Source organism: Emys orbicularis, chromosome 8 (assembly GCF_028017835.1).
Source record: "Emys orbicularis isolate rEmyOrb1 chromosome 8, rEmyOrb1.hap1, whole genome shotgun sequence".
Taxonomy (NCBI): domain Eukaryota; kingdom Metazoa; phylum Chordata; order Testudines; family Emydidae; genus Emys; species Emys orbicularis.
The window spans coordinates 89,171,765-89,293,660 of record NC_088690.1 but is presented as its reverse complement, the minus strand read 5'-3'; the positions used below and the strand labels follow the sequence as shown (position 1 = coordinate 89,293,660).

The following is a 121,896-nucleotide window of genomic DNA, read 5'->3' as shown; positions in this document are numbered from 1 at the left end:
TAAATTATCCATTGAAAATTATTTAACTCAAGTGCCTCTGGCTTAAACCTTTATGAATTACAATAAAATTCACATTTTGACAGGTGCTTCCTCTGCTTTCTAGATACCTCATCCTGCTGGACTATTACCTACAAGTGACCTCCTTAAAAACCTTCCTTCTCCTACTCTTTTTCCTCCTTCTTCATCTGGGAAAGAAGCCCAAGACTAAGCACTCTAATGTTACTGTCTGTCAAAGTCATAACATTATAATGTAGTCAGTGTTTCAAATCTTGTCACTTTATGTGCTAATGTGTTATATTTGCATGGACATACTGGATTGCTAGCCCATGCATTATAATTTGCATCAATCTTGTCTTAATGACATCCTGCATTATGTGTCTATTTTGGCATCCAAAGCAAAGCACGGTTGTTTGATATATTTCAGACACCATAGCAAGTCACTGTCTTTAATCCATGTATGTAACATCAATCATGAAGTCTTATGGCCATTGGCATCACCCATAACACAGGAGAAAATCATGAAACCATAATTCTCTATAATGTGATTAAGCATTTAGTTGCTTACTACTGATTGAACAAAATGTGTCATATGCCTGTTGCTTTATCACACAGGCTTAACCATGTCATCATATAGTCATTCTTAGAAAGGTGCTTGAATTACAGCTGTATGTAATTCTAGTGAATAAAGATATATTCAGTCTGCACTTGAGAAACTGTATGTGTGCATTATAGACAAATGAGCTCATATTCCCAAATTAAATTTCTTTGAAAAATGGGTTGTCTTCATAAACCCCATCTCTGTGTCAGAATATTGTTGTGTTGCAGATCATTCCTTATTGTGCCCAGAACACTCAGTAAATAGGGTGGATTCTGAGCTACCATACAAGTAAATCAAATCATAATAACCATAAGTTACTACAAGTCTTGTACTTGCCCTAGGAGAAATGTTCTATAGTCCTGAATCTGTAATCTTTATACATGGAGTACTTGGGACTAGTTGTGTGAGTAAATGCTAGGCACCATCATCTAGGGATGCAGAATCAAATACTGCATATCTACCTTATTTAAAAAAAATTGTAAGAGCCATATATTTGGACAGCTCAAGACACTTTGAGTTTTAAATATAGTTACACACCAGTTATTAGGAATTTGTGTACAACGCTCTGTTTATTTCATTTTTTACAAAGTATTTTTACAGAAGTGGGGAAGTATGGGGAGGTGTAATGTATAACACAATGGGAAACAGTTCTTATTCTAAATGACTGCCTTTTAAAGATTCTAACTAGTATTGTTCATTGTCTGCATGTGATCATTCAGATTGAAATCTTAGCCCCCTAGATGTTCACGGAAATTTTGCTATTGATGTCTATGAAGCCAGGATTTCACTCTTAGGCCTTGTCTACACTACAGGGGAAATTCAATCTAAGCTACGCAATTTGAGTTATGTGAATAGTGTAACTCAAATCGACGTAGCGTAGACCTACTTACCGCGGGGTTCACACTACGTGATGTTGACAGGAGATGCTCTCCCGTCGACTTCCCCTACTCTTCTCGATCTGGTGGAGTACAGGAGTCGACGTGAGAGCGATCTGCGGTCAGTTTAGTAGGTCTTCACTAGACCCGCTAAATCGACTGCTGATGCATCGATTGCCACTTGTCGATCTCCCGGTAAGTGTAGACAAGCCCTTAGTCTTTTATCTTCCCTTAAAGTATGAATCTCATCTGAAAAGAAGCATAGTGTGGTTCCATATTGTCACTCAATGACTTCCAGAGCAAAGATTCACAGTTTATTAGTAAAAACGTAATTTTACTACCTTCAACCTCGCCATTTAATCTGAAAGTCAGGCTGAATTCTTTGTGGCTTATGCATCTTTTCTAGTAATAAAGATTCTGTAGGCCAAAATCTGTCCCCAGTTAAACGTATGCAAACACAATGTCTTCATGTTCTGCCCTTAGATGCAATGCTTTTGCCTTCAGAATTTGGTCCTGCAACCAGATTTATCATCAATCCGCTTAATTCCTGAGCCAAAATAATCTAGCTCCCTCTCCCACAGCAGTGCTAACAATTCTACATAGTGGTGCTAAGTATATTCTACTCTCATTTACACTAATATTAATCCAAATATCTGCACTGATTTTAGTAGTTACTCTGGAATTACACCAGTATAGAGGAGAACAGAATTTGCCTCTAATTTTTGTTTAGACATAATTTAAAATAGAACTAGGGAGCAAAATGGTTGACTAAGAAGGTAACATTTTTGCAAAGTCGTTTTTCAAAATACATTTACACTTTATGTAGTAGACTGGCAAATATAGATCTTAATAGTCATGCAGAAAGAACTTAATGGGCAAAAGTGCACAACAATATACAGGATACCAAGGAATATGTTAAACAATGAAAGAAGGGAGTAAAGAATGGAAATGCTAAATATGTATTCACATTAAATTAATTGACTGTTCTTGAAAGACCCTAAGCATCTATAGCACTTGCTTTCTTCATTTCAATAGGGTAGCATGCATGGACTAAACCTTCAACTGATGCAAGTCAATGGAGGTACATTGAGTTTAGTAGGGCTATGCTGATTTATATCAGCTGAAAATCTTGCCCTTGACCTACAAAATTGCTTAGGCTAATGAACATTTAAAGTACTGTCTCCAAAAGGCCAGTACTTATTAAAATATAAAGTATAGCATGTTCAGTTATCAAAAGTTTTAGAATTAAATATTTTCTGCAAACATGGGATTCTCATAGCATCCATTTGGCAGTGAACAGTGTAGCATTATCTTGCAAAAAAGAGTTTCAGTTATAACCTGTATTTTCATTCTTTGATAATCCAAATCAGAATTTTTCAGAAAGTTGAGATTTTGCATGCTTGGTCCCTATCCAAAGATATTTTCTCCTTTTAATATATATTATATATATTTCAGTTGCCTTTGAATTAAGTGAGTCTTTTTTTTTTTTTCCCAATGTTAAAAAAAAATTATGGCACTATAGATGAATTACAATAAACCTGAATGTACCAATGTGCAATATAATCAATGATTTTTTGGATGAGGAACTTCAAAACATTTAAGGAAATGCGATAGTTAAGTATTCAACTATAACATTTCATTGACATCATAGCTTTTTTAATATGATCAAGAGTTAGAGCAGTATAAGCACCCACACATTTACCACACTTGACTGCACCAACATTTTATCACAAAAGGTCACTTTGAAATAAAATATCCTGGAGATCTACAGATTCATATTACTCAAGTGTTTTCTCTATTGTTTATATAGTAGATGGGCTATGTACATTCAAAACCATAGACACAAACAAATGTGATGACCATGCACAGTATGTGCAAAATTGTCTTGGGATTAACACCCCCATTTAGCAGCTTGATCCACACCTAACTGCTTCAGCAGTCATACAGCACATGTTGTGTCATGTTGGTAGATACATATATCAAATATAAAACACAAAACATTCAATTTATTCCAAGGATCTCAAAATGTTTTACATACTTTTATGTAATTACTGAATAACACCCTTATGAAAACCCTAGTCATGCAGTCTTTACTCAGTCAAAATTGCCACTGAAGTCTAAGGGAGTTTTGGCTGAGTACAGATCGCAGGTTGTATTATATCCATTTACACATGAGCATACTGAGGCACAGAGAATTTAAATGACGTGCACCTAGCAAGCCAGTAGGAAAGCTAGGGTTCCAATTCAGCAAACCATCCCTATTGAGCAATGCTCCTAAATCTTGTACTTCAAGAGCATTATTAAATTCAATTCGAATTAATGGGATTTCATCATGTGCTTAAATACTTTTCTGAATAGGGATCTATTTAAACACGTTTCAATGTTTTGCTGAAGTGAGGCCCAAGAATCTTGACTCAACTCATCTGGCAAAGCCAGAGATAATGCTGATAACAGGGAAAGGGAACAAGAATTGTCAACATAAAACTAAAAATGAAGCTAAAAAACAAAACCACACACAACAGAATGATACTAACAGTTGAGGCCATTCACATTTTCTGGATAATCTGGTATTTAGCATGTATAACATGTACACAAGTACACTGACAGATTTTCATCAGATTTGTTTTCTGTTTCCCTATTCCAGTCACCACTCACTTTCCATCATATTTTCATACTCCGTTATTTCATTTATAACTGAAGTGGCAAGCAATGGACGCTTACTAATGCACTAACCATGCTGCTGCAAGATAATTTTTTTTAAAGGAAAAAACTCAGCAGATTTGGAACCCTCTAGCTTAGCTCCCATTCAAATTGGTTTCATCCTGTCAGATTCTAGGAAGGTTATAATCAAAGATAGATGTAAATGTGAATGCACATGATGCTCGTGAAGATCAGTAGGAAAGAGTACAATTTGTATGAGCTCACAGGTTGGTACACTCAACTGCCAATCACAATATCAAGGTTTGAATCCCAAAATGGATCTCTCAGTTCATGAGCAGGGCAGGGTGTCTGGAGTGCTGTGGAAACCACGGTGCCATTTCCTGAGTGTGGATGAATGACACCCACTTGTCATTAAAGACCGGCATTAACAGAGTGCTGAAGGTAATTCAGTTCAGCTATTCTGCATGGAGAATAGTTGTGGAAGTGAAGCCTGGGTGCAGAAAGGTGAGTTTATATAAAGGGATTATAAAGGCTTTGGAAAGGTCTAGGCTTCAGATGTCAAGTTTTCACCTCATCAGCAGGGTTGGGTGGAGCACAGAGCATATTGCTATATGGTGGAGATATGGCATTCAGGAAAATCCAGTTATTGCCAAAAATAGAGAAAATGAGAAAAACATTTGAAATAGACCTGCCTCATGTTTCATCAATGGCCACCATCACAAAAGCTTACAGAAAGTTGGGCTACATAGTTACAAGGGTTTTTTTTGGTTTTTTTTTTTAATACTCCTTTCTTGTCTTTTAAAGCCTCACATGCCCTTGGTCAAGAAATTGATATTTTTTCTGGTATTGCTATACAGAGAGTCTAAAATTTCTTTAAAAATGGATTCTAATACCTTTCTGCCATTATGATATCAGTCATGAAGTGTTGTTAGCACCTATGATAGCAACCTACATTTTCAGTTTCACAAACTTCATTTGGTGGTGGTATTTGAAAATAGCAATCTTCACCTTCAAGCCAAGGTATAAACACATTTCACTGTATTTTAAGATGCTTGGATAAATTCACAAGTGAAAGTTTACAGTAGGCTGGCAAACTGTATCAGGGCATTTTAGCATTCAGTAATCAATTATCTTTTTCAAGGTTCTTGGCATCAGTTGGTTCTTTGTCCCAGTGTCAATTTCAGTCTTTCAACATGTACCCAGAAAGAACATCCATTTTTCTTTAATGGTACATAGTATCTCAAATCCAAATGACTCTTTGAGAACAGTGAAACTTATTTTCAAAGATCCTCATTGGGATTTTCCAACCAAGTCTTCTTCCATTTCTACTCATTTACTTTAAAAAGAAAAAAAAGAAAAAGAAAAAGCGGCATCATTTATGTGTACACCTGGTTGATATCACCATGAGTCACCTGCAAAAATGTTAGGTGTCAAGAAATACTCACTCATGCCTTTTCTGCAGTTGTAAATTGAAGTAAAAAAGCAATCTAATTAATTGAATTTCCCTAAGTCTACGAAGGGAGAATAGACACACTTCTATATATTTATGGAGCACATTAAATTTAAAAAAAAAATCAAATCTTAGTTATATATCTACAAAGCATTTGTTTAATCACATAAGCAAAACTTGTAGCTAACAGAGATCAAAGCTTTGGAACAGATGGATATTTGTTTTAATTCTTTATCTGATCTGCTGTTTGGGGTAAATTGTACTAGAGCATTTCTCCTAGAGCATTTCAGTCATTTTACATACATATGTGTATACTATACACCACACACACACAGATATATATATATGTAATTGTGTGATGGGAAATTTACTATATTAATAAGGTGAACACACACACTATTGAAAAACGTTTTTTGACAGTCTGACCTGTCAATGTATATAACATATATTTTGTATGTAGAGATCATTGGCCAGATTTAGGCAGCTAAATAAGTGGCCAGATTATGAAAAATGTTCCACACCCAGGAATTCACTTTGAAAACAATATGAGATGATGTGTGTGGAGCAATTTTGAAAATCTGGCTCTGTGTTAATTTTAATATATTCTTTTAGTTATTTGTTTTTGAACATTCCATTGAAAGTAAGATGTCACTGGTCTAACTTTACTACTACTGCCATTTTGCACTAATATGCAACTTTCCATACGCAAAGCACAAACATTATCTAATCAATCCTTCAGCAAGATGTTACAGTTGATCTTTTTAGATTTTTTTAAAAAGCATTTAACTACAGCAATAGCTCATCATCTGAATGACTGAACCATTTTTTGAAAATTTGCCCAATTCATAAGCTGGCTAGAAAATAACGAATCACATAGGTCTTCTTGACATCTTCATTTTCCAAATGTGAACTGCAGATCTATGCAGTGAGATGCATAGCTAATAGTTAACAACTTGGAGACATTAAGAGCCAAATCCAATTCTCCTTATTCACGTGAGAAACCCACTGAAGATCAAAATCAGCTGGACCTAAATGGTATTAGTTATACATTTAGGCTAAGATTTTCAAAGACACTTAAGAGAGTTAGGCATTCAACTTCAATGAGAGTTGAGTAACTAACTCTCAGACTCCTTTGAAAATCCTAGCCACAGGATCTGATCCAAAACCTGCTGAAGTCAATGGAAAACTCCCATTAGCCTCACTGGGCTTTGGAACAGGCTCTTCAGACCAGAGCATGCTGAGAATAGTAAGTGATCTGTCTCTCTCACTCGTCCCTCCATCTTTGAAAATGCATCCCTTTTGGTAAGAAGAACCTAACAAGGAGCCAATTCCTGTGCAAAATATTCTTTAAAAAATAGAAATCTCAGTTTAAAATTTTTCTCAAAAGCACGTAATAAACCAGTCTCTTGCACTAAACCCAAATATTTTCCAGCACTTCCTATTGACTGAAATGAGGTCTGTGCTAACAGGCTTTGAAAGGAAATAGGAAAATCTGGGCTACATGTCTCACTGATGGGCTGGAATCTCAGCCACACAGGAAAAATTAATGGTTTTGTCCTACATTTTTAAGAGAAAGAATTAAAGAGATAATGTGCTGCTTCCTATTTTAGGTCAATATCTTCACCCAGAGAGAACCCCAAAACCTTGTCATCCTTTGCTGTACAGCAATTATACCAGTGGAGGAATGGACCATTCCCTATAACTCTGGGTGCTCAACTAAAATAAAAACAAAACACTTTTCTTTTATATCCCAATGCAAGTAAACTGAGAAAAGAGTAAAAGCAGCAAAGAGTCCTGTGGCACCTTATAGACTAACAGACGTATTGGAGCATGAGCTTTCGTGGGTGAATACCCACTTCGTCGGATGCATGCATGAAGCTCATGCTCCAATACATCTGTTAGTCTATAAGGTGCCACAGGACTCTTTGCTGCTTTTATAGATCCAGACAAACACAGCTACCCATCTGATACTTGAGAAAAGAGTTTTAGCAGTTGCTCTTCCAGTGTTGCCAGTGGAGCTCTACCCATTTGCAGTAGATTATAACTCAAATATACTACAGATGAAATTTTGGCATGCTATATATTCCCTCTGGGTGTAATACTATAGTCACCAAATTTCTTCAAAATTGATTCAGTCATTTATTTGAATGAGGAAAAGAAATTAAATAGTGAAGCAATGTAGAACGTCTGTTTATTTCTGCAATTTTGCAATGATCAACTGGGAAAAAAAAGAAGGGCTAGTGTTAAAAATATATTTCTATTTGCCATACTGTCTTCAATTAGACGGCTTTTTTGTTATTGTACAAATTTAACTCTTTACGCACAGGGCTGGGATTTTCAGTTCAGTGCAAGGGATTCAGAGCCATAAATCTTCTTCAGATTTTAATGGAATGTGTGGGACTAAAGCCCCTGCACTGTTTCAGAGTTTCAACTAAGGGTCCTCGTAACGGGGACCAGACTCACCACCACTGGCACCTCCTGCTGGTTGCTCCGGGAATTAGCTCTTATTAGCTGTGGAGCACCCTCTGCGCGTGGTGTCTCACCCATTGTCTGCTCGGCTGATTTGGGAACCGCCTTGCTCCCCGCTCGGCGGTGTCCGCTTCAAGACACTGCCCGCCGGCAGCGCCCACTACTCCATTCTCACCCCCTTCCAGGGAGGGGAGGGGGTTAACGGTAGTCCTTCAGCTTGCACCTGCCTCAGTGGCCAACCACAACCCCAAAGTTTAGCCCCTCACCTCAGGGCAAGTTGCAGTCTGTTTCGGCCACACTCCTCCATGACCAGGTGCAGTGCAAGGGGAGGGGGGAAGGGGAGGACCCAGGCCCACCTACTACTCTAGGTCCCAACCAAGGGACCCTCTAGCAGCAGCCTCTCTCTGCCCTTCTTCTCTCCCCTCTTGTCCACCTATCTTCCCTGGGCCACTTCCCTTTTGGCCCCATGCACCTTCTCAACGCTTTTTAGCATGGGCCACAGCCTGGCAGGTAACTGGGGCCTGAGCTCTCCTCTGCTCCCCCAAGTCTGCCCAGCACTGCTCTGTCCAAGGTGCTACCTCCTTATCTCAGGAGCCAGTCCTCCTCCCTTGTTCTTCAGGAAGAGACTGCCCTCCCCTTTGCTAGGCAGCCTTTATATAGGGCCCAGCCCGGCCCTGATTGGCTGCCTCTTTCTTTGCCCTGATTGGCTCTCCACAGGCCTTTGCTGATTGACTGCTGGTCTACGCAGCCTCTCTGGCCTGTTCCAGCCCTTTTTCTCATAGAGTGGGGCAGCCGCCCCACTACAGTCCTATTTTAAATACTACTCAGCCAAAACTCTCCAACCCTTCACTGCAAAAGTAAGGATTGCAGAATTAGGCCATAAATGCACAGGTGATTATATCAATCAATAGCAGGAAAAGTTTGAAATTTAATGCATTTGGAAACTATATCTTGCCATGAAATAAAATGTGAGTGGTTCCATACCAGCCATTGATATAATATCTCTGGTTAGTGCTGACTGTGAACCAGTGTGTCTCTCCATTTAACAATTCCTTGAATTTCTTTAGATAGTTTATGCACTGTGGCCAACCTTGAACCAAAATGAGATGAACTGAAATGGAAACATGGAGAAACAAAGCCAACAATGCAACAATGAATGCTGATCTTTACAAATTTTCTGTATCTAGATATCTTTTGGCTATTTCATGCAGATAATAATAAATGGGAGAGCCCCTGGGCTAAACTAAATAGACTTTCTCAAACAAAAGTCCTAATTCTGTTGGGTTTACGTCAAGCATTGATGCACTTAAGCTATAATAATTTCTTCTCCAACATTTTTACAGCACCTTAACACCTTGAAAGTCATTGCCAGCATCAGCTATGAATAGCATTGTCCTGAAATCCTTTATATTCTGTTGCAGAAACAAACAAATAATGCAATATATAGTGGGGGATATGTATTGTGTGAAGAATGTTATAGAATGTGAGGCTTGAAAAAGTAGCTATACAGAAAGATTGGGGTTGATCCAGGGACTACTGTCAGCAATCGGCATTTTAATTTCAGTGGGAGCAGGATCATGTTCCATGATGAAGTGCAAAAATACCCTTGGTGATCACATGAGAAAAGAGCATGAGCAAAAATTGTCTTACATACAAGGTGTGACTGTGACATAATATTGCATAATATGTTCTTTGCATCTCCCTCCCCTCTAATTTAAAACTAAGGGGTCATTTAACCCTTACACTAAATATGGGTAACCCTAGAGAAAGCCCATGGTAATTAAGTGTGGTTGGCATACACATGCAATATTACAGTAGGCTGGACCTATTGAGATATGTAAAAAGCATGGTAGACAACTTCTACAGCAGATGTGATTGGGTCACAATCTCTGAAAGTGTATTGAAATCTCATCAACTCTGGTGTGTCCAACTTCCCCTCTTGGCTTCTCCACACAAGCAGCGCACACCCACTGGTCTGCCCCAGTCTACTGATGTAGGAAGGGAAAGTTAATTATTTTAGATTTAAAGTGATGCTAACCTTTGCGATTACCCACAAAACAGATGGGCCACCGTGGGTTGTGGTAATTTTTTTAATCTCTAAAAAACTTCAGGTCCGAGGAGTTCTCTTTGCCTTCAGATGTCAGTTCTGATGAAAAGTACTCCAGGACTTCTGGTGGCCAGCAATGCATTCATGCCCTACCAAAGCCCCTGTAGTGTCCAGAAAACCTGCAGCCACTGCTATGAGACTACCATGCTCCAAGACTGGAAACCTCATTGATTTAAAAAAGGACCAAAAAGGTAGCTTTTTAGGTGACCCCATTTCCCAGGCGTGCAGCAGGTTGATCTAAGAAGATGGTAATGGTAGTTATTGAGCAGGGCACTCATCAGCCTTAGGACTTCTCCACACAGTTTACTGTATCGATGCTAAACACAGTGTTCAGTGAGGTCCTCGGCAGGACCACGGAGAGCTCCCAGTGCTTTGGCACTGAATAGACAGCTCCTACCACCTATTGAGACAGGTCCCCTGTAAGCCTTCTCCTGCATCACACAGCGACTGTACCTTGCTCCTAAGCAAACCCATTCCATTCATAAAATCTAAAGATGAGCCCCACACTCCGTTCTGGGAGCAGGGGGATGTATATATAGACTCAGGCGCGCAATCTTTCCTGGGGTATTATTGTGCCTTATTGGTCGCCTGATTTTGTTGTTATTTTGCTGGGCTGTAAGAGATGCATCCTAAAACAGTGACATTGAAGAGAGTGGGGTGGGGCTTGGTAGGCAGGAGATATTTGTTATAATTGATATAAAATAATCTCATCTCAGCAGAGTTTATGGGAAATGGCACAGTCTGGAAACAGAACGGGATCCAGATCTCCCCCCCCCCCCATCTATCTACACACACACACTAGAGTTTCCATACACGGCGACTCCCCCACCCCCAGAAACAGCCCTTAAATATGTTTCCCTCCATGTCGTCAACAGCAAAGACCACTCTAGACAAACATGTCACCTACCATTAAATGTGCATAAAGGGCTGGAACCCCCCCCCCCCCCCAAGGCTTTAAACTGATTTCCTACGGGCTTCATCTACAATGCATATTACTTTGGTTTAATTGGCAACGCAATGCATTTCTTTGTACGTATCTGTATCTACATCTACCTATGCCTGTATACATATATATGGACACACAAACACATTATGCTGCCTCCTCGATATTTCCTAGCTCGCCTTCATTCATATTTATGCAGCTATTAAATATTTGATCAAAGGTGGAATGCTAACGCAGATCGGTTGTATTTTTAATGTAAGCGCCTTAAAATAGGGTGTTTTGTAAATTGCAAGTGTCAAAAGATTCCAAGTGTAATCTCCCAGCCCCCAACCGTACACCCTCCCCCCGAAAATAATAATAATGCTGCAGATTGTAGAAGGATTTGAGTCTGCAGCCAGAGAGAAAGGGATTAGGGCGAGAGCACTGGAAGTTAAATTGTGCTGCATATAAAAAAAAATGGGCGGATTGGTCTCTAGATGAGAGCTTGGTACCACCTTCCTTTCTAAAATAAAATCTCTCTGGCATGAAGTCACAGCCTATTTCACATCCGGTTTACCCTGGGACGTATTACTACTGTCTTGGTAAAGAGAAAGCTTTTGTTGTGTAGCTGCGGTCTGAATATTGGGAAAAGAAATTTGGGTGTTAAATCTCTAACACCGAAGCACCGGCAGAATCCATGATGGCTGAGACCGAATGACTGAGAAGCAGAGCCGGGGAAAGCAGCACAGCCTCCGCCGCTCTAACGGCTCCTTACCTTCAAGCAGCCCTGATTTCTTGAGCGATTTTCTCTGGCGGACTTTTTCAGTAATTCTGCGAACCTGTGCCCAGAGGGGCTCTAGGTAAGAGCTGCTTATTTATCGCTAACAGACCTTTGATCGCTCGGGTTTTTCTAGAATCATATCTATGTATATAGATGACCAATTTTTCCCCCCCTAGCAGGTGCATTTCAATCCTTTCCCCCCCATCTCCGCCCCCCCCCGCCAGGTTGAGAATCCGCAGCGATCGGTGGGCATTTTTACACGAATAGATCTGAAAATAGTCCCTTAAAAATATTTTTCGGGGGTTGGGGGGGGGGGCTGACTTTCTCAGGGAGAGGTGGGGAAAATACAAAAGTTGAAATGCAGGAAGGAAAACATGTCTAGATCTGAGCCTCAGAACAAGGCAAATCTCTCATCATGGATCAAGGAAGGCATTAAAATGCATTTTTTCCAATGGACGCTACTAAAATGATCAGAGATGTGTGAGTCTTTCTCCCATTTTGAATAGGAAAACTGAAGAATATTTAAAATAATGTCTGGGGTGGGGGTGGGCAGGTGAGGTTGGGGGAACTGGAATCACCTAATGCTCCTTTTATCTGTATGTTTGCATTTGCTTTTTTAGGCTGATAGAAACTTTACTTCTCCAGCAATTATAATGTCTCTATGGTTTTATTTAAGGGGGGTGGTTGGGAGAGCCCATCTGATCAAGGAAGACAGTTGAGATTGATTCATTTTTGTTACACTGAGGAACCTTTTGCAAAAACAAAAGTTAACAGTAATAGGAGATAGTGGTTTTGAGACTACAGATGTTACCTTTATCATTATAGGGGACATGATAATAGTGCAATTTAAAATGATGATCTCTATGGTTGTTTTCCTGTTACGTCCAACTCACCTGTATCACATCCATCTAGATTAGCTCAAACCCACTGAATTTTTACCTTCTGATCATTTCATTATAAACACATTAATTGTATTTCATTGCTCATCTGATGCTCTGTAATGGTATTTTATTGATTTAAATTGTCCCTGAGAGTGTGCAATGAATTGGGGTAGATTTATTTAAAGATACAACAACAGGAAAATGTAGAATGCTTCATTTTCTCAGACATTTTAAATATTCCAATTTATTCCTCATTTTGACTCTTAGGGGAAAATAGAGGTTTTAGATTTTTGCTTTTTTAAAATTCATGAACGCTGGAAAGTTACTGGATTCCAGCACACAAAAATATAGAGAGAGACCTGCAGCAGCATCTAGCCAGCCATTTGAATGTTGAACATTGATTCCACCAATACCAGCAAAGTTTGTTTTCAGGCTTACTGGAAAAAAATATGTAGGGTCTGCTCACTTTTTACTTTAATTACAATCTGTTTGGATTAAATCCTGGGATAATAAATAAATAAATCAGGAGCCATTTGGAGAGGCAGGAAAAAGACTGTTTACGCAAAAACATTTCCTAGCGTCAGCCAGTGAGAATGGCTAGAGATTTAGAAGACAGTATGTGGGCAATCAGCACATGGTTTGATTAATAAAGTGTGTCCTTTAGCCTGACGGAAGTATTAGTGTGCATACTTAGCAGCAGATCGCACAATGAGACTCCAAACATTACACTAGTTACAAAATGATGCTTCAATAAACAAGAGACTAGAAACAGGAATGTCTCTGAAGAAAGTTTCCATAATATCCAGGTAAAGCACTTATAACCAGGGACACTCTGCTCCACTCAGTCACTAGCAGAGATCCTAAATGGCACATCTGCACTCAAGTAGGTAAAAAGAAAAAAAGAGCAAGAAACAAGCAATTGTATTTGGTTATTCGCAATATCATGAAAAACCTCAACATTAACACAAGAGGATACTGAACAGTGGCTTTTAAACTTATTCTGGGGCTAAGCACTTTAATTCAGTAATCCATATTGTTGTTTTTTTTAAAGCTGAAAAGTAATATAAACAAGATTAAAAACTGATTGCAATGTGTGTGTAAATAAATAGTAATATTTCCAAGTCCAGAAAAGGAAGGCAAAGAGATGAATGGATGGGACACCATTTTTGTTTTTACTCTGGATGACGTGCCATAGCACTGTGAGGTCATTGACTGGCATCAAATTATTTAGCTAAAGTTACTTGAGTCCCGTTGTGTTTTCCAAAAGGACTGTTGTAATGCAAGGGTTGTTGATTGTTATTTATTTTCCTTTCCAGCGTTCAGAGCCCACCATGAAGAGCATTCTAGCACTTTGTGACTGTCTTTGGGCCTGGACCCTGCTTTTGAATACACTGACTGGAAGAAGGTGGGGGGAAATATTTTAAACATGTTTGTTTGTTTGTTTTATTAAAAAAAACATTTGGAACCTTTACTTTGTTATAAGGGCATAAGAAACAACTATCACATGGACTGGGCTCTACTAAGTGTATTGGGGGAAGTTAATCCTTGTTCAAATCCCAGCTAAATCTAAATAATGAAGAGTGAAAGTAAACTACAATTTGTTTGCTTAACATCTTTATGCTAAAATTAAGAAATTCTTCAGCAGAAACTATTTGAACCATATTAAAGCTAAATTATCAATTAAATACATAGAAAATAATATGTTGTCCCTTCTACTCAAAGATAAAGAGTATGAGAGTTTATTCTATATTTCAGTTGTGACTGTGAATCAAATAGAAAGGAAAGTGTAATGAAGGCATTTTATTTCAGTATTCTGGGCCAAATCCTGCGTTCACTGGAATCAGTGTCAAAACTCCCACTGGATTGTGGATTGGGTCCTAATTTGTTTAAAATAAAGTGTTGGTTCCTGCAAATCCTTACTCATGAAACTAGCCCTTGCTAAGTGACAAAGAAGGTTTACATGCCTAAGAATTTGCAGGATCAGGCCCCATCATGGAACCTTGGGTTTGAAAGTCCATGCTGTTTAATCCATATGTTAAAAAAAACTTTGTGTAGAGTTAGCATTAGTACTAGTACCATTCATGATCATACAATTATCTTATTTGGTTATTAAACCTATGGGCTAAACTTGAGTATACTTGAAAAGGAAAGTACAATCCAAACTTCACTGGAGGGGGGAACTCAAAGATATATTTTATTGTATTTTAAAACATTAAAATCCAATCTATTATCCTACCTAATGAATGACCGTCATTAAAGGTATATTTTTCCCACTGTCAATGATAAGCCTTAGAAAATATTTTGTACACAGATTTCTATAATATCTTCTTTTACGTCTTTTATTCAGCAGCTCTAGAGAAATTTATCTCATGACCAACCAGAAAAGCTTAGATAGATGCAAGAGGATAAAAAAGTCTATTTTGCATGAGTGTTTCTTCTAAAAAATAGAGATGTAAACAGCATACGTATACAGTTTAATATATGTGTTGAACAAACAAGAAATATTGTAAAAAAAACCCTTGTTTAAAAATTTGTCTAAAAGGTGAGAATTTAAAGTATTCTTTGGGTATTTCATTTTGTTTTTTCATTTGCTGGAGTATTTTGTGAAATTATGTTTCACTGGAAATATATTAATTGTGTATATTCTAAAGTAAGAATTAAAATTCATTTGACTGCTTTTGAAAAATTATATGAAGTGTCACTATTATCATGACCTGTAGATGGAGTTAGTGTACAGTGTTTTATTGTGCAGTGGTTTAATATGAAACCACAGTCACATACAGTAACTTTGATATTTTTCTTCGAAATATACACACCCCACATTAAATATATCTGTTTATGAAGTCATTTTATCCAAAGCAACTTCACTTGCCTTTAATTCTAGATTTTTGTTAATTTCTTGGCAAGTATAGTATTCTAATTAAATACATTTTCTCTTATGTGGAAAGGTTACAGGTTTTCAATCAGATGGTTCTGTTCACAGAAAATAAAAATCAATGTTGGAGCTATTTTACCAAGAATGGTTTCCTGAGTTTAGATAATCTACATTGGAAAAAATCACTGTTGCTTGGAATTTATAATGTATTATCTGTTACACTTGTGCAAACTGCTCATATTATATTGATATGTCAGTTAATTAAAACCAAAACACCACCCAACCCATTTGCTTTTGGAAAAATAATGTGAAGAATAGATAAATGTACTTAAATTTCCACACCCAGAAACACAATAATGACATAATTATGTTTTATCACATCCTTTCAGATTACATTGCCATTTGTCCATCACTCTTTCCCCTCCTTTACCCCAGGGGTACACATTTATTTATTCTCATCAGCCTTACAAAAGTGAACTTTCTTCTACCTTAATCATGATGACCTTCTGCTCTCCTTGAGATATGTATGCACAACAGTTTGTTTACTGACAATGAATGTTTATATAGAATTTAATCCAGAGAAGAGTCCTGTACCACAGCTCTATGTAATGCATTTGGGAATGGATCCTTTAAAATATAATGCATATGGGGAAAAAGTGTAATACACCAGCGTAATTTGTTAATTAACATATAAGTAACATCTGAAAAGATGTCTGAAAATATTTACATCTATCACTTATAGTTTAAATTATCAGTTTAAAAAGGAACCCCATCATACTAGAAATATTTTATGTTTATGGTAGCTGAAAGGAAACGTCTTAGAATCTATTAATAATTTTTCATTGGGAAAGGTATTTGTCATTTTATTCTATTCATTAAAAACAGAACTGTAGATATCTTTGTTTACACATTCCTAGTAATAAAAGGAATTATATGGCCTTCCAAACAACACATGAAATAAAATGGTGGTTAAAACCCTGTGAATATAGGTTTTGTTAGTTGCTTGAATCTGTAGTTTCCTTTATTCAAAACCTCTTTGGAAATTAACATAACAGTGATTTTTCTGTCCCATGGAACAGGTCATGCAAACAGATTCTCCGTCTCCCCCCCCCCGCCATTTTTATGCATGTGGGATCTACAAACAAGATTAAATTGATGAGGTTAAAGGAAATAATAGCATTTTTTATAATTTGATCTTTTACATAACCATTACTTCCTTATAAAACAATCCAGGCTGGTTAGAACAACTAGGGCTGGGAGAATGCTGATCCCCTTTATTAATGTCCATATAGGAAACATGCTGAACAAGAGTGTAATAGTTTTCAGCAAGATGATATCACCCTACAAAAGGTGTTCTGCATCTGCATCATATTGGTTACCTGATTCAGTAATAATGTATGTGACAAAATTGTGTACTGGAAAGCAATTTGGGTTCAAGGGCCAAATCCCTCTGGCTGGACACATGCTTAATGTAAATTTCCCATGGTAATGGATGGAGTAAGGATTACAAGATTTGGCTTCAAGGCAACCATAATTGATGATTAAGGAGAATTAGCCATGGCCTGTATTTGGCAAGGACTTCAGGTAGTTAAGAGACTGATTCTGATCTTATTTACACTTGTTTAACACCACAGTAACTCCATTGACTACAATAGACTTCATCCTGATGTACACCAGTTTAAGTGAGAATACAATAATCAAGTTCAAAGACTTTGATTCTGCCATCCTTATTCAGACAAAACTTTCCACTGACTTCAGTGGGACTTCTGTCAGAATTAGGACTGCAGCACTAGGAACCTGGGAGGGAAAGTTTACAGAAAAAGGTTTCCTTGTCGACACATAGCTTGATTATGCACTTGCACGGAATAATTGTAGGTATTCTTCTTATATAAATCTGCTAATGGAAAAAGGAAATCAAAATTGTACCAGCACAAGAAAGTGATAAATATGTATGTCTGTTAACAACGATTTCATCATATTAGTAAATGTTTTGTTCTGGCTCTGATCCAATAATAAGCTCCGCACAGATGTCGGTTGTGCTGCACGCATGTTTATGAAGGACGCATCTCTGTATTTTTTATTTTCTTTTTATTTTAGTAAATATTATCAGTTTTGAAATTCCATTCAGTCTTTATTATGTATTTCTTTTAATCTGAGCCCTTGATAACCATTATAAATCTAACACATTATCATTTGCTGATAAATACATATGTCATTGTGGAATATAAACTGAAAAATTATAGCCATTAATGAATAACGAAGTAAGCAATAAAGGACCCAAGTTTCACGTGCTTTCTATTTGTAGAAATGAACTGGTGTTGACATAAGCTTTTATTGCAAATGTGTTCTTTAAAAAGAAAATGTTTAAGAGAAAGGACCACGTAATGCACTACAATCTGGTATTATGGAAGAGATTTTGTCTCCATAAATCAGTATAAGCAAGATTAAGCAGATTAATTATTGTTTTGTAGGGTTACTGGTAAATTGATGATTTATAATGTTAACTGCTCTCTGATTTCAGCTATGGACAAACTTCATTACAAGATGAAATTAAAGACAATACTACAGTGTTTACCAGAATACTGGATCGTCTGCTGGATGGTTATGATAACCGCCTGAGACCAGGATTGGGAGGTGTGTGATATTGTCATTTTGAAGGTTGCCCCTTAGAGCAAAATTAAGTTTAAAGTGATTGTTTTTATATTCATATTTGTTTTGCATGTTTATACAACAATTTTGTTATACAAGACATTTTAGTAACACATCCATCTGTATACACTCACACATACACACCTTTTAAATTATGACAAACTATGTCGTTCTCAGTTCAACAAAACATTCACTGAATTTTGCATGAATGAGAAACAAAAAGTTTGGCCCAGGACTTGACTAACTTCAATGGGCTATAGATCAGGCCATAAAAGCCTGATCTCTTAAATCAAACAAACAAACAAACTCCCATCGATTTCAGTCATAACAGAATATGACTCTAAGGGCTAGATTCTGCCACCCGTATTCATACAAATGTCTCAGTAAAGTTTATAGGGTTTTGGCTAGGTAAGGGTATCAAGATTTGGCCCACCAGTCTTTGTCTCTGTAGTTCCACAATGCCTATTACTTTTTCAGTTTAATGATCCAAATCTATAGAAAGGGAGAAGAGTTAAACTGCCATCTTTTCATGTATAACAGTGTTGTTAAGATTCTACATGTTTCTTTAGCAGGAAATACACTGTACTTAGAATTCACAAACAGAATAGGAAATCTGCATTCAAATTGATACTTGGTCCTGTTCTGATTACCTTTGAGATGGCACAATTTGTTTTCCTTTCCACTCTCCGGGGGGAAAATAAAATTGAATATATCATTTAACTTGTTTTCTGTCATCTATTAGTTTTCAATAGAGTTCCAAACAGAAGTATTTATTGTAAAGAACATTTTTCTATAAAAAAGAATGAATAGATTATCCCCTAACCATGCAAAAAGAATCAGATATAAATAAGTATGTGCATTCAGTTTGTGTCTGTTAATTCTTCCGTTTTACCACAGTCCTTGAACACTGGGTCAAATTCATGCCTGGCCTAACTTCATTGACTTCAGGGATGATTATCTTTAAACTTCAAGAACCACAGAAAGCAATGGATTGTTCTATATTAAGGATTTCAAATGTAATTTTGAAGCTAACAGGCAACAAAACAAGTAATCACTTTGTACACTTGATGTACTAATATTTTGCCTGCTTTCATGTAAATCCTTGGATTAGTCTGGAAATAAATATTCCTTTATCCTTGACTAATACCAGTTTAGATTTCAGTCAACTGCTATAGTAAGTGCATATACCATAAAAGGCAATGAGAAAGGGAATATATTATAAAACCTGATATCATATGACCCCCCCGCTCAATACAAATATTTATGCAAATTCTTACTTGATTTTTGCACCTACCATGAGTTACTTTAAAATTTTCTAGAAGTATGAACAGAAATTGATAAAGGGAAAGAAAAAGGAAATACACTCTTTTTCTTTGTTGAAATTGTTAATGTGATAAGATAATCTTATAATACTTTATTTAAAATGCAATTTGTCATAGGGTGAAACAACCAGATACTGCTAGTGGGTGAACCCTAGTTTGTTTGTGTGCATAGGTCTTATATCCTCCAGGCCTGTTTGGAAACAATGCCAGTGACTACTGGGCCTAATGGTATGAACAGCTAGGGATGATCATTCCAGTGTAACTGGAGTCTTCCATTGGTGTAGAATCAGTATAGTATCTCCTACACCAGCTGCCTACCAACTGCTGGTCCCCAGCTACTATATTAGCTCCTCTGAGTCATTGACAGCTGGGTTGAGTTTGAACAGCCCTGAGTTTGCTCCAGCTTACACTGAGAGATCAGCCTGGCACAGAGCTGGCCGGAGCTGGCCTAGGATTCAGGTAGCACAAAACTAGCATAAAGTCTTCTTTGTTCACACTTCCCTCCCATCTTCTGAGTGGTGTTGTGTGTTTCTTATCTATAGCCAAGGATTTGGGCTATAGTATTTATTTATTTTAATGATGTAATATTTTTTAGTTGCGTGAATATCTTAACTTCTCTACTCAAATGTATCTAAGAATGACTGAAGAATCCTGAAGACTATGACAAAGAAAAAACATAAGAACATAAGAATGGCCATACTGGGTCAGACCAAAGGTCCATCTAGCCCAGTATCCTGTCTTCCGACAGTGGCCAATGCCAGTGCTCCAGAGGGAATGAACAGAACAGGTAATCATCAAGTGGTCCATCCCCTGTCACCCATTCCCAGCTTCTGGCAAACAGAAGCTAGGGGCACCATCCCTGCCCATCTTGGCTAATAGCCATTGATGGACCTATCCTCCATGAATTTATCTAGTTCTTTTTTGAAACCTGTTAAAGTCTTGGCCTTCACAACATCCTCTGGCAAGGAGTTCCACAGGTTGACTGTGCATCGTTTGAAAACATCTTTAGTCCAATAAGTCCAAAATATACTCTAATTGTGGGCAATAAGTTGTATGTTTTAAGCAAAAAGTAATACAGTAATATCTTCCACTGCACCACATTTTCATTGGGGAGCTAGGATAAAGACTGGAGCACTAGCAGGACATGAGCGGTAGAGCTGCTGGATTTTGTACCAGTTAGAGTTTTTTTCAGTATGTGTGGCTTCATTCCTAAGTTCCACCTTGTGTTGGGAACTTTCCTTTATTAGATCTTCTTCCAGGATCTCCCTTTAATGAAAAACCTAAACAGCATATATGTTGATTTAATGTAGGATATGGAGATTATAGTGACAACCTTGGTAAGGCCACACATAAAGTAGAGTGTACAGCTTTGAGCACTTTGACATTTAAAAAAGGTTGATAAGTTAGAAAGTATTAAAAATATTGGAGCAGATGACCCATGAAGTTAAATCATGGTAACTGAAAATGCACATAATAGAAAAAAAATGGAAGTGTCGATATGATTTCTAAAAAGCAGCTCTATATTTTGCACCTGCAATTTCCAGGGTGTAAATAATTGTGGTACAAAATGAAGAGAGAGAAGATGGGTGAGTTAATATCTTTTATTGGACCTATTTCTGTTGGTGAGAGAGACAAGCTTTCAAGCCACATAGTCATTTAGATGTCTGCCTCTCTGACATCTACAGTAAATAGCAGCAGTTGTGTCCATCCATAAATGTGGACATAAAACTACATTTGCAGTTATTTGTGCCTGGAAAAAAACTGCAAACACAAAAGGAAGGTCAGGGGGAGACTATGTTCAAGATCAGCCTAGTGAATGTCTATAAGTATATGAGGGGTAATAATTTATTGGAAGTAATGGGGCAAGGAATTGCATGGAGGAGTAACAGACTGGAAAAGGGAAAATCAACTTAGACATTAGGAAAAAATGTAAGAGGGAAATCAATAAGATAATAGAATCATTTACTAAGGGAACTAGCTGAGCCCCATCACTAAACATGTGCCAATAGTGGAAAGGGGAGACTAGGTTGGTATGCAGAGGGCCAGGCACTCTTCACAGATGCCCTGATATCTATAGGGTGACACCACATTCACCTATAGGGTTTTAGGCTGCTCCTTCCACGCATGAGTGCATTCCTCCCCTGCCACTTGAGGGATTCACTAGGATCTGTGACCTTTCAGCCTAGCACAATTGTAAAAGTAACATGTCCCCTTCATAAGGTCTTCCATGGAAGAAGTAAGGGGAAGAAGAAGAGTGGGTTTGACTGGAAGATCTAGCCTGATATCCCTTATGGATTCTGATCTTTGTAGTTATTGTTCAGACATATATTAGAGTTCCCATGTGGGTTACTGTTACTCGAGTTCTATTCTATCATGACTTTAGTCTACACTTCATCATGTAGCAAAATTATTTTGTGTTTGTTTCATTCAACGGATAAAAGTTATCTTGTTGATTACTGTTTTGAGGCTCTAATAAGAGTTATTGGGTCTAGATGATATGCTTGAGCTTCCTGAACACTAGCTGGGTATAATTACTGTAAAATCATATATGCGGACATGGATACTGCAAAGCACTCTGTGACTCTGAGAGCTCCCAGCACTCTGACTCTGAGAGCTCCCAGGACAAATTATTTTCACAATGTACATGATGTCTAGAGAATAAGCAATGACAATAAACTTTCCAAATACAGTTTGATAATAATGTTATCAGTAAATATTCATGTTAGAGATCAGGGCAACCTATAGTAATTGCCTTTGGAATCAGATCTGAACTCATCCACAGTTTTGGTTTAGGCCATGTCTGTGTGTGAAACACTGAGGTCCTTACTGTGGTCTCAATCTATAGATGTAAAGGCCAGAAGCGACCAGTGCAATCATCTAGTCCAGTGGTGGGCAATCTGCTGCACGTGGGCCGCACACGGCTCATCAGGGTAATCTGCTGATGGGCCGCCAGACAGTTTTTTTACACTTGCACAACCACCTGCAGCTCCCAGTAGCTGCGGTTCGCCATTCCCAGCCAATGGGAGCTGTAGGAAGCGGTGGCCAGCACATCCCTGTGGCCTGCTCCGCTTCCTGCAGCTCCCATTGGCTGGGAACGGCGAACTGCGGCCACTGGGAGCTGTGGGAGGCCGTGCAAATGTAAACAAACTGTCTGGTAGCCCACCAGCGGATTACCCTGACGGGCCGCGTGCAGCCCACGGGCCAGATGTTGCCCACCACTGATCTAGTCTGACCTCCTGGCAACAGAACCTCACACATCCTTTCCTATAACAGATCTATAACCTCTGGCTGAGTTACTGAAGTCCTCAAATAATTATTTAAAGATTTCAAGTTACACAGAATTCACCATTTACTCTAGTTTAAACCAGTAAGTGACCCATGCTGGAGAGGAAGGCAAAACCCCCCCAGGGCCTCTGTCAATCTGACCTGAGGGAAAATTCCTTCATGACCCCAAATATGGAGATTAGTTAGACCCTGAGCATGTTGGCTAGACCCACCAGCCAGACACCTGGGAAAGAATTCACTATAGTAGCTCAGAACCTCCCCATCTACTGTCCAATCTCTGGCCATTGGAGATATTTGCTACTAGTTATTTACTATTCTGACACTCTTACTCAAATTGAGAAGTCCAATTAAAATTAATTGGTGCCACTAAACGTGAATAAGGGTGGAAGAATCCAGCCCTCTGATCCTATTCATTTCTTACTCAGATAAACTGCCATTGTCTATATCTGTCAATAAAAAACATGCTGAGAATTATTCTGATCCTTGTCCATCCCCATGTCCTAAAAATGCCTCAATGGGTTTGATGATCTATCAATGATTTATATTTTAGTCTAAGTCACAACCTTCATTTCTCAGGGCAGGCAATGTGCCAAGGATTTGTTTGGATGCTGCAGAATGCATGTTAATTAATCTTCCACTTCTTGAGAATAATCTTGCAATCATTCATTCCCTAGTGAATTGCAAAGTTATATTGCTGTTAAAAATATCAAAGTTACATAATTCTCCAAGGAAGTGGGACATTTTCTGTGTTTGTACCGTAAACTTATTTTACTTATTATTTTTAGGGTTTACATTGGTTTCATCTCAATATCATTAGTAAAACAACTGCTCCAGCTGCAGTTATGTTATACTGGATGATGTTTGTTTATATCTTTTGGGCCACATCCTCAACTAGTGTACACTGGTTTACACCTGGTGAGGTTCTGGTCCAATCTCTATTTACATGTGTTCTGCCATTAGACAGGGGCCCTTTTGAGTGTTCTGATATCTAAGACCAGCTCTGAAGTGTACAGCAAATAATGAATTACAGTTGGTTTTAATAGTTTGCTGAGCAATAATCATCTGAGCCCTAATTCTCTGGTGTGTTAAATTTCCTTTGGACTATTCCCTTGGTGCAAATGTAATTTTAATCCAGTGAGTCAAATCCTTGAAGATTCCATTTTTGTAATAGCGTCCTCATATGGATTAGAGCTAGCATAACAGTTCCTTCACTACCGCATCCCAATTCCTGGAAGTAGGGGTTATGGTCAGGAGAATGGGGCATGTCATAATAGCTTTACAGACATTTGGTCTATGGCTGCTAGAACAGTTTGTGGCTAGCAACTAAAGGTATTATAATGCTGGGAACCTTTTCAGTGATGTTTTAATGCACCATGTGGAATCTGAATCTTCTTTTCCTGCCAGCTGTTTTACCTTCAGCTCATGAGTTTTTTGTAAGAGGTAGAGTCTGGAAGTGGGAACATTCTCAATCTAAGTTGAATACCTCTTGTAATAACCATATGCTTCTTCCAGTGGTTGAGGTTAAATTCCCTCTGTGAACTTCTTTAAGATTAAGCCAAGAGCCAATTAGATGTCAAGGGAGTCCTTAAATTTATTTAAGACAATTAAATGCTTGCAGACCATGTTGATAAGGGCACAAATCCATTACACTGGATGGTTAATGAGGACATTTCCCCATCCAAATGCTTTTGTCAATGGGGTCACTGTAATATTTACATGTTACTCAGTCCTGATTATAAAAGTCTTAGAATTCAAAAGACAGGAGGAAATTCAACTACAGCTGTAATATTATGCTTTGTGTGACTAAGAATAGCTCAAGGAAATTTCAGTCTTTAATTTCTTTAAAGAAATGTTTGAGATTGCCTTTTCTGCTATTTAAATTCTCTGCTGACTTCCTAAAAAGATGCAATAGCATTGTTTGTTACATTAGCTGTGATAATGGATTACATCACAACAAATATTACCTTTTGATAATTAACCACTAAAAATGTGTGGATATTTTAAAATAAGATTTTAAATATTTAGAAGTTTTAGATATTTTCAATTAATATAAATAAAATTAACATGCACAACTATTGCTTTCTCATCATAACTTTTGGTTTCATGTATACAGATTTTGTGCTTTGTTAATGCTACTGTTTTTATTGTTGAACATGAGTTTATTTTTGCTACTGTCCTCTCCCAGGTGCAATAAATTATGTTTATTAAAGAGTTAGTCCACCAACGTCCAATAAAATGAAATCAGTTTGAACTTGAAGAGGGGTCTCTTAAATCAATTATTTCTCGATTATATTGTTTTACAACTTTGAAGGAATATGTGTATAATGTAAAATGTATATGATATCCATATAATATGTTTCAATGTATCAATGAACAGGATGTGGGTGGTCACACCCAGTGGTTAGAGCAAGAGTCAATGGTCAGGAATTGGTGCCAAGGGTTAGGATCAGGTTACCTGGGTCCTAAGCTGGGGCAGGAACTATTGCAATCATGGGCAAATGCTTTGAGCAGCTGCTCAACTGTTGCTGTTGCTGGGCTCAAGGGCCGGCCTGCTGACTCCTTCAATCAATCAGACTGTGTAGCCAACCAGGCAGCCTACTACAGGCAGGTTGCACTTGTTAGGAATCAGGGCCTGCAGCAGAGACAATCTCTGGGCAACCTGACACAAAGCCCTGTGACAATATCCTTTATCATGGACCTTTGATCACCTCTCTTGCACTATGTCTAATTAATCTATTTTCTCTGGGACTACTTCTAATATTCCAGACCTCTCAACAACTGATATTTTACAACTGTCATTTTATTTGAAATCTGAGAAATGTATTCTTCCTTCTTCCACATTTGGAAATTCCCCCCCAAAACTCATTGGCCTGAGGTCTAGGATAGGCAATATTTAGAACTGAATATAGATTCATAGTTTCCAAGGCAGGAAGAGACCATTGTGATAATCTAATCTGACCTCCTGTACCGCACAGTCCATAGAACTTCCCCAAAATAATTCCTAGAGCATATTTTTTAGAAAAACATCCAATCTTAATTTAAACATTGCCAGAGATGGAGACTCCACTACAGACAGACAGACAGACAGACACACACACACACACACACACACACACAGTTTTACGTAACAGTTTTTATTTTAGAGGTTTATAAGTTATTATTAATCTTTTGTCTCCCTTAAAGGCCTATATAGCTGTTCTCATGATCCAAAGGGAACCTGGCAGTAGGGATGATGAATGGATTCAAACAGCACTGTCAATAACAACTTAAACAAACATCTAAAACATTTATAAAATAGCTGTTTAAAATATGAGGCATATACAGAACACATGAAGATGTGGTATAACGGTTTAATTGGCATTTGTTTGGAATGGCTTGTATGGCTCACACTTGTCTATTACATTCCTGAGTAATGCAGCCACCTCAAACCTCTGCAGATAAAAATACCTTTATTTCATATAATACTTTATTTGCTCTGTCTTTCTCTCTCTCTCTCTGTCTCTGTGTATTATATAAATATGTAACATACATGCATATACATAAAAGACAAACAGAGGGTTAATTAATGTAGAACTTACTATGGACACATAAGATGAGTTTTGAATCCAACATTAGCTATTGAGAACTCTTTATACTGTTGAAACAAGCAGGTGTATTAGTCAAAGGTTCATTTAAAGAGTTAATTAACAGCAGAATTATGACCCGTCTGCAAAGAGATTTCAACACCTGGCATAAAAACTCATGTCTCAAAAAGCTGTATTGTGACAGCGCATTGAAAAAAAAAATGCTGGAAATATTAACTGTGAAATTACATCTATAAGCAATAAATTATCAAGCCCACATTGTAGACCAATTTTAGAATTGCTAATCAAAGCCAATAAATTTTCTATTCGGGTGAGAATTTGTGGTGGTTAGATCTAATGAAGGCTGTTGATAGACACTCACTGTCCTAATTTTCTGCTTCATCAGAGCGTGTAACTGAAGTGAAGACTGACATCTTCGTCACCAGCTTTGGGCCTGTCTCCGACCACGATATGGTAAGTACCATTCTATATTGTTACAGTAATAATTTTTAGGGGGTTTCTATAATAACATGATACCTCACTCTTTCATTTTTATATATATTTTGGTTCCAAAATAATGTCAGCTTTTACACTTAACCATCATTGTTAGCTATGACTGCATTTAAGTGCCCTTAAATTAGCAGCCTCTGTGACTTTAATAACGGGTTATAACAGGCATTATACGCACACCATAGTATAGAATTCCTCTCATACTTAATCATTTTGAATGGATCAGTACCCTCGAGAGAATGATCACTCTGTCCAAATTGGCACACCGCTGATCCAATTTTCAAAAAAGATCATTATTTTAAAGCATGATAAACACGTAAGCCTACAGTCTGAGGCCCAGCCTGTAGAACTCATGTTTTTAAATTAAACACTGCTGATCAATTGGAAGTGAATTTCCTAGATATTGGCTGGTCAAAGAAGATTAATGACGAGAATCTGAATCACTCCTTTATGGTGTGCATATCAAAGCCTAATTGCTGCATAATCACAAGGGAGTCACATGTTCAGAAACCTCTAGCAAAGCTGCTGTAGGTACTGGCCTTAAACTTAAAAAAAAGATGTAAAAACGGGCAAGTTCCGTTACTTTTTTGCATATAAATGGAACCATTTTCCCTCTCACATGTGAAGGGACACTATTGAGAATCCTGGTCTGATGTATGGCTACTAAACCTTGCTAGATCCTCACCATCTGTATAAAAATGAATACTGGAAATATCCTAATAAAGTAGGCTTTTATTTTTTCCCTATTTAAATTAATCATCTAGCTAATCGAAACACCAACAGAACTGGAAGAGAAAAATGTAAAAGGAGGAACTAGCACATGAAAGTAACTGATACCTTTGGGTGTGTAAATTGCTGGATGTATAAATTGGACCAGTCTCCAAAGTTATAGCTGCACTTACACAACAGCTAATTGAGGTTCTAGCTGAAAAACGTAGCATTCCATGATGGGATTATAGATAAAGTTTTTCTCCAAAAATTAGTTATTTTTCATGTTCCATTTTTTGGTATTTTGCCCAATGCCACCATTCAAATGTTGCTTGAAGTGGATGATACCATTTACACATTACAACTGATTTGAAAACTGCAACTGATATTACTTTTAGGATGATATTAAAGCAGGCAGGTGTGTCGGTGTGTTGGGCTGCACAAACTAGTTGACTGCCCCTTTAGATGCTCAGTCCTTTCCAATGAAAGGTAATTCAGAAGAATGGGTGGATCAAGTGACCCATTTTCTCAGTGCACATGCACTAAGATGGGAAGCAGTGGAGAGTGGGGCATACCTGCACAAAGGCTGATTGTACTGAGTGGATCGCTCTAAAGCTGAAATAATAATTCAAAGCAGGTAATGCATTTGGTGAGTTTTGCCTTTCTTCTGCTTGCATATAAACTACAAATGGATTGTGAAATTCTTACATTTATTTGCTATTTGAAATTACAAGTAAATTACTTCAATGGCAATTTCTTGGACTGCGGTTTGTTTATATCCTACTATTATTCACAGTTTGCACTCTGCTGATAAATTAGATAAATCACTTCAAGTTGCTTCTCTTCCCTGATTGGCTAATTGATAGAACCAACCAACACAATGCAACCTGAGTATATTTTTTAAATACAAATATGCAATTTGAAATTAATCTTCAGTAAATAGTCAGGCTTTTAAACTAAAAATGTAGCAGTTTAGATTTTCAAAAGTGATTTAGGGTGCCTCCATTTTTGAGTGCTCAATATGAGACACCTTAAAGGGGCCTGACTTTCAGAAGGTTGCTGCCCAGTACATTCTGAAAATTGGGATCCTTTAAAATGTCTCAGGTTCAGCAGCCCAAATCACTAGCCACTTTTGAAAATCTTAGCTGCTTTTTGCAACTTGGTTCAGATGTTCACAGGAAGTAAACAATAACGGAGAATGAACATGGTTGAATCAAATATCATTTTAAAATTTGAATTCATATTTATGAACTTTTCCCCCCAACTATTTGCTTTGATAGCCTATTGTCTGAAAATGGGTAGCCAGTTTCATTGTGGAATTCCAGCAGTGCATGCCACCCTGGTGAGCAATACATGTGGGGGCCTTCTCATAGCATAAACTTCAGATCAAGACAGCTTGTAGGCTTACTGATGTATCTAGGACTATGCAAAGGCTGGACTTTCTGTCTTACTTAGATTTGGTTGATTCAAGTGATTTAATTATTGAATACAAGTTGAAACTAATTTGACACTTGATACGTGTCTATCTTTATGTGACACTTGGCATTTGGGTAGAAATATAATACTAGAACATAAAGTCATCTATTTTCAAAATTAAGCATAGGTGTATATTAAAACAAAGAACTAATACATCAACATCAATATATCTGAATTTATGTTGCACGAGGAACCACTAGGTATGAAAAAATAGGATGGTTCCTAAAAATAATTTTATAAACATACACCACATTCTTAATTTTCACTACACTAATCTTGGGCAAAGACGTGCATTGATTTGTTAATAAAATGAAATTTTACAGTAGAGGCTTAGAGTTTGTGAACCAGCATCACTTAGGCAGGTGTATTTTAATGTTTAAGGAATTGTTGCTAGTTATGTCACCTATTGCTCATCTCCCTTTCAGGAATCCAGTAATATCTCTGTAGCCTGTTGGCACCGACCCTACTACTCCCTCTTAAAAACACCTTAAACTAAATTTCTGTACTAAGTAAAATGAACATGGAGAAAGAAAGAGAGATGGAACACATGGCATGTGGTTGCCATCACCCCAGTCATTTTCCTTCTATGGTCTGTCTCTCTTTCCCCAAACCTTCCATGGTTTTTTAGATGCGAAGCTCCTCAGGGCAGAAATTCTGTCTTCCTATATATTACTATAGCAACTAGCACAATGGGGCCTTTGGGTACTCCTGCAAGATACATAAAATAATAACAGTACAAACAAACAAACAAACAAACAAATAATAATAAATAATAGCCAGAGAGAGACAGCAGATAGTGTTAGGGAAACACAGAAAATATTAAATCATTTATTTTCTGGGCCTTACAGGCCTCCCCCAAAGCAACAACCCTAAAATATTTGGCAATTATGTGATTTATTGTGTGGATACAGAGGGTTAATTTATTTTTCTCTGATTACATTCCCACTAATGCAAATGTGACCAATCCTTGCTGTGAATGGTGCAGTCTGATTCTTGTCTGGCTTGTTTAACTGCATATTTACTAGAACTACAGCAAGGAGTTTTGGGAACTCTGTTTTCCTGCTCTGTTAAGTCATGTCCCATGCCACAGAAATCACACCCATTCTGGTGGGAAGATCTGACCATTTGATGTTTAAAGTGGCTTTCTGATAGCTTTCATATGAGCAGAATAACTAACCCTAATAAGGGTGAGCATAGCCACAGCATGTTCATTTTTAAATTTCAATGAATGCTCTGGGAAAAGGTTTTTTAGGGTAGAGGAGCCTGTAGTCAGGAAGGGCAGAGTGCCTGACTAGACCCATAAACACTTCCTCTCTGCTTTTGTTCCTCTTCCATCAAATTATTTGGTCACACACCTGATCTCTCAACTTCAGATCCCCCTGCACCAATATCCAGTGACTGATTGAGCTCCTTAGTCTCCTCCTTCCAAACTTTCACGTCATCCCACTGTCTTCCCTTTCTGCAGTATCAGATGTGGGTGAACATTGTTTCTATGCTGCCAGGCTGTCATTTCCTGTGTTTATCTTTCACTACACTTCTGTGTAGGAGGAAGTTTTGGGTAGACCTTGGAGAACATGATGAAAGCCCAACAATCTCTTGTCACCTGCTGCCCATAAGCCACCGAGCCCCTCTCACCTCTGCTTTGGTACAAACATTGGTGTGAAATCCCGACCCCATTGAAGTCAGTGGCAAAAGTCCCATTGACTTAAGTGGTTCCTCATGTGGGCCTTTTTCCAGCAGAGCCCTTTAGCATGTACTTAACTAGAAGCATGTGAGTAGTCCCATTGTAGCCAAATAATCCTGCCCCCAGTTGTGAGATGGAGTAGGAGTCACTAGGTGATTGAAAACAATACAAATACTAATGTGATTAGAATTAAGCACATGCTAAAATGGCTTGCTGGATCAGGGCTTAAAGAAACATTTAGCCACATGTGACACAACCATTTGACTATGTGCAAGGAATTTGATTATGAATATCATACCAAGATAAGAGATGAAGCACAAAGACATACTGTAACCTTTCCAGTCTAAATAGCCTGTAATGCAGCTGATAGTTTACTGATTAGAAAACATCTCACAATGGTTTCTGCTCCATGAAATACTAACATTTGTTAAAAATAAATGGAGGATTTAAAGGTGGTCTGTTGTGCTGGAGTCTGGTGTGGTGTGGAACCTAATTTCTTCCATTATTCTTTCCAGCGTGCCTGTCTTTCCTGACTGTATTCTTGGATAGATGTGTAGTTCTGTTACTTGTGTGTGTAATATATATCTATACATTTTCAATGATGGCAGGGTCATTTTCCTTCATGGTTTGCCATTGGTTCTTTGTCAAAAAGTCTAAGGGGAGCCTCAGTCTTCAGCCAAAAACAATGGATGATTGCACAGTGTAATTTTAAATTGCGGTGTTTTTCAATTGTTTCATATTCATCACAGCATCATAGCAGTTACAGATGGAAGAGACGTTTAAAGTCACATAGTTTAGCCCCATGTCAGTACACGATTATTTCCTACAAATTATTTCATCATACTTCATCCAGTCTAATATTAAATCTTTTCTATCACTCCCTTTGGGAAACTATTCCATGATTTTATATATCTTACTGCCTGATATATATATTTTTATATATTACAACTGTTTTGTAATTTCATCCTATTACTTCTGGTTATGCTGCTTTGTGCCATGATAAAAAAAAAATCATTCCTTAATGAGCAATGGTTACTGTCAAGGATGAATTCTCCTCTCATTTACACGGATGTAAATCAGGAGTAATACCTTACTTTCAAACTATTGTAAATGAGGAGAGAATCAGGCATTGTGTCCCTTCCCCCATCTCCTCAATCGTTGCCTAGGCAAGCAACAAGTTTGGTCCAAATCTTCCCTTGACTTCTCTCTGTACAGTCCAGTGATTCTGGGCACTGAGCTCTTGTACTCTTTCCTCATAAATCATTCCTACCATAATTTTCAGTGATCTCTTGAACTCCCCACAACTTGGCTACATAGAGCTAGAACTGAAGGCAATATTCCAGCATATGCAGTCAAAATATCATATCTGTAAACTCATATCTTACTTGTTGTTCATAATCCTTTCTAAATTTCTTCCTAACCTTTTTATTAGTTTAAATGAGTACCAAAGCTGTAACCATCTTAATAACAATCTTTAGACATGGTATACTGTTCTCATAATCTTGCTCTTACAAAAATGCTAGAAGTTTACCTGTCACAAACTTGTATTGCAAAATATGACAATCTTGAGAGTTTTCCCATTATATTAATTGCTTTAGGAATATACAATAGATGTATTTTTCCGTCAAAGTTGGAGAGATGAGAGACTAAAATTCAAAGGACCCATGACAGTCCTCCGGCTAAATAATTTAATGGCCAGCAAGATTTGGACACCTGATACTTTTTTCCACAATGGAAAGAAATCAGTGGCTCACAACATGACGATGCCTAACAAACTACTACGAATTACAGAGGATGGGACACTGCTGTATACAATGAGGTAAGAATAAGAATACCGCATTTTTTCATTTCATTTGAAATTACTACTTTTTTTATGGTACAATTTCCTCAAACAGAATGGAGAAATATTTATTTTGGAAGATAACTGTATGTTTGAATTGTAGGCTTAGTAATTATTTTCACAATAGATAATACAATACTTGACTTAAATTCAGGAGTTTACTATATAATCTTTTTTCTCATGCCATACCATGGCCATTTTTACACTCCCTGCCTGTGCTTTAATGCTATGATTTTGAAAGGCACCTAAGGGAATTAGGCCTACAGCATCAACTAGCTTTTAATGGACCTGAAATTGGAGTTTCTTTTGAGAATCCCAGCCTAAAAGCACAATGAAGCCTGAAAGTTTGCTACTCACACTCTAGTGAGGTAGGCCTAAAAAGTAAAGAATTTTTTTTTTGAGTACTATGGAAAACAGACTCTGAGGACTAGAAAAATGAGGGCACAGAGGTTTTTGCACACTTTCCTTGTTCCATGGGAAATATAGGACATTATAGTCTAAAAATGGACATTCATGGTTTTAGACATAACAGGAAAACTAAGTGGTCTGAAGAATTCGTGAAAATGTTGGGGAACACGTTGTTTCATTGATAGACATTACTCTTTTTATTACAACTGTATCATTCTACTCATGAAGAATTTGGATAATTATTAACTTGTTCTAAATACTAGTCAGCAAAGTAAATAACCAATTCATTCCACACATTGTTATAGAACACAAAGATTAACAATTTTGGATTGAAAAGCCTTATAACAAACAATCGGAAAGGAATATTGTTGTTTTTTGTTTGCTTGTATTCCTGTTTTTGGCATCTAGACAGTTGCCAGTCTACAGGTTTTGTCTTACTGGGATTCAAAGTATAAAATAATTCTTTAGACTAATCAAGCTGGTCAGATTGATACTTGTGTGAGTATTAAGATTTCTTTTAACACCTCTAAAACTGATAAAAAAGGAGACAGATGTCCCCAGTGTTTTGAGAAATCCAAATCTCCATGCTCCTGGGAGCGTGTCAAATATGTTCAATTTATTCTGAAACATCTTTCAATACTGTCTAAGCTGGAGTCGGACCTTTTCATCTGGCAGTGATACAAGTTTAGGTCAATTTTTCTTGTCTCCCCAAAATCTTGGATGTTAGGGACCTAATATATAAGAGCACCACTTTGCAGTGCATTGTTCAAACATGTCCTTTTAATCATTATTATTTCTGTCTTCCTCACCTTTTATTTGTAAAAGTGCAGGCATGCAATCTCTGTATGGTATTCAGTTATTACTGTCCTTTCCTTGCTAATGTGTGGTGCTTGACTTTTTCACGGACAATATAAATCCTGTTGTCATAAGCCTTCTCTATTTTACCTGTCTTACTGAGCAATATTTTTGCATCCAAGCCAATCAAATCTTTATTTTTATCAATCAGGAGCTTAGCTTGAATTTATCCCAAGCCAATGCAGTAACAAGGTTTTTGTTTTAAGTAAATTTCAGTCCCCAAACCACATTAGAACCACTTCTATAAGGCCAGGATTTTACCCCAAGTGTTTATGTTGTTGAGAGATTACAGAAGTATATAATATGAAAGCAGTGGAAGTTTTGTCCGAGTAAGGAGTATGCAGCTTCATATAATTTCTTAATGTCTGAGCCCTATATTATATAATGAATATATATATATATATATATATATATATATATATATATATATATATATATATATATATATATATATATATATATAAAATGAATGTCTCACTCTGTTGGGTTGACATTATCACCAATACATCTCTTTAACAAATTGGTACTGGACATTCTAAAGAACCGTGCTTAAAATGGGCAAAGTGCATCTACAGAACTACATTTCTTTTTCAGGTTCACTGTAACAGTCCATTGGGATTTAAGAAGTGGGTGTTCAAACTTTCTGTGTGGCCTCAGGAATCATTTAATGTGGACTACCAAAGAAAATAATTTTGAAAACTTTCTTTGGAAGTCTGTTTTCAAACCTACTCTACCAGTTCATTCTTCCTAGGTTGTCAACTTTTCTGCAATGTTTGCACCAATCTATTGATTTAGGTTCATTTCCAAACTGAGGCAGACATCTAGAAAAAGAGGGCCTAATGACCATTGAACTCAGTGGAAAGCATCTCATTAATGCCAGTGGGCCATGCATCAGGTCCATATTGTATAACATCTTTGATATGAAATGAAGGCTTATTTTGTAACATATGATGCCTGTGGCTGATGATATTAAATAACTGGATAATTGGCCAAACACAAAGCTACTGAAGAGGAAACTAAACAAGCTCTTTAACATTTTGTCCATTATTGTCCTTATACTCGCATTACTCAGGCAAAACTCCCATTATTGTCAATGAGAATTTTGCCCATGTAAAGACTTCAGGAACAAATTAAACAATATTAGAAGACTTGTGGAAGATTTCAGGCCAGTCAAGCAACATCTAGAGCTGAGCAAAGATTTACAGCAAGACTGAAAAAAAAGTCACATTTTTAAAAAGTTGTTCCAAACCATCTTTTAGAAGTTTGTGAATATGACAATAATTCTTTGGATTTCTCTTGTTACTCACTTAGCAAATGTATTTTATAATTGTATTTATTAAATATTCCTTTATATAATTGTATATATAATTTTGTTTGTTAATTGCATGAAGCTATAATCTTTTCTTTTGCTTATGAATCCATTGTAGACTGACTGTGAGAGCAGAATGTCCAATGCATTTAGAAGACTTTCCAATGGATGCACATGCTTGCCCATTGAAATTTGGAAGCTGTAAGTTTATTTTTAACTCAGGTTCCCCCTTTTAAGGCCACCTTACAAATATTTCACATCAGATCAGAAGATTATTTAAAAACATAAAAGCTTGTATTTTTTCAATCTTTCCAGTTTTTTTTAAAATGAACATTTTCTACATGACTAAATATAATCCAACATCTTGTCTAGGCATTAGCCAAAGAGATAAATGGCTACGCTCCAAAGATGTAGTTGCAGCATGGCATATAGAAACCCACTTTAAACTTGACTGCAATTGAATTTTAGTTTGAGAATAAGTAAGATCAGTGATATAGATCCATGGATGAATGAACTGATTCAGATAAAAGTGAACCTCTTCCCCCCCCAATTTGCGCATTTTTGAAATCAAATACAAATCAATTCTTTTCTAAGGTGCGCAAATATTCCTATTACTTTTTTAAAAATTGGAACTAAAGCAGAGGTATAATGAAAAAAAGGTGATCTTTTTGCACTTCTGGAGATAAAAACCTTACAAATCTCATGAGAGAGTCCCATTCTTTCAAGATTTCTAGCTCAGATTAGCAGATTTATGGGTTGAAAATTGAACCCCGTTGATGTCAATTGGAGTTTTGCTACTGCCTTCAATGGGACCAGGATTTCTCTGAAAAGGTTCAGTTTAGGTAAACATCTTGGCTGAGACCAAACTCTTGATTCTTTTGAGAGTCATCCCTCACAAATATTCCCATTTTGCAGATAAATATATTGTTTTAAAATAATTTATTAAAGTACACATATCAAAAAGCTGAATTGTGAGAAAGTGCTTGGATCAGAAAAAATAACAGGAGGAGTTTATTTCATCCAGTTCAACATGAAAAAAAAGACAAAATGAGTGAACATTTAATAGGATACAAATTGTTTCCTCAATGGCTATTTCTCTTTCCAGTAGAAATGGGTCTTTTCGCTGATAATGAATAATTATTCATTCAATTCATTCCTCACTGGGTACCAGACAATGTGATAATTTACTTTGAAATGAATGGCCCTATATTTACTCTAAGAAAGGATTGATGTATTGCCTCTAGACAGCTACCAGTCTTCTACACACAATTTTGTATAGTGATGGGATTCAGAGAATAAAAAGCTTAGAAACTTTGAGTGCAGCTGGCGAGAATTTGATACCTTTTGAATGTCAAACTTTCTTTCAGCTCTTCCAGGAAACATTTCTCACTATCTCCTGTGAAACAGAAGAAAATAAATAAAACCTCCAAGTATAATAGGGCACATGGCTACCAGTGTTCTGAGAGAACTGAAGTATCAGGGAGCCTACCAAATATGTTAAATTTGTTTTAAATGTTCTTTAAAGACTCTCTATTCTAGTCTAGGCTCTCTCTGGCTGGCTGTTACACAAGTCCAGGTTAGGCTATTCTTACTTTACTAAGTGTTTGGATTTTCAGATGTACAAGGCAAGTTCTCACAAGCAAACGGGAAAGGAATTCTCCGTAGATACAAACAAAATAAGGATGGAAGCAGGATAGATAAAATGAATGCATGTACAAATATAAATACAAAATTAAAACAAAACAAAGATATCTTTAGATGTATTATTTATGGCTCTGATCATGTTTCCTCTGCCCTATACTCTTAAAATTTATTATTTTTATTATCATCAGTGTGTATGATTGCTCCTCAAATTAACTAAATAGGGAGTAGGGGTCGGATAGTGCAGTGATGTCAATGGGAGTTTTACCAATGACTTCAATAAGAAAAGTGTCAAACCTTAGTACTGCTATTCGCAGCCAGATATGATGTGAGTTGGTATGTTCCAAGCTTCCTTTACAAAACTCCATGACCAAAACACACACTGAACTTTAACAGCCCTGCTACTGCAGTCTTGGACTCTTGTGCAAGGCACTATCAAATATATTGACTGTTTTGTAAAACGTACAACAAATGGCATCACTTTTGAGGGAACAAAATGAATTTCCTCTGAGAAAGGGAGTGCTGCCTTCCTGGCATCATTCCGCTTCTGCTGCTCTGAGGCTCCCTGGAGACTGGGCTTTTGTAGTTTTGGAGGCATGAATAAAGGTTATAGCTAATCTATCCAATATCATCTCAACACCAACCTTGCAGAGACTATGTGAATCAGTTAATGGTGATCCAGTCTTCATTAAGATGCTGAAATCACTACCTGTTTCTTGAAGAAGGTGAATCCCCTGGGGGTGAGATGGCAAACATTTTCTTCCTAAATGGCATGATAAGGAGAAAACGTTGACAGTTTCCAGTATGCTACACAGTTCATTTCCCCAAAGAGGATGATTTGGCCCTAAGATTGGAGCTGAGGTCTCAGAATTAGAACTGGTTAAGAATTTTTTGATGGAATGTTTTTCCCTAGGAAAATGCTGTTTTATCAAGCCTCCCCCCCCCGCAAAATTAGCAAAAATATATCAGTTTCTAAGGTTTAGGATGGGTTTTCTGGCCAAAATGAGGGCAACCAAGATCTCAAAATAGCCAATAGCCTGGTAGTTAGGGCACTCACTTTGCATGCGGGTGTCTCAGGTTCAAGTCCCTGTTTTGTTTGACTTTACCCTGAATATTGGCTGTTCTGGGGTATAACATTCAGAAAAAAAATGTAAAAGCTCTTTGGTTCATTCCATTATGGAATGAAAACAAACGTCAAAACCTTTAAACTTTTCATGAAACAAAATTCTTGTTTTCTGGCCAGCCATACTATGAAGTTAAAGCCTAGTTTATTATCCCATTGTCTCCCTGAGTCTCAAATTTTCTTCTTCTATTTACCTTGCTGATACCCAAGCCTGGGTGGTTTAAACACACATACATAGAGCAGAATGCATTCATGATGCAGTCTCATTTCCATTATTAGTATATTAGTTTAAGCAGTTTCTGAATTATCTAAGAGTATTGGAAATCTTTTGCCATGTTATCAGCTGAGTGATACAGTTTCCAGGTCATTTTTATTTGGAAAAGAAATGGGTTTTCATATTCACATGAAGGTGGGAAGAAGGCTAAACATGACCATAGTTTTCTGTGGTGAGATTTACACTCAGGAAAAGTGAGGCCAGGCCTTACATTTACCCATAAGGTCGGAGGCATATTTCAATACTCATGGACCATCAACACTGCATATTTTGACTAAATCACACAACGTGTCTGAATGGGCCCAAGAGAATATTAGCCTGAATAACGGCTTCTCATGGTCACAAAAGCCACTCCATAAACTAAAATCTTATTATTATAGCTAATGGCTTGCTACAGCAGTGGTTGCCCAGCAATGTCTGTATTGAATTGTGCTGGACAAAAGCTTTTTCATTTCCTCCATCATTATATACTTCTTTCTGGAACTGATTCCAGAAAGGTCTCACAGCAAGGGGGGTGGCACATATATTCCATGGATTCTGCCCATGTTGTTAAGGCCAGTAAATTCTCCAAAGCTAAAATATATTACCAAAATATCATCCTAAGCAGGAGGAGGTTCCAGTTGACTGGGGCACTTTATAACAAATGCTTAAGAGGCTTCTGGAACAACAGAAAGACATATGTTGGCAAGAACAATATCAGAAAGGTGGATGTTCTCCTTACCTCTATGCATAAAATCCGATTGTCAGTTCAGTTAACATCTTCCATTCATACAAAACCAATGTCACTCAGGAAAGCAGCAGTGGTAATAAGGGCATAGGGCATCCGTTGTCATTTATCTAATACCTGCATCTCTACCTTGGGGGGAAAACGTCACAAAATGAATTTGAAACCAAAGCTGACAATTCTCTTCTCCACACTGGTTAGGCCTCAGCTGAAGTACTGTGTCCAATTTTGGTCACCAATGTATAGAAAGGATGTAGAGAAACTGGAAAGGATCCAGAGGTGAGCGACAAAGATGATCAAAGGGATGGAATGCAAGCCATATGAGCAAAGGCTGAAGGAAGTGGGTATGTTTAGTTTAGAAAAGAGAAGATTAATGGGGGAAATGATAGCGGTCTTCAAATACTTGAAAGGCTGCCATAAAAAAAGATGGAGAAAAATTGTTCTCTTTTGCCACAGAGGGCAGGACAAGAGGCAATGGGTACAAACTAAAACACAGCAGAATTTGATTAAATCTTAGGAAAAACTTCTTAACTGTAAGAACAGTAGGACAATGAAACAGACTGCCTAGGGAGTTTGGGGAAGCTCCTTCACTGGATGTTTTAAAAAGGAGGCTAGATAGCCATCTGTCTTGGATGGTTTAGGCACAACAAATCCTGTATCTTGGCGGGGGTTAGACTAGATGACCCTTGCGGTCTCGTCTAACCCCATGGTTCTATGATTCTATGAATCTGTAATACTGTAGTTATATGAAAATACAAACTGTTTCAGAAGAGCAGAGCACCTACAATGCTCAATGACTTCTAATTGAGTTTTGGGTTCTCAGCACTTTTGAAATTCAGGCCCTTGGCTTCTAACCTGTCCTCATACTCCAGAATCAGTAGAGTGCTTGCAACTGAGGAATAATATTTCCACCCTTCCATTATGCTGATATAGATTAATGGAAAAATGTTTGCATGTATGAATTATTGCACAGTTACTAGGACATGATTTTGCATTTACCATTGTTTCCAATAAAGTTACCACTTATTTACATTGTTACTTTGAAATAATGTACACTATTAAGGGCTGATCCAACTCCCGTGGAAGTCAGTGCACTGACAAATAGCAACGGTCCCTTTTACTTTAATGGTGCAGGAGCAAACCCCATACAATTCCTTTTATCACCACTCTCTATCAACTCCATCTTCTCAGCTTCCAAGTACATCTTATGTACTGATACAGTGAACTATAAGCCCACAAGTGAGTTCAGGTAAATAAGATGCCCAGGCTCTCCTAGCCATTTGCCACTCCCAAACTTGCACAGACATGCTCCCACACTAAGTGCTCTGAGTGAGGTCCATTAGATTGCAGAAAACTACACCAGGAAAAATGATGGATGAATCATTTACAACATGAAGAGAAAAAATAGTCACATATAGTTTGATTCTTGGTTAGTGATCTAGTCATTACAGGAAACAAATACTTGACTGGAACATGCAATACCACTGATTCATTTATGTAACATACTAGACTTAAACTGGATTGCAGAGAATTAGAAGAGAGTCTATAGTGAAATGCAAAGCTTGTTTTCTTTCTTTTTGTCAAGTATATAAATGTAAGTAAGTGTGAACAAGGATAAGCACTTTCAGCACTCTTCAGAGATAGCAGGTACAGAAAAATATATTCAGCATAGTTCAGAGTCATCCAAGCCCAGACAGTCTCAGGGCTTGTCTATATGAGCAGTTAGTGCATGCCAAGCTGGAGTGTAAATCTATCCCACACTAGCCTGCCATGCACTGTCTATGCTGACCCTACTGCCAAGCACTAAAAGTTCCTTAGTGTGCTTTGATCTACTCTAATTTCAAAGCGGGGTAGATCAAAGCACTCTAGTGTTCTGAAGGGTCCACACAGACAGTTAGTGCATGTCATGCTAGTGCAAGATATATTTACACCCCCAATGTGCTGCATACAAATTGATAATATAGTCTAGCTCGGAGGCCTGTCTGGGCTTGGATGAATTTGTGGCCTCTATGCCACTTAAGTCTCATAAAACAGGGTAAGTGGGGAGTGGTGGTCTACAGATGGGGTGTCCATGCAGAGGGTAGAGTTCTAATCATGCTGACAAAGAGGAGACCATTGAGGCTTAGCTGGGGGAGGTTTATTTGGACCCAGTGGATCCAACCCACAATGCATATAGATATAGAGGGGTCTAGCTGCTGTCTCTCATCATGGTCTGGAATCTAGAAAAATTGAAGTGGTCCATGGCATGCCCATGAAGGAGGGGATGCAGATTTCATGTCCCATCCCCCCTTGGTGTTTCCTGCACAAAGTCTGATCTACTCAGGCTTTTCAATATCAGGAATGGGATGGGGAAGAGGTGGATTTCTTCCTCTCCAATTTAAAAGGCAGTACTCTACCTTTGCAATATAATGTAAAAGGCTGGGAAATGAAATATTTTTCTTTTAAATTAGATGCCTATACCAGAGCGGAGGTTGTGTATGAATGGACAAGGGAACCAGCAAGGTCTGTGGTTGTGGCTGAAGATGGCTCTCGACTGAACCAATATGATCTTCTGGGGCAAACTGTGGACTCTGGAATTGTTCAGTCCAGTACAGGTGTGTAATAAAGCATTGTCTTGTTGGGGGTGAGAAAAGTTTATATTGATAAGATACTTTAACCTGCCAGAACAGAACTTAGAAAGTAAAAGATACAAATTGTAATGCAAAGTGATTGTAAATAGGAGAGCATTGACATCTAAAATGGCAGTGTGTGCTGGTACAGTAAATATCTTCACACTTGAACTGATGGTTAAAATGTTTTATCAATAGGAAGTCTACAATAGTGACAAATAGTATCTAACCAGAAGAAATATAGTAATGTACATCAAAAAGGAAGTATTCATCTCATTCTTATCATCTCTCTATCATCTCACTGTGATAGTTTCCTTCTATGAATGGGGGGGAAATTACAAGTTGTTATGAGAAAGGACACTATCTTGCGAATACATATTTTTTTCATTATAAATTACTCTATTTGAAGCTTATATGCCAGATAAAGTGCACTGTGCTATATTGCCATATAAGGGCAGAAAGCAAACCTGTTTGTTGTTTTAAAAATATCGTGAGAACTGAAGCACAGTTGTGGTTAGCATTAACAAGAGTTCAATAATTACAGTAAAGTAGGCTTAAAATGACTCCTGATATTAATAACAGAAAGACTAAATTTTGAAATATAAGCACTCTAGTAGGGTGTTGAAATCTCATAGTTCATCTCCCAAACAGATACTTTGGGTGCAAACATTTTGTTTTACAAGCCTAAATGCAGATTGGAAAGTCCAAATGTGGAAGTAGAAGTCCTATTAAAAGGCACCAACTTTTATTTGTTCATCCATGAAATCTATGATAGAAGAAGAATAGTCTTTTACTTAAGGAGCCTGATCATGAGTCAGAAAATCTGGGTTCAAGTCCCAGCTCTGCCACAGATGTTATTGTATGACTTTAGGGAAGTCATTAAATATTTTTCTGTGCTTCAATTCTAAATGTATTATTGTATCTTCAAAGCTCTGAGATCCCCTTATTGAAGTTACTACAGATAAGTGCAAAGTATTTTTATTTTTGGTGCTACTCATAGATGATTAAATCTAATCTGTTAATTTCCAGTGCAAAACTACTTGCTGTCAGGTATAAACAAACAGCACTCGCTCACCATCACAGTATCATATGGCTATGATTTCTGGGTAGGATGAAAAATGTTGCTCTTCCACTGCTCAGCATTCATTTCAAATAGATTTAATTAATTTATTTTGGCTCATTCTTAAAAGCAATATTAAGCTGAAAGTTGGGTATCAACAAGCTATAACACTGTTGACCGGATTGAATGGTCAATGGACCATAAAGAATCACTCCATTAGGAGAAGTAGCCACATTACATTGAAAGTGACAGAACTAGTGGCTCAATTACAGTAGTATATTTACACCTGAATAAATAGAGAGCTTTTCTTAATGTTATTCACAAAAAGAGTCCACTGAGAGTGAGCCCTCTAATACAGCCTTCCCGTGACTACTCAGCTTAGGGAATTTACAAACAGACTAGCGAGTCAACTACATTTCAGAACAAAAAAGGATCTGCTAGGGTACTTGCAGGTCCACTCTAGAAAACTAAAGAGAGAATTTAAAATTCAAATCACTGCTCAAGAATTATTTTGTCAGTTCCATCAGGAATGATACAGCTTAAGCAGAAGAAATAAGGAGTTCAAGTGTGCAATAATATCAAAACAAAATTAAGAGAGCTGTTTAAAATGTATTAATAACGGTTATTTGTTATGTAGTGCCAAAGGTGTACATGGTGCTTCACAGGCAAATAAAAGACAAAGGACGAAATCCTAGCCTAATTGAAATCAGTGGTAGCTTTGCCATTTACTTGTGTGGGGCCAGAATGTCACCCAAGGTGCCTGTGCTAAAGGCCAATAAAAGTGATAAACAATAAGGATCACATCCTAAGCTCCTTACTCTAGCCAGTGTTGTCCTGTCTTGTAGAACTGACCTCAAACAGGGGATCTGTGGGAGGAAAATTCTGTGAGACTTCCCCATGGTGTTTCATCTGAATTTTTCTACCTAGTAGATGGATAACAAGGAAAGCTAGATTTCCCACTCCCTCCCCCAAAGGACAAAGCAGAGGGTTCTGCCTCATTCCCATGAATCTTGGGAATGACCAGAGACCAGGGATATTTCTGAGGAAGTCCTGTGCCTCAAGGCTTGCTTTTGGATGTCTTGCCCCCCTCGAGTTCCCAGACAGTGCAGATTCCAACGGGGTCATGTTGCTTGGCAATACTCCACATGTGGCTCTTCCTGTGATCACCCACAAAAGGGGTTTCCACAGTACAGCATGACCTCTACAGCATAAATCCCCTTTAGGATTTCATGAATGAATGATGCTTGCCCTTCCTAGTCCCCATTTTTGTCTCTGGCTCACCTCCTCCCCATGTGTGTATCGGCGGTCCCTGTGGAGGGCTTTCTGCAGGGTACCAACAAGGGAGGGATGGAGCCATAGAGGAATCTAACCTCTCCCCATTCTACAGAGAAGGGCCAGATCTGAGTGCAGCCGTAATAGAGAATGACTGAGGACTCACATTTTACTTAGCAAAACTCTCATTGAAGGGAGTAGGATTTTATCTGAGTAGAAAATTATTAAAGATCTCTGGCTTTGAGCCTCTCTGAGAGCGATTACAGTGTCATTCTGACAATATCAGAAAAGAACAATGCCCCTTTGCAAGAGACCAGTGTTGTGACATAAGGAAGGTAAAAAAAAAAAATTCAAGAAGTACTGAGACAGAGATACTAAGACTTCTTCTACAGGGAGAATTGCTCAAGTTACACCATCAAGGGCCAGAACAGGGGGAGCTGCACCTGTGCAAATCCTTAGTATATAGAAGGGCAAAACCAATTTAAACCATGATTTATTCCAGTACAGCTTAACAGGCTTTTTCTGCCTATGCTAAGTGTTTGTTGCAGTGCATCTCCACTGGCTGACATCTCTGGTGCAGAAAGGCGTAACTGAATCAGTTTTACCCCTTACAAACTATTTTGACCAAAATCACTTTTTCCTCTGACCAATGGAAGGTAAGAAGGTACATAAAGAGTCAGAAACTTGGAAAGAGACTTAAACCATGTAGTTAATACTAGATATAGTACATGATAATTCAATACGAAAGAAATAGGTACCTTATAAATACTTAAGAAAGACAGATAATAAATCTTTAAACAACTGAAGACAGACCTAAGAAATGTAATCCCACCACCATCATCATTCTTGGAGCACTCTCACAGGTAAACTGAATTATATTTTACAGATATTCCATATGTTTTTTTCCTACTTCCTCCTACACAAGCATAAGTGTAGGAGGAAGTAGGAAATATACCTGAATTTTGTACAATTGATACCTTCTGGAACAAAGACCTGTTACTGTACAGATGCAGGATCACTACAAAAGACTAAAAACAACAGCTATTAAATCCTAAAAATAAGCTAGTTAAATAATCTTCTTTGCACCAAAGTTGTACATACGACAGAATCCTCTATAGTTAATACCTGCTAAAGGAATACAGTTGTGGAAGAAACAGATCTATCATTCACAAAGTTACTGTTTCACAAAGATCTGTAAGTGGAACCTTTTCTCCATGGCACTTGCCCTAAGCAAAATACTACTGCAGCTCAAACATGGTTAATAATCAGATATTGTTTTTGCTTTCTACTCCACTCAGTTATGGGAGCACTACCATCTCCCTGAAATATAAACCTGGAAGTTACTGCAGTAATTGTTCTTCTCAGTTATGGAAAGCCCAGCAAAATCCCTCTGCATATTCCCTGACCTCCAAAAGGTCCCAGTATCAAGGTGTAAGATAAGTTTAATAAGAAGTATACAAATTCTTCCCCACTTTTAAAGTTGTCTGAGATGAATGCTCTGTTAACACAAAGGCAAAAGGCTGAAGTCTCTTGGTGATACCTCCTGTATATAATCTCCATTTGGAGTTTCCAGAACCACTATTAGACAAAAGAAGAGCTTGGTTGCCTAGGAGTTTTTGAGATCTTTTGAAGAAGCCACCAAAGTCTTGCAGAGTTTTTTGATGTGTACTCATGAGGTTTGGGTTTGCCAAAAATTCCACGCATAAACAGGTGGCTGCCTTCTACATGTATCCCTCGTAGTTTCCAAGGTTTATTGGGAGTTGGGGCACTACAAACATTCTCCAAGGTATAGGATTTTTAATTGGACCAATCCACCTGATTCTCTCTCTTCTTTTCTGCCACTGTCATAGCCACTACTTCGTGCCCTCATTTTCAGATCTAGAGCAGGGTGGTAGTTACTTCCATACTGTTTATAGAAAGGGGTTTGCATATGCCACCCCTAGTATGACTAAAATATCTTTTCAGTGTTCTGACTATTGTATGGTGGCAAGGGAAGAATCTGACCTAAGCATATCCTTTGCTTTGCGTGTAGCTGTCACTACTACATTGATTTAGCAAATGTTATTTATAAATAACTATTATTGCTGCTACTAGTATGTTTAATGAAAGAGGAGTCACTGAAACCTTTTTCATTTTTGATATGCATGTGAAACTATTGTCACTCCCCAATAATCATTGCATTTCTTTTTGATGTAGCAAGTCTTTAAAATGTCCTTTATTTTCTGTAAGATTTGGTGAAAAAAACCCAAACAGATGCTTAAAGGACGCGTACAAATCTCCATTTACATGGAAATTATTTTGACACCTTAAAAATATTGTTTTGCAGTGAAAATCAGCAGTATATGTGCTCAATAACAGTTATATTCTTATTTCTTTATGCTCCATGCATTTGCTGAGAGGACACTTTTCTAAATGAGATTTTATTTCTAATTAGTTATACTGTATAAATATTACTGTTGTGGTTTAAAGGCCAGAAACTGGAAGATTTCTACCTACAACTATAAGAAAATATAAAATTATGGCTAATAATTTGTCCCTAACTCAAACCACCTGTTCCTTGGTATTACAGCACACACCTAGCTTTATATTCTGTTTTGGAACCCAGGATCATTTAAAAAAGTAAACACAGAAAATAGGGTAATAGCTCTGAAATAGCTGTTATTGACTATCTGTCATGTTCCCCAGTAGAGCTATGTTGATTTATCCCAGCTAAATATCTGAACTTTGATTGCTAAAGATAAACCTCATAAATAAAGTTTGGGCTTGGATCGGGATCAAACCTTTTCCTGCACTTGGATTTAGGGTTTTGTCTTGGCGCATTTTTGAAAAAGCAGCCAGCAGCAAAATTCTGAACAAGACATGAATTCTTAGAGTCTGGAGGTATTCAGATGTGGTGGTCTGGTTCAAGCACAACTCTAGTTAAGACTGTTTTAACCCTCATGTAATAAGTAAAATGAAAAACAAAAGGCCCATTTATAAAATAGATATTATTTATCAAAAGGACTGCCAAGGTTCCAAATCAGAGTTTTAAAAACATGTTAAAAATTAAATAAAACAATATGAATAGGACATAGTGCACCATATGAACCGATAGTCTATCGGACGTCTTTTAAATCAATGGGATTTAAGCACATGCTTAGATTAAAGAATCGGGGGCTAAAACTGGTCAAATATATTTTTGATAACTTATGAACAGTCTTTTTCCTATAAAAATTTTGGCCTAAAGGGAAGCATATGGCTGAGTTATAAACTTCTGAAAACGTAAAATTATAGCGGAATGACTGACAATGTCAGTAGACAGTAGTCAGTAGTTGTAGTGGAGACCCTATACATTTCAATGAAAGAAAGCCTGCAACATACAAGAAGCTAGAAGTACAGAGAATAGCAAATGAGCAGCACACTTCCCACCGTTAAATCAACCTCTCTCAAAGGGCTGCTGTCTTTTAATAATTAACTACAGTCCATTGATAGTTTAGATGCATTCAGAGTTAATGAAAAGGATTTTATCTTGTAACTTAATAGCAGGCATTACTGTCAGTCTGTGTGGTCATCTGCAATATGTCACTTACAGTGTTACCTTTGGCTAGCTCAAAGCAGCTACAGTATTTACCAAGCCCACATTAATCCCAGTCTTTTTAATTTCCTTTATGCTTGGAATCTTGTTCTCATTTTTCACAGGTCAAAAAATACTTTGATAATTTAAGCAGCCAAATAAAGCTTCAGAGTACTATGATGTGTTAACTCTCTGTCCTTCTTAGCTTGTACTCCACAAGCAATGAATTAATGCTTACATACCATTTTGATTATTCTGGATCTGATTACATTAAAATAGCTTCCCCCTGTCATATTTTAGATTAATTCTTCTTTACTGGCTTTACTAGCTATATTGGGCACCCTTCAAAAAACGGACACAGACAAAAAAGAAGATAAGTGGATGATAAAAAAGGAGGGTGAGGTCACACCAGTCATCTTACTTAGTTTTTACTTGAGTATAATGCTCCTGCCAGTCCTATTTTGGAGATGACTTTCTCCTCATATATCCTTTCCTCTACCACTCAGCTCATAATTGATTCTCTTTCCCCTCCTCTGCCATTGTCTTTTAATGTATATTCAAACATCTTAGGAGTATTGTCACATCTTATTTATAAGCTTCCCTCAGGGATATATGTTGGGCAAGAATGTTCGCATGAATGTTCTTCTAGAATCTGAATTAGACAAAAAGGGCATTTGACATGCTTGGTGCATAAGCAGTCAATGTCTAGACACAGTTTTTCAATCCAATTTAGGATTTTCCTTTGCCAGTGCTTTTGCCAGTTGTTTATATTTTAAAAGAGAATCACAGTAATTTCATGCGTCATCTCTTATTTAGGCAGAGGGTTTCATTCAGTTTCAAAGCCACATGTATCTTTTCTAAACTAATATCTATTTATTGCGAGTCAGTCTATACTGAACATAAAGTCACATCAATAGGTTTTCAAATCTTTGGGGAATATTGCTTTTCAAAATATTGCATTTTCAATAATGTCTGTAAATAACAGAGAGAAATTGAGGTATTTTTTGCTGTATTCTGGCAACTGAGATTTATAAAACCCATTGTATGGTGACAAATTCCACAGGAATGCTGTTTCTCTATGTTTCTGCAACATCCCAAAAAGCTAGTTATGGACAGAATTCTGTCCTAATTCATCCATCAGCCATTTACTTAAAGGGAGAGTATTACTAGTGAAAGGTACTGAATTAATAGAATTAGAATGTTAGCCTTTTATCTTCAGAACAGATATAGCACAGGTAATGGCAATGCAAACATAAATAAACTGGACTAATCCTTGTGTCCTAAGCCTGATCTGGATGAACCACATCTAACCATCAGTCACCAGGGTTCATTTAACCTTTGGACATTGTGTACAAGGGTATTGGTTATGATAGTTTTCTGATTTATGATGACTAAGGTCCCCATTTCACAAAGGACACTGAATCAGTTAAAATTAAGTTTTATTCACTACCCAGCTGGGCTGAATTTGAGATGAAAGGCCCCTGCACCATCAATTCGTTATTAAAAAATTTCTTCAGACCTAAACCAAACTTGTCTCAAACAAAATTTTTAATAACAGTGGACAGAAATGATGAAGAAATTGTTACTCATGCAAAAACTTGGAACACAGATTCTAATCTGTGCATATGGGAAAGGGTCTCACTGTCTTTTATTTTTATTGGTTTCTAGGGGAGTACGTTGTTATGACTACCCACTTCCATTTGAAGAGAAAGATTGGTTACTTTGTCATTCAGACATATCTACCATGCATCATGACAGTGATTCTGTCCCAGGTGTCCTTCTGGCTTAACAGAGAATCTGTTCCAGCAAGAACTGTATTTGGTAAGTGAAACATAAAAAATCAAACCAAAACAAAAACAAAAAAAACTCGCCAGGGTCATATGCTACTTATAGAAAAGCACCCAAGTGACATTGGAGAACTGGATAAGAAATATGCTTTGCTTTGAAGATATTGCAACAGTTGATTTTTTTAAAGGTCCAAACTATTTAATTTATTAAAAAGAATGAATAGTAAAATGCTATATATCAAAAACAAAAATGAAAAATAATGACATTATGCTAATCTGGAGTCAGATCTGAACATCTTGGCCTATCTTGATTTATATAAAAAACGAAAAGGAATATTCAAAGGGTTTAGCTTATATGCATCTTAATATTACTAAATGTAAATGTATACATTTAGGAACAAAGACTGGAGGCCATACTTAAAAGATGGGGGACTCTATCCTGGGAAGCTGTAATTCTGAACAAGATTTGGAGGTCATGGTGGATAATCAGCTGAAAATGGGTGTGATGTTGTGGCCTAAAGAGCTAATGTGATCCTGGAATGCATAAACAGGGGAATCTTGAGTAGGAGTAGAGAGGTTATTTTACTTCAGTATTTAACAGTGGTGCAACCACTGCTTTAATACTGTGTTCAGTTCTGGTGCTCACAATTCAAGAAGGATGTTGATAAATTGGAGAAAGTTCAAAGAAGAGCCATGAAAATGATAAAGGGACTAGAAAACATGCCTTATAGATGTAATCAAGTCACCCCTTCACCTTCTGTTTGTTAAGTTATATAGCTTGAGTTTCTTGAGTCTATCAGTATAAGTAGCTACATGAGGAACATATTTTTAATAAAGGGCTCTTCAGTGTATCAGAGAAAAAGTATAACACAATCCAATGGCTGGAAGTTGAAGCTAGACAAATTCAGACTGGAAATAAGGTACAAATATTTAACATGTAGGGTAATTAACTATTGAAACAATTTACCAAGGGCTATGGTGGATTCTCCATCACTGACAATTTTTAAACTGTTTTTCTAGCAGAAGTGCTCTAGGAATTATTTCGGGGGAAGTTCTATGGCCTGTGTTATACAGAAGCTCATACTAGATTATCATAATGGTCCCTTCTAGCCGTATCATCTATGAATTATGTAATGAGCAGACAAAGTTTAGATGTTAGCTGTCACACTAGGAGAAAGTGTGCATTGACTGTTTCTCATAAAGCAAAATGGGTACTACAGCTTTTGGCTTTGATTTTCAAAGGGAATTTAGTCAAAGGGAGTTGTTCACCAGACGTTCTTGCCCCAGTGGAAACTCCCAGCTTTAATAACTCTGTGGGTTGATCTCATCTGCAAGCTCGTCAAATACTGTTGTGGCCCAATGCTGCTATGGAAATCAGTGACAAAATTCCTATTGTCTTCTCTCTGAGTAGGATTCAGGCAGGGATGAATGCAAGGGACTAAGATGATATAGTTCACACCTGCTTTTGACTCCCTGGGGTTTTTGCTATTACATTCTAATACACATTTTTTTAATTAGAAAGAAACTGCTAGAATAGGCAGCTGTTTTTAAAGCCTTACGACACCCCTTCAAGAATGTAAACATTTTAAAAGTTTTCCGTTCAGAATACAATTATTTTGTTGACTACTTGTGTGTTTTTTTAAATATGTTTGAACAAAGTCTAGAATTCGGTTGCTATTTTTTTAATCTCCTAACTTCACTGAAGAAAAAAGATGTCTCTGAATACTTCACCTGGGCATATTCATACATGCATCCACATAGAAAAGCACAGCATATATAGATTTATAGCCCTCTTTTAGCACTATAAATAAAAACACAAACTATAGCATAGCAGGATTTACTGTACAAGAGCAACAAAAAATCATTAGTTATAAGTGAAAAAAGACCTTATACATTCCCGTAAGGAACAAAAACCACATCATCATTAAGTACCCATAATTCAAGATATTGTCATTGATATCTAAATATATTTTTAATTATCTGGGGCTTTTGTTTAACCTATTTCACATCCAAAATCAAGATAGACAGACAGACAGAAAGACAAGATGGGTGAGGTAATATCTTTTATTGGACCAACTTCTGTTCATGCAAGAAACAAGCATTTGAGCTCCACAGAGTTCTTCTTCAGGTCTTCTCCAATATTGCAAACAAATAGATAGATAGATCTATCAACAAGCATTTGATTAAAGAAAAAGGGAGGTGAGAGTTCTCCAATATGCTCCAGCTCCTTTTGTGCTGCTCAAGCTATAACTGGCCAGTTGAGAATGCCTCTGGCAGGAGTGGAAGGGCATAAATGCAGCAGACCTTATTTCTGCCCCAACAGCTCCCCCTCAGCGCAGTGCAAGAGCATGACAAAGAAGGGGCTCCAAAGGACATGTGGAGGTTAGTCGCAGGAGGAACTCTGCCTTTTAATGTTGGCAAAGGAAAGCTGGAGATCTATAACCAAATTCAGAGGTCAGTCTAAGGGCCTGGTCCTGAGAAGCACCTGCAATTCCTGCTGGCTTATACCTATTTTCACCTACCTCTCAAAATATCCCCCTGTGAGTTGCTTTTCTGCTCCAGCCCACTTTCCCAATGCCTCTTCAGGTGAATCACACCAGTTTAGACATCCTTAGATTCAGAGAGCCAAATGCTCACATGGGGTGTAAGCTCCATGTTGGTAAGTAGATATGAATGTAGAGAAGTCCCTAAACAAAGTATAGGAGTATTGGAGAGAGAAATTGAGTCTAATTTATATAAAAGGGGACCCACAAACTGCTATGAAATGCAACAGATTCAAATCCTTTAAACTCACTTCTGAAATTGGTATCAAAAGTCTAATCTTGGCAATTTTGTCACAGAGTAGATTGGGCCCCTTAAAAAGGCATACATTCAAAGATTGTTATGTATGTATTTAAAAAAAGAAATGAAACCTCATTTTCTTCCATTTCGCTTTCTTTTTTTTACTGTTGGCAATAGCAAGTTGCTGGTTCATGATGCTGTAGTTATGGTTGGCCATAAATGGGGTACCAAATTACCCCATGTATCAAAAAAATAACATACAATACTCTATATTATTCAGGCAGCTGTTTTTAAAGCCTTACGACACCCCTTCAAGAATGTAAACATTTTAAAAGTTTTCCGTTCAGAATACAATTATTTTGTTGACTACTTGTGTGTTTTTTTACATATGTTTGAACAAAGTCTAGAATTCGGTTGCTATTTTTTTAATCTCCTAACTTCACTGAAGAAAAAAGATGTCTCTGAATACTTCACCTGGGCATATTCATACATGCATCCACATAGAAAAGCACAGCATATATAGATTTATAGCCCTCTTTTAGCACTATAAATAAAAACACAAACTATAGCATAGCAGGATTTACTGTACAAGAGCAACAAAAAATCATTAGTTATAAGTGGAAAAAGACCTTATACATTCCCCTAAGGAACAAAAACCACATCATCATTAAGTACCCATAATTCAAGATATTGTCATTGATATCTAAATATATTTTTAATTATCTGGCCCTCTTAGATCTCTGCATATTTTCATTAGTGCTCAGTACAGTGGTTATAAACTGTAACAGTGATTTAATACATGAAATTGTCTGCAGTTGTCAAGGTAACTTGCGAACATGTGATTTGATGTAAATGTCTAGCTTGCACTTGCAAAAATCTGTAGGCAATGTGATAGCAATGTAATCCTCCTACTGTCAGTAAAAACTCCATGGCTAGTTAAAGAAACAAATGTTCTTCCAGCAGGTATGAAGCTCTGCTACTAGAAATGCAAATTACATTGCCGTGGGTCTTACTTAACCTCTTTACTGTTGCCAGAGCATCACTGTGTAATGGCAGAGAAACCTGTACAAAACATCAGTTCAAATAAATGCAATATCATAACATGCAGCTTAGTCTATTTTGGGCTACACTGAAGGAGCATATTTTCCAAATATGTTTGCTACTTCATTCAGCCCCGAACAGGTTAATCAGCAATAAGAACAATTAACATCCTTTGTTTTTATGGGAAATATCTTATAGCACTGTAGCAATCTTACACAAATAAGGTGGAAAGTATCCAACATGCCTGTGTATGCCTTGCTGAACTTCGCATAATTTTGAGTTGTTTTATCTGCAATTATGACACGAAATGAAAGAATTGACAAGATGGAAAAAGACTTGCAACCATCCACATGATTACTAAAATGCTAAGTGAGAACAGGAACTGGGTCAGAAATTAACTCCTCCTCTAATTCTTTTGCTGGAAGAGGAAATTATGTTGGTCTATAAGTCCAGACAACAATAGGGCTGTGGTGACTTTCTTCTTCCTGCTTCATTCATGTTGGAGGGACGGTCATTAAGTCTGCTTTAAAAATAATAATTCTGAGATTTTATTCAATCACTTAATTTATTTACAATCTAAGAAAATAGTAAATCTGATCTTATGCTGTGGGACATAATGCACCCAGCTAAATTCCTTCCTGACGCTCAAAGTTAAATAGATTATGTTTCGTTTTGTCTTCGTCTGAGGCATTGCTGCACTGGGTACCATCACAGGCAGGATGCACGACTACATGGACCAATGACTTCTTGTATATAGTGTATATATTCTGAGAGATAGTGTCCAAACTCCTGCCTAGAAGAAACAAATATATCATGTAGTTTGTTAGATATTTAATATTACAGATGGTTCAGCAAAAGGAATGTGATATCAGTAACCCTGATAAACACATTTATCCCTCTTTCACTAAACTCACATTATTTTCCTTTCCACTGTTATCTGCTTGATTTCTAAGTGGTCCAACACTGAACTGACAACTACTTGATTGTGGTCAATGCCAACAATACTCCTTAGTCATCCACTCAGGGCTGTTTCTTTTGGAGCAGCAATATCTCCAAAAGCACAAACCTCATTGTCTGGCTATGCCGAAAGAATGACAGGAGACATTAGATATGGGTTTAATCAGGCCTCAACTTTATTATTAGATGTCTGGGACTAACCCGGTGGATAAAATGTGCAGTGCAGGAGAAAACCCCCACAATTCACCGATGTGTGTGTGTGTGTGTGTGTGTGTGTGTGTGTGTGTGTGTGTGCTTTTTTCAGGCCCCCCGCCCCACCTTTCCATTCATGTCCCTCCAGCAGATCCACTGCCGGGACACTCCAATTCCAGCTAATTCCGGGGGGGGGGGGGGGGTGTGACGGCGGCTGACCTTTTAAAACCCCTCATTCCTAGGTGGTGAGTGATCCACCATGCTGACTGCTTTTCCAGCAGTTTTACGTCTCCCCTCCTCCCCCAAGCCATAAAGCATTGCCCTCTTCTCCCGGCCAGCCAGACAACCCCCTCTACCCTCCCCCCCCCCTGGCTTAAAGTGCAGGGCGGTGACTTCCATATGTCAAAAGATCAAGATAAAGCACTATCCAGAAGGGTACCTCAAAGATTATTATTTCCACAGCAGAACCTGAAATTTGATACTCTTTGGTTGGGAAATATATTTCTAATAACAGAAACCTGTGAAACTATTTTTCCTATTTTATTTGTGAATCCACATTGATAAGTAAAAGACAAAATACAGTAACTGATCTAAAGTGACGCTGACATTTTTGCTTTACAGGAGTGACAACTGTTCTCACAATGACCACCTTGAGCATCAGTGCAAGAAATTCCCTTCCAAAGGTGGCCTATGCCACAGCTATGGATTGGTTTATAGCAGTGTGCTATGCATTTGTGTTTTCAGCACTCATCGAATTTGCAACAGTGAACTACTTCACAAAGAGAGGTTACGCATGGGATGGCAAAAGTGTTGTTCCTGAAAAGGTAACACCTTCACTAATAGATTTTATGATACATACATTCATATCTATTCATGGCATTTGTGCTGGATTCAGTCTGTGTGTTTTCCAATGGGACTTAGATAATCTACTGAAAGAGCCTCTTTACATGGCTATTGGGCATTTTCTGTTCAGGATCTGCTGGTCACACTATGTGTTGAAATCCCTTGTTGTATGCAAATGATTAGTATGGAGAGCGGTTACATTTTCATTTTTAGAGCACCACCAGGATGTTCAGCATTGTGTGGAAAAGAGAGGAAGACATGATCCCTGTCCCATGTCTTAAATCTGAAAGATACAAGTTGGCTGAGGCTAAAGCTGTGGCACGAAGGGAAAGCTCATACCTCAACACTCTCCACCCCCTTCCCTTCATGTCTTTATATGGCTCCCATCACTGTAGCACCACCCAGTTATTTAACAGTCTCTCTTTATTTTTCCTTTCCTTTCCAGCCGGTAGTAGGAATAGATTGACTAGTTTATATGTTGTGTGTTTGAGTGAGAGGCTACGTCTTCACTACGGGGGGGGGGGTCGATTTAAGATACGCAAATTCAGCTACGCGAATAGCGTAGCTGAATTCGACGTATCGCAGCCGACTTACCCCGCTGTAGGGACGGCGGCAAAATCGACCTCTGCGGCTTCCTGTCGACGGCGCTTACTCCCACCTTCGCTGGTGGAGTAAGATCCCCGAGAGGTTGATTTCTACCCGCCGATTCAGGCGGGTAGTGTAGACCTACCCAGAGACTCAGTGGATGTGTGCAGTGTCTGTGAGCCTGATGCAAAGCTCACTGAAGGTAGTGGATATCTTTTCCTTGATTTCCAAAGGCTATGGATCAGGACCAATTTGCAAGTTTGTGTGTAGGAAGAAATAGATTATGAAACTTACTCCACAAGGAATAAGAATGACCATGGACTTCAGAAACTAATGCAAAACACTTTTTTAAACTTAGTTTTCCCTCATCAAAGTCCAGCCCCTTTGAAAGCTCTGTCTGACACACGGAAAAGGCTTCCCTTATTTAATGATTATTCAATTGCTTCATTAGAATGTAGCTTTCATGGCACAGCATGTTTTTGAAGGATAAGGGAGGTGATGTCTGAAGTATCTAGGTCTAATACCATGGAGACCTTTAACTATACACTATATTCAATGGGGAGCCAGTGCAAAGAGTGGGGTACTGTGGTTGCTAAGTAGACAGACTACTGGGTTTTGTATCAGTTGGAGCTCGTTCAGGGTGTTTCTTCATTTCTTAATATAAGTTGCACTGAGCAAGCCTAGAAGTCATGATTCTGTGGATCACCATGCACCTCATCTCTTTCTGAAAGTATGGGGTGCAATCTCTGCCAATTATGTCTGGAAGCAGACATTTTTTGTTGTCATGGCTCTTTGGGCTCCCAGTAGCTGTGGGGAGTCTAACAGCAACCCAAGGTTGCAGATGGACTTGAACTGGAGGCAGATGCCCTCAGTAATGGGGATGTAATAGAGGAGAAAAGTTCTTTGAAGCATTTGTCTCCTCTATTACATCCCCAATTTTGAGGGCATCTGAGTTATACCAGCTGAGGATATGGCGTGGTATGTATAAGTTTGCTATAAAAGATACACAGAGTGGGTATTTTCTGCAGGCACTTGAATACTCTAGTTGCTTAATATGTAAGTTGAATAACATGATGGAGAAGACTGAGCATTGTGGGACCCAGCAGGCGAGGTTTTGCAGGGGGTGCATCTCAGACTTAAAGGTCAGATTGTCTGCCATCAGCAATAGCTGAACTACAAAAGGAATCTCAGACTAGACTCCACAAGAATGGAAGTTACCTATTAGCAAATATATCCCGTCCTTTTCTGTGGAAATCAGAATCCATTCGTGGGGCTTTATGACCCAATAAATAACAACGAGAACAAAGTGAAACCTTTTCATTATTATTTCTTCAGGATTCTTCACTCCAAGCACCCCATATTAACTAAAGTGAAAAAAAAATATGTGTAGATGATGCAAGGTATGCATGGACCATGTTTAGTAAATAACCCATTTCATGCAATGTACAATTATACAAAAACAAGGGTGATAGAAGCGACAATGACAACTATAGAAGTATCTTCCTGTTGAACATCTTCAGAAAAGTTGTCACTTCCATTGTGCTCCCTAGGCTGCAATCTCTAGGTGAAAGAATCTATCCTAAAAGTCGATGTGGTTTTCACTCAGAACACTCCACCATTTATATGATATTTTTGGTTAAGCAACTGCAAGAGAAGTGTAGAGAAAAATGAATGCCACTCTACATAGCCTTCATCGATCTGATGAAGGCCTTGGATATGTTCAACAGACAGGACCTTTTTATGGTTCTGAAGAAAGTGGATTGTTCCCCCATATTTTTGAATGTTCATTCCTTACATCAAGGTCTGAGGGCAATTGTGGTGTATGAAAACAAAGAATAAAATGCTTTTGACATTAACAACGGCATGAAATAGGGGTGTATTTTGCCTCCTATGTTCTTTAACATCTACTTTTCATTACTGCTTCTTCATGCATTTAAGGACAGCAATGATGGCATTTATCAACATTGCAAGATTTAGAGTGAAAACCAAGATTCTGAGAGATTTCCTGTTTGCGGATGATGCGGTCTTGGTTGCCCATAGTGAATCTTCTTTGCAAAATCTCTTGGGTAAATTTCATGCATCATGCAAGAGCTTCAGGTTGACAATTAGTTTCAAGAAGGCTGTGATCATGTACCAAAGATTTACCCACTCTGGAGGGTAAATCTCTTGGTGTTGTCGACAGCTTTTGCTACTTGGTTCTAAAATCATCAGAAATTTTGACCTTCAGATTGAATTAATAGAACTGGAAAAGCAGCTAAGTATTTTAGGCTTACAGAAATGTGCATGGAATAACACCAAACTATCAACTAAGATCAAAGATGCAAATCTATGAAACTTGTGTGTTGTCATCCCTGCTTTGTGGTTCAGAAACCTGGACTACATATGCCAGGCATATCAGGAGACTGAATAGCTTCCACATGAGATGCCTGCATAAGATCCTGAAAATAAAGTGGGGAAGCACATTACCAAACACAGAGATGCTGGAATGCATAGGATTGACACACTTAGAAACCACTGCCAAGAAGAGGAGGTTGCAATGGCTCATTCATGGCAGGTGAATGGTAGGAGACCGTATCTCCAAGAATATTTTCAACAGTGAGATTTAGGACAGCTCTAGAAAGCAGGGTTGCCCTTTATGGCAGTACCACAATGTGTGTAAACTGATATGAAGTCATTCAATATCAATGTGGATAGCTGGGAGGAGTGCAGGATCCCTTCCAATTTAGAGGGAGTATCTGAGTAGGTGCAGCTCAACATGAAGTGGCTTTGATCCAGAGGATGGAAGCAAAGCGAGAAAGAAGAAAGTAGCATACTGTAATCATGGATTCTAACTCAGACAACATATGAATCTGTAAAATATGTAACAAGCTATGTCACTCTTGAATTGGACTTGTCAGCCATAAGTGGATTCATCAGGCACCTGATTAGACCTCTTACACGTACACCATGATCCAGTTTGGATTGATGGTTGCCAATATATTTCATGCCTGGTTCTTGCCTATTCTACACATGATATTTTCTCATAATACAATGGAATATTCAATGAAGTTGTAAGACAACAGATTTACTAGTGATATTAGGAAATACTAATACTTTTTTTAATATCATGAGTAATTAACCTGGGTAATTCATTGACACAAAGTGATACTGAATTCAAAACAAGTATTAAGCATATACGTGTATGTTGAGCCTGATCCAAGGGCTATTGAAATCAATGGAAAGGCTCCCACTAATTTAGATGGGCTTGGGATGGGGCCCAACGTGAACATTCAGAATTATATTAGTTAGTATTTTAAAGACATATATAAACCCTTATACTTCAGAGTGGAAGCCACACACTAATGGAGAGGTTTTTGAAGAAGCTTCCCCTATAGATAGTTTAATCCATAATTGTCCACTATGGGTTTAGTTTTTTTGCAGCTCCCTCTCAGAGATAGGATAGTGGACCACTTTTCTGATTCGATATGGCAATTCTTACATTCCATACAGTAGCTTCCATAAATTTGTTATCAAATATTGAAGTTTTTTTGAGAGAACAATAAAATCTCTCTAATTTACATAGGCAAAATAGAAATTTCCTGATTTCATCTTGTACATATCACTGATCCTATTTTAATCTAATAGCTTTCGTACACATTGACTATTATCCCTTTTGTTTATTCAAACATATTTCTGATACATTTCCAGTGCTTACCACCAAGGCATCTGCTGGAAAATATGTAACATGTCATTACATGTGTTATTTAAGATATCTGCTTTTAAATGGCTCTTACTACAAAATTCCCTTGATTTAAGTCCTCTCCTCTGCACTGAAGAGACACTTAGTTCAAGCCTTAGTATGAGACAATGAGCATTGGAAGAAATATAGCTATTTTATATGAAATTTAAACATTAACTAAAGGATTTAGAATGAATTATGCAAAATGTTCACATATGAGAACTGAAGATAGTGTTGCAAAACCGAAATCTTTCCAGCATTATTAGTAGAGCTGAATGAATATTGGGGCGGGGGGGGGGGGGGAGGGAGGGAGAGGAGGAGGGCGGGAATCCATGAACATCCATTCACATTTTTAAAAGAATTTTTATTTGAGTGGTTGTGGTCATATTTGCTGTTTGTTTAGTACTGAAACTTCAGTAGAGTGAATATTTGGGAAAAAACAATATTAAGCTTCAGTTCTTGAATATGCAAAAAAAAAAATCAAAATGTGTAGTTGAAGGCAATATTAATAACTCATGCTATTTTAGTTAGTTGCGTAAATCATACAATCAGAGAATAGAAATAAAACCATGTTACTTTTGTAACTAATAACTAACATAACAAGTAAACATTTACAAAGAACTGTATGCGAATGATTTGAATAATTATTTGCTGAAGAATATTTCTAAATTAAGTCAAATAATGACTACATTTTTCTTTGCAACATATTGGCTCAGCTCGCCTTATTAATTATACTCGCAAGTTCATTATAGTTCCTTTTAAGGGTAATATAAAAATACATTTTAGTGGAGATCCAGTTGCACTGAAATTTTGAAATCTTGTCTGTTCAGTGTAGCAAATAGACTTTTTCATATGCCAATGATACTGGTGTCCTAAGTAATCAAGATTTATGAAATGATAACCCTAAATCATATATTCTATTTGATGTGGGACTAAATTAAACATTAAAAATCCCATAAAACACAATATTCAAGAACTGTTTAAAAATATTAAAGACTGTATGGTCTTGTGTTCCCTAGAAGTTAAGAATCCCCCTATATTCTTTCATATTAACATACCAAAGATATTCTCTGTACACGGGGTACTGAATTAGCTGTCACGAATACTAAGGAAAAGGCAAAGTCAAGTAAGGCAAACTTGTGATGGACAGAAGTTCATAATCTAATATCACTCTGGGCTCTGATTAGATGTGATATTACCTTTTCCTAAACTTCAATGTGACATAAAATATCGAGATACTTACTGGAGTTAGGCTTTGCCTAGCTCAGATTCTTCATAAAATGTAAAACTACAAAATTGCTGTTTTATTAGGTTTCTGTGAAAGAGTTATTCGTTTAGCTGGATTTATTACTGCTTTCTAGAATACTAGGGCTATTTCTGTCCTGAGCAAGTATGAAAAAGTGAAAAAAAGAAAACTTTGTAATATGAGAGCTGAAGCTGCTGATGGATGAATGACCAAAGGACTCCCTGATTTTGACTTTTCTTTCTTTTTGAATTAACTGTTTTTCAGCTATTTATTCCATCTATTAGGTGGAAATAATCTGGGACATCTATGCTGAAGGGAATTTGAAGGCTCTTCCTCAACCTCAAGGATATGTGTTGCCTTACGATTTTGGAGAAGAGGGACCTTAAACAAATTTAAAAAGATTTGGTCTAATTTCTTAGAAATCTTTGATTAGTTTCTCATGGAGGGAAAATGAGAAATGACTCTCCTTTCTCCTCCTTACCCCCCGTTTCCTTTCCCTCTGTTTGCATACATTTTTTTTTCTGTTCTCCCCTTATTTTTGGGGGGGAAAATAAATAAAATATAAATAAAAATAAATATATACTGAATTATATTAGTTTATAGAATTAAAACAATGTGTTAAAGGTTCTTTTTTATCTATACTTCCTTTTTACTGTTCCAGGAACACAGGATCAGATTTTTGGCATTTGCCCCATTATCAGTTTCAGACACAGTTTAGAGCCCTTCTGAGCCATAGGAGTTGTTTCCATATAGTCAGGGATAGCTGAAACACAGTACAATAGTACTTCTTTCATGCTTCCTTTCCCTTCCACTCAACCTATGCTCTGACTTGTTCCTATATAGGAGTACTTGTGGCCCTTAGAGACTAACAAATTTATTTGAGCATTAAGTTTTCGTGGGCTACAGCCCACTTCTTCGGATGCATAGAATGGAACACATATTGAGGAGATATATATACACATACAGAGAGCATGAAAGGTGGGAGTTGTCTTACCAACTCTGAGAGGCCAATTAAGTAAGAGAAAAAAAAACTTTTGAAGTGATAATCAAGATAGCCCAGTACAGACAGTTTGATAAGAAGTGTGAGAGTACTTACATGGGGAGATAGATTCAATGTTTGTAATGGCTCAGCCATTCCCAGTCTCTATTCAAACCTAAGTTGATTGCATATCAATTCCAGCTCAGCAGTTTCTCGTTGGAGTCTTGTTTTTGAAGCTTTTCTGTTTTAAGATAGCCACCCGCAGGTCTGTCATTGAATGACCAAACAGGTTAAAGTGTTCTCCTACTGGTTTTTGAATGTTATGATTCCTGATGTCAGATTTGTGTCCATTAATTCTTTTGCGTAGAGACTGTCTGGTTTGGCCAATGTACAGGCAGAGGGGCATTGCTGGCACATGATGGCATATATCACATTGCATGTGAATGAGCCCCTGATGGTGTGGCTGATGTGATTAGGCTATGATGATGTCACTTGAATAGATATGTGGACAGCGTTGGCATTGGGCTTTGTTGCAAGGATAGGTTCCTGGGTCAGTGTTTTTGTTCAGTGATGTGTGGTTGCTGGTGAGTATTTGCTTCAGGTTGGGGGGTTGTCTGTAAGCGAGGACAGGTCTGTCTCTAAGGTGCCACAAGTACTCCTGTTCTTTTTGCGGATACAGACTAACATGGCTGCTCCTCTGAAACTTGTTCCTATATAGAAGCTATGGTGGGGAGTAGGACTGCCTACAGCTTTTTGCCAGCTGAGATTACCATATGCCAGATGATTTCAAGCCAGTTAAAAGACTTTAAGACAAATTTAAATGATCAGAGTGGCACAATGCCTGATCAAGGACCAGGATCACATCCAGTATGCTTAATATAACTCAGTCACTTTCTATTGAGCTATTAGCACTTTTTAAAATATCAGCATTCTAGGATGTTCCATAAATTTCAGTGCGATATTTAGATATTTTTAAAAAGACTGGGGATATACAATTGTATAGCTCCCACACATTCTGAATGAAACTCCAACCACTGCAACTCAGCTAGTCCAGTGGTAACCTGCAAAAGGCATCATTAAGTCTCCAATATGTCCAAGCCCTTAAACACATGCTTAAGTTCCAAGTATTTTGCTGAATAGGGATCAATAAGCTGTTCGTTGTGTTCCTTTTAAATAGGCATTCTAATATGGAGATATATACCTATCTCATAGAACTGGAAAGGACCTTGAAAGGTCATTGAGTCCAGTCCCCTGCTTTCACTAGCAGGACCAAGTACTGTCCCTAACAGATTTTTTTTTTATTTTTGCCCCCGATCCCTAAATGGCCCCCTCAAGGATTGAACTCACAACCCTGGGTTTAGCAGGCCAGTGCTCAAACCACTGAGCTCTCTCTCTCATGAAAATGATATGTATGATAAGTTGTGTTAGACCTCATAATACATTATTTATCATGGTATCTGAATGACAAATTTGGAAATAGTTTTATAATGGTGGCATCCTTGGTATCTCTCAAACTCAATATATTTGTTCTAGTCACAAAGCTCATTTGATTCAGAAGATAATGAACTATGTTTAGTTTGCTACTGTTTGATTAATATTGCAGATATTACAATACACTGCTTTGCTTACTATCAAAAATAGCATATCCTAAAATGTATCTGTTATTCTAAATGCTTTTGGGAATTAATTGGTTGATTTATTTCTAGGCAAAGTAATTAAATGGAGAGATTGTATCTTGTTCTTGAGTACAATGTTTTACGTAAATCACACATACACACCTAACATCTAGTTAGTCCAGTTTGAAGTATAATTTCAATATGTAGCAATAACACTGTATTATGGTACATTATCACAATATTAAGTATTGAAAAGGTGGACAAGAATAAAATTCATGTTTTTCTTTCCCCAGCCAAAGAAACTGAAGGATCCTCTCATTAAGAAAAATAACACATACACAGCAGCAGCAACAAGCTACACCCCTAATATTGCCAGAGACCCTGGGCTGGCTACCATTGCTAAAAGTGCAACAATAGAGCCCAAAGAAGTTAAACCAGAAACAAAACCACCAGAACCCAAGAAAACTTTTAACAGTGTCAGCAAAATTGATCGACTATCAAGAATAGCTTTCCCACTGCTTTTTGGAATCTTTAATTTAGTCTACTGGGCAACTTATTTAAACAGAGAGCCCCAGCTGAAAGCCCCAACTCCACATCAATAACCCTGTTAACTCATGTAGTTTTGTTCAGTCTTTTGCACTGGGGATTGCTTTCAGTTTGACACACAGTAATTCCCATTTGCTTCATTGCCTCTGTCTTAAAGAAAATGAAGGTTTCCTTATTTTAAAAAAAAGTATATATATATATTTAAAAAAAGTAACCCTGTATAGTAGGGCCATAACAATGTGATGTGTACACCTGGGAACCATGATTCTGAAGAAGGGAGAGGAAAAGTTCAGTAATGAAAATGAATTCAAAACCATTTGTAGATAGCTTATTACTGACTGTCCCAACAAAGATACTGTATATGTATGTGAAATATTTTTATGCAAAATAATTGTGGGGGAAAATACTCTATGATGTTCATGTAGCACATACTGTAGTGTACTTATCATTTACAGAGCACTGTTTATGTTTTTTTTTTTCAAGGCTGTAACGCTTTCAATTTTGTCCATTCCATGAGATACACTATGTTTCCAGCTCTTCTCCCTGCCCCCCATCCCCGGTCTTGTAATATTAAATGTTCTTTAAAGAAATGGAAGTCTGAATACTCTAGGAACAGTTTATCACTGTACAGCACATATGATTCAAGGGTAATGAATGCTTTAATCTGCTGTCTTGAGGCAGTCTTGTTCTAAGCATTAATTTGTCACTAGACTAGACAAGAAATCAGTTGCACAATTAAGTGCAGAATTCAAATGCCCTTTACCCCATGTGTAATCAAACCAGTACCTGGATGCTTTTACAGGTAGCTTTTATTTATCAATATGTTTCAGAAAGAAAAAAAAAGTTTTGCAAGCTCTAGATATGTTGAATGTATTCTTTTATAAAACAGTACATTAAAAAGCTTTAGATTAAAATTTATGGATAGCAGAAAGACAAAATATAGTATTTAAATAATATATGTAAATATGCAGCATGAGATTGTACTTTTTTTACTTTTTTAAAGTTGTGTTCTTAAAATATTGTGTAGGGTTCATCTATCTTAGCTCTTAATATGTTGTTAAATGCTAAAGGAAACATATTTAGAGCCTGCATTATAAAAGTCAGTGGTACTGGAAAGACTACAAAAGGAAAGAAAGAGCTTGGAGTTAATTTCATTTGTAAAGTGGTTAAGTGTACAGTAGTTTGCAATTTGACAATGCCATCCAATGTATACTATTAGATAAATGACTGGTCTGCTCAGGTCATGCATAAATACTAAAAAATGGAATATATTTAGTAGGTAAAACTGGTAAAATACTTGTTAAGACAGAAAAATCATCTGTATATTACTGCTATATTTGCTGATACATAACTGTTACAATAAGTGATGTAATATATGTAGCATTCAATACAAAATCATACACAAAAGAATGTACAGGAAAATAGATTTTATTGAGTAAACTTACTACATTTCATTTTTACTGTAGCAATATATTTGTAGGAACAATATGTAAGGGCTTTAAATACAAGATGTCCATTTTGCAGGGATGATATTCCCTTTAAAACAATTCTAGTTAGTTTCATTACTGCTGAGAACTTCTTAGAAATATAAATTTCAGGTAAGGATTTTTCAAAGAGATTGATGGATTTTTGCAAGCGTTAATTCAGAATCCACAAAATATGGTATTGAGTGAATTTAAAAACAATGCCACATGAACAGTCAGCAAATTAGTTAATGAGACGGTCAAGTTTCATAGTTATGTTTCAGGCAATGTTTTATAAACTCTTTCTCAATAAATCAAGAGGTTACCACTCACAATCTACAAAAAAAAAATTGATGTTTTATTTAGAAAAGAAGATTTTTTTAAACAATGCTTAATTGTCTAACATTTAGTCCTGTCTAAACTTGATGAGCTAATCTGATTGGAGTTTATTAAAGGGGATGTTTCATTTTCTGGTTCATGTGTAGATATATGTATAGAAAAAAATAAAATATGGCTCTTTAACTTCTGTGTACTTGTTTATCTTGTTATTTTTGGCGTTAATCTAGTGTGTTCATTTAGGGTATTTTATCTTCCTAGCTATTCATAGCTACCTTTTGGTCTGCATTTTGCACATTAGATGTGAATATTACTTAATTAGTCTGCTTTTTGCTATGCAATGACTGCATTATATCACCTCTTAGTTTGTTAGTCTATGTGAATAGTATTATACTGTATAAATTTGATTGCACAGTTTATCAAATATAAAGTATTCTCTATGTAGCTTTTTTACAGTGCTTTGCTAAACCATGTAATAATAGTAAGTCTTCCTTGAAAATAATGATACACTCTTATAGAGGACAGTTCTTGTTTATTCCTGGGATAATTTTAAAAAAGATGACATTGAATGTTTATTGCACCTCAGTGCAGTAATGTGGCAATAAAACCTAAATCTAATAGAGGTTGTTTATGGCAGAAGCATGTATTTGCTTTACAGAGTTTAGCAAAAGCTCTTTATTTTATGTCAGACTGTAATTCTATTATAATAATAAAGATAAAAATGTTCAATAATGAAAGTGAATGTTTTACTTTCTTTTGTTTTTTTAGTTATTGCTTTTTACTATATGTTGCATGAGAAACTGCTGTTCATCTCAGTTTCTGTGTATTCAGAAATGAATGACATTCTAATGTTTGTAAGTGTCTGCACAATGTTTTTCAAGGGACACAAGCAATATCAGAATAGTTCTGAAATATGATTTTACATTTTTTTAAAATAATGTAGTCTACACAATGTTCATCCAACAAAGCAATAAAATGCACTAGATGAACAAGTGATTTAGGTTTGCTAATATGGTGATGGGTATGATACAGAGCCAAAATAGAATAGGACAGTGTCACAGTTAATTTTTTTAATAATTACTGTGATAGAATATGGATAGACTAACCAGATAAATAACATGGGAAACAAAACAAAACAAATGCAGGCGGTTTTAATACAGACCTCATGTTCTGGTAAAATAAAACAAAAACAAACAAAAAACAAATAAAAAATGCAGATCCAATGGAGACTTTGGGCCAGATCCTCAGGTGGTATAAATTGATGTTCTTAATTTATTTTAACAGATTGTGTATAGGACATTCTAGTTAACAGTTATATAAGCCAAGTCCTGAAAACTTTGCTGAAGTCCTCATTATTACATACATGAGAAAAAAACAGGTATAGGAAAAGAAATTGCATAGAGTTTGAAACCTCAGAGGTTTTCTTGAATTCCTCTTGCAGGGGAAGCAAAGTCTTTACGATTTGCTCATCTGTGGGCGAAGGGAGATAAATCCATGGATTCCCTGGTATCCATGTGTATCTCAAGGTATCTGCAGGAGGAAAAAAGACATCGACATGTTGTTCTGCCCCACATAGTGACTGCCTGCCCCTGGAAGGATAGCTCTCATGGACTATTCTAATTGTGCTAGCCCCTGAATCCCCCGTAAGGGGAGTCCTTAATATGGAGCAGAAAGCAGAGTAAGTTAATGTGGCCTCCGAACATATTCATTTACTCTTTCTCCAGTGTATTTAGAGTTAGGGAAATCCAACTCAGCTCCCCATCTGTAGCCTATCTTCCCCAACTCCATGGAACTGGAATCCCATGGAACCCCCACATAGGACTTCCTGCAGGATTGAAGCCACAATATTGGAATACCCCACACCCATGGGCACAGGCTCTCTTCCATGTGCAGATGAGGAGGGGAGCATGGGGCCATCATTTTTTCTTTGTCTTTACTCAGACAATCTTAAGCAGGAGTCTGCCTGAGTTAGAATAGAGTGAAAATGAATAAGAACATCAGGATTTTGCTTCTAGAAAATCAAGGTGTGGTACTCAATATTAAAGGGCTAAAGAACAACACCAGCAGCAAATAGATTCACAGAGTATCATAAAACATTCCTGGTACAATGCCATGACATTCTTTGTTATGTTTGCTTTGTAACATTGCATCAGTGGGTCACATTTTCTCAGCTATACCCCTGCAACCTCCTTCAAAGCTGCTGAAAGTATGTAATGTAGTAAAAAATGGCCCAACCTGAAAGTTGTTTGTGTCTCGTCTCCTACAACTCTTTTCTTGGCAGGTTGGAAAGAGGACAAAAAGGTGTTCCTCCTCTTTGTCCCTTCTCCATCCCTCTTGGCTGGAGAGTGGGAGGATGACTGCTCCTGATGGCTCTGGTCCATTGATTCAGCCTTATTCCTTCTGAGTCAGATAGTATAGGGGGTATCCTGCTTGTTCCAACCATATTTGTGGATCACTTCAAGAGTCAATGAGGTACCTCAAAAAGTTGCATGAAGCTATAGAACCGCAGGATGAAAACTACTGGAATAAAATCTTCATATGAACAGTCCTTCCCTGAGGCTGGGCTCCTTCTCTTTATCTCATTCCACTCACCACCAACATGGTAAATAATATGAGGTTATGAAACACATTAGCAGCTAGAAAATCGGACACACATACTTCAGGGAGCAGAAGTATAAATAGAAAACTTCATTCAGCTTGTCTTGTGGATCTGAATGACTGTCCAAGTAAATTAGCATGACTGGGGAAAGTTAAACTTTCTCGGTAGATGAAAAAATATCTAAGCAGTGCACTAAAACAATAAAAACTTCAATATTTCTTCAGTCTTTCTATGGCAGATTAGCAGCAAAATCCTCCTGTTAGACATAAATATGACATGGCTAAAATAAAAATGTGTCTGCAGTCCTGAATTTTGCAAGTGTAGAGTATTATCAGCCTGTCAAGCTGTTGCTGTCATGTTACATCTGATTACAAACACTGTTATATAGTACAAGAGAGCTAAAAGCCTCCAAATGACAAGATTCTACAGGCTCATTTTTGTCTAGCTACAGGCCCATCTAAACAGACAGAATTACTTCACTGATGTTGATAAACTCATTTGATTAAACTGCTTTAGGGCTTCTGAAAATGTTCTGAGTGGATTTTGCACTCACAGCACAGCTGTCTCTTGCACACATTTCACCAAAGGAGTAGAGTCATTTTACCTTAAAAATCTTCTGAAGACAGACAAAGGGCACTGGTTTTTAATGTGCTATCAAGATAAGAAAGACATGTTCAGTGAACTCTGGCTTTCTGAAGTCAAACAGATTTTGAACCTCATCCATACAAATAGAAATGGTGCATTTCCTGTCAGGTCCCCTCATATGTTAAGTATGCATCAGAATTAACCAGAGGCTGTGCAGGTCTGTCTGTGAAAGACCAAGATATCTGAGTTTGTCTACTCTAAAGGCAATTTTTGTTGATATTTGCCTAGAATATGCCTCTCTTGCATCCTCATAGAGGCTTAGATTTGATTGTATTGGTCATTCAGATCTAATGCAACCACCTACTTCTATCTCACTGAAAAAAAATGCAGCAGATGTATATTAGTGTAAAATTGCTAAAAACAAAATGAAAAAAAAAAACCCTCATCAAAACTTCTACTCTACTATTTCTCTACTGTCAATTATTAGAGTACAGTACCTCCACATAAATGGGATGTTAGCTATCAGATGTTCTCTCAAGTGTAATAAAACCTGTTAATGTAAGAAATTTACCACAGGGCTATGGTAAATTCCACCCAGCAATGAAATAAATGAGAAACTGATATGGTGAAATAAAGCTCAGTGAACTATAATAGAGAGATCTTTATCTTGAATCATAATATATTTTTTTAAATTAAATGTCCTATAAAAAGAGAGAACTGGATTTCAGCTGAGGTAAAAGACACATTTTAAAAAACCACATATCTCCTCAGTCAGAAAAAAATAAGACCATAGTAAAATCTTTGCCTGTAGTTGGCTTATTTCTATTCTCTTACAATAGTAACTAACAAAGCAAGCTTGTTTAATGAAACTTTCTCAGAAAAAAAATAATAGGCAAGCTCCTCAGCTGGTATAAATTCCATAAATTCATTGACTTCAATGGAGCTATGCCAATTTATACCAGCTGAGGATCTGGCTGAGAGTATTAAAGCTTAATATTAACTGCCTCTTGCTGTGAAGAAATTTGCCAGGCCAGAAAACTGACAGGAAGGGAGGATTGCCCAGAAACTCAACTAGAGCAAGCTCAGAGGGATTATGGCAGGAGAAGAAGAGATTGTGGTCTCAGCCTCCCAATGGTGTGTATCCTTGGAATTCAGAGAAAGGAGCCCCGGTCCCATGGACATAGAGATGACCACATGAAGGACTGACCCCACATTCTGCTGCTCCATCGATTACCATGGATATCTCAAAATCACATGAAGATAGATGTGAAATTTGGTGGAATTGACTGAATTTTGCTTCTGAATTCGCTTGAACAGGAAAGTCAAAGCGAAACAGCACAGAGCCATACAGAACTGAACTAAACCAGACTAAGTCCTGTTAAGTCACAGTATTTGTGAGCACCCCCTTTTTAAGTATCAGAAATACCGTAGATGCCATAAGTAAACACTGCAGCACACTAAAGGTCAAGATTTTAATAGCATCCACTGTGCAGCATTTCTAAATACAATACTTCAAACAAAATGAAAGCCAGAATTTTCAGGAGTGAGTGCATGGAGTTAGGCATCTAAATCCATGCTTACGCACTTACTGCAAATGGACTGCCTATTTTCAGAGGTATTGACCCCCACTCCTCTTCCCCAGTTCCAACTGATACTGCCAGGGAACTCCATGAGTTCATTCACTATGGATCTCCTATTAGTGTAAACTGGATGTTCTATGTACATCAGAGCATCGCAACTCTGCAAGCAACACATCTTATGAGAGAGGACTACTTATCCTATGCCCTTTTGACTGAGAAAGCTGGGTTAGGCTGCAAATACCCTTCCTTCACTATACGTTTTAGAGTTTTAGAGGATGAAGGATCTTCTTTCTCTTCTGCATGAAGTTCCCAAACAACAGTCTAAGGCAGGGTTTCTCAAAACAGGGGTCGCCGCTTGTGTAGGGAAAGCCCCTGGCGGGCCGGGCCGGTTTGTTTACCTGCCCCGTCCGCAGGTCCGGCCGATCGCGGCTCCCACTGGCCGCGGATCGCTGCTCTGGGCCAATGGGAGCTGCTGGAAGCTGCGGCCAGTACGTCCCTCGGCCCGCGCCACTTCCAGCAGCTCCCATTGGCCCGGAGCAGCGATCCGCGGCCAGTGGGAGCCGCGATCGGCCGGACCTGCGGACGGGGCAGGTAAACAAACCGGCCCGGCCCGCCAGGGGCTTTCCCTACACAAGTGGCGACCCCTGTTTGAGAAACCCTGGTCTAAGGGTTTGTCTACACGGAGCAGTAATAAGCACTATGGGTGTGTGATTTTTAAAGTGCATTGTGTTGCACTTTAATTGTTTCATGTAGACCCTGCTGGTGTTAACTAAAATTTCCCCAGTGCATTTTAACATTGTGCTGTTTGAAGCAGTACTACATTAAAGTGCAACAGGGACCTTTTAGTTCCCCAAATCAGCAGTGTCTATACAGACCAATTAATGTGCAACACTTTAGTGCACTTTTGAAATCACACCTACGCAGTGTGAATTACTGCTCTGTGTAGACAAGCCTTAAGACTCAAGCTGTCTAATTAAAAACAAAATATATTCAGAGAGAAAATCAGATAAAAACAAGAGAAGCATTGTAGATAACATCTAATTCGATACTCTGAAAAACTCACCTACATGTGATTCTGAGCTCCAGTCCCAAAGGATAAAAAAAAATTACTTACGGCTAGGATTTTCAGAACTTCCCCACATTGGCCTACTCTCCTCAAAGTCAATGGTAAAACTCAAATTGATTTTGATGGGAGCAAAGTTAGTCCAAGCTTGAGTGCTCTTGAAAATCTCACCAATATTTCTAGAAAGTCCTTACTCTCCAATGACTTATTGGCCATCCAGCCTGCCAGTTGCGTATGAGGTTGTTTCCACAGCACTACAGGCTGTACAAAGCGGAACAGGTCATGCAGATCCAGGACATCCCGCTCAGGTGATTTCAGGAGCAATGGTAGACGCACAGGGCAGGGATTGCCATCCACAAACCCAGACAAATGCTGTTGACGGTAGGGAGCCTTGGCATAGGACTGTTGTCAGTGTGGTCCAGTGATCAGTGGCAACATGCTCGTGGCACAGATATGACAAAAGTTTTAATGAATTCATACAATTTCAGGAACAGGAAGGCCAGTCGGCAATGTGGCCTATTACAGAGGAACAGGTGCTGTGGTACATGCTGTCACTGGCAACTGTCAATTGGTGTCCTCCACAACCTCTAATTGCCTTTCAGCCATTATGTTTGTCAGAAGGCTAAATGGCTACCGAGATCCTTGTGGGGGTTTCTTAGTTTGAAGGTTTTTGGTGGGATGTTCACATAGAGGTGAACCCAGGGAGGATTCCCGTCATCCCATCAGGGTTTCCATGCTCAGGGACCTCCTTCACATCCTCGGTGTCATATCTCATAGCGCACAGGAGATGTCCCTATTCAGGGCACCGTTCTTCACAGCATTTTTTTAGTGCTTTCAGGATCAGTGAGCTAGTGCCTGGGTCCATCAGGGATTCTACAGGAAGGGCTTTGGAATTTTGTGACATAAGTTGGCACAAGCATGCAGTAATATTACACTTGCGAAGGTCAAAGATTGATCAAGTCGGCCGGGGTGCATTCATTCCCCTATGGGAGGGTGGCGAGCCTGGGGTCTGCCCTGTTTGGGCGTTGAGGGGCTACATGGCAATAGTGGAAGGGAGACGCCCCCTTTTTGTACACGGAGATGGGAGTCCGTCCCCTCATGGTATATCAATTAATTACCATGTTGAGACGGGGGCTAATGACGTTGGGGCTGCCAGCCCATAAATTTGGTTCCCACTCATTCAGAATAGGGGTGGCTACGGCAGCAGCGTAGATAGGTATAGAAGCAGAGTCTATTCAGGCAATCAGGCGATGGCAGTCTAATGCAGACCAAACGTATGTAAGACCGCAGGTGGAAAATCATCATTAATCGGTTGTGTTCTCATTTCAGATACAGGGACAGCCGGCTATACACACGAGGGTTTGGATCTGTGGGCACAGGGTATTGTGTTTTGGGTGCATAGGCACGCATCCAGGTTGCTCGAGGGCTCCCAGCTGGGATTCGGTGGCGAAGCATTACTCAGTTGGCATGCATGGAGGGGCATGTTATGGGATCAACTGATATCGCCGTTGTATGCTGTGCGGGTGTGTCAGCAGCCACCGGATATATTGGTGATACACCTGGGAGAAAATGATCTGGGAATACTTAAAGGGGTGGAGTTAATGCTTCGAACTAGGAGGGACCTGAAACAGATCCTGGCAATTTTTCCGGGTGTTAACATTGTCTGGTCGAATATGCTTCAGTGCAGGGTCTAGTGGGGAGCCATGAACCCTGCCAGGGTGGACAAAACCAGGAAGTATGTGAACAGGGAAGTGGCCAAATTCTTGTTGCCCTTGGAGAGGACAGTAATTTCACATCCTGGCATATTCTATGGGCCACCGTAGTTATTCTATGGGCCACCGTAGGGAGGATGGGGTGCACCTGTCAGAGTCAGGTGCTGCCATATTTTTGGCTGATAGAAAAGAGGGCATTGGGAGATGTCTGGGAACCCGGCTGGGTGTGGGGAGGAGCAGGGCCAGCTCCAGGCACCAGTTGAGCAAGCTCATGCTTGGGGCGGCAGATTCTAAGGGGCGGCTTCCCTACAATCCTTTTTTTTTTGCTTCGCCGCTTCGGCCGCCCCGCAGGTTTTTTTTTTTTTTTTGGTTCGCTGCTCCAGCTGCCCTGTAGGGGGTGGCGGCACGGAGGAGGGGAGCGCCCTGCTAGGAGTGGGCTGAGCACTCCATCTGCCCCAGCCGGTGCCAGGTCTGCAGCAAGCCCGGCAGGGCAGCCGGCGTCCTTCCCTCCCCGCCGACTGGAGCAGTGCGGAGCCCTCCCGGCAGGTGGCGTGGTGGGAGGGGCCGCGTGGCAAGCACCTCACTGAAGGAAGCCCTGGCCGCCCCCCTTCTCTCTCTCTCCCCCACTCCGTCCCCCTCCCCCCTGCTAGCCGGGGCGCGCACTCCGCTGCCCGGGGCACTTCTGCAGTGCAGGAAGTCCCCCTCCACCCTGGCTCCGGCCGCCCTGCAGGTTTTTTTTTTTTTCTTTTGCTTGGGGCAGCAAAAAAGCCAGAGCCAGCCTGGGGAGGAGGCAGGCAAGCTAAAGGCTGGTGCCTCCTTGTGGCGGATGTTCAGTGCAGGTACTCCATAAATTAAGGCACAAAACAACGGATAAATGGCTTGGAAAAGGAATTATGGAGAGGTGCTTGGTAATTGAGCGAGCTGGGGGCAGTTGGGGACTCCTCTGATTGGTACAGCAGGGAGCCACCCCCCCATCATTATAGTCCACCTTAACCCCTCCTATTGGGGAGGGGGATCAGTAAAGCCCTTGCAAGGGAATTGCTGGAGGGACCTGGAGGAAAAGGGTGGGGGGAGCTGGTGGAATCCCCCCGGAATTGGCTGCAATTGGAGGTTCCCAGTAGTGGATCTGCTGGAGGGACATGAATGGAAAGGTGTGTGTGTGGGGGGGGGGGGGGCTGAAAAAGCACATCCCTCCTCCCCAGTTAATTGTGGGGGTTTCACCTGCACTACACATTTTATCTGCTGGGTTAGTCCCAGATATCTAATAATAAAGTTGCGGCCTGATTAAACTCATATGTAATGTCTCCTATCATTCTTTCGGCATAGCCACACAATGGAATGTGTAACAAAAAGTTCTTTTCATGGTGGAGCTGCCTTTTGCCAGCTTTAGGGGAGGCAGGTGTTTGCTGTGTATTAAGACTTGTTAGGTTGTTTTGACAATGTGGTCTCACCTCTTTACTTCAGACACCTCTGATGCATCAAGATTATTAACATTGAAGGGTTTACTGAATTCACTATCAGACTGAGGTTACCGTAGCATATCAACAATGCAGTGTGTGTAACCTCTTGGATGAGAATCAAGTTTTTAAGGGGTGAATTTTTAATCCAATTTTTCTTCAAATTAAACAAAATTCAAACTCAGGGTTTCCACACTGAAAGGTTAGTGTAATAACTAGTGCTGTTGATTAATCACAGTTAACTTACGCGATTATCTCAAAAAAATAATCTTGATTAAAAAAATTAATCGTGATTAATTGCAGTTTTAATCACATTATTAAAACAATAGAATATCAATTGAAATGTATTAAATATTTTTGATGTTTTTCTACATTTTCAAATATATTGGATTCAGTTACAACACAGAATACAAAGTTTACACTGCTCACTTTATATTATTATTTTTATTACATATATTTGCACTGTAAAAACAATAAACAAAAGAAAATATTTTTCAATTCACCTCATACAAGTACTGTAAGTCTCTCTATCGTGAAAGTGCAACTTACAAATGTAGATTTTTTTGTTACATAACTGCATTCAAAAACAAAACAATGTAAAACTTTAGAGCCTACTTCTTGTTCAGCCAATCGCCAAGACAAACAAGTTTATTTACATTTATGGGAGATAATGTCACCAGAAAGTGAGAACCATCACATGGGACTTTTGTAGCCTGCATTGCAATGTATTTAGGTGCCATATCTGCTAAACATTTGTATGCCTCTTCATGCTTCGGCCACCATTCCAGGGGACATGATTCCATGCTGATGATGCTCGTTAAAAAAAAAAAAATGTGTTAATTAAATTTGTGACTGAACTCCTTGGGGGAGAATTGTATGTCCCCTGCTCTGGTTTACTTGCGTTCTGCCATATGTTTCATTTTATAGCAGTCTTGGATGATGACCCAGCACATGTTTGCTTTAAGAACACTTTTGCTGCATATTTGACAAAATGCAAAGAAGGTACCAATGTGAGATTTCTAAAGATAGCTATAGTACTCAACCCAAGGTTTAAGAATCTGAAGTGCCTTCCAAAATCTGAGAGGGACAAGGTGTGGAGCATGCTTTCAGAAGTCTTAAAAGAGCAACACTTCAGTGCAGAAACTACAGAACCCAAACCACCAAAAAAGAAAGTCAACCTTCTGCTCATGGCATCTGACTCAGATGATGATAATGAACATGCATCAGTCTGCACTGCTTTGGATCATTATCAAGCAGAACCCATCATCAGCATGGAAGCATGTCCTCTGGAATGGTGGTTAAAGCATGAAGGGACATATGAATCTTTAGCGCATCTGGCATGTAAATATCTTGCGGCGCCGGCTATTACAGAGAACACCTGTTCTCACTTTCAGGTGACATTGTGACCAAGAAGTGGGCAGAATTATCTCCGTAAATGTAAACAAACTTTTTGTCTGAGCAAATGGCTGAACAAGAGATAGGACTGACTGGACTTGTAGGCTCTAAAGTTTTACATTGTTTTATGTTTGAATGCAGATTTTTTGGTACATAATTCTACATTTGTAAGTTCAACTTTCATGATAAAGAGATTGCACTAGAGTTCTGGTATTAGGTGAAATGAAAAAAATACTATTTCTTTCGTTTTTTACAGTGCAAATATTTGTAATAAAAATAAATATAAAGTGAGCACTGTACACTTTGTATTCTGTGTTGTAATTGAAATTAATATTTGAAAATGTAGAAAACATCCAAAATTTTTTAAATAAGTGGTATTCTATTATTGTTTAACAGTGCGATTAATTGCGATTAATTTTTTAAATAGCTTGACAACCCTAGTAATAACAGAGTATAACACCTCCCTGGCATATTGCAGTATCATCTTTAAAATACATATTTATCGTACTTTTGTATATGGATTGCACACACAATAAAACACCATTCTTATAATAAAGTTAAGAGTGCAGGCACATGTCAGGGTTCTGAGAATATATTGAATTGACTGTGTTCTCAGATATCTGTGGAATTGTACTGATTTAGACCAGCTAAGAAACTGGCTCATTCTCTTTCAAGGATGCTTATGTTAAAAAATATTAGAAATCCAAGAAATTCAGAGTTAAGGTTGCATTTCCATGAATAGCTTCACTGCCCTGGTAGAGCTAGGAGAATGTAGTATTCTCAGATTATTTTAGTAAGTATTGCAGAGTTTGATTTTAACAGTTTGTCTTAAGGAAATCTGTGTGTTTGATTAGACATCTTTGTTAATTAAAAATATACAATGCTTCTTCATTTGAACTTCTAACTCTTATGAATGGAGCAGAGCCCATGCCTGATTTTAATCTGAGAGTGGTTTTCGATAGTGACAGAATGCATAACCCAAGTATTTTGGATGTGTGTATAGAAAGTGAATCTGTAGTGAAGTACATTTTTAAGTAAGTTTACTATAGCAAATCTGTAGGGAGTACACATTCTACTGCAGCATTACAACAATTTTGCATCAGATTGGGTCTCTAGGGTCTCAGTTGCCACTTTAATTATGGAAAAGTGTACCACTGCTACATACTCTTGCACTGGGTTTTCTGACTGTATACAGTCCACATTTGTTCATGTTAACGTATGCACCTAAAGTAACTAATCTGACCAATGTTCTGCTCTATATAGTTCCTCCAGTCAAAAAGGATCCCAAATTATTTCAATAATATAGAAATATTCAGGAATCACTCACCAGCCACAGAAGTTAACCCACATCTGGAATGAGGAAAAAAAGGAAGAAAAGAAAACACAGCAATAATATACAACAATTTAGAATGAGAAGTGAAGAAGAATACTATTAGTATCTGTGGGAGTAATTTAAACAGGCAGCATTTATTTACCCAATTTAGATTTGTGCCAGGGAACTGGGTTTAACAGCCTACTCTTGCAAAAAGTGCCATGGGATCTGAAGCAGTAAACAATCATGACCTTGGTTTTATGTCTCTTCTGTAAGAGAGAAAAAGTTTCCCGAAGACACATTTACACTAATATTGTGGCTTGAATAACTACCTCCTTACTATCATTATATAATAGTTTGGGATTTATATTGTAGACTATTGTGCAGCTGGATGGTGCCATGAATAAGATAAGTTAGTGTCATAAGTTAATTATCATCCCATCACAACAGGCTACAGTAATGGCAATAGAAATACCAACTTGAATTTCTAGTATCTCAGCGATGCTGTGCAGTACTTTCATCACATTATTTTGGAACCAGACAGTGTTCCAAAGGGAAAAAAATATCAATCCCAAGCATAAGCTTTGCTTTTTTTACAAAGTAAAAGACATCAAAATCAAGAGCATTAATTTTGATAAAGTCTTAGGTTCAACAGGTAGGAAAAAGTGAAACCTAAGCAACATGAAAATGCAGTTGGAGAAAACACCAATTAAATATGGCTGGTTCAAAAAGTAAATAAAAGGATGTCTATAACTAAACTATGGCATGTCTCATCTATTTAGAAATATCTAGAGATAAGGGTTAATAATAATTCTCTTGTGTAGTATAAGTCGGCTTATTTATAACTAAATGTAGTGTACTTAATACCAAGAATACTAAGACAACAGGCTGTTTTACTACTGCCTCTTAAAGTGAATTACACAAAGAATGAATCTCAGGAGACACTAACCAACGATAAAAGGTAAATATTGCCTCTAAAGAATGTCAGACAAGCCATTATATCTAACAAGTAATGAAGGATATTAGCTATTCTTTTATCTATCAAGCAAACATTCCTGCCAATTATAATAAAAGGATTTATGACAGCTGAATTGTAGGGTCAGTGGAAATAGTGAATTATCATTCATTCATTTTCAAAATATAATTATACTTGGATAGTATATTACTAAACTGGAAGGGCCTGCTAGGAGGTTAGATCATTGCAGCATGTTGAACATAAAGCCAACACAGCAAAAACTGAATGTTTAAAACAACATAACTTATTACTACAATTATTATTTGCACTGTGATAGCAACAAAAGGCCTCAAGAAAGATTGGGGTCCCATTGTGTTAGGTACTTTGCAAACATCAAGAAAGCTACATTCCCTGACTTGGAGAAAATATATTCTAGATGGTGTGGCAAGGCACCTTCTCGGGCTCACCAGCCTCACCTGTTTTTTTTGCCTTGGCGAGACAGGCTTGAGTAGAATAGTCCCTCTTGGTGGCATGGGGGAAGTCCGTTCCTTCTGTCCACCAGTCTTTTTAGCTTGTTTTTCTCCCTTCTGGGAGGGAATGTAGCCTCCCCTCCTGGAGAGGCTCACTGTCTTGCTGCGCCTGACCTATTGGCAGCAGGATTCCTTCTCTCTCTCCTTCCCCCCTCCTCCCAACAGGGGAGGGTTTAAAAAGGTCTCAGGCAGCCCTTAGTTGGAATCAGCTGATCCTAATTGACCTCAGGTAACTCCCTCTCAGCTGATCCTAATTGATTCTCTGGTAGCCCCTTCTCAGCTGAACCTCATTGACCTGTAGTTACCCCTCCTCAGTTGGTAGGGAGGAGGGCCTTTTAACCCTCTGAGACTGTTTTCTATCCCCCCCCCCCTTTCAGCTGTCTGTCCTGAGTTTATCACATATCCCACGCCCCCGGCTCAACACTACAGGGTTGGGCTACTTGGGTTGGCAAACAGTGTGCCCTTGAAAGGCCATCCGTGTTGCCATGCTTGATTCCGGACCTATGTTGTACTCTGAAGTGGAAGGGTTGTAGCGACAGGAATCATCCTGTTACTCTTGCATTTCTCTCTTTGTTTTGGTGCATCCACTTCAGAAGGGCATGGTCTGTGACGAGGGTAAACCTACCTCCGAGAAGGTAGTAGCGAAGGCTTTCTATGGCCCACTTTACTGCCAGACATTCCTTCTCTACTACAGCATATTTACGTTCCCTGGGCAGGAGTTTCCTACTGAGGAACAGGACTGGGTGTTCTTCTTCTCCAACCATTTGTGAAAGAACCGCTCCCAGAGGCATCGATTTGTAAATAAACTCTTTCTCCCAGTCTGGAGCTACCAGCACTGGGTCGGTGCAGAGGGCAGTCTGCAGATCTGCAAAAGCCTCCTCAGCCGCTCTAGACCACCTTACTATGTCTGGGCCATGGGCTTTTGTTAGGTCTGTTAACAGGCATACCCTGGTGGCAAAGTGGAGGATGAACCGCCTGTAGTATCCAACCAGTCCCAGGAATGCTCTGACCTGTTTCTTCCGGACTGGTCGGGGCCAATTCTGTATTGCCTCTAACTTGTTGAGTTGGGGCTTCACCACGCCCCTCCCCACTATACAGCCGAGGTATTTGGCTTCTGCTAGCCCAATTGCATATTTGGCGGGATTTGCAGTCAGCCCTGCCTTCCTCAGGGTGTCCAGGACTGCTTCCACCTTCCCCAAGTGCGTCTCCCAGTCTGGGCTATGTATAATGACGTCGTCGAGATAGGCGGCTGCATACTTGCCATGTGGATGCAACAGTTTGTCCATGGGTCGTTGGAAAGTTGCAGGAGCCCCATGTAAACCAAAAGGGAGGACAGTGTACTGATACAGTCCCTCTGGTGTTGAAAAGGCCGTCTTCTCTTTGTCGGCCTTGGCCTAGGGAATTTGCCAATAACCCTTGGTCAGGTCAAGGGTGGACAAAAATCGTGCTTTTCCCAATTGGTCAATTAGCTCATCTATCCAGGGTATAGGGTATGCATCAAATTGGGACACTTCATTCAGTTTCCAGAACTCATTGCAGAACCTCATACTGCCATCCGGCTTAGGTACTAGGACCACTGGGCTTGACCATTGGCTATGAGACTCTTCAGTGACTCCTAACTTCAGCATTTTCCTGACTTCTGTCTTGATCTCTTCCCTTTTCGCCTCCGGGATCTGGTATGGCTTGACATTCACCTTCACTCTAGGCTCTGTGATGATGTGATGGTGAACCTCAGTAGTCCTGCCTGGCTTTTCTGAGAATACATTCTAGTTGCGTTTGATCATGTTGATCACTTCAATTCGTTGGTCGGGATCAATTCTGGGGATATTCCCACTTGGCCAGGCCGGTTGCTTTCGGGGGGATATGATCCTAGAGTGACCACATGATCTTCTCTGTCTTGCCAAGGTTTCAACAGGTTTATATGATATATTTGTTCCAGCTTCCGGCGACCAGGCTTATAGTCGATCTCTCCAATGGCTTCTATTATCTCGTATGGCCCCTCCCATCTGGCCAGGAGCTTGCTCTCTGCTTTGGGTATGAGCACCGTTACCCGATCTCCCACCTGGAATTTTCGGATCGTCGCTTGGCGATTGTAGTATGTCTGTTGGGCCCCTTGCACCCTCTCCATGTGTTCCCGCACTATGGGAGCGACTTGGGCTATCCTGTCTTTCATCTGCAACACATGCTCGATGATGTTTCTCCCTGGGTTTGGCTGTTCTTCCCAACCCTCTTTGGCAATGTTCAGTAGGCCACGGGGGTGGTGACCATATAACAGCTCGAATGGGGAAAATCCAGTTGAAGTCTGAGGAACCTCCCTTATAGCGAACATTAGGTATGGCAGCAGGGCGTCCCAGTTCTTCCCGTCCCGGCTCACCACCTTTCGAATCATGTTATTTAATGTTCTATTAAAACGTTCAATGAGGCCATCGGTCTGCGGATGATAGACTGATGTCCTTATGGTCCATATGTGGAGCATTGCACATAAATCCTTCATTAATTTAATACAAAAGGGGTTCCTTGATCCGTCAAGATCTCTTTGGGTATTCCCACTCTAGCAAAAATATGGATTAATTCCTTAGCTATGGTCTTGGACATAGTGTTCCGTAGGGGAACGGCCTCGGGGTATTGGGTGGCATAATCTAGCACAACCAGTATGTGCTGATGGCCTCGGGCTGATTTCTTTAGTGGCTCTACTAGGTCCATAGCTATTCTCTCAAATGGGACTTCAAAAATCGGCAGAGGTACCAAAGGTGCCCTTAAGTGTGGTCGGGGGCCATGTAATTGGCATTCTGGACAGAAGGCACAATATCGTCGGACCGCCACACAAATTCCAGGCCAAAAAAACCTCTGCAGAATTCAATCGAGGGTTTTATCTACCTCTAGATGCCACCCGAACAGATGGCTGTGGGCTAGCTCCATCACGCCCCTCTGATGCTTCTGCAGTACTAAGAGCTGTTCCACGACTTGCTCTTGGACCCGGACTACTCTGTATAGCAGATTCTTCTTTATCATATAATATAGGCCTGGGCCCTTGGATCTCCCTTCTACAGTGACCCCATTCACCTCAACTACTTATTTGCTAATATTGTTATATATCGGATCATTGGCCTGATCCTGTCCAAAATTCTCCAGTGAAGGTCCAATTTGCCCAAACTCAGGGGGTTCTATTTCCCTCTCCTTCTCGAGGGAGGTCCCCGGGGAACTGAGTCTGGCTGCTGGTTCGTCGACCCCCTGCATAGTCCCCTTGTCAGTTGGGCCAACTCTTTCTCCTACAAGTATAGGCTTCTGCTTCTGGGCCAAGATTCTCATTCCCCTCCTTTTATCTGCTCTCCTTTCTCGCCGAGTCTTCCTGGTCTTCCCAGGGGGAGAGAATAAATCCTGGGCAAATTCATGGAAGACCGTGTGTGTGTGTGTGTGTGTGTGTGTGTGTGCTAACTATCGAGGTCATCCCATTGCTCTCGAGGTTATTACTTTCGTCTGACTCTTCTTTGGGAAGTAGAACACCAAACCCTGGGAAGTCTCGTCCTATGAGGACTGGATAGGGGAGTTTCAGGACCACCCTTACCATCACCTTAATGGGGTTTCCCAGGACTTCTATTTTTACCGGCATGGTCGGGTAGTAATTGACATCCCCATGTATACAGGATATTCCTGTGCGCTTGGCCTGGGATAGCTGGTCTTGCCCGACCAACTTTCCCGAGACCAGCGTGACAGCACTTCCTGAGTCCACTAACATGGTGGTCTCTATGCCATTCATTTTAACTGGCCTAATATATCTATGAGGGACCATCGCAACCCCTACTAGATTTATTAGGTCGCATGGTCCTTCTAGATCTACCAGGTCGCATTGCATGGGCTCTTCTAGGTTCGGGCAATGGGCAGCTATATGCCCTATTTCTCCACATGCATAACATCGGTACCCTGCTCGGGGCAGCCCCCTATTTTTCGGGCTGTTAGGCTTTATCCCCCGAGTCTTTCTCCCTCAGTCTCCAAGTCCCTCCAAGATCTCCGGCCGCTCCTCGGCCTCCTTCCTCCCCTCCATAGTTCTGCCTGGAGCTACGGCAACTCGGGCCCTTGGTACAGAGACTTGCCTCCTATTCTGGTGCCTTCCTTCCCCAGTGGTCCGAGAAAGTTCTTGGGCTGCTAGGTGTCTCTCTACGAGAGCAACTAACTCGTCATAGGAGGAGGGATCATTTTGACTGACCCATCCTTGTATGTCCAGTGGTAGCTCTCTCATGTACCTGTCCAACACTATGATTTCCACAATTTTCTCTGGGCCAGGGGTCTCGGGGCGCAGCTACTTCCTGGCTAGGTGTATCAGGTCAAACAGCAGGGACCTCGGCGCTTTGCTGTCTCAGTATTTCCACTCGTAGAACTGCTGTGCCCTTATAGCTGTCATCACGCCAGACCTCACCAGGATCTCCGCCTTTAGCTGGGAGTAATCTGTAGCCGCTTCTGTTGTCATGTCAAAATACACTTTCTGTGCCTCTCCACATAGAAAAGGAGCCAGGATACTGGCCCACTGGTCTTGGGGCCAGGCCTCCCGCTGGGCCGTTCTCTTGAACGTGAGGAGATATACCTCTACGTCATCGTCCATCGTCATCTTCTGTAAGTAGCTGCTTGCCCGCAGGGGCTGGGTTCCATGGGGGCCATGTGTAAGAGTGGTCAGGGCCTTTAGCTGGTTCACAACCTCATGCAGGGTGGCTCGATCCTGAGCCGCCTGACTCATCAGTAGTTGATTTGTCTCCTGCTGTATTCGCACTGACTCCTGCTAGGTAGCTATCTGCACCCAGGTAGCCTCTTGTTGATCTGCGGTGGCCTGCACCAACGCCTTCATTACATCCTCCATTTTTTTTTATGGGGGGTGATTTACCCTACCCTGAGATGGTTTGCCACAAAGTCTCACTCACAGATCCCACTCCTGACAGAACGTGTGGCAAGGCACCTTCTCGCGCTCACCAGCCTTGTTGCTTTTTGCCTTGGCGAGACAAGCTTGGGTGAAATAGTCCCTCTTGGTGGCATGGGGGAAGTCCATTCCTTCTCTCCACCAGTCTTTTTAGCTTGTTTTTCTCCCTTATTGTAGGGAATGCAGCCTCCCTTCCTGGAGAGGCTCTCTGTCTTGCTGCTCCTGACCTACTGGGAGCAGGATTCCTTCTCTCTCTCTTTCCCCCTCCTCCCAACAGGGGAGGGTTTAAAAAGGTCTAGTTGGAATCAGCTGATCCTAACTGACCTCAGGTAACTCCCTCTCAGCTGATCCTAATTGATTCTCTGGTAACCCCTTCTCAGCTGAACCTGATTGACCTGTAGTTACCCCTCCTCTGTTGATAGGGAGGAGGGCCTTTTAACCTCTGAGACTGTTTTATATTCCCCCCTCCTTGCAGCTGTCTGTCCTGAGTTTATCACAATGGGTAAAGGATAGGAGAATGGAAACATAATTATACTCATTTTATGGAGAAAGATTAAGTGACTTGGTCAAGGTTACACAGGAAGTATAGGACAGAAATGTGAACTGAACCCAGAATTCTCGAATCCCAATCCAGTATCCTAACCACAAGATCGTCCTTCATAGAATTGTCCAATCATAGAAATACAAGACTGGAAGGGACCTCGCTAGGTCATCTAGTCCAGTTCCTTGAACCGAGGCAGGACTAAGTAGTATCTAGGCCATCACTGACAAGTGTTTGTTCCACAACCTCCGTAGGCGATTTTTTCTAGTGCTTAACTACCATTACAATTCAAATCTCTCTTGTCCTTTTTTCGGCATAGCCAGACAATGTCCCTTGCTGCAGTTTAAACTCCTTACATCTTGTCCTGTCATCAGTAGATAATAAGAATAATTTATCACCCTCCTCCTTTTAACAATCTTTTACATACTTGAGGACTTATCATGTCCAACCTCGGTCTCCTTTTCTCCAGACTAAATAAACACAGTTTTTTCAATCTTTGCACATATATCATGTTTTCTAGATTTTTAATAATTTTTGCTGCTCTCCTCTGGACTTTCTCCAATTTGTCCACATCTTTCCTGAAGAGTGGTGGCCAGAACTCAACACTATATCCCAGCTGAGGCCTTATCAGGGCTGAGTAGAGTAGAAGAATTACTTCTCGTGTCTTGCTTAAAACACATCTGCTAATATATCCCATAATGATGTTTGCTTTTTTTGCAACGGTGTTACATTGTTGACTCATAGTTAGCCTCCTCTCCATCTGTATTTGTTTAGAGAAACTTTTTTTTAAAAAATAGGAAATATCACTTAAAATGGGTCAGAGGGAGGGAAAGGGGACAAGGGGCGATAATGGAGTTTTGCAGTTGTGTTATGGAGGACACCAACAGGATCATAAAATGTCACTGGGTAACACTCTTCCCAGTGGCTAATATCATACATATGCAAGCAGTCATTAGATCCTTTCTACAATGAAATTCACACATGCTTCAGGAAAATGATCTAAGGAGGACTAATATTCTGTTTCATGCATACTGTTTCAGGAACAGTGGGTGCATATTTATATAAGGGTGCATCCAGAGTAACACTATACAGTTGTTCCAGGTTTGCACAGATGTAAGCAAAAAAAGAATTTGGTCCATTTGTAGGAATAAGTATATTCGTTCTCTCTGGCTGGAACTGGAGGAGGAAGCATTAGAAATCTCAAAAGAAACCTTGTTCTCATAAGACTATCAGCCCAATTTTGCAGAGCTAAAAGAAGATGTATATCACAGTTACCTTGACATAACAGATTATGCTGCCCCCTTGGATAGCACACTGGACGGAGACTCAGGAAAAACTGCGTTCTAGTCATAGGTCTGCTGTGGGCCTGCTGTGAAATGAGGAAAATGATACTGACCTCCTTTGTAATGTGCTTTGAGATCTACCGATGAAAAGTATTTTGCAAGCATCCGATATTATCATTATTTCTTGCTTAATATCTACAGTCCCCCATCAGGGATTCAGGCCACTTTCTGTTAGGCACTGAGCAACTGAGAAAAAGAAAGACATAATACATCGATAAACAGAAAAAATCATATCCGATGGCTGAAAAGCAATAATAAAGTTCTGTGTGTTTGCATAAATAAGTAGTCTCAATGGTCAGGTGTGTCATATAGCTGGCCACCAGCCAAACGAACGCAGACTGTAGTAAATTGCAGGCATTACGACACAGATAGGTTTTAAAGAGGAATTTAAAAGAAGATAACACAGTAGCTTAACAATTTTTTTATGGGGAGGTCTTTATAGGCATAGTAAGGAGGCATGGGAGAAAGCCTGACAGTAGCTGAGGCTGGGGTCTAGTGTAAGAAGTTTAGGTACTTTGAAATCAATAAGTGCATAGGCAGTTCAAACTAATGGAAACTTCCTCTTTGTTCAGGAAGTTTCCATTAGTTCGGAAACCACACCAGTTTTAGAATTTACCTGCACTTTAGGTAAACATCCCAATGTTGAAAATGCATAATTAAAATGTTTTCAAACTGTAGTTTACTACACATGAACTGTCTCAGTTTGCTGCACTCATGCGGATATTCCTGAATCTGCCACTTCTGATGACCAAAAAACTTCTGTCTACATTACACATCCTCTGCTGCTCATGCCACTGTAATGCAATAGCAGTGCTTCTATATCATGCTGCCAACTTTTCCCAACCTAACGCTAAAAATTTGCCAAATCTGGTGAAAAATTCCCAGACTCTGGGAATTTTTTACCAGTTTGGGAAATTTTTGGCACTAGCCAGTGCTTCTATAGCCTGGGAAATTTCCCAAAATCTGGGAATTTTTGAGTAAAATGTTTCACCTTGGGAAATTGCAGAGCAAATTGGGAAACTGCAGGGCACATGCTGTTAAAAATTCCCAGATTTTGGGAAATTTCCCAGGATATAGAAGCACTGTGCAATAGGTCAAGGGGCACACTTATAAAGACATGCTAAGATGCAGAAAATCAATTTTAGAGTCCAAAAGGCAAAACTACTGATGCAGGAAATTACTAAATACAACCAGTTGCCCTGGAGTCTTCAGAAAAGGATACCATGAGGGAACTGCACAGCAAGTGTGAAGTGAAATCCTATCGCAATTCACAGAGAACAAGATTTCCCTTTCATTGGCTGTAACTATTGTCAGGAAATGATGGAGCATGGATATGTATAAACTACTTTTAAAAACAGAACTCTTTTTATGACTAGTATAATACAGAAAATGTGCTAAAACGATTTACCCTTAGATAGACATACATTAGGCTTGGAATGATGCCAAAGGCGAATTTGCTGCAATCCCTCAGACAGAGACAAACACCTACAAGATCTTTAGCAAACATTCTTAAAACTATAATACTCACCTGGGGAAGTGAGGAAACAGATCGACAGAGTGAGACAAGTACCCAGAAATCACCTACTACAGGACAGGCCCAACAAGGAAAATAACAGAACACCACTGGCCATCACATACAGCCCCCAGCTAAAACCTCTCAGGCACATTATCAACGATCTACAACCTATCCTGGAAAATGATCCCTCACTCTCACAGACCTTAGGAGGCAGGCCAGTCCTCACTTACAGACAGCCCCCCAACCTGAAGCAAATACTCACCAGCAACTACACACCACACCACAGAAACACTAACCCAGGAACCAATCCCTGTAGCAAACCTTGTTGCCTACTCTGTCCCCATATCTACTCTAGCGACACCATCAGAGGACCCAACCACATCAGCCACACCATCAAGGGCTCATTAACCTGCACATCTACTAATGTTATATATGCCATCATGTGCCAGCAATGCCCTCTGCCATGTACATTGGCCAAACCGAACAGTCCCTATGTAAAAGAATAAATGGACACAAATTGGACATCAGGAATGGTAACATACAAAAGCCAGTACGAGAACACTTCAATCTTCCTGGACATTCTATAACAGATTTAAAAGTAGCCATACTTGAACAAAAAAACTTCAGAAACAGACTTCAAAGAGAAACAGCAGAACTAAAATTCATTTGCAAATTTAACACGATTAATTTGGGCTTGAATAGGGACTGGGAGTGGCTGGCTCATTACAAAAGCAGGTTTACCTCTCCTGGAATTGACACCTCCTCATCTATTATTGGGAGTGGACTACATCCACCCTGATCGAATTGGCCCTGTCAACACTTGTTCTCCACTTGTGAGGTAACTCCCTTCTCTTCAGGTGTCACTATATAATGCCTGCATCTGTAATTTTCACTCCATGCATCTGAAGAAGTGAGGTTTTTAACCAAGAAAGCTTATGCCTGTGACGTTGTGCAGTCTATATGGTTTTATAAAAACTTGATAATAAGTCAATATAATGTAACTGGGATAGTTTTAGAGAAAATACGGTAATAAGTGAATGTAACGTAACTGGGATATGCTTCATGCAAAAGGTCTCTTGTAAGGTATCATTACAAAGCTTATAATCTACTGAGTGTGATCATCCTATTTGTAGAAATGTACCACTCTTGTATCTAAAACTAGAAATATAAAACATAACTCTGAGGGCCTATTGTAATTATGTAAAGTGTGGGCCATTAATGATGGTTTGGAATCTTGATGACTCCCATTAACAAGGACCATTGTCTGCAGATGACTGTGTTTACCTGTGAGTCTTCCTGTATATGTGTGCGCTGGCAAGTGAGTAATGAAGTCTTGCAGTGACATGTGATCATGTCACCTGAACTGGAATCCATCTTTAACCTGGTGCTTTTCCAGTGAGGGGGGGTGGAAACCCAGAGGGACAAAGGGTTCCCGCCTTATGCAAAAGATATATAAAGGGGTGGGAGAGAACAAAGAAGGGAGAGAAGCCATCATGAAGAATCCCCTAGCTATCACCTAAGCTGGAACAAGAGCTGTACCAGGGGAAAGAATTGTGCCCAGGCCTGGAAGGTGTCCAGTCTGAGAAAAAACTTACTGAAGCATCTCTGAGGGTGAGATTATCTGTATTCAGTTTGATTAGACATAGATTTGCGCATTTTATTTTATTTTACTTGGTGACTTACTTTGTTCTGTCTGTTACTACTTGGAACCACTTAAATCCTACTGTCTGTATTTAATAAAATCACTTTTTATTTAGTAATTTACTCAGAGTATGTATTAATACCTGGGGGAGCAAACAACTATGCATATCTCTCTATCAGTGTTATAGAGGGCGAACAATTTATGAGTTTGCCCTGCATAAGCTTTATGCAGGGTAAAACGGATTTATCTGGGTTTAGACCCCATTGGGAGTTGGGCATCTGAGTGCTAAAGACAAGCACATTTCTGGGAGCAGTTTTCAGGTAAACTTGCAGCTTTGGGACAAGTAATTCAGACCCTGGGTCTGTGTTGGAGCAGACTGGAGTGTCTCGCTCAGCAAGACAGGGTGCTGGAGTCCTGAGCTGGCAGAGAAAACAGAAACAGGGGTAGTCTTGGCACATCAGGTGGCAGCTCCCAAGGGGGTTTCTGTGATCCAACCCGTCACAATGCCCAAATAAATCTGTTAGTCTTTAAGGTGCCACCGGACTCCATGTCCTTTGGGTTATATCTGTAATTATGTGCTGCATATTTAAATAAAAGTGCAGGGGGTGGAGAGGAGGGATTTTGAAGTACAAGTCTAAATATAGCAAAATCATGCTAAGCCTTGTATTCAAATAATGAATATGCCTTGTAGATGTGGGATATATAGTTCACTTTCTCCCCAATTAACAAGTTGCTTTCCTCCTGACTTGCATTTACTTAAACATTGCCTTGGCGGTTGGCCAGAAAATTGAAACAAAACCAAATCCATACAGAGGAACAGCAGTTTTGAATAAGTTGAAGGGAGAGTCTAGCTGGTCCACAGTCCCTTGTAAACAACAGAGAAATCAGGGGAAAATTTTGGGTTTGCAGCCAAACTAAAGAAGTAGAACTGAAAAGTATAGGGGCCTCCAGAGATCTTTCCCCAAATTCACAGATGCAGTGTATCAGCTTCACCATCCACTGGGATGGTGAGACTACTTTTCTGTGGCCAGATCCGCAGCCCATTGATGTCAATAGAAAGAATCACATTGACCTCAATAGGCCCCTGGTGCATTAGACTAGCTCAGCAACATAGGCCAGCATTGGCCTCCCTCCTGTTCCCTTTGAACTCTCCTCCTGCTACTGTGTAAGGACCAGAGACACTGGTCAGTGCTCAATAGTCACATTGTAATTGTCAATCTACTAGAGATGGTAGAGTACAAGTTTCTCTGAGGCTAAATTTTCTAAACTCAAATACTGAAAAAGTTGCTGTCCATTTTTACCCAGGAGGGATTTATACCTAAACATAACTTGTTATACAGCTATGAACACAAAAGCATTGCAGACTCTCGGTACTGATACACCTTTCAATCACATTTCATCTACCCAGCTACAGTAAACCTATGACTTGCTGGGAATACATATGGTTGGGTAGACTGCAAACCCTTGCACCTGCAGGAGTGACTCAGTAGTCTCTGCTGTGTCCATGTTTTTAAATGAACCTATGTAATGGAACATTCATTGAAAATGCCTACATCTGAGTAATGCTAAAATCTGTTCATGCCCTTCCCCACAGTTAAAGGGTGAAATTTTCAAGGTACCTACAGGAGTTAGGTGTTCAACTCCCATTGAAGATTTCGACCCTGAACAAATATTTCAATTAAGTAACATAGGTTTGACTCTGTAATCTGCCTCACTACCTCCCAGTTACCTTTGTATTATTTTGCCTGATCTCTCCCTAAAACCTAATGACCCTCTCCTTTCCGTCTCCACTCGTAGACTTTCCTTTCCACATTAAGTGGTGGCCTAATTGCAGCCTCTCAGTGCCTAATGCAAACTGGTGCAGTACTGTGTACTACAGCTGCAATTCCATGTGTGTTCTTTCTGTGCGTCAGCTGGTTCTTGCAGTTACCTGTTTCTGTTTTGCTTTTACCGTGGCCAAGATTTATTAGGGACAGAGGCAAGAGGTAGGCTTGAAACAAAGCTGAAATGATAGATTGCTTTGTGCCATAAGGGACTATTGGATTAAAAACCACAAAGGGCTTGAGCATAAAGTTTGTGGCCCAAGGGAGGATGCATCAGATTTAGGGAGCAGCAGTCCAGGGACAGCTTTGCCCCAGAGCTTTGACTTGTAATGACTCTGTATGGCCTAAATGACAAAACATGTTTAGCCATCCTGGATATATTAAAATAAGCAGGTAAAGCATAGAAAGGAATAGACAAGTGGCTACAGCCCCTCATCCTCTGTTGGCCACTTATCTCTATTCAACACTGCCTTTTGTTTTCACAGAAAGTGATTGTGAAAAGCAAAAGTGTTTCATTGTTTCCAACATCCCTCCATTGTGTAGGCTAGGCTGTGCACAGCTTTTGGTATGTAAACATACCCTAGAGGTAGTGAGTAACTGGCATGTCTGAGAGAGGGAAGCATAGCCATGACAGCAAAGAGGAGATACAGTATCAGCATTTGGTGCACTTGGAGGGGTGGGAAAGTGGCGGGTACTAGGGATGTGGAAAAGTCTTGTTTGGGGGAGAAGAGTGAGATGCTGGCAGGGCTCCTGCTGCAGAGTCTGGAAGGATGAATTGCCTCCAGTCCTTCAATAAAGAAACCTAAGGAGGTATATGTTTATCTCAAAGCTTTAAGGTTTAGTCATCTATGTTTTCATATGATATGGCCTTCATTTTCATTTAATGTTGAGAAGGGAGAATCTCCATGGTGGTGCAGTGATCTAAGATGCTGCCCCTTTTCGGGCAGATAACAGCCCTTTTGGCATCTCTGTAATTGGGGCCAATACAGCTATATTGCAAGCAGCATTTGGAAGCCCCAGTCTGGAGGGAAAAAAAGCATGTGGAGAAGTCACATTTCTGTATTGTACCCATTGTATCTGTTGCTTAGCTGATATCTGCCCAGAGTGGATCTAATGGGAAGATGCAGCCCTCATTTAGGATAATCAGCTTTAGCCCTCTGGAGTTATGCCTCAGCAGTCAGAGCTGAAATAGATGTACCATTCCTAGGAAATTAGTTAAGAACAGAAGAGGAAAGATGTTAAATAAAATAAAATTTTCAACCAGAAAAAAAATTGAGGGCTGCAGGGATAGCAGCTGACTCTATTCACATGACGTGGGTGATGGTTTTTAGCAAAAATATCATTGTGCGCAGTAGTCTGATGCTATTAAAGTGATAGTCACAATTAATGAGGATTTATATAATGTGATTCAAAGTGGATTATAGTATCGTTTTACTACCTAGGCTTATAGGATGACAACAGCAGTTCAATGCAGATAAAATGTAGGATCCTTTTAGCAAAACAACCAAAACCACTAACCCTCCCCCCCCCACAAGAAAAAAAACAGATATACTAGAGAGGGTGGCGCTGCAGCATGCTGACCAGAGTAGGGATTTGGGAGTTACTGCTGAAAATCCACAAACTTCACTCCAGGGTACTGCTGTCATGCAGAAAGAAAATGAAAATCAGAATCAGAGCTATGGAAAGACAGAACTGGAATATAAATTAGAGAAAGGAATGGCACTGTCTTCTATTTTACTCTCACCTGTTGCACTGGGATCTGTATACAATAATCATGTTCATGTCTTAAAAAAAGATATAAAAGAGACAAAGGGAAGGCAAACATGATAAACATCTTCAAAACTGCAATTGACGAGGAATGAACGGTAGAGTTTTTTTCCTGCAATAGGATGATGACAACCCCTAATTGTACTGTATTCAGAATGAATTTTTCAAACTGAAAGTCACAGACCCAGAAAAACTAATAAAAAAACAAAGAGAAGGAGCAGGTCTTAGCTAGTCCATGTGACAGCTTTAAGCAAATAAAAAAAAAACAGCTAAACACGTCACCCAACAAGTAATCAAGGAAGGTAATTAAAGCAATTAATATTTGTTGAATGCTTTTCAATCACCCTGGAGTAATTCAGGTTAATAGTTAATAGTAACATGATTGGAAGTTAAGTTATTCCTTTTGAGATATTTTCTTTTAAAGAGAATTGGTGTCTACTGAAGAAACCATATTGATAGCACTGGTAGCTGGAAACCATGGCTTAGGAAACAAATCTACAAGTTTCATCACCACATCTTTCTAATGTGCTTTAGTCTTGGTGGAAATCCAATCCTTTACCACTTGCACACTGCTATAAGGATATATCTAGACTAGATTTGTGACCCTGTTTTAACTGGAGTTTATTGATTGCCAATACACTCATGGTTAGCTAAAACCTTTGTAAATGTAAATCTAGACATTCCTCCATAAACATTTGTTCCAGACTAGACTAAACCATAAATGTTTGTGTCATGAAATAATGTATTATTAATATTATAGTGCCTAGAGGCTGCTGTCAAGAGTGGAACCTCACTGTGCTAGAAACAGTACAAATGCATAATGAGACAGTTCCTGACTCAAAGAGCTCACAGTGTAAAAGACAAGACAGATGAAGGGTGAGAGGAGAAACTGAGGCACAGATGACTTGCTTAAGATGTCATAGCAGATCAGTCAGAAATAGTCAGAAATGGAACCCACGTCTCCTGACTACAGCTGGGCGCAACTGTTTGGATGAAACTTTTCTCACCAAAAATATATAAATTTGGGTCAATCAAAACATTGAGAGAATTCATGTAAAATTCACCAAATTGTTTTGGCTGAAAAAATATTTCATAAAAATGCAAAGGTTTGTTTTGATATTTTTTAAATGTAACTTTTTGGTTTTTAATTCAAAATTATTTTTTCTTTTGAATTTTGCTGCTTTTAAAAAAAATAAAATAAGTAAAACCCTCAAAAGAAAACGTTTTGTTCAACTGAAAACATTTTTTCAACTTTTTCATTTCAACAAAAAATTTAAAAACAAAATCATTTCAAGTTGACCTGAAATATTGTTTTTTTAAACTGTTTTTTGGTTCAGCCACTGAACTAAAAAAATCAGTTATTTGCACACCTCTACTTTGGACTCCTGTTCTAGTGCCTGCCCAATAGCCCAACTGGTCCGTGGACTGGTGATGGTCCCGGAGATCTCCCTGACACAGTTTAAGGAAGGCAGCAATCTGGTCTCTGGTATCAAGAAGTTTGAGAAACACTGTACTAGACTATACTTCCTCTCCATCATATTAAGAAATAATAGTTTATGTCTTTGGTTCTCCTTTTCCCCTCTCCCTTTTGCCCATGCTTTGCTTCTCTCACTGTCCTCTTTGACACCAGAAGATTGCCTGGTGCCTCACCCATTGGCTTTGAAGAGAGCAGTCTTGCAAATATTGCTGTGCTGAAAGGGACTGCATATTACCTATAAAATTAATCTCCCCTTTATCCATACTATGAAATCTGAAATAAGTCCATAATAATGAAAGTGCTATGGCTCTTACTATAAATAGATTTAAGTGATCCCAGCTCACGTTTTGCTTTACTCCAGCAGATAAACCCTTCATGATGTCAGGATTATCAGAAAGGGCCTGGAAAGCCATGCTGACTTGCCATTATTCAAGCATTTGTCAGTGAACAAAATACCTTTAAACACTAAACCATATTCATAACACTTAGCAGATAAAAAATGGAAGTCATATCCAGAGGGGATTTTTCCTCTTACTTCTTTTTTTGAACTTATTTATTTCAGTACATGGACTTTGCTAAAGAAGTCGATAAATAGTCCAGAAACTCATTCCCTTTTTTCCAATTTTTACTTTAAGGCCAAACTTCAGAAGCCAACATTATTCCTGAGGCAGTTTCTCCAATATGATAAAGGCATTGGGTGAATTTCTTTCTTTTTTTTTATTATTATTCAATTAATTTGAGTGACAGCTGTCAGTCAGTCAGTCCTTTCATAAGTAAATCAGGGTTCTCATTAATGAACATTAAAGGAGACTCTGCAGGACTTCATAGAAATCTGCATTTCAATCTATTGGCAGGCTAAAGTGACTGTATTCTTCCAGTGAAGGCTGCCCCATCAGGTGGCTTATGTTCTTCTGTTATTACTGAGATGTGTATATTAGGAACCTCAGCTACAGCTGTATGTTGACCCTACAGACAGGTTAGCTATTTTGATTTATTGAATTGCATTCAAATCAGTTGTCACTGGCATCTTGGATATAATTCCCCAAAGAGTTGTTCCTAAAAGTGGCATTTCTGCTAACACCACATATTCAGAGGGCTTGTCTACATGGGGAGTTAAGACTAACTCAAGCTGTAAAGTTAATGCACATAAGTTAAAGTGCATTAAATCCTCATGTGGACTCTGACTCAAAAATAAAATGGCCTTAGTTTGCTAAAGCTTAATCCTTGAGAGGATTAAGTTAAAGTACACTAATGCCACTATTCTCTGCATGAGAATGTCCACGTGGGTGGGGTGTGTGTGTGTGTGTGTGTTAATATGATGATAATACCTTATGAGCATTAACTTCACAGTTTGAGTCAATTCAACTTTCCTGTTCCCTCTTCAGGCAGATCTCCTTCTGCCCATAAACCAGAGACATGGCTGTCTCTATGGCTGTTTCCCACCCGGGAAACCTGAGGATTCAAGTTCTGAAGTTCCTTCTGGAAGGGACTTGGCAAGACTTTTTGGAGGTGGAGCCAGAGTTATAGGAATGAATAGAGCAGGGGACTGGCTGTTGGCATGATCTCCTGGTAAAGATGTAGACTGTATATGCATGTCCCTTTGAATCCCAGTGTGGCACTGTGTGTGCACACCAGCTTAATTCCCTCTGCTTGGCAGCAATACGTTAATTTCAACAGCCCAGGGCAAGAAGAAGCCAACGTACACAAACAAAATATCATGTCCCCTTTTAATAAGGCTTCAGGATGGGAGCAATTCAAATAAACAGTTCATAACGGCCTCAGAACTCTGGTTCAGCTCTCAAAGATAAAGTCCCCAAACAAGACTCTAGTTAGGCTGGTCTTCTAAGGCTTCAGTAAACAATAACCCTACCCCAGCTTTCTCTTTATATAGTCCAACCCCAGGGTGGGGCAGGGCCTCCTGGACTACATCCCAGGATGTCCCAGCTGTAGGCTACAGCCTATCCCTTAAAGGGGTGGTACATTCCTTCACAGCCCTACTAATCCAGAGACTGTTTTCCATAATTAAGGTCTAGCATATAGCACTAAGTAAAATGATTTGTGTTATGAGAGACTGTTGGTTACATTCTTCTCAACATTCATATGTTCAAGTTTATAGGTTTCTGGTCCAAAACATAGGTAATTTAAAGAAAAAGATGAAGAAACTTCTGTACTGTTATAGCATATGTGGCTAGTAAATGCTGTAGGTTTTCATTATTACAATTGTGTAAGTTTGAAGAGCTATTTTTTTTTCAAATCTCTATTTTCAGTTGTTTACACTGAAACTTTCAGAAATAATTTTTGGGGGGTGCAGAGGGATGAAACTTTCCATTCTACATATCAGACGAATAGTGAATGTTTCTGAAGTGTTTCAAATGAATTAACTCAAATGTTTCCTGAGATATGGGAGGGTAGAAAGATACACTTTCTTAGATGTTAGTTATTTCCTATGGATAATTTTACAGAGCATTTTTCACTTTGTGGCCATTATTTATGGTAGGTTATTTGGGTTAGAGAGGCAACGTTGTCTGGATTAAACTGTAGCGGTCATATGTAAACTAAACGTTTCTGTATGTACTACTTCCTTGTGCTAGATATATCTGTATAATCCTATAGAGGCAATTACTGTCTTTCAGAGTCTATTGCTCTGGGGGGACATTTTTGTATTCCTCGTAGGGTATATCACAGTGATGACAGAAGCCAGAGTCACAATTTCTGTGATTTTTTAATTTTTTTTTTCTTGAGGGGTTCAAGCATGAAAATGAAACTTCAATCAGCAGACATTTACAGTTCCACCTTTAGCCAGGTAACTCTCATTTTTAGCTATTTTCTGCACAGCTCCTGCCTACGAGCATGAATTGCCTGATAGCAAGATCTGAGACACTCTAGGCTGTATCTCTGTGGTTAGAGGATTCTAAAACGGGAGTGAACGGATATGATCTAACTGCCTTTAATGACAATCTTTCTATTGGCTTTAATGTGAGTTGGATCAGGCCCAAAGCCTGGAGCATAGTCCCCCAACTCACCTATGACCATTGACTTGGAGCAATGGCTGGTGTGATATTGGGCAATACTCCAGCCATGTCTCCCTGGCTTCCGGGGCTGGGCAGTAACTAGGGTTCAATGTCCAGAGCAAAGGTCAGATTCCCTTCAGCCAATGACAAGGAACAGACAGAACTAGGCACGTAGGAATTGCTACACTACTGATTGACTAGCTATGTTCCTAAAGCTATTTCCATGCTGCAGCCTTATCAGTCTTGTATTCTGTTAATCAAGATATTTGCTGTCATTTATAAAACAATGAAATGAATATTCAAAATGCAAATTAAGACACTGCATAATTTGCATAGATACACAAGATTTCACTCTTCAGCCTTCATCTTTAATAGGAATGAATCAGTCATCTCACCATGAGATAATGATTATGAAGTTCATACTGGTATTATTCCCCCATTATAGTTGCCGATGAAGATCCCACCACTACATCCCATCTTTACCTTACCATATTACGGAGATCAAAGGGAGCAGAGGGTGCTCGGCAGCTTTCCTGATTGGGACCTAAAGGTTCTTTTCGCTATATATTTGCCCTTCAAATAATAAGGAAACTTTTTGGTGATATGCCTCCACCATGGTGCGTACACAGCATGGTAAACACCTAGATATATAGAATGTTGGTATTTCCATTTCTGGTTTTGGCCAGAACCGAGAAGTACTTAAGGTTGCAAAAATGCAGGGTGGGGTGAATGGTTAAAAAACAAACAAAAAATTAACCAGTATTTGACCCTCTAGAATGTTCAACAAACTCTTGATTTTATCCACATTGCATTGCTCTTCCCTAATATGTGTTTTAATTCATTTGTGTGGTGAATCAGCAAGAATGGAGAGTGCATTAGAAAAATATGAGAATTCTGAGAATGAATCCAAGTCAATGTGGGGTTTGCTGCGCATGAGAAATGGCAGAATAGTGGTCAAAGAATGTCTCAGAAAAAGAAAAAAAAGCTAGCTTTTACCTCTTCTATTTAAAGTCACAGCTGACAGCATGACTGCACGGTTTGGATGCTCTTCCCCTCTGACATCTTATTGCTTGCCAACATCTTGCTACTACCTGGTCCCTATATCTAGTTAATGAAAGAAAGGCATCAGTGCATTGAGAAAATGCTCAATATGTGCTCCATAGTGCTTTTAAAACAGTAGCTTTATCTGATATCTTAAAGAAAGGAAATGTGGCCCAGTGGAAGTGTGACCAGAATTTGAGACAGAAGGTTTGGCATCTATTCCCAGCTCACTGTGTGACCTTGGGTAAATCACTTCCCCACGCTATATCAAAGGTTTTAAGATTTGTAAAATTGAGATCACAGTTCTTTCACAATTCTTGTACCCATTATTGAGACCTGTGAACTAAAGTGCTATGTAAACTAATAACTATTTTTATGATTAAATTCTCCCCAAATTGAACGTAATTGGCTACAACTACTTTACTTCTGCACTCTATATAACGCCTGGCAAATGTATTTCCTTCTTGACATCATAGGATCATTAAAACTTTGACTGGGATGCAGAAGCTTCTTCTAAAGAAAAACCCATCCAACTATTTCTATTAAGAACTCCCCAAATAGTTATAAAGGAATGTATTGGTCTTCTTTTCTACCTGGTATCAGTTTGAATCCTCTTCTACCACACCTTGATGGCAGCTTTTCCAGAGCTATTTAGTAAGTTGAGCATTATCGCAGATACCACTCTAAGAAATATCCTTTTCAAAACGAAGAAAAACTCCACACTGCCAATTGCACAATCCTGAAATGTTCACCAGCATATTTATTGTAAAATGTCTTGCCCTCTAGAGAAGATAGGAACTCAAAGGTCAGAATGTGAAGTGAACCAGTGTAGAGTAACTTGTGATGCAGCTACTTAGATTGCACCTGGCCTGAGGAGAAATACAGACCTCATTGTTTGCATACTTTATCCCTCATTAGTACAAAATTCCATCTCAGAAATGTAAATAAAAACCAAACAAATATCAAAGGCACATAGACAATGATTGTAACTGATTAGCTGGAAACCCTCATAATAAAATAAAATACCCTAACTCAATATTGGGCAGAGTTACATAACCAAGAGAGGCATCATTATGCAGTCAGAGACCTAAAATAGATTAGTCCAACATCTCTGACATTTTCATATGTACATGAGAGGAAATCTATTGGCTTAAAGTGTAAAATTCATAATTTAACAATTATTCCCTAAGACAATTATGCATTAAAAAATTTGTCATGACTCATGACCAAGGTTACTGCAGTATATGTTAAAGAACTGAATAGTTAAGATGCTTCAGTGTATATACATAATAGCTTATATTTTTAATAGTCTATTTTGTGTCTCATTGGAGTTATGAAAAGAAGCTGTATGTCAACACTTGACTCTTATTTCATAACACAATTACCCATAAGTCTACCTGCAGCTATGAATCACAGTAACTCAATTCAGATAGATTAATAGACTCCAAGGACAGAAAGGATCGTTGTAATCACTTAGTCTGACCTCTTGCATAAAACAAAAATCCCCAAAACAATTCCTAAAGCAGATCTTTTAGAAAACCATCTAATCTCGGTTTAAAAATGGCCAGTGATGAAGAATCCACCATGACCCTTGGTAAATTGTTCCAATGGTTAATTACCCTCACTGTTAAAAATGTACACCTCTTTTCCAGTTTGAATTTGTCTAGCTTCTACTTCCAGCCATTGCATTGTGCTACACCTTTCTCTGGTAGAACCCAGTATCAAGTATTTCTTCCCCCTGTAAGTACTTATACACTGTAATCAAGTCACCCCTTAACCTTCTCTTTGTTAAGCTAAATGATTGAATTCCTTCAGTCTATTGCTATAAGGTAGGTTTTCTAATCCTTTAATCATTCTTTCCACTCTTCTCTGAACCCTCTCTAATTTATTAACATATTTATTGAACTGTAGACACCAGAACTGAACACAGTATTCCAGGATCAGTTGCACCAGTGCCAGATACAAAGATATAAAATAACCTCTCAACTCTGGCTCAAGATTCCCCAGTTTATGCACCTAAGAATTGCACTATCCCTTTTGGCCAGAGCATTGCAATGGGAACTCATGTTTAGCTGATTATTCACCACAACCCCCAAAATTTTCAGAGTTACTGCGTCCCAGGATAGCTTCCTCTTTCATGAAGTATGGCCTACATTCTTTGTTCCTAGATATATATATATTTAAATTTAACTATATTAAAAAGCATATTATTTGCTTGTGCCCAGTGTAACAAGTGAACCAATTCAGACTGTATCAGTGACCTGTTCTCTTCATTATTTACCCCTTCCTCAATTTTTGTATCATCTGCACACGAGTGATGATTTTATTTTTTCTTCCAGGTCATTAATAAAATTACTAAGTTGCATAAGGCCAAGAAACTATCCCCTGTGCGACTCCATTAGAAACAACTTTGTTTAAACAGCACTGGAAAAAAACAAACACTAATGTGATAGAATGTGAGAAATTTTCTACGAAGTTAGAAATGCATAAGAGTGGAAAATTAGTAATGCATTAAAGTGAAGGGTTTTTTTTGCAGAGAATGTGTCTGATTCCCGGTTAACCGGCACTTTGGGTAACAACGAATGCAAAAATAGTATAAAATGTTACCACGTCAGAACTGATCATATTTTATGCTCACCTCCAACTTGTATAAATGATTACACAAGATGCAGGGCAACAGCGAATAAGGACCAATGTGGCCACAGCTAATTTTAACTCCTAAACTGTGCAGCTCAGTCACATTTTTAAAATGTAATTTTCCCACAGAAAACAGCTCTGAGCTGCAGTAAGCAATATAAAGTTGAGATATTATGCAGGTGTTCTGATACTGTGGTCAAAGGGACCAAAAATATTTAGATAAGAAGCTACAGTGTTTGTTAATACAGAACAAAGTAAACAACATGATTCTATATTTGCTAGCTGTGAGAGATAAAATGTAGTTTGTGATAAACATATAGTATTAGTGAAAACACTGAAAGGAAAAGTCCAACTGATTTAATGTGTGTTTTGCATTTCAACATAAAATGTCCAACCCCACCCCAACTGAATAGATTCTCCCTTATTCAATTGTGATTATGCCTAATTTGACACTGTTGCGAATCTGCAAAGCAATTATTCCATTGCTTTTCTCTCTCTACCATCAGAGGGTCTTAAGTCAGCAGAAGGATGAAGAAAAAAACAGAGTGACCTGTCTTGTGCAATGACATGAGCTGGGTAAAAACCTTTTAAAAATGGTCTGTTCCAGGATGAGAGTTAGCTCTAGGGTGACCAGATGTCCCATTTTTAAAGGGACAGTCCCATTTTTTGGGAGTTTTTTTATATAGGCACCTATTACACCCCACCCCCGTCCCGTTTTTTCACAGTTGCTATCTGATAAACCTAGTTAGCTCTCATGGGATCCAGCAGCAACAGCAAGAAGCAGCCTGTCAGTTGGGTAATAAGTAGACAGCCAAACAGGGGAGGAAGCTCTTGCTGGCAAGAACTACAGCAGTAGCATCTGGATACAGGCCTGCAGAGAGCTTGTGAGGAAGCAGCAGAGACTGAGCAGCCAGAGTGGTTAAGTTTTAACAAAACAAAACAACTCTATGACCTCGAGACCACAAACTCCCTTTTCCAGTGCACCAAGTATCCTTAGTCTCCTCTTTCAAATCGGGCCTTTCTTTCACTTTCCTTTCCAGTTCTTCTATTCCATCCACCTCTGTGCTCACTACTTATCCTTTAGTGCTCCAACTCTTTTTCATTTAAAAAAAGAACAGCATGAAATTAGCTTGAGGTAGGTCAAAGCAGCAACAAGTCAGAGGGAAAACAAAGAATCTATCCAGGGATCCGTGAGAAAGATTAATTCACTGAGATATGGAAGACTGGAGAATTTTACAGGCAGGATGGTGAGGGAGTAGTTGGAAGAAAATTTGTGTTTGGTGGGCGGACATTTTTCAGATAGGTTGTGGAGTTTTGGTGGATTTGGTCCCCATTTTGTTTTGGTATCTTAGTTTCACTAACTTACTATCCTAACTGTCTTCTCACACTTAAATGTGACACTGTTTTGCTGGCTGGGATTCAGATTTTATGAGGAATAGGCATAATGGAAATTAAATAATCTATTATTAGCAAATCCTGACTAAGATCAATCAAAGACTACAGATGAACTTGGATGTGATTATGGCATATTTATTGTGCTTTAAGGGAATCTTATTGCATGAGCTAAAATGGCCAATAGTTTCATTAGAAAATCAAAGCTGACATAAATGAGGGTAATATATGAGAAAGAACGGTAGTAATATTGTCAGTGGAATGAGAAAGTCTCTTTTAAATTGTTCTGTGTCCCTGAACTAGATAAAGCCAAGATGAAAGACTTGTAAATCGAGGAAGCATAAAGAAATGCTGATGTTTCCTCTCAAAAAGCCCCTTTATGGGTATTGCTGCTTAATATATAGTTAATTTGTCTCAAATTTTCCTATTTCCAAAGGTTGACAATTATCAATGAAATGTCACTGCATCAGTAAAAGCCTATCATGTATCTTCTCTTTATATTTCACCTTTTAAATTGTTGAAAATTGTTGCAAAACAGACTTCAGCATAGTAGCAATCATGAGAGCTACTGATCAGAACTGCCCTTTTCTGTAGGGGAAGAAGATTGGAGCAAAATTCTTTTCCCCCAATGCCATTGGTAAATAGCCTGTCACAATTTATTGTGTTTAAGCCTAATTATGCCCATCTCTTTATTTTGAAGTTGTCACTCATGGCAGCCAAATATAGATACTGTATTGATCTTTCATTCAAGCACCTCATCAGTCTCAGCTTTGATAATTGCCTTTGTTTCCTCCTGGGAGTCAGGTCAATGCTGAACTGCAGTGAAGAATGAGAGAATCCAAAAAGAGGCTGCTCCAGAATTCGTAAGTGTGCCATTTGAATGCTTGTGCAGATTTCTCTAAGGATTTGAACACTTTCTTTCAATGCCCTTCAGTGCTATTTTGTTTTAAACTTGTTAAGTATAGTTTTACCTACCTACATGGCTACTGTACTTCTAAAGCATCAGTTACAATGGTGTCTAAGTGTCAAAAATTAAGAACCATTGAGCAGTCTCACAAAAGTCTTTAAGAAAGGGCTGTAAGCAACAAGTGAAGTAGAACTTCTAAATACTTCATTACTTGAAGGGTTAATAGTAGAATTGATGGAAAAGTTTTTGCCAAAACAAGATTTAGCTGAAAAACAGAAAATATTTTTTGGATTTATTATTCCAGTTTTCTGTCCAGCACTATTTGATATGCACAGGAATGATCCCCACAGGACCCCATCATTTTCATTCTTTATGTCTCTTAAGACACAATTCACAGAAACAAGACTTAGGCCCCACTGTCTACAAACCAGCTAACAAATGCTTTTTTATGAATTAACTTTGGTGGCTATTACCAAGGCTAAGGGATTCCAGTGGTGGAGCAGGAAACTGGGCGAACAAAGCAGCTATAAGATGGAGCTCTCTCTGTGAAAGGATGAGGGTATATAGCCACTATGGCAGGAATTTTCCCCACATCCACTTGCATTTTCCACCATGTTGTCTCAGACATGTATGTCTTCTGTTGAGGACACAATCAAATAGTCCCTCTGTCCTGATAAGGATCTTGTTCTCCTCCTGCCTGAATTTCCTAGATTTCAGGTTTGCTTCTCCTCAACCTCTCATTCCCATGTGGAAAAATTCCTCAACTTTTCATTTGCTCAAAAGATCTCTGAGGACCTTTCCCAATCTCACTTGGCTATTTTTAGAGAAGTGTGGCTCGCATTGCTGTGACAGTTGGAATCAAAATCAGTACTCCAGGTTTTGGGGCCATTTGTACCTTAAAGTCAATGTTGTATATGGAACTGTAAGTTACATGAATTCTGTGGCCCTACAGGGAAACTCTGTCAGATTTCACAAGTCAATGGTACAATCTGCGGGGGGGGGGGGGGGGGGGGGGGGGTGTGTCACAATTATATAAAATGGATTGTTACATTACATTACAAAAAAACCATTGGAAACTAGTATGGATTTTGCATATTTACACAGGAGCTGAGTTGAAAGAAAATAGAAGGCATTAAAAATAAATCCATGAACTTGGCTGTGGTTTCACTTGGATTGAACTGTATTTTCAGTCTAAATATCTGTGATTGCACAAACTAATCAGTTCTGAATGAAGAAACTTCTTAGACTGCATACTCATTTTTGGAGCCCAAATAAATGTTATTCGTGACTTCAGCTCTTGTGTGTTTGTTAATAAAAGAAAACACAACAAATCAACAAAAATCAGAATTCAGCTAAAATTAATTCTGATTAAGTAAGAAAAGCCTGGGTTTCACTCAAGGATGTCTACTATGATCTTTCCCCGTCCAACAAAAATCCCCAATTGTGTAATTGACGATACTGATTCAACCAGTTCAAACCGTAATTGTTCTATTTATAATCTGAAGTAGAATACATTAGGCAAAGCTGAGCACTCAGTGACCCCTTTCCAACTGCTATTATTCCCTGCTGATGCAGGGTCTGCTTCTGCAGTTCTCATGCAAGCAGAACTTCGCTGAGTTCACAACCCTTTTCCAGCCTTATCTATTGATATAATATAGCTGAACTCTGATTTTTCAATGAGAGGAATTTTCTGGAACCTTGACTTAGTTTCAGCACTAATAGGATGGGTTAACTCATTGTGCCTAATTTCAAACCCACTCAAGTATCCTAGTTTCCAGAGCTCATCTCAAGCTTTACAACTACCAGATCCACATTCTGCTATAAAAATAGAAAGGGGGAAAAGGATGGGATAAACAAAGGTACACCCAATGATTTTAGCTTATTGTTAATTTATTATGTGATGTTATGAGTAACTAATATGCTATGTCATATATAATAATTGCATGCTAAATAGATTAAAATTGTAGGATTATAGAAGTATAAGATTGATCAGAAGTTAGAAGGGATAATTATGTATTAGGTATCTAAGTAAGGAGGGCTGAAACATAAGGCCTGTAGGCTGAGGCCTGTAAGACTTTAGCTTAGTTATACTAGGCCTTAGGCTTAAGAAATGCTTGACATAAATGAGTGATCAAAGAATGACCCTACGCCACAAAATTATGGGAAAAGATGTACCAATGGGTGATATTGCGCAAAATTAACAGTAAGAGTAATTTTTTGTTTACAAGATACCTGGTAGTCACATTTTGCTAACACATACCCTAACTACAGGGTGCACTATGTGCATAAATGCTAATGAGGTATAATCCAGAATCGCATTATAAAAACAGGGTGTCCAGATTAGGAAAATTGAGCTCCCTATGGGAAACTCCAGCAGGAACCATCCCTCTACTGATGATCAATTGGCAAGGCAGCCATCAGAGCTTAAGAATATCATTAAGGACATGAGTATAGGATGTGAGTTACTATACGTGTAACTCATCCATAGATCTCTATAGAATTTCTATATACTTAGGTAATCATAACGATAATTGTAACTTTAATAAAATTGATAAAACAGACTAGACCTTGTACTTGTAAATATATGTGTGGTCACTATCCTTGGTCTTTATGTGTACTTAGAGACTCAGTCTGAAGCAAGTAGCAGAGCTGATTTTCACTCTGTTGAGCTTGAAACTATAGCCACCAGACCCAAACCCGAGGTGTTGTAATACAACATTACTAAATCCACTTTAAATAAAATAAAAGGCTACAAAGGAAAAAAAGGAACCTAGGTGAAAAAACATATTGGAGAAGGGGAGATTGTAAGGATATCACTGAGGGAACCATAATGGAGAGAAAGAAAGATACAGTATATATCCTGCATACTGTGAGCTCACTTGTGCAAGTGTAGCTTCTTGAGCGACCCTAACATATAGCAAGACACCTCTTTAGCTATGATACATATTTTAAAATTATCATTGATTTTTATTACAGAGAAAATGGTTCACAAAGACTAAGTGCTCAATCTTCCTTCCACTGAAGTCAATTGCAAACCTCTCAATATCTACATTTGTTTAAACACAAGAGGGTAGGAAAATACAGTCTCTCCTCCAGTGGAACTATTTGTTAAGTAGCCCACAGGGGTTCCCTAGGAGCTCTGAGCCCTGTATACCTTTTCCCCTACTTTCTCTCCTGGTAGAGAGAATTATCCAAATTATCTGGACTGCTTAGGGCTGCAAAACAGGGCTAGAGAAGGGGGTCAAAGGACTGGGCTTTTCTCAGAAAATATCGAGTTCTTCCAGTCAGGCTAGAAATACCATGAAAATGGTGTCTCTGGTGATATTTTGAGAATTCTCTCTCCAGCAGTGGCAGCTTGTAACTTTTTTGACAGTTGAGGCACAAATCAGAAAAGAGTTATTTTCACCCCCGCCCAATGTATCATTTAATAGCTACTAAAAGCTTACCTTGTTTATAACAAAGAAGCAACAGATGTACCTGGAAGCTGAAGCCACTGCCACCAAGGTTGCTGCAAGCTGGGCCAGTGTGGTGGGTGGAGTATGAAGCATGTCCAGAGTTTGGCAGTGGATCCTTGCATACAACCATGGGATCCACTCCATAGGTAAGGGGGTCAGAAAGGCGCACAACGCAAGCCCCATTCCCACCCCCTGCAGCCCACACTTAAATGCTACAATCTTGCTATGAGCTTGCCAAGCTGTGGTTACCACAGCAACGCCCTTATTAAGTGGGGTAAATTGCCATAGTAACAAGGCAGTTTCTTCAGGCACTATTAGCTATACCAAGAATTGACCCTCACACAGCACTAGGGAGAAAAAAAAAAAAAAAGACATTCTTTCTCCCAGAAGGTTTCATTCAGTTTTGGTGAAAAGTTTGGCTCAGATCTTATTCAATACAATATAGGTTTTTCCATCACCATATTTTTTAAAAGGTGCTCTTATTTGCTCTAAGAAGCTTTATTTATTTATTTTTTTAAGTCATTTAAGTGATGTGGAAATGGTCTGTAGCAGGGGTCGGCAACGTTTGGCACGCAGCTCACCAGGGTAAGTACCCTGGCAGGCCGGGCCAGTTTATTTATCTGCTGACACGGCAGGTTCGGCCGATCGCGGCCCCCACTGGCCGCGGTTCGCCGTCCCGGGCCAATGGGGGCGGCGGGAAGCCGCGGCCAGCACATCACTCGCCCGCGCCGCTTCCCGCCGCCCCCATTGGCCCGGGACGGCGAACCGCTGCCAGTGGGGGCCGCGATCGGCCGAACCTGCCGCGTCAGCAGGTAAATAAACTGGCCCGGCCCGCCAGGAGCCGCGTGCCAAACATTGCCGACCCCTGTAGTATTTGTAGGATGAATTATGTTTGTTTGTTTTTCTGATGGATTACTGTACCAGGAGAAAGCCATGAATAATATATTCTTCAGATGGCCAGAGTAAATACTGTATTGTGAATTACATCTAGGGTGACCAGATGTCCCAATTTTATAGGGACAGTCCCGATTTTTGGGTCTTTTTCTTATATAGACTCCTATTACCCCCCATACCCATCCCAATTTTTCACACTTGCTGTCTGGTCACCCTAATTACATCAAAGTTTGCCCATTCTCATCTTTAAAAAAATCATGAAGAAAAATAGCGGTAAACCTGCAAAGAATGGATGAATGGTGCCAGTAATGAGGAAAACTGAACATCCAGAAGTGTGTATCTAAAGGGTCAGTATACTCTTTATGCTGCTGTCAGGTTTATAGAGTATCAAACATAATATATATTTTGTAATAGAGATTTTGACTAGCATAATCTATAAAAAAGATTCCCTGTCTACAGTATAAAGCCCTGATCAATTCAGTGCAAACAGAAACAAGATGGTGTATCTGGTTAGAATTACTGTCTCATTGTAGCCTGAATCATAGCGATCAATTTCCATGTAAGCTTAGCTGATTGCATACAAATCTTAACACACTTCATTTACAATCAGTTAAGGGGTAACAGCGATTGTTCATACTATGTTCTGAAGCATTGGTTTTAGGCAATTAAACATGTTGACACGATATTTTATGTAACTCCCAGTCAAACTGTTTAATGTGAACCTGTAAGATAATTTGATAAAGGGATCCCAGAATGTTGACATATTATTCAAGTGTCATAATATACTTTGAGGTGAGGTTTGTACTTTCAATAAAATGCCTTTACTGTATTGAATCAGTTAGGCCTGGTCTACACTAGGAGTTTATGTCGAATTTAGCGCCGTTACATCGAATTAACTCTGCACCCGTCCACACCACGAAGCTATTTAGTTCGACATAGAGGTCTCTTAAATTCGACTTCTGTACTCCTCCCCAACGAGGGGAGTAGCGCTAAATTCGACATGGCCATATCGAATTAGGCTAGGTGTGGATGGAAATCGACGCTAATAGCTCCGGGAGCTATCCCACAGTGCACCACTCTGTTGACGCTCTGGACAGCAGTCCGAGCTCGGATGCTCTGACCAGCCACACAGGAAAATCCCCGGGAAAATTTGAATTCCTTTTCCTGTCTGGGCAGTTTGAATCTCATTTCCTGTTTGGACATCGTGGCGAGCTCAGCAGCACTGGCAACGATGCAGAGCTCTCCAGCAGAGATGGCCATGCAATCTCAGAATAGAAAGAGGGCCCCAGCATGGACTGATCGTGAAGTCTTGGATCTGATCGCTGTGTGGGGCGATGAGTCCGTGCTTTCCGAGCTGCGATCGAAAAGACGGAACGCAAAGATCTACGAGAAGATCTCTAAAGCCATAGTAGAGAGAGGATACAGCCGGGATGCAACGCAGTGCCGCGTGAAAATCAAGGAGCTGAGACAAGGCTACCAGAAGACCAAAGAGGCAAATGGACGCTCTGGATCCCAGCCCCAGACATCCCGTTTCTACGAGGCACTGCATTCCATCCTAGGTGTGGCCGCCACCACTACCCCACCACTGACCGTGGACTCTGAGGATGGGATATTGTCGACGGCTGGTTCCTCGGACATGTTAGCGGACGGGGAAGATGAGGAAGATGAGGAGGACGAGGCAGTCGACAGCGCTTACAACGCTGATTTCCCCGACAGCCAGGATCTCTTCATCACCCTTACAGAGATCCCCTACCAACCGTTCCCAGCCGTTAACCCGGACACAGAATCAGGGGAAGGATCAGCCAGTAAGTGTTTTAAACATGTAAACATTTATTTTTAACAGAACAGGAATATTAAGAATATTAACAATGGGTTGTGCATGATTACTTTGCCCTAGGCGCTTAACGTTTCAGTCCTTGGCAGTGCAACTACTGAAAAAAAATCTAACAATGTCCGGTTTAGCATGATTGTTCTGCCCTAGCCGCTCTACTGTTTAGTCCCTGCCAGTGCAGCTACAGTAAAATCCGGTCTATATGTCTGGGGATAGAGCTGAAATCCTCCAGGGACATTTCCACAAAGCTCTCCTGGAGGTAATTGGAAAGCCTTTGCATCAGGTTCCTGGGGAGAGCGGCCTTATTGGGTCCTCCGTAGTAGGAGACGTTTCCGCGCCAGGAGACAAGCAAGTACTCCGGGATCATTGCCTTGCAGAGCATGGCAGCATACGGCCCTGGTCTTTGCAGGCTTTCCCGAAGCATCCTTTCTTTCTCCGTCTCTGAATTCCTCATCAGAGTGATGTCGCTCATGGTGACCTGCTTTGAATTAGGTAGGGGAATGTTAGTATTGGGACTGCTTGCCTGTTCCTTTACAGAACTGTAACCGGCGGTTTACAGCCACGCGGTGGAGGCGGGAGAGGGGCAGCATACAGGGATCTTTCCCTGGGACAGCCGCGAGGGGGTGGGACAGGGGTAGAATTCATGCTTGCCGGATTGCTGGCAGCAGGGACTGGCATTGCTTTCAATGTGAAAGGAGGCCAGTGCTATTATTAAAGTTTTAAGCAGCCACAAGTCTACGGCTTACCATGTCTGCTTGCTACACAAATTCCGGTGTCCTGCCCCGCTTCTCTGATCTGCACTGCAAGACCCCAGGCACTGAATGCGAAGGCCGAAAATTCGACCTTGTCCTGAGTGCGCATGTGATAGGTGCTGTGCATGGTCTTGTTCACAGAGAAAGACTATGTTCTTTGTTCACAACTAAATTTATCTTTCTGAGGAATTCACTCCCTTTTTCCCATCCCACAGCTGCGACTGTCTCCCGACCTAGCCTGGCATCATACTCCCAGAGGCTAGCGCAGATGAGGCGTAGGAAGAAGAGGACATGGGAGGACATGTTCTCGGAACTTATGGGCTGCTCCCGAGCCCAGGCAGCCCAGCAGACCCAGTGGAGGGAGAACTTGTCCCAAATGCACCAATCACACATGGAACGGGAGGAGAGGTGGCGGCAGGAAGACCAGCAGGCAACTCAAACGCTGCCTGGACTAATGAGGGAGCAAACGGACACGCTCTGGCGCCTTGTGGATGTTCTGCAGGACCGGAGGCAGGAGGACAGAGCCCCGCTGCAGTCTCTCTTTAACCGCCCTCCCCCGCCACCAAGTCCCATACCCCCCTCACCCAAAGTCCCAAGAAGGAGGGGCGGCAGAGTCCGTGAAAACTCTCACTCCACCCCTGCAGACTGCTCAAGTACCAGAAGGCTGTCATTCCCCCAAATTTGATAAGTCCTTTCCTTCCCGCCTCACCCAAGCCTCCGTCCAAGTTTCATCCCCCAGTTTCATGTGTAGTTGCTAATAAAAAAGACGTTTCTGTTAATTACTGTTTCCATCATGTTCTTTTACAGGAGAGTCTGTCTGAAGGGGAGGAAGGGGGTTGGTAATTGGACAGGACAGTCACCTTTACCAGGGTACAGAGGCGGGGGCAGGTTCAGCAGCAGGGCACACACACATTGCAGTCACTAGTTACCCTGGTCAGTCTGGGAGGTGGTTTTCATGTTCTGTGTGTGTGTGTGGGGGGTATGTGACTTTGTGGCGGGGGAGGGCGGTTAGAGATCTTATGCAGCCACGCAGCAGGGGATCTGTAACCGTCCTCCCCCTGCCACAAAGTCACATAGCCCCCACACACAGAGTCCCGAACAGGAGTGGTGGCAGGCTCCGTTGAAACAACCAGTCCACCAGTGCGGAGCCTGTCATTCCTGGAGTTTAGAAGCGTCCTTTGCATCACTACACTACACCCGCTCCCCACCACAGTCTGCGTCCCAGGTTCAACACTTTCCCGCGAAAACAGTAATAAAGAAAACGGTGTTCACTAACAAAATTCAAGTGATTTTATTTTTAAACGTGTGTTGGAAGGGGGGGGAATGGGGTATGTAACTGGAGAGGATACTGAACATTTACTGGGTAAAGAAACGGGGGCAGGTTCAGCTTCTCTGTACACAAACTTAAAAGTCACAGGTTACCCTGCTCACTCAGGAACCTAGCTTTCAAAGCCTCCCGGATGCACAGCGCGTCCCGCTGGGCTCTTCTAATCGCCCGGCTGTCTGGCTGGGCGTAATCAGCAGCCAGGCTATTTGCCTCAACCTCCCACCCCGCCATAAAGGTCTCCCCCTTGCTCTCACAGAGATTGTGGAGCACACAGCAAGCCGCAATAACAATGGTGATATTGGTTTCGCTGAGATCAGAGCGAGTCAGTAAGGTTCTCCATCTCCCCTTGAGACGTCCAAAAGCACACTCCACCACCATTCTGCACTTGCTCGGCCGGTAGTTGAAGAGTTCTTTTTCAGTGTCCAGGGCGCCAGTATAGGGCTTCATGAGCCAGGGCATTAGCGGGTAGGCTGGGTCCCCGAGGATGACTATAGGCATCTCCACATCCCCAAGAGTTATTTTCTGGTCCGGGAAGTAAATACCTTCCTGCAGCCGTCTGAACAGACCTGAGTTCCTGAAAACACGAGCGTCATGAACCTTGCCCAGCCATCCGACGTTGATGTTTGTAAAACGTCCCCTATGGTCCACCAGTGCTTGCAGCACCATTGAAAAGTAGCCCTTTCTGTTGATGTACTGGCTGGCCTGGTGGTCCGGTCCCAGGATAGGGATGTGAATTCCATCTATAGCCCCACCGCAGTTTGGGAATCCCATCACAGCGAAGCCATCTATGATGACCTGCGCGTTTCCCAGGGTCACTACCTTTGAGAGCAGTACCTCAACGATTGCGTTGGCTACTTGCATGACAACAACCCCCACGGTAGATTTGCCCACGCCAAAGTGGTTCGCGACTGACCGGTAGCTGTCTGGTGTTGCAAGCTTCCAGAGGGCTATGGCTACTCGCTTCTGGACAGTCAGGGCTGCTCACATCCGGGTGTCATTGCGCTTCAGGGCAGGGGACAGCAACTCACAAAGTTCCATGAAAGTCCCCTTCCGCATGCGAAAGTTTCGCAGCCACTGTGATTCATCCCAGACCTGCAGCACTATGCGGTCCCACCAGTCCGTGCTTGTTTCCCAGGCCCAGAATCGCCGTTCCACAACATCAACATGACCCATTGCCACCATGATGTCCTCGGCGCGGGGTCCCGTGCTTTGTGACAGGTCTGTGCCACTCTCAGACTTCAGGTCCTCACCGCGCTGCCGTAGCCTCCTCGCCCGATTTCTCAGCATCTGCCTCTGGGAAAGGTGGATGATAAGCTGCGAGGTGTTGACAACGGCCATAACTGCAGCGATGGTCGCAGCGGGCTCCATGCTCGCAGTGCTGTGGCGTCCGCGCTGTCACTGACCAGAAAAGTGCGCGAACTGATTTCCCGCCGGCGCTTTCAGGGAGGGAGGGCGGGAGTGACGGTCGGATGACGACAGTTACCCAAAAGCACCCTCGACACATTTTTTTACCCAGAAGGCATTGGCGGCTCGACCCAGAATTCCAATGGGCAGCGGGGACTGCGGGAACTGTGGAATAGCTGCCCACAGTGCACCGCTTCCAATGTCGATGCTTTCCCCGTTAGTGTGGACTCACAAAGTCGAATTACTGTCCTTAGTGTGGACACACACGTTTGACTTTGTAATATCGATTCCACATATTCGATTTAAGTAAAATCGAACTACTCTCGTAGTGTAGACATACCCTTACAGTATTTCTTCTTTTATTATATACTATTCCATTTCACACCAGCAAACGTTTGTAATATTCCCCCAAATGCTACCTGATCTTGCCAAACCCATAAGGCACTGTCTACCTTATAACCTTATGCCAGTTTGACTTCAATGTGGGCAGGATTTCCCCCCTTGTAGATGATTTCAAGCATTGTTGTGTGTGTGCGCTCACTTTTAAGATCCTTGCAGCGATGGAATAGGGAGAAGATTTAATAGATAAAATGATTTCCACATTGCTCTGATAATCTCTCTTCAAAGATTTTTACATCTTTGAATTTTAACTTTGAAGCTTTCAGATTCAGAGCAGCAAACAATTTTTCTCTGAGATATTTCAACCATTTTGTTCGAGACCTTTTTGCCGGTCTTCTAATTGCAATGGTAAACTAATTATATGCAATTAGAACACAGCTCAAGATTCATGGAGAAAGAGATTAAACATCCTGTAGAAAAAGTCAAACCATGCTAGAAGAAAGAGGTAAATATGTCTACATAGAAGTTCTATTCTTTCCATCTAGATTTATTAAACCCTATATTGTATAAAACATTTAGAATTAGTGAATACAACATTTTCCCATGAATATACATTCATACTGTAAATGAATTAACTTTCATCCTATTTTGTGTTTGCTTTTCATTGAAATTTTCACAAATGAGCTTAAGGGCATGAAAATTTACAGAAACAGCAAAGTTTCAATGAATATTAACAAAAGTGGAAATTAAACTCATAAATATGAATATTTTCTCTAGAAACCTGGTTCTAAGAGAGCTTTCCTTATTAAACTAGAAACATACCACGTGACCTGTGTGTACAATCTTTTGGGCCAGAACCTTGGAGGGAATAAATCACTACATGTCCACTGACTTCAAAAGTTCTATGCTGCTTTACACTAGCTGAATATATGGCCCATCATTATTGCAGCAAAACTGTAATAATATCTAAATGTCCCAGGCACTACAAACACATAAATAGTCCCAGTCCCAAATAGCTTATAATGAATAAATAAATAAATATGTGAAGAGAGAGGGAACATCTTTCAACATACACACAATGGGCCAAATACGCAGCTGGCAAAAAAAGGTGTAACTCTGCTTAGTTCAATGGAGCTATATCAATTTACACCAGCTAAGATTCAAAACAATTGTTTTCATTTCTGTATGCTGAGCACTAGTGTCAGCTACACACAAAGAAGAACGTAGAGTATAGTCATTAACTTTGGTTTGGCTGGGTTCTGTGTGTCCTTACATTTCATTTACAAGAAATATTGCTCCTTTAAATCCCTAAAACATTTTATTTAAAAAACAAACTTTTTCAGGAGCTTTTAAAGAAAGAACATCGGGGAATAAATCAGAAGCCCTGCTGCAGGCACAAAGATCCCCTCTGTTCCTCATTCCTTTATTGTGAGGCTGGTATCAAAAAATGAAAACAGTAGCCTTGGGGCTGAGAACATCATCTGTCTTCATTAACCACCATCCCCAATGTCATCGACTCAGAGACAGCCTGAAGGAAAACAAAGTGCCCCCCACAACAAAACAAACAGTTGATCATGTTTTGAAAGAAACAAATCAAGCACTCAACAAATGGCAGCCAGCAACTAGTGGGAAAAGTCCAATCCTCACTTCATACAGCTGTTGTTTTAAGGACTATTCAATCTGTAATGGGAAATTATAACTATCCGGATTGAAAAAGTGAGCAGCAGTAGGCAATAGCAGCCCTATTTTCTATCGTCATACATTGTATTATGTTACTGGTCACTGTTGCTGTGGAAAGGCATGACCCTATTATTCTGTCACAGAAAAAGAAAGTTTTGCCATAGTGTGAGCAAATCAGGCAGCTCAGGCCCTATCAGTTTAACAAGAAATTCAGGGTCATGACTGACCACTCTCCGTTGGTTTGGTTGCACAGAACCAAAGGCTCCAACTCCAAGCTGTTATGCTGGAGCAAGACGCTTCAAGAATATGGCATGGAAGTTGTACATAGGAAGGGGAAAGAAAATATAAGTGGCAGATTCCCTTTACAAGAAAGAGGGTTCTGGACCTGCTGCCTTTGGGTCAGCCAATGGTTAGCCATCCTGCATCTTCGCTGGCGGAGAGGAGTGAACCTAAGAGCACCCCAATGTTAGAGAACAGGAGGGTCCCTGGTATTTAGCAGTGAGCCTTAACTGGTCTGACCAGCTAAGTGTACCCCAATTCACTGTTGTCACAATGGGTATCTAAAAGGTGTTATGCAATGTATCATATGCAAACTAGTAACTTACTGGTCATTAACATTATTGTGTTGTGTTAGTATGGGTGATATATGCAAAATTATAAATATGTGCTGGAAATATGTTCTCCAAATGTGTTTGGCACCTCACCCTATGCAAAGGAATGTGGTCCCGTTTGCTTGAATGTCAATTGAGCAAGGAGTAACAATAGAAGTACATTTACATAAAAGGTAAATGAAGCCATTGAACTTGCGAGTAGGGAAGTTATTTACTTCACTATCATGAAGAGAGGAGGAGACTGCAAAAATTAACATAGCATCAGATCCTGGTGGACTCAGCAAGCCCTCAGGAAGGCTTCCTGACTTTCACAACAAAGATAAACTTTGAAGATATAAGCAGAGAGAGAAGGCCATTTTGGCATCCTTCACCTGAGGAGACAAGAAACCAAGTGCCTTGAGCTCTGTGTTGGATCCTGGCTAAGGACTGACCAGCAATGCTGCAAGAACAACTGTGGTGAGAAAGCTACTCTGAAAAAAAGGCTCTAGTTTGTTAAGTTAGGTTTTAGTCTTAAAAGTATATTTTTACTTTTGCTTGTAGCCCTTTATATCCCAATTCCTTCTACTTTGTGTCATTTAAATATGTGTTATCTGTCAATAAACTTAATCTTGTTTTGTTACACAACCATTTCAGTGCAGTGCTTCAAACTGAAGAGTAAAACCCTTAACCAAATTAACAGGTTGGTGCTATGTACTGTTTCTTTAAAGGAGCAGCAAACCTACAGTGAGAAGGGCTGAGCAATGCAGAGGAGATGATTTTGAGGAAACTCAGGGCTGGAGGGGTTGTTGGTGTAACCCAGCAAGATCAACCAGGCTGGTGGAAGCCAGGGTGAGGTCATTGTGCTGCAAACAGGCTGCTGATGTCAGGGCTCTGAATTTTGACTGAATTTGAAAAAACAATTGTGATGACTGATTACTAAATACTTCCACTTAAATCATTCAGACTCTTTAGTAGTGGAAGAGCTGAATACTGCTGAATATTACCATAGATTGACAGATTTTAAGGCCAGAAGAAACCATTATGAAATATAATCTGACCTCCAGTATAACACAGGCTATAGAACCCCACCCAATAATTTCTGTATCAAGCCCAAACATCTGTATGAGCTGTAGCATATCTTTCAGAAAGATATCTAGTCTTGATTTAAAGAGTTCAAGTGATGGAAAATCCACCGTGTCCCTAGATAAGTTATTTCAATGGTTAATTACTCTCATTATTAAAAAATTGTTAATTTCTAATCTGAATTTGTCTAGCTTCAGCTTCTAACCATTGGATCTCATTATGCCTTTTTCTGATAGATTACTGCTCGGCTCTGAAAACACTTACACATATGCTTAACTTTACTATGTGAGAAGTTCTATTGATTTCAATGGACTACTAATGGTTGTAAAGTTAAGTATCTGCATAAATATTTGCAGGCTCAGGACCTTAAAGAGACATCGTCTATCAGTAGTTTCTTTCCCATGCAGGCACCTGTAGAACATAATCAATTTACGACTTAATCCTGTCTTGAAAAAAACAAATAGATGGAATTTCTTAAGTCTTTCATTATAAAGGCATTTTTTCCAGACCTCAGTGTTCAGATCAAACCACTTAAGATAAATAAAGATAAATAAAAAACAAACAAACTAAAGACTGACCATTGTTCAAATGCTTTACAATGCATTTTTGTTGTGGAGTTGGTTCTAAATAATGAATATAATTACTATTTCACTTTGCTTTATTTTGTGTTTTTTTTCATCTGTGCCTGGCAAGAAAAGTACACCCTTTTCTCTCCCATGTGAGCCTTGCCACAATGATCTATGCCTTTTCCACCTCAAGATTAGATTGTTTACACCGTGAGACCTTCCCGAAGCTGAAACTAGTGTATAATAGTACTGCAATCCACTTGTTAATTGGAGTCAAATATTGGGGACCCATTAGACCAGAGCTCTGTGCTGGCTTCCAATAAGCTTCTGGGTAGAATTTAAGTTATTGATTTTAACCTATAAATCTCTAAATGATCTGGGATATGGTTACCTGAGAGAGCCCAGGTGAGATTAGCAGAGCCAGTTGGAGCTCCCATAATATTAATAAGAGGGAGTTGCTGGCCAGGTGTTCCCAGAGAGGTGTCTTTGAATTTGAACTCTCTCTTCCCTAGGTTCACTAGAGCTCAGATTTGTTAACTTTCCAGGCACACTGCAAAGCTCATCTTTTTACCCTCCTCTCCAAAGCTGTGGAAGAGGGAGTGAGCTCAGCTGTACGTAATTATGGACAATCCTTTGATATCTGCTTTTTAATTGATGAGCTAGGCACCCAGAGCACTGGATGGGCATGTATGAATGCATTTTATAAATCTGAAGAATAAGTAAATAAGTATCTAAATAATCTTAAAAAGGTGGGGGAAATCAACTGCATTATACAACAGTTGTTTTTCCATAGTTAATGTGTTCAATAAATTTCACATGACTGTATGTTGGTTTTGAAAAACAATCTCTGTTGTAGTCTTAGCTGTTTGCAGAATCAACCCAATCACTTTCTGGACTTCCAAAAAAATTTAACAGCCTCTACAGTACTGCTTAGTAACTGATCAACATGACAGTTTGTTCTGGCATTAGGTGCTTTAAGATACACCATTCTCCAGCAATGTCCACATTTCTGAAGTGATTCAAAACACTGAAAAAGTACCAATTAGATTTTTTGTGGCATGATACCTTGGGTTTAGTACACACAATGGGGCAGGATAACCCCTATTAGTCTAATGAAATAGAAGAAGGTATCTGATCAAAACACAAGAAGCTTTAGGGTTTTTCTTTTACATTGCAATAGATTATATTGTCTGATGTTATGACAAACTGCCATAGAACAGATGATATTCTAAAATAAAAATCATTTTTTGGATCGCATGCCCACAATCCATCAGATTAAAACAGCAAACTGTCAGTGTGTTGTTCCTTAAGTAGTTGTCGGTGCAGCTTGCCAAGGATTCCAAAAATATATTTTATATACGCAGTTTTTGTCCACTTTCTGAGTATTGTGTTTCAAGTGCTAATGCTGATGGCCTGGGGGAAGGGTGAGTGGCTAGAATTTGACCATTGCTGCTCATCCTCTTAGGGGGAGGCACTTTGTCCAAATCACAAATAATTTACAAAACAGAAGCATCTGCTTCAGTCATGAATGAGTTGTTAGCTGGCTTCCATATTGGGAACAGATCTACTTTTCTGCCTTTAGCAAAGGAGCATAAAGTTGAGTACTGCACACACAAAAAATGGGGTCAGGGAAAGTAATTAAGATGAATAATGTCAGAATCATGACATTTAGAATTTAAATAAACCCTAATGTTCAGCCAAGTTTAATGTATAACCTTGACTTGAATATTATTTTCAACTTAACATTGTCCCAACTATTTATTACCGTTTTTTTCTCTTTTCTCTCAAATACTTGGGTAAATTACAAGACAATAATTATTGTAGAACTAATGGACAGATGGGGAGGGTTCTTAGCCAGGATTCTGAGGTGCCCACATCTTGAGATTAGTTTGGCTCTCCTCGTATTTTCCAGCTTCAAATAGTTTTTGTTCTTTCTCCAGACCTGTTAAAAACTGGCAGCACCAGACCTAAGATTCTTTGTTTCAGCCAAGCTGTTCTCAGTATCAGACAGGAGACAGCACAGGTTTTGAACAATCTTTGCAACTACCTGATCCTAACACTGTATATAGATAGATAGATAGATAGATAGATAGATAGATAGATAGATAGATAGATAGATAGAAAAAAAAAAGCCTGCCTGTTAGAACTAGGATTAGAATTTGGAAGTTCCTAGTCCAGACCTCTGAACCAAACCTTTATCTGAGCATAAGAATGCACTGAGGCTAGATAGGGTATTTTGCTAATCATTGTTTCATGAGTCTTTGGGCTATATTCCAAACCATGCTACCTATAAACAAAACTTCTAGTAAGAATGGAGATGAGGTACTTTCACATGTGAAGGAATAATATTTATGTAGATTCCCAACCCGTTTTTCTTTTCTTTTTTCATATTTGTTCACAGTGACCACACACAATCTCGCTGATATCAGTTTCCCTTTCACGGTGATTTAGGCATGCATCTTCTTTAAAGCTATTTGTTAAAATAAACAAAACAAACATAAACCCTACCTAAATAAATGCACAATGGTCTTTGGGGATCTCATTTTACCTGCTCATTTAGTGCCCCAAGAATGGGAGCAGTCCAGATTTAAATGGATCATTGAAACTTCATTCCTTTCTGGATTATTTTAGTGTATAGGAATTGGGTAATAATCCTTTAAATACTCTCTAGTGGGCCTCCCTGTTTTCTATTGCAGAAGCTATCAGAACCCTGTCTCAGAACCCCAGCAGGGTACATGGTATATTTATTAAGTATGTTTGTACATACTTGGTAAATTGTTTTTATATGGAATCCAACTGTAGCAGTGTGGGTTTCTTCAGATTATTAATGTTGTGTTCAAAGCAAAAACACCATAATTCTATAGAAGTAATTTTATAATAATATCAGCTGTTTAAGAAAAAAATAAGCACACTTATTTCTGAAACTCAGGGCCACAGTCCTGATGCATTTTCATTGCTTCTAGCTTTATTTCTATCACCTTCCAATTAAAAAAAGCCCAGCCTAAACAAAGATACTATTTATAAAATAATTATATGGTGACATTTTGACCTTAAATGCTGTTTATTAACATGCACAGAGATAATTATACAGCAAATACCTTGTGTTGACACTGCTAATGGGAATTAGAGATGCTTGCTCATCTCAGTTCATTTCCTGATGGATTGAATCCTGTATGGAAGTGGAAAACTAAAACCAAGCGCTGAAGCCAATATACTAGTAGAACCTGTGACATTATCTGACTAAAATATGACTATATAGATCAGTGGTGGGCAACCTGCGGCCCATCAGGGTAATCCACTGGTGGGCCGCGAGACAGTTTGTTTACATTGACCATCACAGGCACGGCTGCCCGCAGCTCCCAGTGGCCGCGGTTCGCCGGTCCCGGCCAATGGGAGCTCTGGGAAGCAGCGCGGGCCGCAGGGACATGCTGGCCACCACTTCCCGCAGCTCCCATTGGCTGGGAATGGCAAACCATAGCCACTGGGAGCTGCGGGTGGCCATGCCTGCGGACGGTCAATGTAAACAAACTGTCTCGTGGCCTGCCAGTGGATTACCCTGATAGGCTGTGTGTGGCCCATGGGCCGCAGGTTGCCCACCACTGATATAGATCATTGTTGCAACTACTATTATATATTTGCAACGAATCTTGTACAAAATGTGGCATGTAAGATATCTATGAAAAGGTTATGATTTGCTGATTGTGATTATGCTATCTGTATGCATGTATTATTTTTGTTTTTGAAGTTATGAGTATTGGCTCTATACCTGGATTTCAAATGTTTGCTCCTGGGATAACTAATAAGGTAGTTAGCCAACACATCTTGGAGGGGCGATTCAAATTGAGTGGCCCATCAAAAGGGCATTTAACTCGCAATTTTTTTTGGAGATATCCTATCTCCTAGAACTGGAAGGGACCTTGCAAGGTCATCGAGTCCAGCCCCCTGCCTTCACTAGCAGGACCAAGTACTGATTTTGCCCCAGATCCCTAAGTGGCGCCCTCAAGGACTGAACTCACAACCCTGGGTTTAGCAGGCCAATGCTCAAACCACTGAGCTATCCCTTCCCCATTTGGGTCATGGGAGATGCCCATCTACACTGAGTGGTCTGTCCTGCAAACATGCTGTCTGGAATATAGATAATGGCTTCCTGCAATGACTGAGTGAAATTGGGCATGAACATGTGACTTGCCCACGTGACTCCAAACACTATCTGGTCACCTGTGACTCTCCACTATCTGTGCTGAGGTTTTTGTTTGAAACAATGGGTTTCCCGCCATATGGCAGAGGATATAAATGGCCCTGGAAACACCTCCATTTTGTCTCTATCCTGCTCCAAACACTATCCAGCCCAAGCCTCTGGACTATGAATTATACTAATGGGAGCATTCTAACTAAGGAACTGAGGATCTTCCAATGATTTGGAAGCAACCAGAGACTTATTAAGCCAGCAGTTTATTCCATCACTGCTACAAGCTTGAACCAAGAACTTTGCAATTACTGTATGTATTTGATTCCTTTAATCACTTTTAACTTTCACCTTTCTTTCTTTCTTTTGTGAATAAACCTTTAGATTTTAGATACTAAAGGATTGGCATCAGGATGATTTTTGGGTAAGATCTAATTAAATATTGACCTGGATGTGTGGCTTGTTCTTTGGGATGAGGAGAACCTTTCATTTGATGAGACTGGTTGTAAAGAACCACTCATCTCTGAATCCAGTGTTTTTGGTAGTGATATAAGAACTGAAATTCCCAAGGAAACTGCTTTTATGACTTCTTGTTAGCCTGTATGGTGAAACAGGAGTTTACATAAGAACATAAGAAAGGCCGTACCGGGTCAGACCAAAGGTCCATCTAGCCCAGTATCCTGTCTGCCGACAGTGGCCAATGCCGGGTGCACCAGAGGGAGTGAACCTAACAGGCAATGATAAAGTGATCTCTCTCCTGCCATCCATCTCCACCCTCTGACAGACAGAGGCTAGGGACACCATTCCTTACCCGTCCTGGCTAGTAGCCATTAATGGACTTAACCACCATGAATTTATCCAGTTCTCTTTTAAACTCTGTTATAGTCCTAGCCTTCACAACCTCCTCAGGTAAGGAGTTCCACAAGTTGACTGTGCGCTGCGTGAAGAAGAACTTCCTTTTATTTGTTTTAAACCTGCTGCCTATTAATTTCATTTGATGACCCCTAGTTCTTGTATTATGGGA

The 121,896-nt window shown here is 39.4% G+C and overlaps 1 protein-coding gene across 1 annotated transcript; it reads left to right on the top strand.

Moving 5' to 3' along the window:
* Positions 1 to 14,075: 14,075 nt before the first annotated feature.
* GABRA1 (gamma-aminobutyric acid type A receptor subunit alpha1) lies at positions 14,076 to 63,831 on the top strand. Its single transcript, XM_065408964.1, has 9 exons — positions 14,076 to 14,149; positions 18,141 to 18,253; positions 26,845 to 26,912; positions 32,415 to 32,635; positions 35,347 to 35,429; positions 41,441 to 41,584; positions 49,153 to 49,305; positions 54,864 to 55,066; positions 63,523 to 63,831. The coding sequence occupies exons 1-9, from the start codon at positions 14,076 to 14,078 to the stop codon at positions 63,829 to 63,831; spliced, it is 1,368 nt and encodes a 455-aa protein (XP_065265036.1).
* Positions 63,832 to 121,896: the final 58,065 nt, after the last annotated feature.

Bases quoted from the DNA above. Each gene is read 5' to 3' on its own strand.
- GABRA1 (XM_065408964.1), top strand. From the start codon at position 14,076: ATGAAGAGCATTCTAGCACTTTGTGACTGTCTTTGGGCCTGGACCCTG. The intron at 35,430-41,440 runs GTAAGTTTATTT...CTTTTAAATTAG, and splicing joins CCCATTGAAATTTGGAAGCT to ATGCCTATACCAGAGCGGAG. The intron at 41,585-49,152 runs GTGTGTAATAAA...ATTGGTTTCTAG, and splicing joins AATTGTTCAGTCCAGTACAG to GGGAGTACGTTGTTATGACT.